This window comes from Macaca thibetana, chromosome 4 (assembly GCF_024542745.1).
Source record: "Macaca thibetana thibetana isolate TM-01 chromosome 4, ASM2454274v1, whole genome shotgun sequence".
NCBI classification, from domain to species: Eukaryota; Metazoa; Chordata; class Mammalia; order Primates; family Cercopithecidae; genus Macaca; species Macaca thibetana.
In genome coordinates, this window is record NC_065581.1 from 142,263,003 (window position 1) to 142,407,181 (window position 144,179).

General features: G+C 36.3%; 1 protein-coding gene across 1 annotated transcript; it reads right to left on the minus strand.

Annotated features, from left to right (window-relative positions):
• Window positions 1-9,387: 9,387 nt before the first annotated feature.
• On the minus strand, window positions 9,388-85,577 carry CLVS2 (clavesin 2). The gene is made up of 6 exons (XM_050788713.1): window positions 85,050-85,577; window positions 83,617-84,574; window positions 70,570-70,744; window positions 33,382-33,492; window positions 26,569-26,789; window positions 9,388-18,862 (listed from the first exon to the last, which is right to left on the minus strand). Exons 2-6 carry the CDS (start codon window positions 84,003-84,005, stop codon window positions 18,775-18,777), a joined length of 984 nt encoding a protein of 327 aa, XP_050644670.1. The 5' UTR covers window positions 84,006-84,574; window positions 85,050-85,577; the 3' UTR covers window positions 9,388-18,774.
• Window positions 85,578-144,179: the final 58,602 nt, after the last annotated feature.

The following is a 144,179-nucleotide window of genomic DNA, read 5'->3' on the forward strand; positions in this document are numbered from 1 at the left end:
AATCCGTACCAGTAGAGTGGGGCGCTGCTGGAAAGATATCCGAAAATGTGGTAGCAACTTTGGAACTGGGTAACAGGCAGAGGTTGGAACAGTTTGGAGGGCTCATAAGAAGACAGGAAAATATGGGAAAGTTTGGAACCTCCTAGAGACTTGTTGAACGGCTTTGACAAAAATGCTGTTAGTGATACAAACAATAAGGTACAGACTGAGGTGATCCCAGACAGAGATGAGGAACTTGTTTGGAACTGGAGCAAAGGTGATTCTTGTTATGTTTTAGCAAAGAGACCGGCAGCATTTTGCCCCTGCCCTAGAGATTTGTGGAATTTTCAACTTGAGAGAGATGATTTAGGGGATCTGGAGGAAGAAATTTCTAAGCAGTGAGGCATTCAAAAGTTCACCTAGGTGCTGTTAAAAGCATTTGGTTTTAAAAGGGAAGCAGCATCAAAGTTCAGAAAATTCTGCCTTACGATGAAGTAGAAAAGAAAAACCTATTTTTTGAGGAGAAATTCAAGCTGGCTGCAGAAATTTGCATAAGTAGCAAGGAGACTAATGTTAATCTCCAGGACCATGGGAAAATGTCTCCAGACCATGTTAGAGACCTTCACGGCAGCCCCTCCCATCACAGGCCTAGAGGCCAGGAGAAAAACGTGGTTTCCTGGGATGAGCCTAGGGTCCCAGTGCTGTCTGCAACCTAGGGACTTGGTGCCCCATGTCCCAGATGCTCCAGTCATGGCTGAAAGGGGTCAAGGGGTATAGCTCGAACTGTAGCTTCAGATGGTGGAAACTCTAGGCTTTGGCAGTTTCCACGTGGTGTTGAACCTGTGGGTGCACAGAAGTCAGTAACTGAGATTTGGGAACCTCCATCTAGATTTCAGAAGATGCATGGAAATGTCTGGATGCCCAGGCAAAAGTTTGCTGCAGGGGTGGGGCCTTCATGGAGAACCTCTGCTAGGCAGTGCAGAAGGGAAATATGAGGTCAGAGCCCCCATATTTCTCTGGGGGAATTCTCCCCAGAGAATTCGTACTGGGGCACTGCCTACTGGAGCTGTGAGAAGAGGGCCATAGTCCTCCAGATTCCATAATGGTAGATCCACTGGCAGTTTGCACTGTGTGCCTGGAAAAGCCAGCCCATGAAAGCAGCCAGGATTGAGGCTGTACCCTGCAAATCCACAGGGACAGAGCTTCCCAAAACCATGGGAACCCACCTTTTGCATCAGCGTGACCTGGAAGTGAGACCTGGAGTCAAAGGAGATCATTTTGGAGTTTTAAAATTTGACTTCCCTGCTGGATTTTGGACTTGCATGGGCCCTGTAAACCCTTTGCTTTGGCCATTTTCTCCCATTTGGAACTTCCTTATTTACCCAATACCTGTACCCCATTGTATCTAGGAAGCAACTAGTTTTCTTTTGATTTTACAGGCTCATAGGCAGAAGGAACTTGCCTTGTCTCAAATGAGACTTTGGGTTGTGGACTTTTGGGTTAATGCTGAAATGAGTTCAGACTTTAGGGGACTGTTGTAAAGGCATGATTGGTTTTGAAATGTGAAGACATGAGATTTGGAGGAGCCAAGGGCAGAATAATATGGTTTGGCTGTGTCCCCATCCAAATCTTACCTTGAATTGTATCTCCCAGAAATCCCACATGTTGTGGGAGGGACCCGGGGGAGGTAATTGAATCATGGGGGCTGGCCTTTCCCATGCTATTCTCGTGATAGTGAATAAGTCTCATGAGACCTGATGTGTTTATCAGGAGTTTCCACTTTCACTTCTGCCTCGTTTTCCTCTTGCTGCCGCCATGTAGGAAGTGCCTTTCATTTCCCACCATGATTCTGAGGCCTTCCCAGCCATGTGGAACTGTAAGTCCAATTAAATATTTTTTTCTTTACAGTTTCGAGTATGTCTTCATCAGCAGCATGAAAATGAACTAAGACATGGAGATAGAGCCTTTAAGTGGTACTTAAGCTAAAATGAAGCAATTAGGATGGGCCCTAATCCAAACTGGCCAGTATCCTCATAGAGGAAATTTGAACATACAGAAAACACTCGGGAGAACCATGTGAAGGAATCGAGAAGGCGTCATCTGCAACCAAGGAGACAACCCTCAGAATAAACCACCTCGATCTTGGGCTCCAGACTCCAGAACTGCAAGGACATACATTTCTGTTGTCTAAGTCACCTGGTCCCTGGCATTTTGTTATGGCTGCCCTTGTAAGCTAACGCAAAGGACTTAAACTCAAGAGTCTGATCTGAGTGACCACCTAACCACTATTCTAGGGTATCAGGGCTTCCTCTCATGGTTATCTTAGTTTGTCCCTGATTTTTTCATAACTATCAGTTGTTCTAGTCTATTCATATTATTAATACCCACTGTGAACCTTTTTATCCAGACAATTGTAGAAAACTACTTAGGAATCTAAAAGTCACCCTAGGTTCTGAGCAATGTTTGACAGGTTTCATGTTGGTCCACAAATAACAAATCCTGTAAGAGACCATCATAAATCTTATAAGGAAAAAATTTGTAAGAGAATTATATAATTCTGGACCACTCATTCCAGAAAGTATAAAATACTTTTGTAAATAAACTGCTTCAGAGACAACCTGAAGGTTCTGAAGAATTAGAAGTAGAAAGAAGCCTACCCGATTATTTTGGTTATCTTAACATTGCCTCCTATAATCCCAAAATGAATTCGTTTCTCATATGTGATTGTTTAAAAAGAAGAAATCCAGAAGAAATGACAGACTCTTTGTTGAATACTTTTTGTGTATCCATGCTCTCAGAAAGTGCTGCCTAATATTATGGAAGAGTACACAGGCACCAGGTGACAAAGCTTTTTGCCTATGCCAATACATAAATTGTCTCTAAGAGAAAAATAAATGATGAAGCAATTGTCATTCCAAGAAAACTTACTGTCAATTACAACCAATATGGAATACCTTACTTAATGTGCACCTACAATATCTAGAATATATATTTTTAAATCAGTGGCTATTTCGCGTCCTACTCCCATAATTTTCTTTTCTTGAATGAACAATATTGGAACACATTGTATTGAGGCATATGTCAAAAGTGTTGATGATTAAAAAAACACATAAAGGGATTAGCAACATTAATGTAAATTTCTTTAAAACTAAGTTAGGTTCATCATCCCAAAGGCTTTATTCTGTGGGAGTTCCAAGTTCTTATAATGACAATAAATTTAATAGATTTCTTGTACCACTGATATGTAATACACCATCAACTTTCTTCAACAACACAGGTAGAAATGCTGTCATACAAACAACAATAACAAAAAACCCATACTATTTAAATAAATCTAAACTGGCAAGAAAATAAGGGAAATCTTCACTTTATAAATACAAGAGAGGTTTAAGAATCCAAGGAAGGATATCAGAGACTAATGACAGCCACAAGGCTGGATCTTCTGCTGACTTTGTTTCATCTAAAGTTTTGGTTTGAATAGTTACTGAAGGTACAGAACAAAGCAAGGGGATCATTTGAAACACAGAACAATAAATAATTACTTCAGGCTATGCTATCTCCTGGTCAATAGAGGGAAAAGCAGTATTTCATCTGTACCATTCACTACATACAAATCTCAATTCCACGTAGGTCTAGAATTAAACATGAGAGGCAAAAATGAAGATAGTTAGAAAAAAAAAATCATTTCCCAAGGGAAAATTCATCGTTTTCAAAAAAATTTTATTAGAAAATAGGAAAGACTTAAATTTAATAGATTAGAACCAAATTAGGAAATTATTTAAAAAAACAAGATTCACAAAATTTTACACAAGAAAGAAGCAAACAGTAAAGATTATAGTGGAATTAGTGAATAGGAAGCAAAGGTACAAGAATTCCAGCTAAGTTATATAGAGAAGGCTTCAATTAAGTAAAACATTAATTAAAAAAATAATAATATGAAGAATAGAAAGGAGCAATAAAGACAAACGTAGTGTATGTATTTTCAAGGGTAGAAAATATTATAAAATGCAAGCAATAATATTTTAAAACTCATTGAATATAGTCAAATTCCTAGAAAATTAAATACAATAACAAAATGGACTCAACAAGAAACTTAAAATAATACTAGTCCTAAAATCATTGAGGATATGAGATTAATAATTTAAATATTTCCATAGAGAAAATACCAATCCCAGCTAATTTAACTGAGTTCTGTCAAACATTCAAAGAAGGGATCATTCCAACCTTGCATGAACTCTTTTGGATAATCAAATTTACAAGAGTGAAAATGTACAATCTTCAGTGCAACATCATGAATGAAACTCAAAAACATACTATTGAGTGAATATAGGAAGTTGTGGAAAAATGCATATAGTAAGAAATTTATGTAAAGTTCAAGCATGCAAAGATATATTTTTAGAGATATATATGTAAGTGGTAAGCTATACAAAAAATAAAAATAATAATCAATGTAATTTGGGATAGTTAGCTTTAAGCAGAAATCAGAAGGCCTCAAGGGGAAATCAGAGACATGCAAGAGGATTTAAAACTATGGATAGTGGTCTGTATCTTAGGCTGAGCAGTTTTTATATATATATATATATATATATATATATATATATATATATATACGTAGACAGAATACCGTATATATATATATAACAGAATATATACATCCATATTACAGTCATCTATAAAACACACATCTATATTACAATCTTTAACTATTTGCAATGTCAAAATAATGTAAGATAATAAAAGATTAAGTCATTTAAAAAAAGTCAATAGATAATACATTCACAAAGTTCAACAATGAAAACAAATTGTAGAAAAGTGAAAATCTTCTTCTCACCTTGTCCCTATCCACCCAGTGTCTAACTCTTCCTGACAAACAACCGATATCATTAGCTTGTTATAGCCTTCTACATTTCCTTAAGAATATACATGCAAATATGACCACTTATTTTTATCCTCATTGCCACATATTTACATGAAACATCACACATACCATACCTAGTACAATAGCCGTACCTTACTTTTTTTCTGAGTAGTATATCTTAGGGATCTATATCAGTGCATAAAGTGTTTCCTCACTGTTTTTAGATTTGCATAGTATTCTTTTGATTGGCTATATCAATTTAAGTCGATTATGTTAGATTTGTATAGTATCCTCTCTTTGGCTACACTATACATTTTTTAACTTTTTTTAGGTTCCTCAACTTTTTTTTTGTTCTTGTAATTTACCTATGAGTATCCTTGTACATATATTTCTCAAATGTGCAAGTATGTTTGAAGGATACATTTCCGGAAGAGAAATGGCGGGTCAAAGGCTACTTCCATTTGTAGTTTTAATAGATATTGCCAAATTGTCATCCACAGAAATTGTATCAATGTAGTCTGCTGATAGTAAGGTAGGGGAAAGATATTTCCCACAGCCTCTTTGAGGGTATGTTTTGAAACTACTGCATAGTTTGTGTATGGTGTAGCATCTTTTCTTATTTTTAGAGCCACTATATTTTCTTTTTTTCTGAACCATGTGTTCATATTTGCTATTTTTCTTTTCTTTCTTTCTTTCTTTCTTTTTTTTTTTTTCTTCTTCTTCTTTTCAAGAGATGGAGTCTCGCTCTGTCGCCCAGGCTGGAGCGCAGTGGCGTGATCTCGGTGCACTGTAACCTCTGCCTCCCGGGTTCAAGCAATTCTCCTGCTTCAGTTTCTCAAGTAGTTGGGACTACAGTCTTGTGTCACCACACCCTGTTATTTTTGTACTTTTTAGTAAAGACAGGGTTTCACTATATATATTGGCCAGGCTGGTCTCAAACTCCTGACCTCAGGTGATCCACCTGCCTCCGTCTCCCAAAGTGCTGGGATTACAGGCGTGATCCACGACGCCCAGCAGTTTTAGCTATTTTTCTATTAAGTTTTTTCTTTTCTTATTAATTTGTAGAAGCTTTTAAATTTAGAGATGTTAGCTCTATGTCAGTTATATGAGTTGAAAAATTTTCTCAGGCTGTCAGTTGTCTTGGTTTTGCTTATACTTTTTTTCACACAGAAATTTTAAATTTTCCTTGATGAAATTTATTCTTTTTTTAACTTTTGGAATTTGAATAATTGGCATAAAGGTCACTACCCCCAAGGTTATAAAGACATTCTTTCATGCTTTCTACTGATACTTTTATGGTTTTCTTTTTTAATATTTGAAATTTTTAATACATTTGGAGTTTATAATCTATGGTATAATGCATGGAGTTGTGCTGTTTTTAAACATAATTTCTTTTCTCAGAAAGAAATTCTATTTAAAATAGATTACTGTCAGCTTAGAAGAGAATAGTATGATAAATACTGTTTTTTAAAATGCATTATTTTAAGAGAGTATGACTCTGTAATGTTTATATCCTCAGTGTGAGTCTAATGCAATGTTTTCACACATTATTTTTAAAACCATATAAAAGCAGTTCAAAGTTAGATAAAATGAGAGACCAAGTAACTCCAAGGCTGCCTTTTTCCAAACTCAACAATAGCCATGCTAAAATAATCTCAAGCAATATCGGATGCAGAACCTTTTAGTTACCTTGTAGTGAATCAAATTAAATATTTTTGCATGTTTAGATTAAACCAATCTATTAAGATCTACAACCTCTCTCCATTTTTTTAAGACTTAAGATAATCCAATGTATTAACATTCTAATCCATAAAATTACTATGGTAAGTCTTACTAGAAAAGCATTTCATAAATTGATCTAATGGGGGAAATTCCTGAATCAACCTTTGGGAAGGACTCTCTCCCGTGCAGTATCAGAGCTTTCTGATACACCACATAGTTGCTTGGCAGCTGTAATGAAAGAAAAAGTCAACGTCCTGAGCTTCTACTTGCCCTAAATCATTGACAAATGTAGAGAAGAAAGTCAAGAGCAAAGTTGACTACCTGTGTTGAGCTGCTCCTCTTTTGGTCAGCCAGATGAAGGCTATTTGAAAGGGAAAGTGAAAAGGGCGCAGAGAACACAGTTTTCTTCTTGAAGTTAGGGAGCACATGCTTCTAAAATCAGGAAAGTTTGGCTTCCTTGAGTGACTATCATTTCATTTAGACATAGGCCTGTTGAAATCTCATCTTCCTACTGGACTGAGCTCATCCTAAATCCATTGATTGCTAAAATCTTGAAAGGTTGGAAATAGTGGATATGTACAATCTGTTTCCAATGTAAAGATTCCAGAGTGTTGTCCCCCTTTGCATTGGTAGATGTTTACCTAATATAATACCGATGAATAATTCTGAGCATAATTAATGATATAGGGAAAAGGAAATGAGGTCATGTCCAAGTAGAATACAATTTAATAGAAAAAGTTTTAGGAGAGCCACGGGAAACTTATTAAAAGGAACAGCAGCATGACCAGACCAGTTGAAATCTTGGTTTTAGTACTAGTATTTCTCTTAACTAGTGATACTACTTTTATCAAGACAGACCTTGTATGTCTCTATTTATATACTAATAAAATTAAAGATTTGATTTTGATTATTTTTTAGATATAGGGTCTTGCTCTGTCACCAAGGCTGGAGTGCAGTGGCATGATCATAGCTTATTGCAGTCTCAAACTCCTGGGCTCAAGTGATCCTCCAGCATCAGCCTCCCAAAGTGCTAGGATTATAGCTGTCAGTTACTGCACCCAGCCAGGTTTTCATTATCCCCAAAGCTCTACAGGATCTTCTAGCAGTGGCATCTATTATTTGAAAGAAAAAGAAAAGAAAAGAAAAGAAAAGAAAGAGAAAGAAAGAAAGAAAGAAAGAAAGAAAGAAAGAAAGAAAGAAAGAAAGAGAAAGAAAGAAAGGAAAGAAAGAAAGAAAAAAGAAAGAAAGAAAGAAAGAAAAAGAAAGAGAGAGAGAAAGAAAAGAAAGAAAGAAAAGAAAAAAGAAAGAAAGAAAGAAAGAAAGAAAGAAAGAAAGAAAGAAAGAAAGAAAGAAAGAAAGAAAGAAAGAGAGAGAAAGAGGGAAAGAGAGGGAGGGAGGGAGGCAGGGAAGAAAGAAGGAAGAAAGGAAGGAGAGAAGGAAGGAAGGAAGGAGAAAGAAAGAGAAAGAAAGAAAGAAAGAAAGAAAGAAAGAAAGAAAGAAAGAAAGAAAGAAAGAAAGAAAGAAAGAAAAGAGGTAGCTTTTATTGGGATGAGAATAGGAAAGTTTATACTTCGTGTATTTTCTTAGATGTTGATAATTATCTACTTGGCAGTATCTGTTATTTGAATATTTTATATAATTGTTAAATATCCTCATCATTATTCTAAATTTAAAAATATTTTTGCTTAGATATTTCTAGTTATTTTTAAAGTATTTAATTGTTTCTACAGTTTATTTTACTTTTTTTTTTTTTTTTTTTTTGAGACAGAATCTTACTCTGTTGCTCAGGCTGGAGTGCAGTGGTGTGATCTTGGCTCACTGCAACTTCAACCTTGTGGGTTCAAGCTATTCTCCTGCTTCAGTCTCCCAAGTAGCTGGAATTACAGGCATGTGCCACCACACCCAGCTAACCTTTTGTATTTTTAGTAGAGATGTAGTTTCATTATGTTGACCAGGCTGGTCTTGAACTCTTGACCTCAGGTGATTCACCCATCTCGGCTTCTCAAAGTGCAGGGATTACAGGCATGAGCCACCATGCCTGGCCTATTTTACTATTTTTGAGAAACTTGTTAAAACATATTTATAATATTCACTAAATGATAAAAGAGCAACTGTGGCTACACATGACCTAACGCCATCCTCAAAAGAGCATGGATAAGGGGAGATTATATTCGGGTTTTCCATGAAAAGGAAGAAGCCAAGTTTTCAAGAGGATACACAGGAAACTTAGCTCATATTGTTGGTACAATTATTTCCCTATTTTATTGATGAGAAAACAGTGTGCTGGCGGTCAATTAAACTAGTAGGTCTTCATTGCACTTGCAACTCTTACTGGCTTTTTATATGTTGTCTCCACTAGAGTGACTTTCAGAAGGGCAAAGACTTTGTTTTGTTCATTCCCATACCTCCAGTATACAGAACATAGGTTATGTTAGTGTAAAAAATGAAATAAACGGAAATCATTATTCAACCCAGTCCACGGCTTTAAAGGGAAGACTTTATATATAACTGACACTTTCTTGTATCTCCATTCTATCATTCTAGAAGTCAGGAAGTTCTTTCTAATGACTTGGAGATAATACCAATGTATCAAATATGTTTGACCAAATCAACAATAATTTCAAAATATTACAATATGGCCATATATGTTTTAAGTCAGTTTTTAAAGCATTTTATACGTCCAAATGCCAGCATCAAATTCATATGTGTCTATATGACAAATTTCTTCGTAGCTATTTGATACGATGTTTTCTAAATTTACAGAAATTTAGTTAATGAAGAAAAAGCTGAAAGGGCATATACACACACCTGCATTTCTGAATCTGAAATTTCATTTAGTGACATTTTATTTAACAGTACTTCATTCATCCTCAGAAATAAAAAAGACAATAGTTTCTCTTTAAAAAAGGAAATAAAATATTAATATCATGGTTTTCAGAATATAATAAACAATTATCTGTTTTGTAAAATTGTTGAATGCATTATAAAGTGGACATAATTAACACGATTTACCAAGGAACATACCCTCAGGATTCAATCATAAGAAATTATGAAAAGAAAATTCCACCTAAGAGAACATGAACTATAATATCTTTCATGTGTTGTGTATACTTGAGCTTGAACTCTAAATCTGAAGTGATGCTAAACACATTCATAAAGGTTGGCAAAAAAGGATGTCACAGAGGGAAATGGTTTCCACTGTACAGACTATCAAGGAACAAATATTAAGAAACATAAGAAAATTCTGCCTTGTTTGTGAGCAAGAATCATTAGTCTCTTCTCTAGAGAATGTTTTCCAAACTGTTTAACCCTTATTACCGTATCCTTGTGTAACTGACAAGAAACATAATCTATATTGATTAACAATGTCCTACGTAGTGCACAAAGAAGAATAAAACTCCTACCCATCACAAAGCCACTAAAAGACTACTTCTGAAACATTTTCAAATATCTATCCTTATTCTTCAGGTTATACTTCTTCTTCAACATAACCTGCTGTTCCTTTAAATTCAATGTCTTCTTAATATAGGTTCTGATAGGAGATTATAAAACAGGAGGCTTAAATTTTTACAGTGTTGGGCAAGGCACAACAATGTAGCTGAGAAAAAGGAATAACAGGTTTGGTAAGGATTAAAAGTTAAATTGCAAAGGGTACAAATCATAAACCTATCACACCAAGAACCAATATCTAGGTCATTTAGTTACTAAAATTATGGAGAAGTCAGTTCAAGTAGGAAATAAAAATTTGGGATAGTTAAGAACAATTGTGATTGTAAGACTCTAAAAACGATAGCTGAAATTAAAATAAAGAGAAGGGAACAAGTTGAAAAGCCAGTTCAAATGTATGTGAGCATGAGCAATTTCTATCATCTTGTGTCAGAGCTATACATTTTCAACATAAAACTTTAAAGATATGTAACATGAAACCCAACTGCTAAAATAGTTCACAGACTAAATGACTGTAATATATAGATTTCAAGATCATGGAAAGACCTTAGAAACACCAAAATACTTCCTCATTCATTTTATAATTGTTACAGAGAAGGTACGAACACAATGTCTTTCTTTTTTTTCTCTCTTCTTCTCCTTTCCATTAAAAGTATACCTAATATAAATGACGAGTTAATGGGTGCAGCACACCAACATGGCACATGTATACATATGTAAGAAACCTGCACATTGTGCACATGTACCCTAAAACTTAAAGTATAATAATAATTAAAAAAAAGTAACTACATAGTCATATTCTCTTAAACTGGCTTCCAATACTGGAATTATGGTCTTTTAACTCTCTGCAGATTTTTTAAAAATTGAAATTAACTATGATAATCCATGAAGGACAATTCCGTATAGTTTTAATCTCAAAATGACTTTTCCCGTGCACTATCTTGTCGTCTCTCCAAGAGTAAGCCATGTGGATAGATACAGGGTCCAGTGACCATGAAGTAACTTCTAAAGACAAAACTGAAACACTGACGTAAAACTTAGGCTCAGGGATAGAGACTACATTTGGGGAGAAGAGGATATCATTTTTGATTCATGATTCCATCATCATGAGACAATAAAATTTCCCCTTTGCAGATAAATAACAAAACTTTTAAATTAAGAGAACAAGAAACTGTCTTTCAATTCATACTATTGGCTGTTATATAACTTGCTGAAACAAATTAGGGTCTTCATGAAATCCTTTTGGATTTGCTAAGTTCCGGGAACTGTTCAAGGCACCAGTAATGCAGTAATAAACAGACAGAAAAAAAAAAATTCCTGTCCTTATGGAGTTCACATTGCTGCTGGGGGAAAATGTAAAGTAAATAAATAATCTGAATGGGGTATCAAGTGATAAATGCTATGGAGAGGAAATACAGCAGGAAAGGAAAACAGGGCTGTTTCATCTAAAATTGGGAGAGTCCTCACAAAGAAGATGACATATAAGCAAAGACCTGAAGAAGATGAGGGAATAAACCATGTGGATATCTGAAATTAGAGGCAAAGGGAACAGAAATGCAAAAGTCCTGAGGTAGAGGCATGCTTAGCAAGTTCCCAGAACAGCAAAGATGACAGTTTGGCAGCAGTAGATAAAGGAGAGATTCTTAAGAGATGATCTAAGAAAAGACAAGAACGGGGTAGAGAACCTCAAAAGCAAGTAATTAAAGTATTTAACAACTATTTTTGCATATTACTGGCAAAAATGTCAGCCCAATCAGAAACCCTGGTATGTTGCTATACTGGTGCTTACTGCCTTCATATCAACACTTCTCATACACCGATATAAAGACATTGACTTTTATTCTTTCAGAGGGTTTTGAGAACAAAATTATCTGAGTTACATTTTAAGAGACTCACTCTTGCTAATGTGTTGAAAATTGACTCTGGCAGCAAGGAGACTAGTTTTTAGATTATTAAAATATTCCAGATGAAAAATGTTGAAGACTTGGGCCAATGCAGTGATGATGAAGATTGGAGAAGTGGTTAGAGTGTGGATATATTTTGAAGACCCAACAGCATGAGCTAGCTGATTGGATGTAGTTTTGAGACAAAAAGAGGAAGAAAAGAGAGGATGACTCCAAAATTTTTATTCCTAGAAAATGGAAATTGGGGTCGACACATAGTGAGGTGAGAAGGCTAAAGGGGAAGCAGGGTCAGAGTGTAAGTAGTTTGGTTTTGTAAATGTTAAATTTTCCATGTCCATTAGCCATCCAATTAAAATTGTTAGCTATATGAATGAGGAGTAAGGGATATTACCAGTCTTCCCTATGAATACAAGACACAAAAAACACAACAATTTTCTAGCACTAAAACTTTATGATTATATTTCATAAAACTTTTAGGTAATATTTTATAAACCATCATGCAAATATTTCAATCATATGCAACTAAGTGAATTATGTTCATATATGTATAATATAGGATTTTTTTCTTAATGGCAACTAAGCATTTGTGGCTTCTGTCTTATACTTTTATGATACCAATTAGAAACAAAGGGAGGAAAACAGCATATTTATTTTTATTTTTAGAGAAAGAAGTGATGCTCAGAGGTACGTGTTCTTGATGATGTTTCTATGTGGAAACTTGCTTCACACCAGAGATTTGATCATCACTTCCCCAAGGTCTCTTTTCACTTGTCAAGTATTTAACTGTTGATATTAGAAACCCTTGACTTTTTGAAATAGCTTTCTGCTTATAATTAAAAATATTTTCTACTCGATCCTCCTGAAGAAGGTACACACTTTTTGGTAACGAGCGTTGAGACAATATCTCTGGCTTTCTCTGTGTTTTCTGGTTGCCCCGGTTCATTCCCACTGAGGGTATTACTGCTGGAAATGTGGCTTCTCCTGGCCTGCCTTTGGGAGGGAGCAGCAATAATGATTCTTGGTAATCTCAAGAATTCTGTGTAAAGGAAATCCTCTGAGTTTGAGCCAAAGAAATTCACGAAGTCTACTTGTAGATGGTTCTAGGTAAATGTAATTGAGTCTCTTATACTTTATTAGATGACATTTCATCCACAAATAGGGTAAATGAGAGAAACTCACAGAAGACACAAATGTATATTTATTGAGTAAGCATTATTTCTCAAATCAGGCTGATTTTTTTTTTAATTTCACGTCATATTTTGACCTGGGATTACTTTTTTGAGGATTTATTTAAACCAATGCTTTTCTGTAATTCAAATTTCTAAATTTAATATCTTGCCTAATCCAGCCATTTTCTGTGCAAATGTGAAAACCCTAGTAGTTTTATTTACTGATCATTCCTTTGCTATATGTAATTAAAACATTAGTTTACTCCTTTCAAACTTTCATTTGAAAGTTTGACTAGAAGTTATAGCATATTGAATATGTCATTTTGATGAAACAAATTACTATATATTTTCCTTTTTGATCTCCACACATGCAAATATCACAAATTTGAGGAATCCTAACTTAAATAGCTAAGCACAATTTCTCTCAAAATAAAAATATTGTTAATTTTTAGATGATTTTTTAAAGAAATAATCACTTTATAGATGTAGCAGATCCAGAACTCACAAATTTAACATTAACCATGTGCAAAATAAATGTACACATGTAAAATATAAAATATACAAAATAAAAGTATACATTTCTTTCAAACAGAAATGTATACTTATCCAAAAATTATATTATACTGTACTGGAATTTATAACTCCTTCAAAAGTCCAAGTAGTAAATAGTGTGTAGTACTAAATAAATAGTATATAGTAGTAAAAATTAATAACATTGGAGTAAAATAGCAAATAATATACTCAGTATTCTTCAAGGATTTGTATGGTTTCCTGTTAGACATCTTTTATTTTTCCTGGATAGCTTTGAAAACAAAACTATTTGGTTTTCTGAGTTTTATTTATTGTTTAAGCAAATATAAAATCTTAAAAAATTGAAAAATTGGATTAGAAACAAGATAATGCTTTGTATCTCTGTTCAATGTAAATGAATTAAAATTCACTGCAATTTTTTTAAGTAGTTGAGGATTGGTTGACTCTGAAAACTGCGGTTAAAATTTATTTTGATTTTTACCTAAGTCCCTCTTGTTCACGAGGTGAAATAAGTCTTACAGAATAAATGCACCGATATCAAGGACAGAAATATTTGCATTGAGACTTAAAACAAAGTCAAATACAGACAAAACATCTTCTAAATTTTAACAATTTCCACTATTTAACATGAGTGCCTTGATTATATTTAAGTCCTATAATTCAGTGATTTCTAATTTTTTTTATTTCAATAGCATCATTTGTACACCTCCTTCCTTGAAAAAGGCTAATTTGAGTGTTTCAATCCACAACGTTGTTATTTTGTATTTTTTTTCCTATAGTACCTGGGTATTCATTCCCATATTTAGTACATAATAGAATCCACAGCACTATTTTCATGTCTGATGTTAACCTCCAAATATTTATAAAATAAAAACTTTAATTCTTAAAAAAGAATATATTCTCTAAGTCATTGAGATCATAATATAATAATGTTACAAAGCCAAGCTTCTTTTGTATTTTTACTTATTTGCCCCTTTTCATGTAGTAAATAATGTCAAATAGTTCCCGTAGCATATGGGAAGCTATTTTTTCAATTAAAACCAAAGACCAAAAGCAAGAAAACAAATCCTTTTCATTACTGAAGATAATTACACACCTTGCATATTCAACCAATCTTCTTTTGTTCCAATACATTGGTTTATAATCTGCCTCTTCTTGTATGATCAGTGACCTCACAAAGTTCAAAAGCATTACTATGTTTCAAGCTATGTATTTATATAGCAGATCTAAAATGGAATATATGCGTATGAGCTTATTGTTGGAAAAATGTACATATACCATATCTGAAAGTTCAAATATCATGCTAGAGCTCTGCTCATTTTATTTTGTGTGTTAAAAATTGTTTGAAGTGTCCTCATGGCTGATGGCAACTTTTCACGTAATCATTAATAAATATACACAAAAAAAGAAGCTGAGATATTATTCACCAACCACACCAGGCAGATCTTTAAATAAAACAACAGAAGAGTGTAAAGCCTCTTAGCGAACTTTCTTAATGTAACTTCTTTAAGGACCACAGACATGTCCATAAACCTTTACATTGTAGAAGTAAATGAACCCTGTCCCTAAAGACATACTCCATGGCTCTGAAGGTGTCTTTTTGTGAAGAGTCATAAACATCTTCCCCAATGTCTAAAACAACTCTCCAATTTCTTGATGCAATACAGGGACTGCTGTTCCCTCAGAAATATTACAGAAGCTTCACATGTTTAACAATATAGCCTGGTTGACAGTGTTAAAGGAAGCTAAGTATGAATGTATGAATTTTTGGCTTTCCTGCTTATGAATGTATGAATTTTTGGTACTATAAAGTAAGTAAGTATTCTGTATGAAAAAACTTAGGAAATATCCCTGTCTACACTTATGCAAACCATTACTGAAATAAAAGAATTCATGCATGCCCACTTCGAAAACTTCCTTGCAAAATTCTGTTTAATACTTGTATATCATTCCAGCATAGTGTCACGTTTATCATTAACATGTATTAAAGTTACTGTATTTAACTTACATGACAGAGACTTAATACTGTATGAGTATGCTCAAATAAAGGCGTTAAATGTCCTTCTTCAAATGATATCTATATTTCACCTATATAATATAGATTTATGTATTTACTTTTTGGAAGAGAGTACAAATAAAATCCATATGCCTGTATCACTGTTTTATTCCATTTTCAAAGAGGCACTTTTTCATATTTGTTAGAGTATATTTTCATGATAATCTCTTCCTCCTTAAATAGTAGTCAAAAATGCGGGCAAATATCACTGACAACATGATAAGAGAAGTTATTTTTAAATCAGTTTTGGAATCACCTGCCCCTGAAATAACTGGAAGAAAGAAAAGATACCAAAAATAGAAGATGGAACAGGTAGGGTGAAAGAAGTAAATGGACTACTGCACCATTCCAAGTCAAATGTGGTAATTCTTTGAAGCCCACAAATTTCAAGTGACAAGACAACTAAAATAGCTCTCAAAGTACGGAGAAAAATTCATTAGGACAAACAGTCTAGTGTGTTAGTGTGTGTGTAAGAGTGTGTGTGTGTGTGTTTGTGAGAGAGAGAGAGAGAGGAGGTATGAGGAGGTATACTATTGCAATTAAAATACAAGAATATAGGAGTGCTTATAGGCATACAAGTATAGTGTATAGGTTATACATAGACATAGGTATGTGACACAGAATATCATGAAGGGAAAAATTCCTAAACAGTGCTAACTAGCTGGTGCTGAGGGGTAAATTTATAAAGCTGAATGAATATCCCTTGACTAAGGTTCACAAACATTACTAGAAAATTAGTTTATTCACAGAATGAACTAGATATGGTGATTTCAAAAGGCATCATCATTGTAATTTGTTCATTCGCTTTAAAATATTTTACACAATCTAGCCAACTCTCAATTGCTCATCTAAAGATGAGCAGTAATGCAATGCAAACTTTCCAAATGCGGGTCTGGGAGACAGTGTGAATGATACTTATAATTAGATAGGCATACACATAAAATACGCCTTTCTAGTTATTTTTATATATGACACTAACTTTATGATAGGGGAAAGAAGCTGCCAATGCTGGCTGACATCTGAAACTGGGAGAATATTGAAAACTGGAAATAAATGGTACCCATCAAGAGAAACTCATGAGAATGAAAAGTTGACTGCCCTCTGCACTTACAATGTTTCTATTTTATTCCAATGGATTATCCTGCCTAAGGTTTATATAGTCTATAAAGCCCATGGCTACAAAATGTATGTCAGGTAGGCAAGAATGTAAGAATATCAATGCTTAGAATTCTTATAAAGGTAGAAACTGCTGAGACATGTTGTTCCCAGTGCATTCCAATCTCTGTAAAAGTCACAAGTAGGGCAGAGTGCCTGACAGTCATTATTCTTCTGCACTTGACTGGAGGTTGGCATTATTAAGGTATCTTTCATTTGTGTTAATTAATGTATTTTTACACACATGAGGCAGTCCATTAATGCACTGTACATTGGTGTACTCAGCTTGCTTTTATAATTTTTGGCTGCAGAATTGTAATAAATTTTTGAAGCTTTTGGCTAAAAAATGTGAAGACTGCCACATGCCTTCATTTTTGATGATTTCCAAGAGTTTCTGAGATATTTTTCTTCCAAAAGAATATTTTAATGGTAAACTCTAAATCTCAAAATTTATTACGGGTGATAAAAATCTTTTTTTCACATTGAAATTTAAAATAAAAAAAATTAAAATTTGCTGCAATTGTACACATTTTATGAAATAAAATGTTAAATATGCAAATTTCTAAATCAATGTATAAATGATTACATGCTGTCTTAGATGCCTTCCAATGATTTCATTATATCTCCTGAATATAATGTGTTTCTTCAGCCTTTTCTGAAAGAAATTGTGGATAAATAGGATCACAAAGATAATTAACTTAAATTTGAAAAATAAAAATTGGCTCTCTGTCACGTGATGCTACCTACACTATGTTGAGACCTGTTGCTTCTTTGAAGGAAAAATATAGTTCAAATAAGATGGCACATATTTAAAATTGCATTATAAATTAAATTGGAACTCCCTTAAATAGGTACACCGAAAGTCAGTTTCACTATTTCTCATATTCATTAACTTCAGTGGAAGTAGTTTTCCAGAGTTATCTCATGTAATTATCTATAAGATCATTGAATATCTATGATTTATTTTATAAGCCTGTCACATCAAGTATTTGTTAGATCTCAGTAAAAATATATATGTGTGAATATATATATTATATATATACTTTTTAACCAGTGAACAACAATTAGAAATTAGCCCCTCATCTGTAAGTGGAAAATTTTATGTTCAAAATTAGCTGTCAAAACACTATTCACATATGAATTCTCATTCTCTTGGTCAAACAGTTTTGGGGAGGAAATGTACTTTGAGTACATTAGAGAGAAATATAATGGGGTCTTGAATAAAGGACACATTGTGAAGACAGTAATTTAAAAAGAAGCCACTCTCTTTTACAATTCGACATCTTAATTGAGGAAACACATCTTTTCATGAGATTCCAAGAATTAAACAACATAGAAGAGTTCAAGTGTTTAGTTTACCAGCTCATCTGCCATTCCTTGTCTCCAAAATGCAAGGCCAATGATAGTTACTAAGACACATTTCTCTGAAATGAAAATCACTAGACAGGAAATACATTAATCATAAAATTTCCTGGAATCATTTAGTTGTGTGTGCCCTTTAAGAGTATGTTTGAATACTGACAGAGTTTCAGAGAAAAACAATTAAAGAACCACTATGACAGCTGAAATATGGCTTCATAGGAAAGAGGGCTACATTTAACTAGCTTTGATTGTGTCTTTTCTACTTTTTGTTATAGTTCATATCACTGGCATGGACTTTTGAGCCAACATTTTTCCAAACTGAGTTACTACTGAAATTTACAAACTTGACATGAAGATTACATTATATTTACAAATAACTTGGCACTTACAGAATAAATTATTGACATTTAAAAAATCCAGCCTAGGGCCCCCAAGGTTCAGGCCAAGGAAAGCCTGATGCCTTATTATATATTATGCTACATTAACATGAATAAGTCAGTTTCCAGCTGGTAATTCCTCCACAGTGCTGTCCCTGTTGCTGAAAACCAATACTTCCCATTTCTAATCCATGAAGGGGATGTAGAGAAGTTATTAGTCCAGAGAAAGCAATGGTTGCATGTTTTCTTCCTCATTTTTATCCATGCGTTTTAGTACTGTAGGATCCACTACTGATTGAGATCTGGAAAGGATAAAGCCAGCGTCAGTGAGTTATTATCAGCTAATTGCACAGATGACATTCTCTCCTCTGTCTTTTCGTCATTACTTCTCCCAAGAATGTGAATTCCCTTCCTCTATATCAAGAAATTTACGAACTGTGGATGTTGCACATTTAGAGAAAAACTACTGCTGGTGATGTTTTTCACTGGAGTGAGGAAACAATCCCTTCTGGCCTCTAAATAGAATAGTGAGCCGCCAATGATTCTAAATAGACTATACGTGACTTAAGAGCTCTTCACAGTTGAGCAAGATTCTTTTCTTTGAGATACCAAAAATTTCTAGTGTAGGATAGATGTTTTCCAATAAAACATCTCCAAATGGAAAAAAAAAATACAGTGAAATGATTATTATGATAAACTAAATAGAAATAACAGGAGGCTTAATTCCAGTCTTTAAAAAAAATTATGAAAAAAATGCAACAAGAACGCACCTTTTTTTGACTGTCATTTTTCAACTAATGATTGTATCAAGAAAAAGATCAAAATTTTTACGTTTTTTGTAAATTTCCTAGTAGAATATCCAAATAAAATCAACCTTATCTTGAAAATGTCATGGAATTTTTAAATTTCATGGATTTTTAAAAAGTAAAACCCCCTCTTGTTTAGGCAGCAACACTTTATGATTAGTAAAGCACATAATTTGAAAACTCACTTATACATGCCTTCGATAGCAGTTGGGGCTTATATCTCAATTTATCATTAGGAAACAACATGAGAGTGGGAAAGAGGAAAATCAATGAAACCTGCTCCTGTCGTGGCAGGAAGCTGCCATCTTAATAGCTATAGCATTTAGCTATTAAGCAGCTGCCCTTTTAGAATTCTCCTTGGTAATGAATTCTTCCCCTGCTGCTGCATTCCAGCCAATTGGCTTTTGCTATGGCAATATGCCTCTTAGCAGACCTCATTAACTTCTGAAAAGACTATAACCTAAAACACAACTGCACATGCAAATGAAAAAGAACAGCAACGGAACTAATTATCAGAGAAAAAATAATTACAGGATTAACTGATAAACTGATTAAATTTAAATAAACTTAAATTATTTCCTAAAGAGGGAATGAAAATGAAGGTGAAAGCATTAAAAAATTGAGAGATTTTGTTTCCTAAGTGTCATTTACACTATTTTATCTCAATATTAAATAGGCATTAGATGCCTATCACGGAAAAAAAGACTAACTAAAGTTGTGTGTGTATGAGTATAAGAGAGAATAGATGAGGATATAAGAATAGGATAAGATACGAATATAAGAATAGGATGAGGAAAAGAACAATAGGGAGAAAGAATAGAGAAAATAGAGAGTTTGCGTCACTCTTAAATGCAATAATACATAATCATCTTTATTTCAGCTGCATGAATAAAACATTTTTTAACAAAGGAGACAATTCCATAAAAGACAAAGTAATTAGACTTTTAACTTTGTTTTTAGGTGAGACCCAACCAAGCAAATTGGATTTCAGAAGAATTCATGTCAAAAGGGAAAGAGACTCATTTAATGTCCTGTGCTAAAGTATTAACTTGACAACTGATATGCACTAAACTGCAAGTTCCACAAGCAGGGACTTTATCAGTTTCTTTCCTTATTGTGAACACAACATCCATCATAGGGCTTGGAAAAGAGTAAGGTCTTCATATCTTGACTTCTAGCCAGTAAATAATTTCCATATTAAAAGAACTTCAGTATTAAGCACTCAAAATGAAGAGTAATAAGGATAATAGAGAAAGCAATTCTATTTTCTTTACAGGACATAAATTTTAAAATTTTCATAAAATTACGTCTATTATATAAATATTGAGGTATATCCTAATAATATTCCATAAGTACATACCAAAGCTCTTCAGACAGCACAAGGCACAATAGTTAATTTGCCATAATATTCTATTGCATATTATACAGATATGCACACATATACGCATTCTAAGTATGTGTGTTTCATGACTGTTTTTGAAAAAATATGAGAGAATGTGACATTTTTAACAAAATATTTTAAATTACAGTGTATTATTCAACCTGGGATTAAGTTTCTAGTTTGCTTTTATCATGCACTACAGATATGAGGATTGTTGGACGATGAATTCTGGTTCTATATGTGAAACAATGCCTCAATCACAGAACAAAAGTGAGTCAGAAACAATTTGAGATTAATTGTTTTTTCTTTTTGGTATTTAGTTGTCCCAAGTGTATGGCTATTTTAGTCCAAATTTTTTTACTCTCTCTTATGACAGAATAGGATTATTTGTGCAGGATCAAAAGTGTTAACGAATTGATTTATTCCAGCCACAGTAGAGGGAGCTGTCTCTCATTAACTCATACATCTCAGAGGTTTCTGTTTTTTTTTTTTTTTTTTTTTTTCTTTGTTTGTTTTGGTTTTGTTTGAGGCAAAGTCTCACTGTGTCACCCAGGCTGGAGAACAGTGGCGCCATCTCAGGTCACTGCAACCTCTGCCTCCCGGGTTCAACTAATCCTCTCACTTCCCCCACGTAGCCGGGATTACAAGCGTGCATCACCACGCCTGGCTAATTTTTGTATTTTTAGTAGAGATGAGGTTTCACTATGTTGACCAGGCTGGTCTCATGTCTCCTGACCTCAAGTGATCCACCCACCTTGGCCTCCCAAAGTGCTGGGATTACAGGCATCGGCCACTGTGCCCAGCCTATCTCAGGGGTTTCTATGCAGCTTCTATTGTTTTCACAATGAATATATTTTCTTTCTTTCTTGAAAACCAGTAATTTAGATTTAGGTATCCAATACTCATTTCTCATGCATCTACAATACATAGTGTTTAAGAAACTAGATTTTGAACAGAAGCGGATCATAACTCCAGTTGCTAATAACAGCAGTTTACTAGCTGTGTGATCATGGGAAGACTAAGCTTCCTAAGATTTTGTTCTCTATTTTTGTAAAATGGGGAAAATAATACCCACATCATACAGTTATGATGAGGATCAGATGCAACAATGCATCCATAAACCCCGCACAAATTCTGGCATATGGTTAAGGAAATGGCTCATGGAATACTATTGCCTATGTACAGATATTAGCATTGCTACTTTGTAGTTATGCAACATGTGGAAGTCACTTACCTTTCCTGTTTCTCAGTCTCTCTATCAATAAAATGGGGATACTACTACTTGACTAGTTGCTTCAAGAAGCAAATGAGTCAACATACACAGAGCATTGGAACGGGGTTTTGCATAGAGCAACAATAAATGTTTAACCTTATTCAATAATAGTATATTCAATATTCAATAATCAGAAGTGCGTATCATGAAAATAAGTACTGTTGCTCACTACTGTTATGTGCCAGGCACTATCATAGGCATTGGCAACATAAGGTAAAAGGCACTCTCCAGTTCTAAAATACTTACTCTAGTGAACATTGTATCTTTACACATGATGACTATGCTGTTCCTCCATAAATTTATACCAAAAGACAAAGTAATCTTTTTACATGTCTAGCTACATTTACCCAAAAGAAGAATTATCCACAACTCTTTAGTGATGGAATTATTTTCTCTCTCTTAATGTAAAGATATCATAAAACTACCAAAAGAAAAGGGACAAGGGGAATCAATGTGGAACATGGGAGCAATCTTCTCTTATCCTTGATGGTGAACTGCCATTTCCTGACAGAGAACATGAGAATCAAGTGCAAAACCTTTCTTAATTTCATTCTTCAGGAATTGTCCAATAGAATCATAAATGTTTCATATGATACCAAACATATGCCAAACAATGCCTAAAACTCTAGTCAGCCCATGACACCAGCAAGAAACTCAAGATTGGGGCCATTAATGGGCTATAAGCAAAGTGTGCAGAGGAGAAACTAGCCTAATTAGAGAAAGGAATCATGACACAAAAGGTGGATAGACTGGGCTAAATCTAACAAGATGGGCCTTAATTAATTAAAATCATGTGATTGGAGGGCAAAGCTAAACAATAGGAGGATATGGATTGGTAAGTAAAGAGACTTTCCAGTTTTCGGAACTCCCATATGAGTCAGCTCTGGCTGCTTGAACAATAGAAACAGTGACAACAACAGCAACTCAAAGAAGCCACTGAAATCTATCCTGCAAAGTCAGAACTCTGCAACTTAAATGCAAGTACCAATACCAGGTCAGATGTTCCCTATTCAGTTATGAATACTGCACTTAAAGGGGGCCACTGATGGGCAGCAGAGCACTCCTCCATGCATTCAACTTGTATTTCCTGAGCACCCTCTGTTGCTCCAGGACCTTCTCCAGGCACTGGGGATTCAGAGAATAGGGTAAACACAGGCAATATCATCTCCTTGAAGCTTACTTTGGGGTGTGGAGTGGATATAAAATTGAACAAAATCAGCAATTTCACAGGCTAAAAGTGTTATGAAGAGAATAAAATAAAGAAGGGTGATGGACACAGAGTGACCGGAATGAGGAGGAAGCAGAACTGACTAAGACCAGGTAGGTGATGAAGATCAAAAGACTCTTTTGAGGAGCTGACCTTTGATTGGGACCAGCCATTTGAAGATGAAGGAAAAGAGCATTCCAGGTGGTGGTGACAAGGTTAAAAAGAGAAGACTATTGTGTCTGAAAAGCAGGGGGAGAGGAAGAATATGGGATACACCTGGAGCAGAGAGGAAGGCAGTGTTAGATCAGGTAGCATCTTGTAAGCCATGATAAGGAGGTGATTATATTCATTGTATAAATAATAGTCATTAAAATCATAAAGCCAAGGCCTGCACGGTGGCTCACACCTGTAATCCCAGCACTTTGAGAGGCCAAGGCAGGTGGATCATTTGAGGCCAGGAGTTTAAGACCAGTCTGGGCAACACAGTGAGACCCGGTCTCTACAAAAAAAAAAAAAAAAAAAAAAATAAAAATTAACTGGGCATGTTGACAGGCACTTGTAGTCCCAGCTATTTGGGGAGTTGAGGTGGTAGCATTGCTTGAGCCCAGGGAGGTCGAGGCTGCAGTGAGTCATGATCACGCCACTGCACTCCAGCCTGGGCAACACAAAGAGAACCTGCCTCAAAAAAATAAAAATAAAAATAAAGCCAAGATGTGATATGGTCTGATTTATATTTTAAAAAGATTTTTGGATTGCCATGTGAATAATAAATTGGGAGTAGGGGAGCAGGTAAGGCTGGAATCACCAAGAACAGTTAAAATATTTTTAGGGGAAGGGTGCAGCTGAGCAGAGTGCAGGTGATATGTAGAAGATAGAGAGAAAAATGTGCTCACGTGATGGGCCACACGAGGAATCATGCCTCAGGCAGAATGACTGAAGAAAAAGGGCCTCATTAGCTGACAAAGAAGAACACTAGTGGACACCAATGACAGCTGCCTCCAAATCCTTATGTAGTTCAGTTCCTGAGAAAGGGCCTCTGTGCCACGAAAGGTAGGCAGGCTTTATGTCAGTGATGCGAAGGACGCCACATCTCATGCAATGGAGCCCTGCTCCGCTACATATAGACTACCTAACGTTGAGGAGGCAGTATCTGTTTAACAATGCTGTGAGGATTTAATAAATTAATGTAAAAAAAAAAAAAAGACACCTAATTCATGATAAGTACCTAGTAAATGATAGATTATAACAACTGTTATCATTAGGATTATTTTATTAGAAGAGCACTATTTTAGGGGAAGTTTCTTTTAACCACTTTTGTTTTAGAAAACTTTTAAATAATTTGATGAAATATATGACTTTTCCATAGAAAATAAATGCATGACATATACATAGAGTACATTCATACTTATGCACACAAAATTTTGCATACAACTTTTAGCACTTAACAGAATCCTTCGAGAGCCCATCCATGAACCCCTTAGGAAAGCATAGATCTCAAGAAGTTCTGTTCTAAAAGAAGGGAGTTAAGAAGCCTAAAGTTGGTTTAAATATAAGCTTGCTAGCTAGTGGAAAATTAGAGCAGGGAAAGTTTCTGGCCTTTCCATTCTCCAAGGAGTTGTACAGCAGCCTGGAGAGAGGAAATCAATGCACACATATACTAAGAACAACCACAACAGAGGCAGCAGCATAAAAAAGACCATCCTGGCCGGGCGCAGTGGCTCATGCCTGTAATCCCAGCATTTTGGGAGGCCGAGGCAGGTGGATCACAAGGTCAGGAGTTTGAGACCAGCCTGGACAAGATGGTGAAACCCCATCTCTACTAAAAGTACAAAAATTAGCCGGGTGCAGTGGTGGGAGCCTGTAATCCCAGCTACTCAGGAGGCTGAGGCAGGAGAATCCCTTGAACCAGGGAGATGGAGGTTGCAGTGAGTCATGATTGTGCCATTGCACTCTAGCCTGGGCGACAGAGCTAGACTCATCTCAAAAAAAAAAAAAAAAGACCATCCTTAAAGAACAGGCACATTACTCCATGAGTCAGAGCTATGGGCAAAGGGCCTTAATGCTTTCATCAGAGAAGGATGCCAGACATTGGCATGACCCATTCAATGTCCTTGTATCCTCCCTGAGCTAGGTGAGGGGACACTTGCAGGGGTTATGGTGTCCATATTTCTGTGAATGTGAAATGAACCGGAGAAGTCATATTTGTTACTGTTATCCAAATGGACCCAGAGCTGTTGTTTCCTGGGAAGTCTGAGAATTACACATCTACTTGTTTGTGACAGAATGCAAACTCAGAGCCAGTATGCATTTGTGCATGTCTGACAACTCCCCAGACTACTGACTGAAAGAAGAAAGGCATAAAAGTGCTGTGAGGTCAAAGCAGGTATTTGGACTCTGACTCAACAATGAACTCTATAGAGATTAAAACTGAAGTGAAATACAATGTTTTGTATTAGTAATGTTTAGACCTTTAGACAAAGACTTGGCAGAGATATTGAAAAAGGACCACAAACTTTGAACACAGTGTTTGAACTGATGTGTGTAGTTGCTTTCTTCAAAAGAAATCTTACACAGAAATCAAATAAATTGCTTATAGGCGAGTTGCTCCCACTGCAGTGGAAATGGGCACTCTCTCTACTCCACCTACTTGGCCTGAGGCACCCCATCAAAACTCTTGGTTTCTCAGGATACAATTTGAAAACCACCAGATTTGGTGACTTCTAAAGGCCCTGCTAGACTGTTTATGAATTTAGAACAACACTAAGTTGAGGTTACCTCAAATTACTTTATCTTTTTCTTAATTGACAAATAATTGCATATATTTATGGAATACAATATAATGAAAAAATACTGCATGATTTCATTTTTATGTGGAACCTGAAAAAGTCGAACTCATAAAAATGCAGAGTAGAATGGTGGTTACCAAGCACTGGGATGATGCAGGGCGGTTTGAGGGGTGGATGGGGACATATTCGTCAAAAAGTACAAAGTTTCAATTAGGAAGAATAAGTTTGGGAGATCTACCTTACAGAAGGGTTACGATAGTTTTCAAATATATGATAATAACGTATTGTATATTTGAAAAATATATAAGAGAATCAATTTTTATTGATTTTATTGATATCAATTTTATTGCTAAGAGAATCAATTTTAAATGTTCTCACTATAAGAAAATGACTTTATCTTTGACTCAAAACTCTTAGATATCCAATCATAGGGCATAAAGAGTTTTAAAATCCCACCAGAAAAATATATACAGAAAAATAGAAAGCTTTGGGTTTGACTCAGGATGCCTCTCCCTGCCCTGGCCCAGCCCGCTCCCCAGTCTACCTCCAGCATACCTCTTCATGGACTTGGGGGAGAGTTCCTTCTCTACTTCCTTCACAGGCATGCTGTAGGAGTCTACATTGTACTCGCTGTCATCGTCATATTCATGGTCTAGCAGTGTTCTTGCCCATGTCCCCATGTCATAAGGAGGCAGCATTCCTCCAAACTCGGAGGGCAGGATCTCGGGATGAATTAGTTGGTGTAGACTGTTCAGGTTGTTACCATGCAAAAATATCTATAAATGCAAGAAGACGGGAGGAAGGGAAAGACACAGAGGAAACTAAATACCATCTAAATTCTACAGGGAGGAAGTGAGGATAGCAATAGCAAATATGAGTTTTCCATGTCTGTTAAAATACGTTAGCCAGTCATCTACTCTGTAAAACAGGTAGAACTGGTACTGTTATCCTAATATTTTATACCAAAATCCTGAGGCTCAGACACTTCGAGTAATTTCTGGAAGGTCAGAGAGTTATTGGGTAAAACAGCTGCAACCACAAATTTGGTTTCCTGCTTCATAGGCAGGGACATGAGCAGAATGATATGTACATGCTGATCTGTACATCATCCTGGTGTTAGTTGTGCAAACTTGATGATGTGTATAATGAATGCAGTGAAAACAGATCCTTCTCATAAGGGGCTCATCAATTACAGAGCCTATGCGAGTTATTACACCCAAAAGCTGTCACTTGCATGGCTTTCTCTTTATCATCAATAAAAATAAGAATATTGTAACCACTAAATTACTGTTTTATAATGCAAAGTGGATGATGTAAATAACCAAAGTAGATGAGTATCATCATAATGAAAGGCTGAGTGAAGTTCATGTCCCAAAGGACATTATGTTCTGTAATGTTGCCAGTATCTTCTCTACTAAAGATTTTCATACTGACTTTACAAATAGAAAAAGAAACAATGAATTAAAAATGTAAAGCTGTATGCATACCTTAATTATTTTGTCTAGATAATGCTTTTAAAAAAACTGGAGCAATATTCAAGCCACATACTCAAGATTTGTTTTTCCATAAACTGCTACCTTTCCTCTTCTTTCATTTCAGTTTCAAAACTGCAGATTGGCCTTCTCTGCTACAACACTGCTGTCTCATCTAAATTTATATAATATTTATTTTAAAAATATACTTTATAAGTAACAAAAATAATTTCATTCTTCAGTTCAAGAAGAATAAGCTAATACATTCATATTTGCTTTCCGTACCTTTAGAATCCACTGAAGTAAATATATTGGAAAACAGAGAAAGACTACTCTACAATATCAAATAAAATTACAAGATAGTAGTTGTCACTTAATAAGTATTTTCAACAAATTACAGAAGAGTAAAAGCAGATAACAGCAGGTCACTGGCCAAAATAGGCAGAGCAAACAGCTGCCTGGAGAACATGACATGAGGCCCAGAGGAGGTGGAAGATGCTGTCTGTCCCAAAGCACACCAGGTTAACTGCAAACTTTATACCTTCCCTCTCCTGTCTGAGGGCACAACAGCAAGTATTTAAGTCCAGGAAAAAACATGTGCACCCCTGTGTTATTCTTATAAGAAGAAATAAAAATAATTTTCCTGTGAAAGTTATGGCACATGCAACCCTTATTTTATTAGATATATAACTTTTACTTTATCAGATGGGATCATTCACATAAGAAATCTTCTTCAACTCATGTAAGAGTCATGGTAATAAATCCCTGGAGCAGTCAATGTAATCCTAGCACACTACTTCCCCTCTCTTCTCTAACACTCTGTTGCCTCCTTCCGCAGCATCATTTTCCGCTTTGGCCTTGCTTCCACTTTCACTGAGAAAATAGGACAACCAGATGACATCAACCCACCCACCAGCATCTGTGTCTATGTATTTTGCCTTCACTGCTAGTACAATGAACAGATAAACCCTACAAAGGGCAACCTCTCCACCTGCGCACTAGAATTCATCCTCTCTCCCCTACTCGGTTGTATTTCTAACAGTTCTCTCTTATCTCTCACACATCCTCAGATTTCCTCTCTCTGCTGGATCTTTCCCATCAGAGAAAGAACATCCTGACTCCACTCCCCCAAGACAGACACATAAAACCTCTCTCGGCCCTACTTCCATCTCCAGTTGCTTTCCTATTTCTCTCCTTCTCTTTATAGCAAAATTCACCCAAGGATTTGTCTATATTCATAGTCCAAATACTCTCTCCTCATTTTCCCTAAATGGAATCCTGTCTGGCTTTGTCTCTTACCAATGAATGAAGACAAGTTTTGTCAAGGTCCTTCTCATTGCTAAATTCAGTATCCAATTCCCAGTCCTTATGTATCTTGAACCCTCAGTAGCAATGGATACAGTAGATGACTCTGTTTATTGAAACATTTTCTTCATGCAGCTCTGATTTTCTCCTACCTACCCCCCTAGATACTTCTTTGCAGTCTCTTTTGCAGAGTGTCCTAATATCTTCTTCTTCTTTTTTTTTTTGATGGAGTCGCACTCTGTCACCCAGGCTGGAGTGCGGTGGTGCAATATCAGCTCACCGCAACCTCTGCCTCCCGAGTTCAAGAGATTATCCTGCCTCAGCCTCCTGAGTAGCTGGCAGCCATCACGCCCAGCTAATTTTTTGCATTTTTAGTAGAGATGGGGTTTCACCATGTTAGCCAGGATGGTCTTGATCTCCTGAGCTCATGATCCACTCACCTTGGCTTCCCAAAGTGCTGGGATTATAGGTGTGAGTCACTGTGCCCAGTCTGATCTTCCTAATATCTTAACTGGAGAATGACTGGTCTCAGTCTTTGGATTTATTATCTTCTTTATACTTTCTCATTGGTGATTTCATAAGTTCGCTGTATTCAGTCAGTGACTTTCAAATAATATCCCTGCACTAGAAATGTATGTCTTCAATCCAGGCCTCTTTTTCAACCTCTATAACTGTATTTCCACTCTTCACTTAAAATATCCACTTAAATATTCAATGACCACTGCAAATTCAACATGTTCAAAATTGGACTCACAATCTTCCCCCACCCCAAATATGTTCCTCCCTATCTCCAATATCAGTTAATGGTGTGACTATTCTTCCACTTTCTCAGACCAAAACTTTCAACTCAGCCTTTTACTCCTCTCGTCATCTCAGTTGACAGTAAATCTTTTTGGTACTATCCTCAAAATGTATCCTGAATCCAATCATTCTGATTAGCTCTACACCTACACCCATAACACAGCTAGTATCCTTTCAGGTGTGCTCTTGCACGAGCCTCCTAACTGTCCTCTCTATATCCACTCTTTCACCTACACTCTATTCTCAACAGGGCAGCCAGAATGATCATGTCAAAATATAAGTCAGGTCATATCTTTCTGCTCACAATTCCCCATTGACTTCTTTCTCTTAGCATAAACCTATAAGGTCCTATAAGAACTACTTCTTTGAACACATCTCCTACTATGCACTTGCCTCAGAACATTTATAATGGATATTTCTTCTGTCTGGAGATTTCTACTCCCAAATGTCCTCATGACTTGCTGACCTACATCCTGCACTTCTCTTCTTAAAATTCCTCTTGTCAGGAAAGCCTCCCTTGGTAAACCTATTTAATACTGTAACCCTGCCCAACCTGGAAAGCCTATCCACTTTCTATGTATCATGTTTCTTGACAGCACCTCCCATCTTCTAATATATCATATAATTTTCTTGCTTAAATTATGCATATATTGTCTTGGCAATTCATTAAGTGCAATGCTGTTATTTCTCCAAAGCCAAGATTTGTTGAAAAAATATATATTATATGATGATGCTCTTTTAGAACTCTTACATGTGAATTGCATCTCCAGACTCGGCAGTAAAGATGCATTGCAATTGCCCAACTGTTAAGTTTCTACTTTTGGATTTTTCTTTGTTTTCACTAGTTCTGTGTAATAACATCATTTATTAACATTTTACTATTTTTCTTTCCTTATATATTTTTTCTCTTCCTCCATTTCATGCAAGAAGTCTGGTCCTTGTTGGTTCCTGTATCTCTGAATACCTTAAAATTCTGAGAATTAGCCTGAATAATACTTTCATTTTTATTTTACTTTTCTACACTGTGCCATTAAAGAGATTATGCTAGGTGATCTGGAGTGGAAAAGAACAGATGAAAGACTTTTGAGAATCACCAAGGACTAGAAAACAACATTGGCCATATTGACAAAGAGGAAGAAATTTGTGCCAACTAGTAGGAAAACCTGTTTCCCATCAACTTTTAAGTAGCAGGAGCACAATCACTGACTTGCTAAAGAATGCACTAGGGTAGTGGGTTTCGTTGGATTTTAGCTTCAGCAAAGATACCCCTTTTTCACAGATAACTTGGGAGCAGAAGGAGACCTTAGTTCAAGGAACTAATATTGGTTTGAACAATGAGGACATCAGAAGGGGCCATGATGGGTGGGAAGTTTGGCTCTGCGTGAGACTCCAGATACTGGTGAGCTTTTGAGGAAAAAGGACACCTGTACTAAGGGTGATATTCCCAGCAGCCCAGTAAGTTGGAGACTCAAAGTCAAATTTAATTTAATTTAAGAAAATGAAGAAGCGGGTGATTCTTGCACACCTGAATTTGTAGAAAAAGATTCACAGCTGCTTCTTCAGTTCTCTTTTACTAGTTTTTCAGAACATAGACTTATAGCATCTGAAGTATAAGGTGTGTGAGTAATATTGTGATGCTGACTCACTTGGAATATCAGTGAAGAAATTTAATAGCTTTGCACCGTGTATTGATTATATAAGTAGAAATTTTAAGTATTTAAACATATAGTTATTTTCTCATATGAAAATTTCCAAATCATATAATTTTAACTAAAATGGTAAAGTTTAGATGCCTTCCTTCCATCTGGAATAACGCTACCAATGCATACTTCTAGGTTGTCAAAGCTGTCCAATTCAATTACAAAACCCCAAATGCAGTGCACTCCTTGTTTTCTAGACTTGATCCTCTTCAGTCTTTTTCAACAGAGCAGAATCATGTTAAAAATCATTTCAGAACAAGTAACCCCTGTATTCAATGACCTTCAAAGGCTTCAAATTTCACTCTGACTGAAAGCCCAGATCCCAGCAATGGTATGTGAGTCCCTATGTGATCTGGTGCAACACAGTCCCTCCTATCCCATGCTCTACCACCTACTCCATCCCCTATCATCTTCCCCCATAGCTCATTTTGCTCCAGCTTTTCTACCTTCTTGCTGTTTGTCAAATACATTAGGCATATTTCTACTTAAGTACATTTGTCTTTGCTATTCATTCTGCCTGAAACTCTCTTTCCCATAAATTCATGTATCTGGCTCTACTATCTGCTAGCTGTGATTCAGAGCAAATTGGTTGACCTTTCAAGCTTCATTTTTCCATCCACAAAATGAGAAAAATAACAATATATACTCCAAAGTGGTGTTGTAAGTACTAAATGAGTTAACATATGCAAAGCACTGAGAACAGCATGTGACATTGAGTGAATACTGTATAAGCATTCACCAGTATAATTTGTACTAAAAGCCCCTGCAGGTTTTTTGGATCACTTGATCATCCTTTCATTAAAGCAAATCTCGAAAAAGCACTTGTGAGGCACTTCAATACACTTTCTGAATTCCAAAATATGAATTAATTTGATACTTGGTGGTAGAAACAATTTTTATTATAAATTATAATTCCTTATAGAATTCTTCCTCCTAAACTACTAAAACATTTTCAACAAATTCATTTACAGTAAACCCTGTGTTCACTAATGCTTGATATGGACATGTAATTATTGCACTTTCATGAGTGCAAATTCATTTACAGTAAACCCTTTGTTCATTAATGCTTAATATGAACATGTAATTATTGCACTTTCACACTCACAATAAAGCTTCTACCTGAAGTGCCTTCTAGGTCATTGAGAAACATGGAAAATTATCTTCCATATAGATTTAGAGGAAAGTGTATTTTGCTGTGGAACTAATCATTTGAAAACTGAGAACAGCACCAGGAGGTAAAAATAGCTGTATACGTGGGGCTGAAATATTTGGGTTTGTATACTAGCTCTGCAACTTTTCTTCTGTGTATGTGAGTAAGCAGGTTATCTATCCATTCCAGGACTTAGTTTCTTCAGCTCTAAAACAGGAAATAATGCTTACTACATTTACGTTTCAGAGCTGTTGCAAGAATTAGTGAACTGTACATCAAGATGTATTTTAATAAAAATAATGTGTTCAGTATTTACCTAATGCCCTGCATTGTATTAAATGTTTTACATAAATTATCGCAATCTCAGAAAAATTATTTTGTTTTATGCAATTTGACTATCCTCATTGTTAGATGAAAGTGAATTTAAAGAGACTTCAAGTAACATGTAATTTAAAGAAATATTAAAATTACCACAAATTAGCAGTCTTTTCAAAATGTGTGATTGATCATAACCATTGTAAAAAATTGTATTAGATACCACAGATTTCACTACATTCATTGCAGTATATACTGTGAAAGAACATCCACTTATCGGCATATAAAATTATAACTTTTGTTTAGACTTTACTTCAAATTAAGTGCATCAATAGCACTATAGTAACACAGCATAAGAGATTTGCTTTTGCCTTTAAATTGAGTCTTTAACATATAATGAATGTACTAAAACGTCCTTTTTGTGAGCAAGCTAGCTTTTAAATGCTTCTTTCACAGATATACTGTTCACATCCACAAGATCTGGAAGAATCTTAAAATGTTTTCTATGTTGATTTACATACAATGTAGAAGTACATTTTACTGTAGCTAACATTATATACACATTATGCATTATAATTCACTGGATGGGGGAGGAGAAAGGATTAAAAAACAAAGAAACGAATACCCTTTTCCGAGTTTTCTCCTTCAGGAAAGGCCGGATCACGGTGTACAGGGCATGTATATACCATGGTTGATTCACAAAATGAATTCCTCCAAATCGCGCTGGGAAACTATCCTAGAGTAACATGGAGAAAGAAAAATCCAAATATGCTTTAATATACTGAGAAGGTTTAGGAATGGTTATATGGCATACAAATTTATTCTTTCACATACTTAGATGAGATTATCTGTAGAGTTAAGGAGAGAAAAGAAGAAAGAACCTTACCACATTAAACATTGTACTTTTCATACAGTAACCGAAGCAATGTATAATAAATCAAATCTTTCCCAAGCATAGGTTATTGATAAGAATGTCAGCATTTTTAAGAAGGTCGTATTTTAAACCTGTAAATGCTAATAGTCAGTACAAGCCAAGAAACAAAAAGAAAAGTCATTAGAGATTTGTCAAATAATGAATCTACATTGTATAAAAGTTTCATTTATTTATATTTATATTAAAATCTATTTTTTAATAAAATATTTTATTAAATCCCTATCTAGTCATCCATAGTGTGAGCAATGTCAGACACAAAACTCATGTTATTCTCTGTATCTTATTATTTTATCAACTTTGTTATAAACATTATCTTTTCCTTATTTTAACTACAAAAAAGTAACGTGCTTTAGCAAAATAAAAATGCAGAGTTATACTGTAAGAAACTTAAGGATGCATTTTGCTAGGTTAAATGAAAATCAAAGCTCTCTGATCTCACTCCACAGGAGAAAAATGTAAAGCCAGCCTCCTCCTCTTCCTACCCATGATTAAACAGGTACAGCCCTAGCCCATTCCAAAATATGAAGGGAACCCTTAAGCCAAATGAATGGCAACATTTGACACTGCGCTTGAGTATGTTAACGATTCTACATAAATGGATCTGATTCTTGCTACTATTTCAAAGTTACACATGGAATCGACTACAAAGGTCTTCTTTAAAAAAAAAAGTTAGCCTACTACAAGCACCTCTGAAGTGGCATCGTAATACTTGGCATTCTGAATTCTATTTAGAGCATGAGCAGGAAGAAAAGTAAAGTAAAGGAACTGAAATAATTGCATTTTTTCAATTTAAATGTTCTCTTGAATAAGAGTCTCTGGTCAAAAACTTGCATGGCATAACCCCATTAATTCTTTTTTTAAATTTTGGACACTTATGAGCAATAGTGAATTAATTTAGTATTTGCATATTGATTTGCAGAGCTATCAAATTGTATTTTGCAAGGCAACTTCTATCTCTGAGAATAATACACTATAAGGCAATAGTAGTTCAATAAATAATTAAAATAGCTTAAGATAAAACTTTTACTTTTTATGCCAGTGTTTCACTTCTTTTGTAAATATGTGGTTTTCATTGATCGGGAAGTTATTATAATAATAAAATGAATCTGAAATACAGGCATAGTATATTTTAAAGTTATGAAATATGTATAAGTAAAAAGAAGATATTATATACCTAAATAATAAAGAGAATACTAAGACAAATACTCATGTATCTTATTATAGTTAATAATAATTATTATTTCATCTGGATATGGGAGTGATAGAGAGGTTTCCTGGCCAGCAGGGATTTTCCTAGTTTAATGTTTCCCTAAGAATGTAGCACCTATAGGAATGAGGTCTCACATCCAGTCCCCCACTTGGCCTCAATATGTGCAAGCCTAGTCTTTCCCCCTGAGCACCCTATAATTCAGGCAACTACTATTCTCCAAAGTTCTGGGTTCCTGTAATTAACAATTTCCTCCCAGCCTTCACCTACTCTCCTGTTTTTCTCCTGTAGATTTCCGTGTGTGCTTGGCTTAGAAGGATTTGTCTCACATTCCTGAGAGTTCAGCAATGCACCTGGAAATAATTTTATTGTGAGGAAACCAACATCTTGGTACTTTATGGCAAAAGGATCTTTAAAAATTGTTAACCTGCTACACTACCTGAAGCAATCTCTAGAATAAAACTAAATGAACACTAACAATATTAAGCCAAAAGTCTTGGCTCAAGTGATTTTTTTTTTTTTTTTCAGACTGAGTTTCACTCATATTACCCAGGATAGTGTGCAATGGCGCGATCTCAGCTCACTGCAATTTCCTCCTCCCGGGTTCAAGCGATTCTGTTGCCTCAGTTTCCTGAGTAGCTGGGATTACAGGCATGCACCACCACACCCGGCTAATTTTGTATTTTTAGGAGAGACAGAGTTTCACCATGTTGGTCAGACTGGTCTCAAACTCCTGACCTCAGGTGACCCGCCCACCTCAGCCTCCCAAAGTGCTGGGATTACAGGCATGAGCTACTGCATCTGGCTGGCTCAAATGATTATTAAACTTTGAGAATCACAAGAAGGTCATGCTTCTCTCCTGAAAAATATGAATATGCAAACATATACACATAACTTGCACACATGTCATGGGCTTTCTTGGACACCTCTTTAGATATACTTGATCAATACCCAATCACAGTTGAGGCAGAGTGAAAGAGCAGAGAAATTTCTGACTTTGCAATCAAGTAGATTTAGCTTAAAATTCTGGCTTAATGTCACCTGTCAGGCATCAAAGTCCAAAACAAGAACATGGTCCTTTTCCCTCACTGTGAGCTTCCTCACTTCCAATCATGCCCAACTGCATGTCATTTTCCTGCCTCCCCTTCACTTCTGTGGTCAACATGCTGTTTTACGGCTTGTTAACTGTTTTCTCCCACACGCCTACTGTGGCCTTTCCTCCCTTTGAGTATAATCTGGTTTTACTAATTCCTTAAGACTTAGCTCCAAAAACATCATTTCCAGGAAGCTCTTTTTTATCCCTTCTCTCACTTCTCACTCATAAAAGCCCACTCTCTGTCATCACTAGCAAAAGCCTAGGTCTATCACTGCACTTGCCATATGACCCTGAAATTGTCTCTTTGTCTGCCTCCACTGTTAAACCGTGAGCGCCTTCAATGCACAGTCTATTGGTGCCTGGCCTGTAATCCATTTCCACTCACATCATCCCCCACCCTGTAAGGTAGGAAATGGAAGGTTAAACATATAATTCTAAGTGGGAGAGTTCTACCCATGAGATGTACCTGAGCAAGATTTAAGGGACCAAAGGGAGGCAGCAGTCACCTTTTTGTGCAGTGGCAGCTACTAAGCACCTTATTAGCTGAGAGATTGTTTGCAGCAATGTCTGAACCACACCTTCCTCTTTCTAGGTGTCACTTAGGAGGTGAGAGGCCTCTGGGACAGCAGCAGCCAAGATGGACACTAGTTTCTTGACTCTGACTCACTTCCACAGGGATGTGGTCTCAAAACCAAGGATTCATCAGCAGTCCTCCTTTAACTTCCATGGCCCTAGGTCTTCCAATGAGGCCTCAAACACTAACTTCCTGTATTAAATCCATTTGTTCTTGAACTATCCAAAGAGATTTTTGTTTTTTTGTTGTACTGAACTCTGAGCCAGACTGTGCCTCATTCATCTTTATATTCCCAGAATTTCAAAAATGTGCTCTGTGTGTGTGTGTGTGTGTGTGTGTGTGTCCCAGAAGAGGTAGATAAATGTTCACTGAATAGACCTAGATACATACTATTTAAATAAACTATTTATCTTCTCTGACCCATAATGTCCTTATCTGTAAAATGGGAACAACATTTAATAGGATTGCTGATCACTCACAATATCTGTTAATTATTCAGCACACCCTCTAGATACAGGGCCACCATATTAACCACCAGCCCCATCTGACAAATGTGGAAATGACCATGGAGGAGTGAAAGGAAAATAAAATGTCAGGACATCAAACTCACTAAGACAAAGGGAAAAGTTAAGCTTGGAAACTGAGTTACACAAAAAACTACCTTTGTTCCTAAATAAATAGCTGCAAGATAGAAGGCCACATATCTTCCCAAGTGGTCTCCCTCATCCTGACAATACAAATTAACAGCTTATCTTCACAGGTCCAGGACAAAGACGAGACTAGAAATCATCCCTCTACCAGCCGAGACAAATGCAGATTTACCAAGTAGCAGGAGATGAATGCATAATTCACTGTACTTCTAGACCCTCCCTTCACACCTAATATGTAGATTCAGTGAGCAGCTAATCAAAGCTTCACAAGAATGTGACCTTTTATCTCACTACTTATTCTTCCTTGTTTTTTCTTGTTTTTTTTTTTTTTTTCTTTCCCCTTTCCCTCCTGCCCACTCATCCCTCCTTAAGTACTGAAGTCCTCAGAATGCACTCTGGAAAAAACACAGGCCATAGATCCTACTGTGGCTTGTGTCTCCTTTTCTCAGGCACATCCTCAACTTTGGCAAAATAAGCCTCTAAATTGATTGAGATCTATCTAAAGCACTTTTGGTTTTACAGAGGTAGTTTTACAGTGTGGTTTAAGCGGCAGTTGTTTGACCCTAGATAGCACTACAAAGTACAAAGTAATAATAAAAATCACAATATTCAATATGCCCATCATTGACTCTGCTGGCTATACGGTTCTTCACTGGAGACAATGAAAAAGAATGGCTTGGCAATCAGGAAGAGTACAGCCAAGATGGGTTGCAAAAAGGTAATAATATTTCTAACTTCCAAATGGTTTTGCTAATTCACCTGCTTCTACTCCCTTTTTTCCTTTGAGCAAAGCACTTTGTGCCTAATGCAAAGATTAACTTGCTTCAATGCTTCATTAATGGAAAGTTAGATGTCATTTATGGGGTAAATGTATTTATATGTATCATTACATGTGTGTGTATCAGTGAATTATTCATATATTTCTAGAAAAACATGTTTGCCTCACATATCTAACTATTCAAAAAGAAAAAGTAAAGAATCTGAACCATAGCATATTATTCTAACTTTTAAATAAGTTTTGATGGAACACAAAACTTATGTGTTAGGATAAGTACTATTACAAGTAATATTGTCTGATTTATGAAGAAAATAAATCAGTATAATTTCTGGTACAATCAATCAGGATACAGTTTATGGCTCCAAATGAGAGCAAAATGAACTTTTCTATGAGAATTAAATCCACAACTTTCATCTCATTTCACAAGTAACACTGTCTAGGGTACTAAACCAATCAGTTGTGTTAATATGTGTTTTCAGTGTGAACACAAGCAGAAATTGTATGTATAATTTACTTATTTAAAATTAAATCTATCAGCCTTTAAAATACTTTTGTTTAATCACTTTCTTGTACTTTTTTGAAACATTTAGCTCCAACTACTATAGGCCCCATAGCAAAGGGCATATAGTGATAAGGTATAGCACCCAGCACCTAGATATTACATGTTTAATTCCATAGCTCTACCCAAAAAATTATACTAGGACCTAAAATATTGCATTATTCCTACCTGACACTAGGAATACACTATGTGGAGAAATATAAAAGATACTTACTCCAGAAATTTTTGATACAAAAAAGTATAATTTAGAAAATCACTCATAATTTTACCAACCAGAGGAAAACACAATACTCTAAGAATCTTGATGTATGCTCTCAAGCTTTTTTCCAAGATTTATATAGATAATATGAAACTTGATGTACCTGTCTGGAATTATGAAAATAGTTATTGGTAATGGCTCAGAAGTGTACAACATATGTAATATTACTCTTTCTGAAAGTGATTTGGTTTAAAGAGAAGTGATTTTGTAGCAGTTGGTATTACTGATTCCCTCAGGAGCACCACTATTAGCTTCCTTCAGATGTGTTTGAATTTAAGTTTGGTCTGCCTTGACGTACTAACCACACCGTGGTTCCCTAACTAGGACTTTTGGGTGTATCTTTTCTAGATAGTATAACAGCATTTGTGTCCATTGTTTTTAGAATGTTTTATTAGCTGTTTGTATACAGGTCTTATTCATCTTCTAGAAGGTTCTGATTCCTGAAGAAAGTCATGCTTTTCCCAGTTCCAAATCGCTGCTTATTATCACTAGTGGACAGACAGATCCAGGCAAGCCATTCACTTGCTTTCCTGACGAAAGCAAAGATTTTTACCAAAACATTCCAACCAGTGTCTTCTGCCAAATTGAGAAGAGACAGCCAGGAAACTATTTAATTACCAGCTAATTGGAATGTATTTTTCTGTGCCTCACTTATAACTGGTAATGAGCCATATTTGAATGAATGGATTGAAAACAAAAGATTTCATCCTTCATACAGAGATAAGAGTTTAAATTGGGATTGTACAAATGACAGAGGCAGCCCCACCTCTGTCCACTTAACTTTCGTTCCTCATTAAAATCTCATGCTGTCCTGGCACACATACAATAAAGGAACTTGATTAGATGTAAGGAATTGTGTAGAAGCCAAATTCCACCCAAAAAAAAGTAATTAATCTGATATGTAGGAAAGCAATAATAAAGAATATTTTTTTCTTACTAGGTTATTTAACACTTAAGAGTTTGCCATCAGAGAAAACAGAAAAAAAAGATAATTGAATGGCTTAAAAAATGAAGAGTCAATTCCTGTTACAGGAGACATCATAGAGATACACAACACTGTATTTTAAAATAAATGGTTAGAAAGGGCTTTTACTTGTTGAGCATTCTCTAAAACGAAATACACATGAATCACATATTTACATTTTCATAATTCCTTAAAAATAGTGTCTGAATTTTAATAAATGTTTTAGGAAATAATATGGATTTACCATGATAAATCACTTAAAATAGTGATTAAAATGATACAATCATTTCCCGTTAATATGTGGCTTTGTAGGTAAAAAATTTTAGAATATTCAATTTTTGAAATACAAATATATTTTGAAATAATTGTGCCCTCTCAAATGCTAAAATCTTAATTCCAAATATGCACTAGAATGTAGACAATTTTTAGCATTGATTTTTAAATTGAAAATTGATGTTCTAGCTTCACATCTAGATACTTTATAGTATCCCTTTAAGACCCTCAGCCAAACGCCAGCTATTGTTTAAATTTTCCATCACAAATATAATTGTGTCAACATGTATTTCTCTTAAGTGCAGTCAACAGAATGCGCTCTATCCAGAGGCATGCATGTCCTTTCTGCCATTATTATAAAGAATATAATAATTTCCCCATTCTATATGTGTTAATATTGGCTAAAGAAGACTTCACAACATTGTGACTCCTAGAAAATCTCTGTTTTGCCCTGTCACTCTCCTTTTAGGGAATTCAGTTCCCATTATAGAGACCTGCAGCTTTACTCTGTTTCATTTCTGTCTAAGGGTGTTTGTTTGTTGTTGTTGCTGTTTTATAGTTAATTAGAGATAATGCCCAAGTGACATATCTTCTCAGTGCACACTACTAGAAAATCTGCCATGGATTCTTAAGGTTTTACAAAATCGTGTTCTTTAAACTGTGGGCGGGCATTTACTGTAGGGAGAACAGGTCTCACACTAACATTTTGAAGGCAGAAGAATTTGGCTGCATTGCTTTGGTGATTCTACAATCACTATTTATAGTTTGGATAGGGAGAGTTTTCAACTTCTACTCAAGATGACTGGAAGGAATTTTCCCTGCAACTCAGAACTGTCCGTCTATTCCATCCTCTAAGTCTTTGTTTATACAACCTGTAGAGGAGACTATCAGACAACGTCATTGCACTTGGGCATTATTTCTAATTAACTTTAAAAAACACCGTGGTGCCCAGGACTGCTCCAGTTTATGAAAATGCAGGCCCATACAATGGCATGAGTTCCACTTGCTTCATACAAGATAGCACATGACTGTCACCCGCCTATAGAAAAATGAGAGTTTTGTAATGGTCTTATCATTAGTGTAATCTTAATGTAGACTATCATTTCCAAATTTTTAATTTTTTAAAATCTGAAAAAAACTGTATGAATAGTCCAAATATACAATGAATAACTTCATTTCCTCTTTTACCACTTAATTATCACTTGTAATTAACAATTCTTTTCTTTTCTTTTCTTTTCTTTTTTTTTAGATGGAGTCTCACTCTGCTACCCAGGCTGGAGTGCAATGGCGAGATCTTGGCTCACTGCAGCCTCAGCCTCCTGACTCCTGAATAGCTGGGATTACAGGTACCCGCCACCACGCCCAGCTAATTTTTGTATTTTTAGTAGAGACGGGGTTTCACCATCTTGGCCAGGCTGGTGTTGAACTCCTGACCTCATGATCCACCTGCCTTGGCCTCACAAAGTGCTGGGATTACAGGCATGAACCACCATGCCAGGTGCGTAATTAACAATTATATATTGATTCCATGGCAGGGAGGACACAATGTTACTGTTTTTTTTTTTCTTTTTCTCCTCTGTTTTGAACACATGTACTGAAATAATCTACAACATTCTTGACTCCCAGATTCCAGTAATAATCCACTTATCTATTAGATAATGTGTCTCTATCAGCAAAGGTATCCCTGCCTCTCAGTCTCAGCCACATACCCAGAATTACCAAATAAAGCAGAGGAATTGTTATGGGGAAAAAGCCTACAGGAATATATTATGACTATATGCACAGGGTCTCTGATGTGTGGGGGCCAGACATGATTAAGCTGTCTCAAAATCTGAGGCATATTCTAATTATTGACAAATCATTCTTTTGTTACAGTTTTTCTGTGCCTAGAGTTGATCACTTGGTGCTGCCTAACAGCACTTCAAATACAACCCAACCCCTGTCCAAGTCTGGACCCTTGATACGATGTTAATGTATTTGTATGGATAGATCTCTATACCAGGAAAAAACTCAGCTTTGGCGACTGCTGTTTTATTAGTGATTCAATGACATCAACTTTGCACATGGAGTGGAATGTCTGAGTCCTGAGTACATTAAAATATACACAACTTAAAGTAGAATACTATATAAAATATTCTCCCTTGAAAGAGGGAATTTTACATAGCTAAAGAGCTAATTTTACCTAGCTAACTATTTCTCAAAGTAAAATCAACACTAAAAACTCATCTGTAACATGTTTAGTCATCATAACTGAATGGGCAAGAAGATCTCTCTTTTGCGAGCAAAACATATGTGGCCTTCTCACCAGTTAACCTTTTCTGCCAGAGATGGCTGATAACAAATGTAAGCAAGTCACAGTCACACACCTCAACAGGAAGATGCAGGGCTTAAGTCAGCTGCTGCTGGTGTGTGCCAGGTACAATCAGGAGTAAAATAGCCTATAGAATGTGACACAAAGTCATTCTCACACCACCTCACAGTCTAGGAAGCACCAGTCTCCATCAAGTACAACAGCAGGAGAGAACACAGAGTTAAAAACTACCACCTTATAAAAATGTGTTCCTAAGTCGGGCTCCTTTATTAAAACTAAATGCACAGTAAGGATCACAAATAATTGTGTCATTTTTAATCAAAGAAGTGAGTGTATTAATTTTCTATGAACTGTATTGAGACTTGTGGCTCCAATTTGTCAACTGACAGCAGGAAGGCCTTACTATTACTCCAGCTAGTATATCAATAATGGATTGTGTCTCCTACTTGACTTTCAAACTACTTTAGATAACACACATTTAGAAGTGCTGATGTTCTCACACCTAAAATTGCCAAAGGGGAGGTAAGTGGCAGAATGTAGGCTAGAGAAACTAAGAGGAACAAATTACAGTAAGAATCAGGCTAAAGTCTTTAGTGGATATTCCAGGACACTTCTGCCTACATCAGGCATGTGAAACTAGCCAAGATTGAATTTAATGATGAAACAATGCTGAGAGGGTTTGGCAAGACAGGAACTGTCTTATTCTGAGGAGAGACCATACGTGGGTAAAATATTATTGAAATAAACTTCAAAACATACTCGTTATATCCCTAATGTTGCTTCCAGACATCAGTTATAAGAAAATTATCATTAATTTGGGCAAAACGTTACGTGCAAGAATGTTTGTTTCATTTTTACATTTTGTAATTCGGAAAAATATTGGAATCAATTTAAATTTACTTCAACAAGAGAATATGTGGATAATGTATTTATAATATGTAATATCAAAGAGCCAGTAAGCGGCATTTTCAAAGAATTCCTAATGATAAAAAAAAATCAAAATACAATATTAGGTTAATAATTAGAAAAAATAATTTATTTTAAAAATAATATAAGGCCGGGCGCGGTGGCTCAAGCCTGTAATCCCAGCACTTTGGGAGGCCGAGACGGGCGGATCACAAGGTCAGGAGATCGAGACCATCCTGGCTAATCCGGTGAAACCCCGTCTCTACTAAAAAATACAAAAAACTAGCCGGGCGAGGTGGCGGGCGCCTGTAGTCCCAGCTGCTCGGGAGGCTGAGGCAGGAGAATGACGTAAACCCGGGAGGCGGAGCTTGCAGTGAGCTGAGATCCGGCCACTGCACTCCAGCCTGGGCGACAGAGTGAGACTCCGTCTCAAAAAAAAAAAAAAAAAATAATAATAATAATAATAATATAAAAGACTTGGAAAAAATACATCAAAATATTAACCTGATTAAATTTGTGTAATAATAGATGACTTACTTTATTCTTTGTACATTTTATATTTTGCAAATGTTCGAAGAGGCCAATGTACTGCACACATGCATGCACGTATACACATTTACAAATATGTATAATAGAAAAATATCACATTCTTTAAAAGAAATCGGCACAAAGACAAACTATATAGCACTCTAAGCATTAATTGAACTTAACAAATATTTAGTAAGACTTACTCAAGATAGGAAACGTAAGAGGAATGTGAATGAAGTATGTGAATGAAGAAGTTTATATTCTGGTAGAGAATAAGTAACATAAAGCATGGAAAGATAACTTCCATAAGGTGTTAAGAAGCTTAAAGAAGAGAAAGAATGGGAGATTAAAAAGTTGGAGGGATGAGGAAAGAACTCACAAAAGAGATAGCACTGGGAATGGATCTTGGGAGTGTCAATAAGAATCTGGTAGAAGAGTGTCCCAGGAAGGGGCAGTAGGAACAGAGATAAGAAAGAGCAGGCCACCTCTAGGATCCGGTTGCCAGAACTGTTTGTTTGGAGTTGAAGGTAAGTGTGAGGAAGTCTTGGCAGCACAGCTGAGAAGACAATGTGGAGCCTACCTGGATAGTGCCAACTGCCTCACAGAAAGGTTTGTGCGTATCTTAAAGGCACTGGGTATTCTTGAGAAGGGAGTGACACCATGTTGAAGCTGTACTGTGGGAACATTAATTTAGTAGGGGTATGTGGCTTGATATAGAAACTTCACATTTTAATATTTATATTTTAGTGTGACCACTTTAATGTGGAGACATTGAGTCACAAGTAAAGAAAAAAACAGCAGTAGCAACTAGTGTCTTAGTTTAGTTTATTTTAGTTTAGTTTAGCTTTTCTTAATGATTAAGTAATCTGTGAGACAGACATCCATATACCAGGTTCCCCCAATTCACATCATGGCCATCTACCTCTGGGTTAAGGCAGTGAGGGTCAGGGCTGGGTAAGCACTGGAGTCAGACTTGGGAACTGATGGAGATCTGAGTAGAATTAGGGTCGTGGGTGCCTTTGGTGCACGTTTCTTTCAGCAGAAAACAGTGATTTTATGTTTTGGCCTGCCAAGGTTGTTTGATAAATACTTGCAAAATTCTCTACTTTACTTGATTTCAAGTAGAGAGAAGTGAACTTGGAGACATCAAGTCAAAGCTGTCAGTACTGGCAAGTAACCAGAGCCCAAATCAGAGTTATACCAAGGGGTTAACTATAAAAGAAAAACTAGGTACCCATGTTGAACATATGAGTGACATGAGGTTCTACAGCTTCATGAACAATTGAATACGGTGGGGACATGGGGAGAGAATAGCTGAAAGCAGTCTGACACAGTTTAATCTGGGTTAGTTGAGAGACCACTATTTGTACTACAAACTGAAAAGAATCATATTTGAGAGAGTGATGTGAATTTCAAGTGTCTGTAGGCCACACACATGGAGATGTTCCTGAGGTGGGATAGCTCAGGTCAGGGTAGAGATGTAGAAAAGCAGAAAGACAGGAGAAAAAAAAAAAAAGAAAAGAAAAAAAATATATATGTATATATATAAAAGTTTCGTGAATAAATGTAAAGGCATTTTTAAGTGCCACAGTAATCTGTATGTTTGAAAATCATAAGAATACACAATTTTGTCTCTAAGTTATTGACCAATATCATGGAGCTGGCTTGACTAAGGAGTTGGAGAGAAGAGGGAGGTTACTGAGCCAGAGGGATGATTTCCACTCATCTGCCAGAACGCTTTTAGCTCTACCACCTCCTTTCAGAACTGTGTGGTGTCCATATGGATTGTGAGGCAGTCGATTATAAAGATAGCTTGAGAGGATCTAAAGATGTTTCAGGCACATGTTCTTCAAAAAAGCACACATGAACAACAGCAAGACTGGGGCTCAGCGTGTAGGCAGCCCCTCAGTCTGAAACTGCTGATGAGGAACTCTAATTCTGTCTCCAAATGTTTCCTGAAAAGGTGAGGGGAAAGGGGGATGGTACCTCAGTTTAGCTAATCTGAGAAGATCTACTTCCTCTTACCTGTTAGTTTTATTTAACACAACAAGAAGGAAGCAAGCATTTAGCTTGGAATCATTACCCTCTTTTCAAAATCCAGAAACACTTAATGAATGTACCTCTAAACACAAAAAAGGACATCTAATTCAATGCTTCAAAGATTTTACTGAGCCTTTCTTGCATTTACTGCAAAAAATCTTACAGAAACTTATTAATTTTGGTTAATTGGAGAAGATTCTAATTAAAACACCAGGAAATTCAGATGGCCTGAGTAAAATTCTTCCTCCTTTTGCTTTACCCCCTGTGACTTTATTGGAAAGTAATTATCACCCAAAGCTATTCTCTAGATGTTTTGTTTCACATTGCTACAAAGTCCTCCAACAAATAAAGCTTCTCAGGAGATAATAATTGACAAGTTGTTGAACCATGATGCAATTCATGGGAGTGGAGATGTCAGTGATTAGCACTTACTGTCTCCCCCTAGCATTATTGTGCATTCAATGCTTCCACTCCTCAAATTTTACAATGGAATTGGAGTGTTTATGCTAGTATTTGGTCTACTAATATGCATGTGGAAGATATGCAAGCATCTCTGTTTGTCCCAGCGTACACATCAGGACAACCACACACATCTGCAGTCTTTCCTTCCACAATCTCAGTCATACAAAGAAAAAATTTCCATCCCAGCCACATCACTATTGCATAAAATCCTCTAGAAAGAACAGATCTTCTGAATAAAGAAATGTTGTTTCCAACAGTTGCTGTGTATATGGGTGTGTGTTTGTGTGGTTAAGAGACCTCTCTAGCTCTTTGACTTTTTCCTTGATTTTATGAGTAGAAGTGAAAAAGATTACATGCCTTGCCTTTCCACCCACCCTTGATACCTAACTGAACAAAGCAATTCTGAAAGTAGAAAAAAAGATGGTTCAATAACCTGTTTTACAGAACATGAGAATCTGACACTGGGGCAATGCATGTCATTTTAAACATGGAAGTATGTGACATATTTATTATATTTCAATCTTCATTTTGTTTTGAAACCTAATCTCTACTCTTTAGAATAGATAGTGTAGCTCAACTAGGTAGATTCCAGAGATTTTTGAAGACAAAATATGAGACCTTTTACCCAACATCTTCATCTTCAACACTCTAACCGACCTCATCCATGTAGATTGTCATTAGATCAGATTTTGATAATATTTCTTTTTTTTCTACCATCTGTTTCGCATTCCTTGAACATGAGACTTATATGTGTTCACGTTTGTATGGGTATATATGTGTGTACCCAATGGTAAGTTCCATTTTAAGATTTATGTATTAATCCTAAAAAAAATCCTCACATATAAAAAAAAATCAAAAAATCCTTCCCTTGTAAAAGTTAGCAAATTGGTAGATTTTACTTTGAAGAGTTCTGCTTTTGTCCCTTTTATTCTCTCTGCCATACAGATTTGACCAAAAACAAAACAGTAACAAAATACCCTACTTCTTTTAATGATGCAAAACAAAAATACTTTCTGAAGGTAATGCCATGGTGTTCTTCAAAAATGTTCATCATGGTGTTCTAACAAAAATGTTTTTTTTTTTTCCTTCTCATTCAACAAGTATTTATTGTGCCTGCTGTACTCTGTATTGGTACAATGCTGGTGGTGGGATGCTGACTGTATATTTTTACCTTTCACCACTCAGAAAGTACCTGAATCTATCTACTGATTTATTTACTTTTTCACTTTGAAATTATAATAGATTCACAGGAAGTTGCAAAAACTGAGCTGGGTGTGGTCCCATGCACCCCTTGCCCAGCTTCTCCCAATGAAATTACTACAATAATGACTAAAACCAGGAAATTGACAGTGGTACGATCTGCAGAGCCTATTCACATGCCACCAGTTTTGTAAGCACCCATTTGTGAATGTTTTCAGTTATGTACTTCTAGGCAATTTATTACCTATGTAGCTTTGTGTAACCACTACCACATTCAAGATACAGAAATGTTCTATCACCACACGGCTCCTTCATGCTACCCCTTCAGAGTAACACTTAACCTATCTGACCTCAATTCCTAACCCCTAGTAATCATTAATGTCTTCTCTAGCTCTGTAATTTTGATGGATTTTGTTGAGAATTTTATGTACATGATACAGTATGCTGCCTTTTGAGATAGGCTTTTCTCACTTACCATAATGCCCTTGATATCCACAAAAATTGTTGTATGTATCAATAGCTTTTTTGTTTTTTCTTTCTACTGCAAAGTAGTATTTTATGGTATAAATGTATTACAGCTTTAACCATTCACCTATTTTAGGACATTTGAGTTACTTCCAGTTTTGGGCTATTATGAATAAAGCCACTATAAATGTCTGTGTACAAGTTTTTGTGTGAAAATAAGGTTTCATTTCTCTGCATTAGATGATCCAGAATGCAATTTCTGAATCATATGGTCTCATGTTCAACTTTTAGGAAAACAGCCAATTGTTTTCCGGAGTGCCTGTACCATTTTATATTCCCACCAACAAGGAATGAGAGAGCCAGTTCCTCCTCATCTTTGCTAGCCTTTACTATTTTCACTTTTAAAAAAATTAAATGATTTTGAAAGGTATGTAGTAATATATCATTGTGGTTTTAATTGCATTCCCTAGTGGCAAAGATGTTGAACATCTTTTCATGTGCTTATGTGCCATCTGTATCTCTTCCTTTGTGAAATGTTTCTTCGTGTGTTTTAAACATATTCTTATTGTTTTTTCACTGTTGAGTTTTTAATGATTTTTTATATTACCATAGATAAAAGTCTTTTGTCATATATGTGGTTTGCAAACATTTTCTCCCTATCGGTGGCTTGTCTTTTCATCCTTTTAACAGGATGTTTCACAGAGTAAATTTTTTCTTAAATTTTGGTGAGGTTCAATTTACCAATTTTTTATTTTATTGATTATGCTTTGGGCATCAAGTCTAAGAACTCTTTGCCCAGCCATAGATCCTAAAGATTGTCTCCTATTTTTTTCAAAACTTTTATAGTTTGCTGTTTTACATTTAAATACATAATCCATTTGAATTAATTTTCGCCTAAGGTTTGAGCTGTTAGTTGAGGTTCTTTTGTTTCATTTGCCTATGATTTTCCAATTACTTCCAGCAACATTTGTTGAAAAGCTATACTTCACCTGTTTAATTGCTTTTGTACTTTTCTCAATTATCAGTTGGACATATTTGTATATGTCTATTTCTGCATCCTCTATTCTGTTCCATTGATCTATGTTTATCTCTCTGTTAGTTCCAAATTCTAATATTTATCTCTCTACTACTATTACTGCTATATCAATTTGACAAAAAAGAACAAAATCTACTTCTTTTCACTATGTACATTAAAAATATCCTTCAAATATAATCTTATGTTGTTCTCTAAAAGATAAATTAAAGATGATTTTTAATAAAATAATTCCTTACCCCCAAAGTTGACAAATTACTTTATCATTTTAAATCTTTCACCTTCATAAACCAAATAATATTAGTGTGAAATTTTTCCTTTAAACCAAAAATGGCTAATATGCCACCATGAAAATGGTACACCTAAGTCAAAGATTCATTATCTAAAGACTGAGAAAAATTAGTAGAAAAAAAAATACAACTAAAAAATTACTAATTCAAAAAACTCTTAACCATATAAAGAAACAATAGATAACAAAAAATCCTTGCTTGTCTGGATTTATAGAATACCCATAATGCCTTGGACAAACCTGTCATTGTATGATCTTAATTTTATACCTGAAGAAACTGAGGCACAGAAAGTTTAAAGGCTGATGTAATCGAGCTGTTGTTGATCAAGGTAAGCATGGACCCTACCAGTTTCAAATCTACTGCTTATTCCACTTACCTATAATTTTTGTATTCACTGATAAGTGGGAAAGATCAAATTTGAATATTAAACCAGAGCTCAGTATCATACTAAGAATATACTACTTCACATACTCATAGCCATGCGGTATTCACCAACTCTACAACCAACACTCACTTTTGTAATTTTTTTATTTAGGTTAAGACATCATATTTTATTGATGATAAAGTAATTTAAGGAATATTTGTTAAATGCCATTTTTGCCACTCCCCTAATGAGTGTAAGACACCATGCCTGCCTCCATGGATTTTCCTTTCTAATTGAAATAAGATGTTTTACTCTATATTTTGCCAGAATGCCTTTGATAAAGTAAGTATCATTACAAGTAGGTATTTCTGATTTAAAGTGACAGACTGAAAACATGTATTTGTCTCCGCTACCCCTGAGATTTTATTTAAAATAACAGGACAATATTTTTTAAAAGAAAAGCACAAATAGTGAAAGAACTGGAGGAAAAATTATCATGCAATTATTTTAAAGTATTCTCAAATAGGAAAAGGAGATAAAAGCCTACCAGGAAAGATCAGGAGCACTATAGATGCAAAAACCAAGGGGAAAAGGTAGGTGAATTAAACAAGAAACTGTAGGTTTAAGTCAAGAGTTAAGTGAACCCAATCTGGGATATTAACCCTGCAGCAAGACCAGGAATCAATTAGACAAATTAGAAAAGAAAGTGACTGCGCTGAAAGAATAATTTTTAAAAGAATAGAAATAATTTCCCAAATAAATATTATGAAAAGTTAACTATAAGATAATGGCAGTAAATAGTGAAAAGGGGGTTCTGGCATGTAACTGTAATCTCTTCTACTTAATCTTTACGAAGAGTTAAGTATCTTACTTGATATAATATTAAATCAAGTTAAGTGTCAAAGAAAGAAAAATAATACCAAGTTCCTCATAATGAGGCTAAGGCAATTAAAAAAAAAAAAAAAAAAAAAAAAAAAAGCACTACTGGTAGACCTCCGATACATCCCTGGGTGTCTTAGCAGCAGAGTTTGGAGTTTCACTCCCTGACAATCTTCTGGAAACAACCACTTAAAAGATCATTGGATTCTTTTTCCCCCTGGTCTATTGAGGTGTAATTGACAAATACAAATTGTATCTATTTAAGGTGTACAACTTAGGGTTTTGGTAGACACAGACTTTGTGAAATAATCACCATAATCAAGATAATTAACATATCCATCACCTCATATGGTTACTATTTGTATGTGTGTGTGGTGAAAACACAGTCCGCCTTCTTAGCAAATTTCAAGTATGATACAGTTACTATTAAGTATAGTCACCATGCTGTACACGAGACCTCCAGAACTATTCATCTTGCATAACTGAAAGTTTGTCTCTTTTGACCAACATCTCCCCATTTCCCACTCCTTTAACAGATGTAGGAGCTGGAGTTAGAACTGCCACTTGCTTGTGCAAACAGAGGTAATGATAACATTTTAGATAGGATTGAGATTCTAGGCAAGGCATGGTGTGGCTCACGCCTGTAATCCTAGAACGTTGGGAGGCTGAGAAGGGAGGATCACTTGAACCCAGGAGTTTGAGAACAGCCTGGGCAATATGGCGAAACGTTGTCTTTACAAAAATACAAAAAATTAGTCAGGCATGGTGGTGCACAAAAAATACAAAAAGTTAGCCAGGAGTGGTGGTGCATGCCCATATTCCCAGTTACTTGGGAGGCTGAGGTGGGAGAATCACTTGAGCCCAGGAGGTTGAGGCTGCAATGAGCCATGATTGTGCCACTGCACTCCAGCCTGGGCAACAGAGTGAAACTCTGCCTCAAATATGAATATATATATATATATATACACACACACACACACATATATATATCTGAGAATATATATGATATATATATTTGAGAATATATATGATATATATACTTGAGAGTGTGTGTGTGTGTATATATACACGCACATATATATTCTCCTTACTAAAGTACTTTGACCCTGCTCTAATGCTAGCAAATGAAGTAATCTTTAAAGCCCTAGGATTAACTCCATTTAGTTTGGCTGAACTACTCCTATATTAACATAAAGAAGAAAGTATGTGCTGGTCTCAGATATTAACATTAAGAAGAAAGTATATGCTATCATTTGGATATGCACAGTCTGCAGTCTAGTTCCACTTCAATATTAGCTGTACTGCAAAGTCCATTTTGGAGCTATGGAAAGAGACAAAGGGAAGCAGAACTGGAGAAAATATTACTGAAGATAGGGCTGACCTTCATGCTCAGCCAGCAGGGAATGAGCAATTCTCCAAACAAGCAATCATACATGAATCTGAACAACAGATAGTTTTAGGTGGCATAAAGCTTGACTTCAAAATGACTCATTCCTTCTTCTCCCTGCTAGAGCACTGAAAACATTAAAACAGAACATTAGACAAGGTTCTTGGATAACTGGGACTCCACTGAAGATTAAACACTACACAATGAATTCAAGAATCCAGTCTCTTATCTGTCTCTTATAATAGCTCTACAGGAACAGAGATGAGATGAAAGATCCTAACGAATAGAAATGAACAAAAAAAAAAGAACTAAATTTACACACTTTTATTAGCAGCCCATTTAAAATTCTATTTCAAAGAAATAAGAAAAAGTGATATGAAAGGAGACAATGGAATATTACAAGACAACACTGATGGTGATAAACTGTATTTCTTTTTCTGACAGCCAGCACTTGCACAGTTTTTACTCTGCTCTCTCTGTATGACTTGGTAAATGTCCAGTGTGCAGAGGTTATGAGCATTTCACTAAGTGAAGGCGATGCATCTTCAGGTCTAACAGCCATTCTCCATGTAGGACGATGCGTGAGAACTGGTCACACCATGCTCTTGACAAAAACTGCTTCATCGATCTGTTTTAATGCTCAGGCTCCTTGCTACCTATGAATTCCATCATCAGGCAGTGTTTGTAAGAAATATGGCTGCTGACATACTTAAAGTGAAACAACTGCATGTTGCAACTGTTGTAATATCTTCCCCTGTTTAATCCATTCTTTATCATAGGGATGCTAGATTTATCTATTAAAATACACTTGTCCTGTCAAGTCAAAAACTCTCCTACAAAAACAAACAAACAAAACTTACTTTTTTTTTTTTACAGTAGCATTTATGTCCTTCTACTATTTAGCTTCAACTAAATTTTCCAACCTTATTTCCTATTTATTCATGAATACTAAGATACAACTAAACTAACCTACTTCCTAATACTCAAATGCCTCAAGTATATGATCATCTCTTCATCAACTGTTTCTTCATCTATAATGCTTCCAACAATGCATTTCTTTCTTTCAAAAGGCCTTCTATGGATATCTTTCTTCTCAGTCCTTTCCCTAAGTAAGATCTTATGGCTCTTTACTTCCTTTTCCTTTCATATGTTGTTTTCACTTTTACAGAGCATTTGAAAGTTTAAATTAACACAGTCTTTAGCTTTTTAATAAGATACTTTTCTAATAGTGGGAAATGTACACCACACTGATCAAAACATATGTGGAGTGATTACTTTCCTACTTTGGTATCTTAGTATGAAAAGCTATAACAAGAATATCATAGTCTGGGTGGTTTAAACAACATTTGTTTATCACAGATATGGGGGCTGGAAGGTCAAAGATCAGGGTGCAGGCATGGCCAGGTTCTGGCGAGGGTTTTCTTGATTTCCTCATGTGGAAGAGAGAAAGAAAGATAAAGCAAACTCTCTTGTGTGTCTCTCCTCATAAAAGCACTAATCTTACCAGGAGGGCTCCACCTTTATGACCCAATTACTTTCCAACGACCCCACTGGGGATTAGAGTTTCTGCCTGTGAATTTAGGGGTGGGGCAAACACAAACATTCAGTCCCTAGCATTGACGATAAACTGACAAAACGTTGTGAGTTTAGAAGGTGAATAATACTCTATTTTAAAACTATGTCATGAAGAGAAAGGGATAGAGAACAGGTCGTAAACATTTGGAGAAAAAAATTATAAAAATGAAAAATACCAGACAGCTTCCAGTGTTCAAAGAAGCAGGCTGCCTATGTGTTTGAAAAATTGTTTCATACAAGACAGTGCATTCAGTAGAGTGGCATTAATCCTGTGTTCAAGATTTTAGCTAAATTTAGGAAAGAATTTTGTTGCCAAACTCAGAGATGAAAAGAGCTGCTATGTGAAGTAGTACACTAGCATGCTCTGAATGTGCACAAACAAAAGCTGCATTACCTTGTTTTTTTTTTTTTTTTTTTTTTCATTTGTTTTTGTTTGTTTGTTTTTTAGAGACGAGGTCTCGCTTTGTTGCCCAGGCTGGTCTCGAACGTTTGGGCTCCAGCAATCCACCTGCCTCAGCCTCCCAAAGTGCTGGGATTACAGGCGTAAGCCACAGTGCCTGGAAGTTATGTGTACACAAGATGTTCTGCAATTTCTAAGTTTCCTTCAAGTGCTAAAATTCTAATATTCTAGACATGTCTGCACTAAACTTTTCATTGCAGGATCTAACACAGCATGTGCTTCCTTATCTGCTAAAACTGATTTAGATCTGTATAGCATAGCCAACAGTTCAACACAAAATGCCAAGAAATAGAATCCCTATTAAATGAGAACAATCACATTTAGGTGCTCTCTGATATTTTAACACTCAGTTTTTCACTCATGTGCACTAAATTATTGGTCTAGAAAGTCTAAATGAAAAATAAGTCGTCCAACTGTGAATTTGTAACCCTTAAACCTTTAAAGTACACAAGTAATTGCTTATGATTTACCAACATTTGATCCGATTTTAGAAGTAAATAAATGTTATTATTAAAAATTCATGTAAGATATTATGCTATTAATGAACTTCTCTGTAAATGCACAGTACATTAATATAATAAACACAACTTATCATCAGATACAGAGCAAATGCAAACATAAACCTTCTCAAGCAAATCCTTTCCACAAGAGATTTTAGCATGCATAACAAGTTATTTAATTCTTTTTTCAAAGAATCTCTTTAAGCAGCATTCTAAATTAGGTCGCAAACTGTTGTTTTGCCAAGACTCCTGGTTTATTTCACTTAAGTTAAGCCTGATGAGCTCCAGGTACACACAGTATGGCAGAGCCCTTACTTCTAGTCTATGCAGAAGAAACAAGATGAGAAAACCAGTGGACTGGAGAGAGTGACTGTGAGAGAGAGCATGCTTTCAGAAGACAATTGTGATCACCATGCACAGGAGAGACTAAACAGGGGCAGGCTAAAGGCAAGGCAATGTCCTTATGTTCTGAGGTAACCAAGGTGAGATGAAACAGAGATTTAAATGAGGACAGAAGAAAAATGTGAATAGGAGAGGACAAAGACAAAACTACCTTTCCCTTCCTTTTCATTATCACTTGGCCTGCACTAATATGGATTTTTAGCATCTCTGGGCTGGATTGCTATGAAAGTCTCTAAACTTCTTACTTCTTGAATTTTCTTCTTTAAAATTATCCCATTTTATGAGTATTTATAGGGTGAAAGCATAAACAAATGAATGGTGTCACATTAATTTTTCTCTTGTCCATTTTTCACGATTTGTTCCTCTACTCAAGACCTCACTGATTCTCCATTCTTCATAAAATAGAGTTTAAATTCAAAGTTCATCACATTTTGACCCCTATCTAACAGATGACTTCTTCACTTTATCTTGCTTGCCTTCCTTTGATCAACTCTTCACATCAGACAGCCTAGACTCATTATGATACCCATAATGCAATATATGCATTTTTGCCTCTATACTTTAGCTCATGCTGTTTCCCTCCCTACATCTCTCCACATACCCAAAGAGAATCCTGTAAAATTTATTTTGCCATTTGTTGAATTGATTTTAATAACATAAGAATATAACTAACAGACAAGAACAATGCATATTGTTTAAAAGCATGAGTGTCTTCATAAGATGTAATTTTTCCTTTTTTTTGTTTTAACTTCATTCATGGCTATCTTATTCTAGATTTTCATAAAACTATTTTTAAATGGTGCTTATTGATGGCTACTGGACTGAATTCAACTTCTTTCCTTTCCTCTACCAAAAACGGATCAGTACATGCCAGGTACAATATTAGCATAATATTTGGGATTTTATATATATCTGATAACTTCATAAAATATGCTTTTCAAAAGATGTCTGATATTTTTCTCTAAGGCATATTTACATTTTCACTAACTCTGCTTCCTCAGGTCTTGCTATAAATTTCCTTTGTGGTCCCAAATGTGACCCACCACAGTTATATGTATTTGCAATGCATAATTTTCTTAAGATGAGTAGCTGCAACTGCCTGATGCTATTAATTTGCTCATCAAACTATGCTAATATTATTTTTGAAATAAAGACTAAACTTTTCAACACAATGCATTGTATATTTATTTGCAAAATAATTTGCTTTACTTTTTACCATATATCATGTCTCTTTGAAATAAAGTTTTTAGGGTGAAAATATTATGTTCCAAATAGCAAAATGTGTAAAATACAGAAAATAAAAAAGAAAATTTCACCATAGTCCTATTAGTCTCATATAAGCATTGTGCCCATTCCAATGCCTTTTCTTCTGTCTTTGAATGTATTATTTACATCAATGTGACAATATTTTACATTTGATTATATTGTACATATTCTACTTAATATTATGCATAATGATTGTTCATATTATTACACTTTGCAAATATTACTCTTAACACGGAAAGATCATCCTTCATAGAAATCTGTTTCACTCTATTTCCTTACTATATGCCTATTATGTGGGTCACAATTTTTCAGCCTTAAAATTATCAATATATTCATAAATTTAAAATAAATATCATAAATAGTGCTATGTGTTTTAAGTGGCATTTCCTAGGTAACAGATACCAAGACCAGTATTTGCTTACAGAAATTTTATCAGGGAGTGATTTCAGGAACAAAACTCATAAAGAAGAGAAAGAAACTAGGCAGAGGGAGACATTCAACTATGATGCAGTTACAACAGAGGAAACTCCACAGAAAGCTCTGGAGTTGAGGTGGCCTCTCAGAATTGTCCATAATGGAGGAAATGGGTACAATATTTGTACTTGTGCATTGAAGCTATCACATTATATTTACTTATGTTCCCTGGGGACATAAACTCTGGCAAAGTAGCTCCCTTTAAGCAAAGGCAATTATTGGAGAGGGACTCAGCTTGAGCTATCAGCAGCAAGCATTTCTGACACCTGGGAGTATAACTGCCTTGGTCCTAAGGAAGGAATCTAAAGAGCACAGCACATTATCCATTACAGTTCACCCTTTATACCACTCAGATTCATTTGCTTCATATATGTTCATATTATTTTGTGGAGAGGAACTTAAAACAGGATAGTGAGACAAATCACAGCTCTCACAGATGCTACTGGTCTCAATGCACTTCCTTCTTACAATGAATTTTTTTCCCAGACAATGACAATGAGCCCAAGAACTGGGCTATGGATTCAGTCCACCACCTGTGAATCAGATTACAGCTAATACTCCATTTGTTCATTTTTTTGCACCTATTCATTCTCACTGTAATGTAAGGGGAAGGAGGGCTTAATAACGGTTTTCCAGGTCTCTGGATATTGATATCGGCTTATTTCCTGTGTCCAACAGACCTTTAAATGGCTGGGCAACCCCCTTATTCCCATGAATGTCTCAAGTGAATGACTGTAAATCTCTTTGAAAACAACTGATGAAGTAATTATATACCCTTGGTATTGCAGGGTCTTTTCTCATGGGGATCTATATTCTTCTTCAGTTCATGATTTGGAGTCTGAGAACTGGCTCAAGTGAAGAAAGCAGACATGGTTTCCTAAGCTTATATTGGGATAGCTGCCCTCATCCTTTTGATTTCTTTTGGTTGACTATTTTAATACCTTTATTGTCTTCCCATTTATATTTCTCATAGGAACATATGGCTTAATAATTATATCCAAAACTTCCTGAGTACTAGGCGTCCCCTATGCTGCCATTCCAAGTGTGACACTCGTTACAATAATTGCGCCCAGCATCCTTCTAACATTAAAATGCCACAACGTGGCCAGTATTATTTCCAAATCTTATTATCGCCATTTTTCAAGAAAGTATTTCTGTAATACATTAGATATCTTTCTCATAGTCTTTTTGATGACTACTTATCCAGAATCCTTCAAATGCTTGAGGTATTGAACCCTCCATGGTATGATCTCTGAAGAGAATCCTACCCTATTTCATGTCAGGTGGAAGTTTTAATAATCAAAGTTCTACCATATGCCTGTAGTCCACCCGGAGCCAATGGTATGACCCTCCTTGTTGCCATCTGGTGAGTTCACTGAATTGAGTGTTTTTCTTACCATTGAGGGTCTCTTCATCTAGTAGAGAACAGTGAGGAGATATGTGTTTATTAATCATGTCTATCAAATCTCTTAATGTGGTTTCAGTAGAAAATATTTGTGACGTTCCCAAAAGTGAAAATCTCAAGTTTTATATCCTAGGAATAAACCAGTGATTTCCATTTGTTGTAAAGAGCTAATACCTATTATAATCATTTCTAAACATTATCTTACAACCTGGAAGGCCAGAGGCAGTGGCTATAAACTTCTAAGAGAAAAACTGCCTATGACTGCCTAACAGTTTTTTAAAAGGAACATTATTTTCAGAAAATGAGGGTGGTGTATGTTCTTCATATCAAACTTCAGTTGGTGAGTTTTGTATGACATGCCAGGTTTGGCTGATTAATCACATTATATAAAAAACACATTTCAGCCTGAAGGGTTAATATTCTTGTTACGTAAGTTTACTTACATTCTCTTTTTGAGCATAGGACAAAAAAGAAAGGAATGACCAAGGCTGATTTTAACCTTATAGGACTGGGTACCATGCCAATTTCTTTCATGTATGTCAATTCATATAATTATAACAATACCAGGTAGAAGCTTTAGCCCTATTTTTAGATGTGATAACAAAGACTTCGATCAGTCAAGTATTCTATCCAAAATTAAAATCTGGACATGATAGGGGCAAGATTTAAGTCCAGGAATGCTTGATTCTAAAGTCTAACCTATCCTAGCAGTTGTCAAGAGAAGAGAAAACTCTGATTGGACTTTATCTTATGTAATTGTTCTCCAAAATCTCTTTATGAAGAAGGCAGATAATCAAAATATGATTCTCCCAGAAGCTTGCTTGGATGAGAAAAAGTAGATCTCTTCCTTATACGGCTTCATGATAAAACTCAAATCACAGTACATCAATTATCTCTTATTGTATATAACTTAAGAATGTTTTGTGCTTGTAAATTAGGTTATAAATAACCTTATGGGAAGTCTCCAAGGGAAAAGAAAAGGGAGGGGATAATTCTATTCTTAATACCAACACATGAGCTTCCAGTAAATAATTCCACCAACTCTAAAAACAAGAGCTGAGTAATGAAAAACAGGGACTCTTGTAGGGAGAAGCTTGGCAACTCAAACACATAAACTGTGAGATTCAGGGACAATGCAGGAAAGCCCTACTTCTGCAGCAACCTCAAGTTATTCTAAGAGACGGGCCTTCTTTAAAGGACTTGATAGCTAGAGAGAAACAGAACTGCAAAGGGAGAAAAGGACCCACTACAGCAACTGAGTTCCAGAGAGCTCTCCATGGTGCTGCTCAAGTCAATCTAGGCTTCCTCTGATGGTTCCTAAGCAACATTTAAGTTACTTTTACTCTTTTTGAGTTAAGGTTCTTCCTACTTCTAAATATCCGTAAAACTGGAACACAATTTTCTGTTATTTACATAAGATTGCTTTTACTTCCCTTTCACTAACTAAATTATGTCTCCACATTTAGCGTTTAATAGGACCTGCTTTGATGTTTATCATCTACCTTAAGTTAAGACACCATACCTCACTTATCATCAAATACAGTTGGTTGTCCAGTCCTGCAGAAACCCATAATTATTCTGTGTGAGACAGAATATGTTTTCCCTTAGTCATCTTAAGAGAAATAATGGGTTGACCAGATGTATCTCCCTGAGATCTTTTGAAACCAAATGATAAAGTTGCTCATCTGCTTGCATCACTACCCAGCTATAAGTAAGCGTGGTTTTCTAAGTTTAAGAGTCTTAGTTCAAGTCTGGTTGTATTTATTTGCCAAGAATTATAAGTACATCCATTAGAATTTTGATTTTGGAAATGAATTTGTTCCATAATTTACCCCGGGGGAGGAGGGGAAGACCTCTCTGGGGATCCAGATCAAAGAGTATCATCTTTATCATCATCATTACCATCATCATCACCATACAACAATTACCATAGAGAAAAAGAATAATTTATCTCCTAGCACCGTTATGCTAAGGTAAAAATGGTGGCTAATGACCTTCATTTTTATCATCTTGTAATCATAAACTAATCACTGGCTTTAAGGCATTAAGGAGCTTCCAAGTCAACATGGCAGACTGAATAAGCACAGTTTCCTTACCTCCCTCCACAAGTTTAAATGACAGTAGACAGTACAAACTATGATGAATTTTCAACAGTACTAGAAACCAAATGAGGCAGATTACATTAGTAAATCAGACAGTTTGATAAAATTTTAGAAGATAAAATGTACATGTGGCTCTAACTTCTGCTTCCATAAAGATGGGATGGTCATAATTTTCCCCATTCCTCCCATTAAGTATAACTAAAATGCCTAAACATTATATACAAAATAAACATAAGAATACTCTGAAAGGTAAGGAGAATAAGGCATATCACCTAGGGACCTTGATACCCAAAGAAAGACACGGTGGTAAGTTTCCTTAGTTTGATTTTGCCTCATAGATTCCAAATTTAAAGCTAAAGAAACTGGAAAATCCTATGGGCACACAAAGACTAAAAGAGGTAAGAAAAGCTTGTTCTCACTAACCAAAGAACCAGGAAAGATATATACTAGCAACAATTTTAGGTAATAACTGTACTATTCTAGCCAGATATCAGGAGAAAAAATATGGCCTCATCCTCACCCATACCAGCAAAGGTTGAGAGGGGAGCCTACAGTTAGGACACCCTCACAAAGCTATAATGAGGCATCTCATCCTCATCTGAGTGATGCCAGAGAAGGCTGCATAGGCAGCCAGGTCCTTCTTTCCTGCTGTATCAATGCCAATTTCCTGGTTGTGATATTATACAATCGTTTTAGATGTTACCATTGGGAAAGACATATTTGGGATCTCTTTGCATTATTACTTACAACTGCATACAAATCTATAATACAATGATCTCAAAAATAAAACATTTATCAAATATATGTAATTACAAACGAAAAATGTTATTATATACAGAGGATTAAGAACACAAATACAAAAGTCATGCTATAGAAACACCAAAAGAAGAATCAGAGGAAAAAATAATAAATTTTTTTTAACTGAAGAATTTATTAAGTGTCTGGTGGTCACATAAAAAGATCCCCTCATGGTTGCGTGCTTGAATGCCAAACATAACAAAAAAGATATTAAAATCTTTTACAGAGAGATTTCAGCTACCTACAAAGTAATAAGAACTTGTTTGAAGTTAAGGTTCTCATCAGAAATAACGGATGCCTAACAACTATAAGATAATAATTTCAAAGTACTAAGAAAAAAATTATTTTGAAGTCATATTTGTATATCTAGAAAAACTATCAAACAAATGTGAAAATAAAATAAACACATTTTAGAGAATGCAAATATCCTGCAATTTTACCTCCCCTGTACTCTTTCAGATAAGTGAACAACAATGACAAAACCCTTAAGATTGAGTCTAACAAAACAAAAGAGAGAGAGGAAAGAATTCTAAGACTTGCAGCAATGAAATTCGAGAAAGAGCTAAGATGACACAAAGGTGAAATTTTTTAAATTTCTAGGATGACAGCTCTAATATAGGACTAATAAAAAGAGGAAAAACAAATATATATATATATAACATAAAGAGCTTCTAGAATATTCCCAAGAGGAAAGTTGCTTCTTTGAAGTTATAACATAATGAATAAACTAAGTAATGATAATGTAATTTTAAATTTTATTTATTAATTTCTATACTGATTAAAATTGTATTGACTTCTGCATGTTTTCAGTATTTGGCCAAACAGTAAGTAAACCTCCAACCAGTTTTTAAAGTACTTGATAAATATTGATGATATGGTGAATCCTATTGACATGCTGAAGCTTAACAGTGATTCTATTCTCTAAGTCTACACATACAACAAGACTTTATTATGAAACTCTTTCAGTATTGTGGCAGCTAGTATTCATTTCTGAAAGTTTCTTGTTAGGCCACCTCATTTTTTAAAAATATCTTATCCTCATTTTATGACAACTAAATCCCAAGTTGGGATGATTTCTAACTTCAAGGCAAAGCCACAGCTATATTGCTACAACTTGACCATCACAAATCCGAAAATTCAAAATCTGAAGTACTGCAATATTCAAAACATTTTGAGCACTGATACGGCACTCAAAGGAAATGCTTGTTGGAACATTACAGATCTTGGGTTTTAAGATTTGGGATATTCTACTGGTAAGTATAATGCAAATATTTCAAACTCTGAGAAATAAAGAAATCCAAAATAATTCTGATCTCAAGCATTTTGGATAAAGGAATATTCAACCTGTGTAGCTATTGTGATCATTTATTGTATCAATTTGACTAGACCAAGGGGTGCCTAGGTATTTGATTAAACATTATTATGGGTGTCTGTGAGGGTGTTTGGGATAGGGTTAACATTTGAATGGATAGACTGAGTAAAGCAGATTGCCCTCCCCAGAGGGGAGAGTCCTCATCCAATATGTCAAAAGTCTGAATAGAAAAAAAAAGGCAGAGTAAAAGTCTCACTCTAGTTATCTGTCTTTGAGCTGGAACACTGATCATCTCCTGCCTTTGAACTTGAACTTGGACTATAACTTATACCATGGGCTCTTTTGGTTCTCAGGCCTTTGGACTTGAACTGGACCTATACCGTCAGCTCTGCCAGGTCTCAAGCTTGGTGAGTGCATATCCTGGGACTTCTTAGCCTCCGTAACTGCATAAGCCAACGTCTTATATAATAAATTGCCTGATGTATTTGTTCTATTTCTTTGGAGAACCTAGACTAACACAGCTGTCCTGGAGATAATCTTAAGAATTTACAGGAATAATTTACCTTTTTTTTTCTTTTTAATTTAGGATGTTTGTAAATACTCATCATAGGAGCCAGGGAAATTTGTGGAGAGTAGAATTGATTGAATCACAGGTGTATTGCATTTGGTATAGAGACATAGCTATACTGATACAAATAAATAGAAATTGCTTGCCCCTTAACCTATGCAAAGCTAGTCAGATACAGATAACAGTCAGTACATAGAATGAATTGTAGGGATGATGTATTTATTCCTTCATACTTGAATGTGGGAATTAAAGTTCTTCAAAACACTGTCTGATTATCAACACTTCCTTTTACAGAACATAAGCAAAACACTCCTAACAGTGCCAGTTGAAGAATCATCAAAATTATTTTAGAGGATCAGCATTGTGAAAGAGAGTACAAGGTGCCCACCCATTCCTCCTCTTCCTAAGACCAAGTTATATTCAATTTCTCAGCCTCTCTTGTCATAATGACTGTCCCCTTGTGTGAGTTCTAGCCAATGGAATGCAAATGGCAACGATGTGCAACATATCCAGATCTGACCCATAGGAATCTATCACATGTGATTCTCCCTGTTTTTTACCCTACAGGGAAAAGGAATAAAATTGAGCAAAGTGGCCTTGGAAACCATATAGAGAAGACGGCAGGGCAAGAAGTTGGAAGGAATACGGGCCACTGAATCAAAAGGAGCAGCAACATCACTTAGACTTCATGTGAGAGATGGTTGAGTCAATGAACACATTTTGGTTTGTTTGTTACAGAAGCTATCATTAAATTAAGTAATGACCTTACACTCATCCACATTTTAAAACTCAAATTGAAGACTTTCAAAATGCAGTTGACTTCAGGCCATAGAAACACACTGTTATTAATTGCGCATCAAATGGTATCCCAGGATGAATGCAAGCAGGCATTCCTCTTGTGAGTTTATTGTGGCTTCTCCAAATGCAGATGAGAAGAAAACCAGGCCCTTTTTTTTTTTTTTAAAAAAAAAAAAAAAAAAAAGCTATTCACAATATAAAGAATAAAGAGTATTTTAGTTTTCAGAACAATCTTAAGAGAATAGAACAAGAGTGTTATTCATGGATAAGAAAAAAGAATCACTCACTTCTAAAATTCTGGCAATATAGTACCAGAATTTTTAAATACAAGAAAACAAAAATAACCCCTTAATTTGATATTTTGAAAGATTTTAATTAAGTGTTTATGAGATAAAATTTATAAAAGTGAAATGACTAGACATTTAAAAGATAAGTATGTCAATTTCATCAGTATCTACAGAAAAAACGGATGCCATTGAGTCCTAAACTAGTGTTTTAAAAGGATAAATTGATGTTCACATTTTGGAGTTTTGATCTGAAGAGAGAAAAAAATGCTGGGAAAGAAAAACACATCAAGATGGATTTACATTGCTGCTGAAAGAATAAGAGAGGGCCTGCATTCACTCATCTTTTTTGTTCTCTAGTTCAGGACATGTCTAAACATAGCCAATAAAATGAAATCCAGAGTAGTTCATATGCTTTGTTCAGTTTTTCATTATAGATAATTACTTTTTATCCATTTGTCATTAGCTCAATGACTCAGACCAAAAAGTGTTTTTTCTTCTTTCCCTTGTGTTATTTCAATTATTCTACCATTTGAAGCAAAATGATAACAAGTCACATTGTCAGTGGTTGAAGGTTTAGAACTATTACATTTTATTAATAATTATCTTTAATTCAGTAAATGTTAAATAACCCTACAGTACTCATTTCTCTATTTTACTTTTTGTCAAGGTTGACACCTGCTTCCTACAACTAAACACTTTTAACAGATTTCGCTGCTAATCAAAAGAAATGAACAGCAATTTTAACACAAGAAAAACACATCAATTATATGTACATACATACATAGGTATATGTACAGAATTAATCTAGTCCATTATCAAAGGTTACATAATCCTTAGCCTGCTTGCTGAACAGAATATTATATATAGCTTTTACCTGTTGTCAGCTTTTAAGAAAGACTTACAACGTCCTACTGTGAGAACTAAACCTCTCAGCCAAACTACATTCTCAAACCATGAAAAAAAGCAACTTTAGGGTTTCCACTCATTTTGTTTTAGGTTAAGTAACAACTAAGAGGAAGCACACTTAGCTCAGTCAGTTATGCATGTGATGAACAAAATGTCACTTTTTTTTACACACTACCCTTGTCACTGTTTCTCAATGTGGTTATGCCTGTGCATACAAAATGTGGAAATAAACGTTCCCATCTTCAGGCTGCCTGAATGAATACAGTTTATGAGTCTGTGTGTTTACTTTCAAAAAGATAGGCATTGCTTCGGCCCCCTCCCATCAATGCATCAAAATGCAGCCTTAAACTTAAAATGTAGCTTGTAAACAAGAGGTTTCTGCTATTGTCCAAAGCATTCTAAGCCTGAAAACTATTGGCAGCTTAACAACCACTGCAAAGAACACTGTTGTGAAACACAGACTCCTTTTGTTTTATTATGAATTCCTAATTTAGTCAATATCTCACTAAGTTCTTTTCTGCCTCTCCCTTAACCATCTTACACACACACACATACACACACACACACACATGCACACGTGCAATTTCAAAACTGTTAGAAATTACAAATAGGTAGGACTTGAAGAACTGAATAAGCAAATGCTATAGTGAAGCTAAGGGAGCTCCTCATGCCGCAGCCTTGGACAGTGATGTTCTAAGTCATTAGCATGTCCTCTGTTTTTGGCAAGATTCCCTAGGTAGGACTGGGCTTCCAAATACTTAGAGCCAGAATGTGTGGCAGCAGCACTTTTTGCCTTCCACATGAATGATCACAGCTCTCAGAACTAGCAGATTGGTGGCTGCTGGTAACGCCGGGCTTTTGAGTCAAGTGAAAGGGCCAGTGAATTGATTACATATTCTTTATTCTGTCACAAGTCCTACTTATTAAGGGCTCTTACAATATCTGGCACTATTTTAGGCCTTTTGTGGTGGCCCTACATCTGAGTCTTATGTAGCAATTCAAAGAGCTATTCAATCCCTTGTTACAGCCAAAACCCTTGCCAGCAAGCCATGCCTTGACTACATTATGTACTTATTGGCAGATGGAGTTTGGGGAGTTCTGTCAAATTGTGAAGGCAAAAGCACAGAGACCCAGTAGGGCAGAGCTAAGGGAGAAAAACAGATAAATATGTCTCAAAGGCAGCAGGGTAGGGTTAGGACAAGCTAAAAAACATCTACAAATTGGGAGATTCTGGATTTATACAAGAGTCTGAGTTTCTCATTACTAAAGAGTTATAGGGATACTTTATTTAAAAAAAAAAAAAGTAACCCTCCCTCTCCCCCCCGAAAAAAAGCAGGTAATTTTACTCTAAATTCAGAGTCTAAGCTTTTGTAGATATTTCTAAACAATTTGTGTTTTAGTTGGCTTTCCAGGCAGATATCTTAGTCGACCAGTCACGTTCACTTAATCTTGTATTGATTTTCGAAGAAACTTTCTGTTTCTATGAGTACCCTAATCAATTAACTTATTGTAAGTAGCAAGACAATTTTCTATTTTTCTTTTCTATCAAATAAAGCTGAATACTTTCTTAATTTTTTCTTTTTTTTTTCTGTTTGCCACCCTGAATATTTCCTTTCCACAAAAAAAAAAAAAAAAAAAAAAAAAAAAAAGTCTGACGTGCCTTACCTATCAAGGAAATACATTTTGTTGGTAAAAATAGTTGCTGTCTTTCATATTTGAAAACATTTGAAGATTTTTGCACAGAGAAAACATATAAACTTGCCTTGGACCAATATTATGAATGGCTTATCACTTTGTTGTTATATTAATAAAAGTTTTCTTTGGTGATCAGCAAAGTGGCTTGCCCTTGGCTTTCATGCTTTATCCTGGAGAACTGGGAGGCTCACAGTAACTTAAAGAGATGGCTCACTGGGAAAGAACATGGTTCTGCCACACGGTGTCAAAAAAGTCCAAAGCCACAGGCCAGCCATTTGTGATGTCTTTAGTTAAAATTGCACTGTCTATTCCAATAAATAAATTTCACCTATATTAATATGTGAGAATTTGAGTATTGGTGGGAGAAGTTACTCTGATCTGAGCCTACCTACTATTTCTTAGAGACAGACCTGGAAACAATAGAAGATTCACGAAAGACATTGGCCTTTGGAGTCAGACAACCAGGACTCAAGCCTTGAGGTCAGCTGAGAAAATTTGATTAAGCATCTTAAACTCCTTAAAGTTTCATTTCCTATCCTATAAAATGATACTATTACAATTATTTCAAAGCTGGGATGGGATTCTCCAGATCTAACTTCTCTTTCCTTTGATCTAAGTCAATTCATTTATCCAAAGGATGTTTCCAAATCAGAGAAGTGATTAGGACGCTTTCCTGTCCCAAAGCTCCCTATATTTGGAGAGCACAAGCCACACCATATAGTATGCAGTCTTTTATGCCATACAGTCAGGGCGCAGCCTGCCTTTCCAGCCTCATCTCTGGTTATTCTCCTCAATTCATTTCCCATTCTAGCCATGTCAATACAGATTCATCCTGTGTTTTCAGCCCCCTATAGCTGCATGTTTGTTCAGAGTACTTCCCCAATGTTGCTCTGATCAATATGTCCTTCCTGTTTTTGTCCACTTAGCAAACTTTCGCTCAACTTTCAAAGCCAAGGATATCTCCACAATCCCCACCTTTCCAGCTATGCCTAGAGCTTCTTCCAAGAGAAACAAAGATTAAATTTCACCAGGTGAAACAATCCCATTCTTTGCTTCTAAAATGAAAAATGTATTTTATTTGCCACCCAACATAAATATATCTAGATGCTATTTAACCACAGAAAAATTGTAGAAAAGAATGCAGTCTGTGTATCTAAAGTCTGAGCACCAAAAAATACTATGATATTATTCAGATTTCCAAAGTCAGTCAACTTTAATTCATCACAGTTTATGTAGTCACTGACTTGTGAGAAAGGCAGCGCACATCCAGAAAAATATGCCACCCGAAAAATGAGCTGATCCACATCAATTACTTTAATCATTGATATTACCTGCTAGGTACAAGATGTATCATTTCTAATATAATAACACTTGAAAATTGGTATAAATGAGTTGACTGAGATTCAAACAAGTGCCCAGGTATTTGATGCATGGCAGGGTTGCCATCCAAATCCTGTTCTGTCTGACTCTAGAACCTTTTTTATTTCTACCTTTCCACATTGTCCCTTAATTGATCTTATACTACATTCATGTATGAATATATATAACAATGGTTCATGTATCTTTATACAAGGTATAGCGTGCTATCTCTAGCCAGGTCACTTTAAATGCTCTTTTGCTTAAGAAAAAAAAAACGTAGCTTATGATGTGGATTGATAGGTTACAGCCAACTCTAGAGGAAGAGAGAAAAGGAATCTTCAAAACAGAGTTACATCTCATTCATAATGCATATAAGTTTCCTCTCTGGCTGCTAGACTGGTGGCCTTTCTTATTTATGGTTCAATTCCCTATAATTTTTTTTAAGTTTGTCTAAATAAAGGTGACATGATAGCAGAATTATGGCATACGTGCTAACTGACTTATTTAAAATCTTCTCATTTCTTCATTTTCCTGACTAACTGGAAGGGATTTATTACTGTTGTGGTGGTGGTCTTGGCATGGTGGTGGCTGTGTTTAGCAACCTAAAACTGTGTATGTATCTTTACTTCAAACATTTTGTGATCTTATGATGATATTGAAAAAAATGTTTATTCATATTCTGAATGAAATATATAGTGGTACACAACATTTCTCACATAGCAAATGCAAAGTAAAACAGTGACTTGATTTAAAAAGTCAGAAAGTGTTACTTCAATACAAGAGTAAATATGAGATCATGCGTGTCACAACGGAACATTTCTAGCAATCCTATATTCTCATTCAGAATTCCATTGTTTTTAGATACACATATAGTAGACACAGACACAGATACAGACACAGACGTAGGTATAGATATAACTATATAGCATTTAAAAGTCAATTTGAACTGAAAATAAAAATGAGTTTAAAGGTTAGTAACACATCAAATCTATTCCCAGGAAGAGCTTCCTTCTCTTAAGTGGCTTCTTAATTGTAAATCAGGAGGAATCAACCCTGCTTACTCTGTCTTGTGTTCTGGGAAGAAGGAGAAAGGGGCTGAGATATTTGTGGGGAACAGAGAGAAGGCAGCTCCAAATGTGCAGCCAGAACAGGTCCATACAGGTATGGGGATTATTTCCCTCACTAGACAATAAGCACAGAGGTTTTCCCTGAGGGTAGCTCCTGTGGTGTTCACATGTAGCACTTAGAGAACTTCTGATAGTAGTTACAGCTAACAAGGAAGCTCCCAAACACCTCCAAGTTGTTAGTTTGTTCTCCTGCGATGACTTATCACAGTATTATTTAAAAACTCCATAAAGTAGGTTGGAAAGTAGCAAGATACTGAGTCTATTCTTGAAGAGTTTTTTATTAAATTTCTTGGGAAAAAATATGAGTTCTCCAGTCCTTCATGAGCTGAAGGCCTAGCCTAGCTCCAGAGCAAAGAGAAGACACAGGTTAAATAGGGACAACAATTGTAAAAGGCTAGATTACCATTCTGTGTTAGGTAACATAGTGGGTGGTAACCATTCTTGTTCACAACTGAAGAACACCGTATACATGCTGGAAATAGGGCAGAGCTAGGACAGATTCTATATAATATACACATTTCCAAACATGCATTATCTTATGCTGTCTACCATCTTGTATTAACTGTCCCTGTGGAGGTTTCTAAAAAGCATTGTTTAAGATAAGACAGAGCAAGGCTGTCTCACCAAGAGCAAGTCAGGAAGCCTACATCAGGAAAAACCTATGTGGAGAAGAATCATCAGTGTGTCTTAATAAGTCCAGAGGCAGAAATCAAAGATTTCCAGCACCTGGAAAAGTTGCCCACTTTTAAGAGGTCAGCAATCATCAATTTAGGTGTGTATACATGCAGTCAGAAATTACTAATGAGTAAAAATCTAGATGACTTGGGCTTACTCAACATTGATGCCCCGGTCTAATGAATGACATCACTCAAGGACTAACTTGCAAATATTTTTAGAAGTTTAAAACCAATTCCATAAGTATTGTACACAAAGTAGCATAAAGCAAAGAGAGAGAATAGAAGGACACCCTGGAAGTTAAAAGCAACTTGACAATAGCAGGTTTATGACAGACCAATAAATAATAATATATTTCCCATCTGCTAATTCCCAAGCAGTTAAACATTATTCACTGGAAGAAGCACTATTACTATATAAATTCCATGTGACAGCCCCTGCCACTCACAAAAAGACCTAATGAAGTCTAAAGAAAATTTCAGAGAGATATCTTTGTATCTTAGAGACCAAAAAACATATTGATTGACTTTCCAACAGTTGAACATATTGCTGATCATATCCCAAATTCACCAGGTTAAATGAAATAATGAAGCAAGTATTTAGCTAATTAATATGTACAGAAAAGAGAAACAAAAACAAGCCTAAATAACTAATCATTACAATCTAAAAAATATTGCTTGTTCTGATTTTCAAGATTAAAAATCTCAGCTCATTACCTGCATTTATGTTTAGACAGGGAGCACTGTACTAGTGTCACAAACTCTCTTCCTTCAGCGTTTCTTCTATAATCCTTTCTTCAGATAGTATTTTAATGTTTGTGCTCAACAACTACAATTTTTTTTTGTTTTTGTTTTTCTGAAAGTAAGACATTTTGTCATTCTAACACATTAGACAAGAGAAGTCAAACAGAAGAGACGAAGGAAGTAGGTAATTTGCATATCCTACCTGCAGGCCTTCAATAGCTAATCGCAGCATACTTGGTGTGAGTTTAGAGGCTTGCTTGAAAGTGAAGTTACTCCAGTCTATGATCAAAACAAACCCATTCACTTGAAGCTCAGGATCTTCAATCATGGCTTCTAAAGAAAGTAAGATGGCGCGCAAAATATCCACCAGTGTGTACCTATCGGCAACAGAAAAGTACTAAATTAGGTCTGACCCATTTTTATAAAAAACTATAAAATATTTTCTAGCACACTAAAAATTCACTTTAAAATACCTTCAGAATCTTAAGGAAATAATTTTGTTTAAAAAACTATTTTAGGAAGAGGTTTAATTTATATGTACTCCAAGAACATAATCGAATGTAACATGTATTCTGCCCAAACAAATGGCAATGCTTTCTCACATTTTATCATCATTTAGTTTACCTCCAGGCCTTCTTATGATTTTCTAAAATCTCATTCAACTAACCCAAAATTAGGCATTGCACTTTTTAAGTGGTTCAAAAATGCCCTCAGTAATATTGACATTTAATTTTTTCATATTTGAAAAAACTGAGAATGAGATTTGAGTGAGTCTCATCAATAAATGAAAACACTGTACATGACAGCTATGAATAAAAGTTACTCAATTCAAATGACTTGTATTGAGTTTGTATCATAAAGAAAAGGAAAGGTGGGAGGGATAGAAAGAGAAGGAGATAAATATAAATAAAAGTGGAAAAATCATGGAAATTTACCTACAATAATACAAGCCATCTTAACTCAAGGGTTGGATTTTGTTTTGTTTTGTTTTCTGCTTTTTACCTTAGCACAGTTCCTGGAACGTTCCAGTAACCCAATAAATGCTCTTTATGTTACTGTAAAAGGGACTTGACTAGAGTAGAAAGACACTGGTTGGAGATTAAGACACCGCTTCAATGAAGGCAATGGAACTAAGAACAAAAATAAGAAGCCAAATTCGAGTGGCATTTTAGACAATCTTGCTATACTGTGACAATGTGAGGACTGAAATTAGGGAAGTGTAAAAAATGACACATATTTTAGCTTCAGAGCCTGAATACATAGTAAAATTTTTAATCAATATCAATAATGAAAAAATAGGATACTGTTGGAAATGGTTGGAAATACAAAGTTTTGAACAGAACTTATTGTATTTGAGAAACATGTAGTATACCCAGAGAGGTATATCAAGCAAGATTCTGAAAAAAATGGATCCTGAACTCAGGGAAGAGCTCAAAACTGAAAATTGTGAAATTAAAAGCATATGGACCCTACGTTCAAGGAAGCGAAGGAGGTAATGCAGTCAGAGTTGAGAGATACATCAGATAATTATTCTAAAAAGGGAATCTCTAGAAATTCCAGCACTTTAAGAGGAGTTAGAAAATTTATGGAAGATGTTAATAATTTCAATTTTTAAACACCTTGCATTTTAAGTTATTTTTCTCGTAAGACATTCAGGGGAGATTTCAGGAATAGCTAGAGAAAGAGATCTGGACCTCAGGGAAGAGGCAGGATGGGGAGGGGAGTGGATTAGGAGTCAAAATCATTCCCATTTATTGGAAATGATGAGTTCGTTAGGAAGGCAGTATGATACAGTGAAGATATATGAGGGAGTAGGTCTATTTTTACTTCTAAAAACACTTGGATGTGCTAGGAGACAGCATAGTAGTTCAGAAAGGAAAGAATAACATTGGAACTTCAGGCAATTTCTCACCATTTCAGGATCTCATTTCTTCACCTGTAAAATCAGCAGTTTGGAACAGAATCTTGTTTAGAATCCTAGCATTAATCAAGCACAGGGCATGGTGTCAGAAGACTTCAAGATGCAATCTCTGCCCAATGCCTCATTAGCCATATGGTCCTGGATATGTCGCTGATTTATAATTCTGAGGATCACTTAACTGTCCCTATCTCACGCTATTCTCATCTCATTGGCCATGGTTGGGGGAGGGTTGGGGGCAGCACCAGAGAGTCATCAAAGAGGTGACTCAAGTGAAAACATTTGTACAATTTGGCACAATTCTAGGTATAAACAGGTGTTCAGTAAATGTTGGTTGGAATACACACAGAGCATACTTTTTGTTAGAATGATAAGCATAGATATAGTGTACTAGGCAGAGTGTAAATCAGAAGTGATCATCTTTAGGATAGCCTATTACTATCATAAAAGGCAAAAGGCAAAAGCCTTAGGGATACAGCATCCAAAAAACTACCTGAATATATAAATAATAAAATTTTTATAGACCTCTACTATGTATTTGTTATTAAATCTCTGAAGCATGTGTGGCTGAACACCTTTGAAAGTCATTTTATGGCTGACCTACCTCCATTTTAAACATAATGACCTGACACTGTCAGGACCTGAAGCCTATAAACATAGGCACTGGAAAGTTGGAGCAGGAAGACCATATTTCTGGTTGAAATTCAGACCCCCACCAAAAAAATAAAAAATAAAAAATAAGTTTTAGTTTCTGAAATTCATAATAATATCATGGTAAAGAAAATTAGGGATTCGAAAAGTCCGACTTCAAAGGTTTCCCTCATTATGAGATCGACCATTCTTATGTTATCCATAAGAAATTAAATAGCATTAATACCAAAATGCCATTAAATAAAATGTAGATTTGAAATCAGCTTTGGAAGGATGATACATTGTATGTAATAAAAATTAATCAAAGTACCAGTACAGACTGAAAACAAGAGGCAATGTGTTTTAAATAACACACTTGAAGTATGGTTCTCCTAAACTGTTTCAAAATCAAGATAAACGTTGATACACATATCATCATTCCAAAGGAAATAATATAAGGCAAATCCCAAAATCAGCAATGAAGAAAAGTAGGTTTGCAAAATTTTCAAGACTAAGTCTAACCACGTTTTTTGAATTCAATATCTGGCTCCAGGAAGATAATCAAATGATTTTTATAAAAATCATATTAATTTAGAAGTTTAGAAAAATAAACATAAAAATATAGTAGTTAACTCCATTCAATGGGCAGGTCAAAACCACTCTTGACTTAATTCCAGTCCCTTATTGTCAAACATCTCACATTATTACCATTAGCAGCTCAGCACGCTATTCCTCAGCAGAACAGGACTACACAGGATCTTGCCAGAATCTGTAAAATACCTTCCAAAGAAATGTAGCATCTATGAATTTTATCTCTTCAGGACTCCTGCCATATTCTCCTTTTTAAAATTATTTTAACTGTTATAATTTACAAATTAGAGGTCGCCACAATGAAATACTCTACTTGTTCATGTTTGGGGTTTACATTGAAATTGTGTGAGTTCCACCATAGCTATTCTTCTCTTGTATATGCTGAAAGCAAGCTATAAATCAAAACTACCACATTATTGCAGCTCTTGACTCCTGATTGTGCTTCTCAAAATAGCATTAAGTAAAATTTGAATTTGTGAAAAGAATGCTGTGTAGCATGTAGTAAGAAGAAATCATGACACCAATAAGAAATTTTACAACTGACACCGGACTATGTAGAACACTGCTCTTGGAAAGAATCAAAGCTGCTAGAACACATAGACAACATATGGAGAAGACTTTAATATCCGTAGCAACTATGTACTACCTGTGCAATCAGAAGGAAAACATCTAATCCTTCTTGAAATTTTTCAGTTATGAAATCGGTCTTCCTTGCAGAGTAGGATATATACTCATGAATTAATTATTTGGGGCATGTTTATGTAACTTAAATGCCTTTTATAACGTAAAACTCATAGCTATTAACAAATACAAAATAAAATGTGAATTCCTGATTATTTGTCTAATCTTAGCTTGTTCTCATACACCTTGAAGTTACTGAACTTTGCTAAGCCTCCATTTTCTCTTTTAAAAATGGTGATAATAATAGTTACATCATAGGACAGAATGTAAAATACTTAGCCCAATGGGTAGTACATAGCAAACAATAAATGTTAATTTCTACGACTTCTACATTTGTATTACTTTTGCTTTTTCAACAATCACATATTCTATACTTGCTTTTTGTACTTTTTAGTCACTTAATCTTAACTTCATAGAATTGTTGTGAGGACAAAATGAAACAAAATAATATATGTAAAGTTTTTAACAGTACTTGACATAGAATAGAAACCATAAATATTTGCTGCAATCATTGCTGTTGAAACTCTTCTATTTGGTTCTGTGATGCTGCATTGAACATTCTCTCCTTCCACTTTTCTGGTCACTGTATTATCTTTCATGTTTGGTTCCCTGCTGCAATTATCCAAATGTAGAAATAAGATTTTATTCCCCTGCTGTCATCATATAGTATCTCCTGGAGTTACCGAATCATGCACTTATCCCCTTGGTCAATACATTGGTGATGGCTCGATATCCACAGAGCTAGTGTCAGTCCTGTGCAACATCCTCATCTTTCTAGTTGCCATCTGAACATTAGCACCTTAGTGACTCCTTGTTACCTGAAATATATTAGTGTAACTCAATTTAGTGTCTCCCATTTTCCTCTGGGATTGCCTACATTAATCAATTTACGAAGAATCATTCTCAGATATTCCCTTTCCTTCTCCCTCTACATTTATTCACCAAGTCCTACATTTATTCACCAAGTTTTTTTTTTTTTTTTTTTGTCTTTTATATATGTATACGTCTTTGGCATCTAACTCTTTCTACTAGAGTCCTAGCTTTATTTCCTAATATAATAGCACCTGTGTTTCTTTTTCTTTCTCTCCCATCTTTCTCTTCCAGAAATCTTGCCTACCCTCTATTGTGTGATAAATTGTCCTAAAACATTAATTGGCCTGAAAAATTGTCCTGCACACAACACTGTTCCCCCATGGCTCTTTCAAAACTGCACCATTCCCTTAATAACCATACTTCTCGTTTTGTACACCCGTGCATAGGCTCACCCCCACCACCAAGGTCTTGTCATATTCAACCCCCAACAATCTGGTACACTCTGATGCTTTATCTTCACTTAAATCTAGGGGAACACTCCCCTTCCTTTTCACCTCACCTAAGTTCTACCCTTCTCTGGGCCTACAACCAGCTTGCCCTGCTCTTCAAAATTGTCTACTTGCTGGAGACCTCAGTGCCCTTTCTCTCATATTCTGAAATTCTGGTGCTTCAGTGTTTGTTCTATGGCCCCAGACATATAAACTTAGCTTAAAAACTCTTTCACTGTTTGATACCACTTTCTATCTTCAGCACCAAACACTGTGCACTGCACACTGTGGGTGCACAATAATATGTGTTGAAAATCAAACTATTTCCCAAGGGCATAGACCATGCTGCTTTATTTTACCTACAACAGTCATCAAAGTGCCATAATGGTATCATTTAAACATAACATTCACTTAAGGCTTCCCTGTCAGCCCAATACAAAACATGCTCCTGGACCAGAAAGAGGACAAGAGCCTTGTACTGCCACATTGTGGAGGGGCGGCACCCTGCCTGCAACCAAGAGCCCCCTCAACTTTTTAGATCAGAGAAGCTTCCTCTCCTGCCTCTGGCCATGCAACTTTTTTGGTGACTACCTGACCCATGCTTCTTTGCTGGGGTTCACAGCATCCCCTCCTCTACCACAGCTTTCAATCAGGGCAAAGATCAACTTAATGACAAATAGGTCATGTCCCTCTACTTTTCAACCTTTTCAGCATGACAAGGAAAAACTAGTATCTTGGCATCGCATTGAGCAGCACAACACCAGCAATTTCTCTTTGTCAATAAATCAATCAGACATTATTAAATTCTTCATTAAGGCTGCCGCCACCCCTCAGTTTTCATTAAGCCACATTTTCTAATGTCTGAAGCACTTCATAGTAGAAGGTGCTAGGGGGAGGGGAAAAAGCAGAAGAATTACCTTTATTAATGCCGCAGGGTACTGTTAATGGTAAAGCTGATGAAGCCTTCTAGGTGTTTTATATTACTGAGTGGTAATAATAATAATATGTCTATCTGGGTAATAGTTTAAGATTTCCAAAGCAATTTCAAATGCATTATCTTAATCTCAAAACAATTGCAAAATCTCTGAGCTGAATTTGTTCCTATTATTTCACAGACGAGGACAGAGGGTCTCAGAGAAATTAAACAGTTTGCTTAAAATCACCTTAGGAAAAACAGGGAACCTAGATTCAAAGCCAAGTTCTCTAATACCACATAGACCAGTGCTCTTCCCTCCTCATGGTGCCTCCTACTCAGAACAGAGTTTGATGAATAAATAATTGGTCTGCTTTTTCTTTTCTTTCTTTTTTTTTTTTTTTTCCTTTGGAGATGGAGTTTTGTTCTTGTCGCCCAAGCTGGAGTGCTATGGCATGATCTCAGCTCACTGAAACCTCCACCTCCTGGGTTCAAGCGATTCTCCTGCCTCAGCCTCCCTAGTAGCTGGGTTTACAGGCACCCGCCACAAGGCCCAGCTAATTTTTGTATTTTTAGTAGAGACGGAGTTTCACCATGTTGACCAGGCTGGTCTCCAACTCCTGACCTCAGGTGATCCACCTGCCTTGGCCTCCCAAAGTGTTTGGATTACAGGCATGAGCCACCATGCCTGGCCTGGTCTGCTTTTTCATGGTAGCATAATATGTATATCAGAAAATAGGAGATCAGGAAGTCAATATCCTGGCACTCTCTAGCCTCACCACAATAGGGAACTTTGGTGGAGGAAAAGCAATAAGACATCCTTAGGACTCAGAATAAGAAATGGCTAAATCCACAATCCCTGGAGGAAATATGATCTCTTGAAATTTCATCTGTCTGGCTTGTATTACTGAGCACAGATGATTAGATGTCTGAGCCTTGCTTTAATATTACTGCTGTGGGAATGTAGGTGAATGAGAACAAGAGAATCACTGGAAATGAAACATCCACAGGCAAAATGTCTTTCTTTGAAGAAGATGGGTAAAGAAAAACTTTTGCATCTATTGCCACCAAAAAATAAAATAAAATAAAACAGAACCGTGCTGGGAGCACACAAACACATTAGAAAGGCAACTCTTTTTATCAGGGCCAAGTACTTTAAGCAAACATCTAGTTAGTAAAGTCTTTGTCTTCAGAAAGTTTATTCTTCCACCTTAACATTCTGCTCTTAATTGCCTGTATTGTTATAGTTAATCGAGATTTTCTAAACCATAGATGGAATTGTCTTTAATTATCAGAGCTTGATTTTTTAATACATTTGCCTTTCCCTAGATTTAGGTTGGTAACTGTCTACACACACACACACAAAAAGTGACTAATTCATTTACTAATTGTATGATCATGAATGAAGTACTTAATTGCTACAATACACACAGTAGAATTATTTTTAAATGAATAATGAATAAAAATGGAACAATAAATGTTGAATTCAGTTAACCAAGCAGGCAATGTTTTTCCTACACAACACTGAGTAGCCCACAGCTGCCCACCTGTCCCCAACTTCTAGCACTGGTAAACAATATCCTCATTAGTTGCGTATGACCTCTGAGAGTTACTCAGCTTTACATGTTTTTTCTTCCCAGAGAGATACTATTACATATCGCTTAATAGTACAATGTATGTGTCTTTATTTGCCCCCAGCACCTACTAAAATGCTACGTACATAACAGATGCTCAATCAAAGTGTATTTTTTTAATTCATTTGAGCGAAATAGTAATCATTCAGTTTGTCATTTGATATCATAAGGATCCCACATACAGGAGTATCCTTTCCTTCATGATACTATAATAGTGTAATAACCACTTACTGTAATAGTGAAATAGATGTACCTGCCCTCAGTGAAGTAAGAGAATTTAATATTTCCCTCAGAAAGGAGGAAATTTATTAATTTACTAAGGATAACTTGTTAATATACTATTGGCTCATGTTTTAAAATATCTTTAAACATTTCTTTTGAGGCATCCTTTCAGGACACTGTAGTAACCTCAAATCCTTTGCTTCTCGACCTTGTTTAAAGTTGATTTTGAAACATGAAAATAGCTTGGCTCAGGCCAGACTTAGTCAACGTCCTACTGAAGGTTGGCACTTGTAGCTTTTGCTGTTATTTCGGGATTATTTTACTAATTATTGCATAATTGCCCCAGTTTTTGGAGATTGTCCTATTTTTGCAGAGATTCATCACAGTATTCCTCCAACATTTATCAGGACAACTTTTTCCCTCCCCTATTTGCCATGATATGTACCAAGAGTATACTTTGGAATAAGTTGCAGTCAGCAGAGGACTTGTTAAAAGAGTTTCCCTGAAAGGAAGCAAGATGGAAGCTCTGCTGGGACAGAGGTCCCATGGAATACACACCTGACATTTGTGGTTTGGCCCTAACCAGTATCCACCCAAAAGACAGCAAAGCTATGCCTCCAGAATTTTTAAGAGAAGAACTCCTGACTGTGCCACTAGTTATAACTAGGTATTGAAGCAAAAAGTTGGGAATTATTTAATATGTTAATAAACCGAGAAAAAAATTCTTGAAAAATTAAGCTGCAAAGTTAAATCTCTTTATTTTTTTTTTTTTTTTTTTTTTTTTTTTTTTTTTTTGCTTTTTTTGTTGCTGAGTATAAATATTTCTCCACAATTATCTGGATAATTGCCCTGGACTGTTTTAGTCTATTCCTGTTCATTTTATTTTATTTTTATTTTATTTATTTTTAGTACAATTCCAGAGATAAGTAAAGCTTTGTGACTGACATTAATGCACATCTGTGTAGTCTGTGGCTATGTTTTAAAACTGTAAGCTATCAGCACCATAATCTTCTATTCTGAACATTGGCCATATTATTTTAGTAAATGGAAACATGATCCTAATTCAAACTGAACCACAAATAGCAACCATTCATACAATGTTTGCTTTTGTATGAAAAAGCCACAAAATAGGAGAAAACTGACAAGTTTTTGGGGCAAATTCCAGGAAAGTTGAAGGATCATATCAATGTCTGAGCAATCAATTTTCTGCCCCTTCCAGAGCTTCACTACTGTAAGTGGTAATCAATGTCCACTATGATAAGCCAAAGACCATGCATGGTGGCCAGTGATTTCTGGATTGCCACCATGCTAAGAATCATTTTGGTTCTAACTGTGCTTGTTTTCGAATGGCCATTAACTAGATTCCAGATAAATAGTGGTTTGCTACACTAAAGTTCAGAGAATTACTGTTTCTAATGACTATTAACCATATTCCAGATAAATGGTTGTTTGCTGTACTAAAGAATAGTGAACTACGTACTTCTAATGAGATCTAGAGAAATGAAATATGACTTGCAGGCTGACAACTTACAGGTGAACTCTCATACTTCCTATCATCATTATGTTTCAGGTGACACAATTTCACTCATGAATATTTCCAATAATTATGTGACAGCAGATTTCAATTTCTTAGATACCTGCTTGCATGCTCTAGGACCTAGAATGCCATGTACTTTCTTTCCAAGTTTCCTTTTCTCCAGCCGTGTTAACCTCTGTTAGCTTTATGACACATTATCCTCACACTCTGTTGAAAAGATCATGCAAAGCATTTGAAGGTATTTGCTGAGTCCTAAGCAGGTCACTATCATTTAGGAAGGAAAACAGTATGCAATGCATGGAGGATAAAGGCATCCTTGTGATGCAGTGTAACAGTCAAATCGTTTTTAATTCCATGGCGTTTACATTTGTTGTCAGAAATTATATAAGGCAATCTAAAAGGAGATAAAATTATATGAATCCTTTCCAAGGCACAGCTCAACAAATGTAACAGGTCATCTGGACCTGCTCTATTCTTTTTTTGAAAGAACCACAGACCACACTGCAAGTCATTTTGACATTTGAGTATTTCCATTTTCTTTTTTTAGATTTGTTAGAAGGAGGGTACACTGTAAATATTACGATTTTACGTTAGTCTTCTTAATGATGCCATGTTTCTCAAAAAGACTTTGGAAATCATCCAATTCTTTACAATAACCTAAAACTAACCTACACTATATTGCAGCAGAAACAGACACTATTTTATTTATAATCACTGTCTCACACGCTTTTACTGTTTTCAGTGTCCTGAGGAGCACAGAAAATTGTCCCACAGATTTGATAGGGGCGAAAGCATATATCAAATAAATCTCTACTCAGAATTCTTTTTATACAAAGGCTTAATTCAATTCAACTCTAACATTTATTGAGCATCTACTCTAGTTCAAGTGCTGTAATAAATATGATAACATGATGTAGTCTTTTTCTTACATCAATTCTGTTGGGGGTCTTTACAAATTTTTAAAAAATTCATAAAATCTTGTTTTTCCTTTTGTAGTTGGAAAGTTATAAATAACCTGTTTTCCAAATACATGAAGGCATTTTCTTCTGCCTCGTTTCTAGAATTTACCTATGTAATCATCTACACTTCTCACATACTGTTTCTTTAAAACAGGCTACTTTTTAAGAAAGTTGTTGAAAGCCAGGTGATTCACTTAACAACTCAAAGAATGTTGTTAGGATTATTTTCAGACATGCAGTCTTCTGGAGAAACCCAGGTAGTTTTGGATTGGTGGGATCAAGGCCTGAAAGGTGAGAACATCTCACTCACAGAACAAAGGAGGGATGAAGGACAAGAGAAACTAGCACATGGCATCATCCACCTAACAGAGCAATAATAGTAACAAACATCTAAGGAAAGAGGCAGACTTCTGTAGGAGTCAAGGAGCCTTCAGGGTCGAGGAAAGGAATTCAGGCTGAGAAGGGTTGGTAACATCCTGGCATTGGCAGAAAGGCAGCTGTCCTTTGAGTTTCAGTGCAGGAGCCAAGGAAGTTTTTATGCACATGTTCCAGTGATAAAGGTTTATAGAGGGTGCCAAGATGACGGATCTGTTTGTCCACTAGTCCCTGTCATTGGGTTATGTAGATTTGGGATAAACGGAAGGTGGGGAAGAAGAGGGGATTACTATTTTTTTAATATAGGAAGAAACTCGACTGAAATTTCGACTAAGCTCTAAATCACTTGTATATATTTTCACCTTGATATGCTATAACTTCTTGATTATACCTGTTTATTTCCAACCATAGAAATAGAATTCATAATTACAATTCTAGACATCTTGACAGGGTATTTCTACAGAACACAGCTTTTCATTTTGTTCTAATACACAACATTTTAGTATTTAAGATTATGTGTAAGTTTAATAAAATATAATTCTATATACCAATTATTAACTTCCTTTACATTGTAGATTTCCAGAGAAAGAGAATTTGATTACTAGTTATCTTCCCTTTATATGGAAGCATGAGATGGACAACTAAAACACAGTGTCTTTAATAAATTCAGAATTATCACCTTCTCCTATATATGAAAACTATAAGTGACTTTCATCTTAATTAGGTTTACAAATCATTATGAATATTAATGTACTTATAGAAATTAATGAAAATAGGTCTGATGTATATATATATATGATATATATATATATATATATATCATATATATATATCTGATTGCAATCTGCCTCCATAATGGTATCTCTAACAGACTTCAAGATTTATATAAATATAAAATTTCCAGTTTCCATTTCACTATAGCTAAATTAACAAAGTTCCAATCTGACATACAGAATATTAGTTTTTTTCCTTGAATAAAATGTTTCAGCTTTGTTATACACAGTCATTGATTTGCATGATCCTACAATGTACTTTTATGATGAAAAAAACATTTTTTAAACAAAAATTGTGGTCAATGAATAAAATGTTGTAATTCTTTAAAATTTTAAGCTACCTGATAAAAAGTCAAATAACATCTCTATAACTGGCCAAAGTAAGTAACAAAACTCCATTCCCTCTGAATGACTAACTCTGCATGAGTTTCTCAGCATTATGAATCTTCAGGTAGTAGTTTGTCTTTCTATTTGCCTAAAAAAATCAGAGTGATTCTTAACCTAGAATTACAGGGGAAAAAATCACAATAAAATGAGAGAAAAAATAATTTAAAATATTAATTTATATTCTAAAATACCAAGACTCAGAAGTCTATCTGGAAATCTCTATGATCTACAAGCCTTCTCAGTAACTGTAAATGTCTTGTACAATGGCTCCAGAGATGATTTAAACTAACCAGATGCATCGAAAGTCACCATTCACAGAACTAAAAATACACCAATGTCTTAACAAGCAGCTTCTTATGATTCATAGCTCTGGTAGCATTTTTAAGTCCCATGAAATATATTTAACTTTGAACTTAATTGAAACTACCTTACACAAGAGCCTTTTATAATTTCTTATATCTTTCAGTCTGAGAAAACAGTTCTGATTGAGGATACAGAAGTGTCATTGTCTACATTTTTCTATAATAATGTTGATTAAAAGAATATTATTTCTCCTCTATTAAATAGCACAGGAGCTCAAAAAGTCCACCAACTGACACATCTGAATATTTTCCACTTCCTTCCAAAAGATGAAAAATCACATAAGACAGGAAACAGATTCTTTAGATTAGTGGCAGGTGTAGAACACATACACCAGTCAGTGTACATTTTCAGTTTCAGCAGGCATGCTCAGCGACAGAGGATGAAACTCTTCCTTTCATTGAAGGGACACACATCATATTATTCCTTCTTCTACACATCATCAAGCAGAGAAGTTCCCAAGCAACAAAACTACTTGCTTTTGGTCGAACACCAGGCTACGCTTAAAAGATATAAGGTCAGTACCAAAGAGAGGATGATGATGATGTGATGATGATGACCATGATGATGGGTCTAGTTTAATAATTTTTTTAGGAAGAAGGAGGAAAAGTTGTCCTCATTTTCATACTGGTTTATCCAGCCTAATAAACTTATTCGGAAGGTGAAACATATAGAGAAGCTTTATTTACAAGTTAAGTGATTTAGATCTAGTTGCAATAACATGATTAAGGTAGCACCTTAAAGCTGCAGTAGAAACTGGGTGTTAATGAAGTAAGTTTTAAAAGCAAAAATACAAGCCCTCCTCCCTTCCCAGGGTACCCACCAAAAACTCGTCTCCTGGTTTGTTTCTCTTTTCTCCAAGCCGAATAAACAAAAATATCAAATCTACAAAACCATGACACTACTAGGGGTAAATTCTGGAAAATGGGAGAGTAAAAGGAGAACACAAGTTTGGATTTAGGATTTACCTGCTCTGATCCCAATTGGCAGCAAAAAGGACTAGAATCTTCCTGCCATAGTGGTCCAGATTGGCCAGGCCCCCGGGAAAGCCATCCTTCAGTGCCTGCTTGATGCCAGGGTCGGTGGCCTTAAAGCTTTTGAACATGTCCAGGTTCTGCTGCCGGTACTCAAAGTACTGCGCCAGGAGGCGGAAGGCCTCAAAGTGATGAAACTTCCTAGCCCGCAAGAAGCGTAAGATGAAGGCATCATCCGTACGCAGAAAGCCAATGTCCGGCCTGGTGATGACCATATCCCTCACCTCCTGGATGTCCTGGTGCAGCGTGTCTGGGTTTTCATTGAGCTCCAGGCGAGCTTTCTCCAGGGTCTCAGGGGAGAGACCAGCTTGCAAATGAGTCATTGTTCTGCCTATCCCGGAGATTTCCCTCAGAAGCCCTTGTTGACTGTCCCAAAGCAAACCTGGCCCTTGCCACCACCAGACTCCAGCCCCCAGACCTCCTGCTGCCTGCTTCCTCTCCCCTACAGGAAATTAATAATCTTGGTGTCCAATCAAGTGCCCTGTTGCTCCTACTTTCCCCCAGCTTTACTGGGGTGGGGGTGGGGTACGGGGTGGTGTAAACTTCTTCCTCCGCCCCCTAAAATACAACACCCCACTTTGGCTCCCTCTTCCCTTTCCTTTAAAGAGATGTAAACCCCTGAAGGGCTCTGCACTCCTCTTCTTGTCCTTTCTCTCTCCTAACAAATCACCCCTAATCCCACCTAGCACGGGTGGTTCTGATCTTGGTACTGTCCTCTTCTCTTCTCTTCCAAGATGTAACAAAAACAACCCCCACGCACATCTCAGCCCCTGCACTGTGAATGTTCCTGCGGTCCCTGCTGAAGGATACGCCTGCCAGGGGTGGCGATGGAAATTCTGATTAATAATAAGGTAGCTCTTCAGCGCGGAGCTCCGGGGCGGAGAGAGATCATCTTTGCCAGAAAGAGAAAGAGACAGAGAGAAAGATGGGGAGAAAGGAGATTATTTCTCCCTCTACTTATTCAAAGACGATATTTTTAAGAGACATATTTGTGTGATTGATTTAAGATTATTGTGATCCAATTAGGTGAAGACTCTGCAGATAGCGTACCTTCCCACCTCCCCTTTGAGATACACCGTGATCTCATAAGGCACCAGCAGGGGTTCTGGTGGCGTCGGTACCAGCGTGGGCTCCCCCAACCCCACCCCCAACTTCTGCCTTCCTCTAGCCCTTCATTTCCAGGGACTTGCCGCGGGGTGGGAGAAAAGGGGGGAGGGGGGAGGGAAGGAGGAGACCGGGGATCTCTCTGGGAATGCACATTTCAAAAACGAAGAGAAGGGGAGAGCGTTGGGAGAATGAAATAAAAATGTCCTTATCTTTTCTATAAAACCCCAAAGCAAGAAAGAAGAAAGAGCAGCCGCTCCTACCAGCAAACCCGGAGGCGGGGTCGCTAAGCAATGCGGCACTCCCTGGCATCCATCAGCCGCGGCTTCAGCAGCGGCAGCGGCGGCGACAGCGGCATCAACTCCTCTGGGCGGGATGGAAGGAGCAGAGAAGAGAGGCGGCGGCAGGGACCCGGGCCGAAGATGCGCTCGGGGGCAGCCGCGGCCACATCGTCCGCGGGCAGCCCGCAGCCTCTCCCAGCAGGAGGGGTGGGGATCGCAGGGCTAGGGCCACCGCTGTGCCAGGTCCTCGCCTGGCCCTGCCATTTTCGCCTTCGGGAGAGAAGGTGGGGAGGAGGACCCGAATGCCTGGACGGAGAAGGCCACTCGGGCGGTCACCGCCTTTGTGCGCCCTCCGGGAGCAGCCGGGGCGGTGGGAAAAGCCGGGCGGCTGCTGTGCGGCGCTGGCCTCTCCTGGGGCTCTCCCGAGCTGTCCGAGTCGGGCGCGCCCCTCCGGGCTGCGGCGGCGGCTCCGGCTGCTGCTGCTAAAAGAGGACTCGGCTCAGCCCAACTCCTCTCTAATTATCCCAGCACAGATCTCGCTGCGACGTAAGCACTCACTCAGCTCGCGAGCGCACTCCGCTCCTCTCCCTGCCTGGTTGGGGTAGGACGGCAATTTGGGTGGCATCGAAATATCCCGAGCACTAAGTTTAGGCTGCTCTTCGTCCCCACTCCTCAGCAGGCTGCTGAGCGGACGTCGCCGGGCCAGCGGGGTGGGGGGCGGGTGCAGCGATGCTTTCCAGCCTCCCCACGCCCCTCTCTCTCCCTTTGTGTGCAAGACCCCAGATCGGCCGGGAGAGTAGCTGTTGTAGACGGTAATTCATATTGACACGCATTTTCTAGTTCCTGTAGGAGGCAATTTTGATGTAGAAGGAGTACGGAAACATTTTGTACTTTTCGCATTTGTTGTAGACAGAGATATTTAATTTAGAAAAGACCAGAGTGGTTCCAAGTCAATGTGTTGATGATTAAGCCTCCGGAGGAACTTACATGAGTAGTTTTTCAACCATACAGTCTCCCCGCTAAATTTCTGTTGGAGAGGATGAAAATGAGCACTAGGGTAAATGATAATAAAAACATAATTCTCAAAGGAAGAAAAAAATAGGTGCTTCAGTCATATGTCATGATAAAGCAAATATTTCTGGAAACACATACCATCCTTCCTTCAGTTGTATACATCTGCATATGAGAATCATTATAAATAAACAGGAGTCATTGCGCTTAAAATGACTACGGATTTAAGGAAAAGGGATATTTTCTATTTTCAAAACACAGCACGTATTACTGAGCGTGTTACTAAGAGCAACTTTTGACTTACAAACTGTAGAATGGAGTCTTGAATTGAAGTTAACTCAATGCAACTAATATTTACTGAGTTCCACGAGGTGTGGGTCATTTTTCTGGATTCTGTGTATAGGAAGTGGTCTTCAACACAAGCAAATTTTGTCATTTTCTTATCTTGACATTTCTTACCTTGTCATTTTCATTTTTAATGACTACGAGAACCCTCAAAATACAGGCACACTTGTTTTGCTGTTCTCATGGCGATGGTGCTGACAAAAAGAAAGAAGGAAAAGGGTTGTATGGTAGAGCTAGAGCATTTATTAAATTAATGCAAATTAATGTAGGAACTCGAATAAGACAATAAATTACACACACACACAAACACACACATACACAGTCATTATTGTCAAGGAATTTATGTTTTAAATGGAGAAGGCAGAAAATAAACCACTTAGGTGAGTGTATGTATGTTAATACATGTGTGTGTTGTATATATACTCTCTACATAAGGTCCTTATAGGATTTTAAGTGATTATGACTTTCTAAGCATTCCGAATCCAATGTGAACTGTTAAATTTTTGGTTCTCATTTTTAGAAATTGGAAAAAAATCATTTTTGTCTAATATTTTAGAGGTTGAAGAAAATTTATGTTTCGTATCAACTGTATGAAGAGGTTAGAGTCATCACCAACATGGTGAGACAATTCTCCCTGGATCCATTGTGTTTCTACCTGTCTTATGAGCAAGGCACTAACTACCCTTTTGCCTAGACTATTTTTTCAAGGGTATTTGTACAGTAAATGGTCTTGAAAGATCTTGGAAGATAGAGATAGTACCTCCACCTGAAACAAAGCCTTGAAATCTGTGATATCCCTCTCCTGACCAAAAGGTAGGCAGGCTTATTTGAATTCCCTAAACTCAGAGCTACTCTACTGTAATGCCACCCACTGTTTATGCCAGTATCACGTGATGCTCTTTCTTAGCTCTGTGGGAATTAGAGCTCAAGGGAACAGTGCAAGATATGCAGATACTCATACTGCCTGCTATGCCTGAGTGACAAAATCCTTTATCTCTAAGCCAGGAGTTTTGCATCTTCCATCTGCATCCATGAAACTATAGCCAGTTAACTTGTTAGCCTGTAAGTAGAGTTAAAATGCAGATCTTTCACCTTGATGAAAAACCAATCGCTTAACTTTGTTCTCTGAGATGGACATATTAGACTATATTTTTAATGAAATTTATAAAATAAAATTTATTTTTTTTGCCCAGCATATGATATGACCAATATTGAAAGATGACATATTTGTTATTTATTATTAAAATAGATTTATTTTAACATATCAACATATGACAGAAATAGTCTCTATCACCCATTAGGATTGTTGGATAGGGTCAGTTAGGTATATATGAGATTTTTAAATCATATTTACAAATCATTAGTGATTATACTGTTATTCTCTCTCTACTTATACATTTGACTCAGTTTGGAAACCAAAATGAATACACAAAGCCATCTAAAATTAAACAAGGTGTTTATTCAGATGACATCAGAGCATTTGATTTTCATTCAATATTAATTTACCTTGCCAAATTAATGCAAAGTAATGTAGGAACTGGAATATGAGAATAAATTATCTTAATAAAAGGATTAATTAAAGCATTATTGGAAAAATAATTAAATCAAGGACTGCAGGTATTTTCAAGTAACTAGAAAGAAGAGTTTGGTTTACTGCTAAATTTAAAATGAATAGAGTAGTTTACGTTTTAAAACATTTTATTCTCTTTATTGTTAAATAAAATATATGCACAAAAAGGAGCACAAAATAAAGATATACAGCTCAATTCTATCTTACAAGGGAAACACACATGTAGGTGTCCAACCAGGTTAAGAAACCAAGCATTGTCAGTAGCCGGAAAGCCCCCTCCCATTCCCCTCCTAACTACTGACCTCTTTCCAACAAAGGAAGCCATACTGTCTTTATTTTAAAAGTAATCCTTGTTTGTTTGTTTTTAATTTTACCAACTAAATAACTATAATTTTGTTTTTCTGTTTCTGAACTTAAACGTAATCATTCATATGTAATGTTATGATTGACCTCTTTCATTCAATATTAAATTCGTGTGATTTGGCAATGTTGTTGTATGTAGTAGCTCCCTCATATTCAGTAATGGTGCATATAATTGCTTTATTTATTTATTTATTTATTTATTTATTTATTTATTTATTTATTTATTTTCTGAGACGGAGTCTCCCCTGTCACCCAGGCTGGAGCGCAATGGCATGATCTTGGCTCACTGCAACCTCTGCCTCCCAGATTCAAGTGATTCTCCTGCCTCAGCCTCCTGAGTAGCTGAGATTACAGGATTACAGACATGCACCACCACTCTGGGCTAATTTTTGTATTTTTAGTAGAGACAGGGTTTAACCATGTTGGTCAGGCTGCTTATGAACTCCTGACTTTGTGATCCGCCCACCTTGGCCTACCAAAGTACTGGGATTACAGGCATGAACCACCGCACCCAGCCCTAGAATTGCATTTTTATACACCTACTATAATATGTGTGTCCCTTCTACTGTGGAGGGAAATTTGGGTTGCTTTCAATTTGGGTTAGTTTCAGATCTTATGAACCATGATGTATTAACATTCTGGTACATGTCTTTTGGTGCACATGGAGAGACCTAGGAATGAAAATGTTTGGGTCATATGTGATGTGCATCTCCAAATTTAGTAAATAATGCCAAACTCTTTTCCAAATGGTTGTTTCACCAACCCCCCAGCAATATATGAGTGTTCCTACTGTGACATGTTCTCAGAAATCTTATTATTGTCTATAATTTTAACTTTATCCATTCTGAACAAGGGTACTGCATTATGGTTTTGGTATGCTTTCCCATCATTACTAATGAGGATAAACTTCCACATTGTTTTGGGCCATTTGTACATTATTTGTGTGAAGTGTCATTTCAGAGATTTGGCTGATGTTTATAGTGGGGTGTTGATTGCTTTAATATTGAATTGTAGAGCTTCTTTATAGATTCTGAATATAAACACTTTGTCACTTGCACATGTCGTGAATATCTTCTCCATGTCCATGGCTTGTTTTTGTTTTTCACTCTCTTAGCCCTGTCTCTTAATCAACATAATTTTAAATTTTTAAGTAATTCAGTTTTTCTCCTATGAAGAGTGCTTTTTGAGTCCTGCTTAGAATATCCCATAATTACTCAGATATTTATTCCCCAGTATACCATCTAGAAATTTTGTTGTTGTTGCCCTTCACATTTAGACGTGCAATTCACCGGATTGTGTTTTGCACATAAGGTGAAAAAGAGGTCAAGTAATTTGTTTTCCATGTCAGTAACCTGTTTACTCAGTACCGTTTATGGAGACTCTTTGTTGAAAAGATCACCTTTTTTTTTCCCTACTAGACAGGGTAACTGTTGTCACACAAAAATAATTTTTCACATGTGAGTAGACTGTGATTTAACGTAAATTTTAAACTCCACATTTTTTTATACAACCAATATTCCTCAGTGGTTCCCAAAGTGTGGGTCCCAGACCAGCAGCATCAGAATTACCTGAGAATTTGTTAGAAATGTAACTCCCATGCCTGACATACTGAATCAGAAATCCTCCCTAAAATTCAGGGGCTCACAAAGTTTTCTGCTCAGTCCTTTGAGTGATTCTAATTTACACTGAAATTTGAGAATTAATGCTTTAGATTTAACCCCATATGTATCCTTTTTACTCTTCTTTATTCCTTCCTGTATCTGAGTTTCCATATAGTAGTGATTTTTTTTTCATTTGAACACATTATAATGTTTCCTTTAGTACAGATCTGAGGGTTATAAATTGTTTTATTTGTCTGAAAGTTATTTTATTTTACTTTTACTCTAAAAATATATTTGTAAGCTATAGGATTCTCAATTAGCAGCTATTTCCTTTGAATACTTTAAATATTTCGCTTCTTTTTTTCTGGCTTGTATTATCTCTGTAGTAAAGTTAACTGTCAATTTTTTCATTATCCCTTTGAAAGTAATATCTGTCTCTAACTGATTTTATTTTCTCTTCTCATCTTTAATTTTCAGCATATTTCTGATGAGCTTTTCTTTATGTTTGTTGAGCACATAAATGCCTTCTTTTGAGAAGTGTCTGTTCATACCCTGTGCCCACTTTCTGATGGGGTTGTTTTTTTCTTATAAATTTGTTTACATTCCTCATAGATTCTGGATATTAACCCTTTGTCAGATGGACAGATTGCAAAAACTTTCTCCCATTCTGTAGGTTGCCTATTCACTCTGATGATAGTTTCTTTTGCTATGCAGAAGCTCTTTAGTTTAATTAGATCTCACTTGTCAATTTTGACTTTGCTGCCATTGCCTTCGGTGTTTTTGTCATGAAGTTTTTGCCCATGCCTATGTCCTCAAGGATATTGCCTAGGTTTTCTTCTAGGGTTTGTATGGTTTTAGGTCTTACATTTAAGTCTTTAATCTATCTTGAGTTAATTTTTGTATAAGGTGTAAGAAAGGGGGTCCAGTTCCCGTTTACTGCATATGGCTACCCAGTTTTCCCAACACCATTTATTAAACAGGGAATTATTTCCCCATTGCTTGTTTTGTTAGGTTTGTCAAAGATCACATGGTTGTAGATGTGTGGTGTTATTTTGAGGCGTCTGTTCTGTTCCATTAATCTATATATCTGTTTTGGTACCAGTATCATGCTGTTTTGGTTACTGTAGCCTTGAAGTATAGTTCGAAGTCAGGTAGCATGATGCCTCCAGCTTTGTTCTTTTTGCTTAGGATTGTCTTGGCTATATGGGTTCTTTTTTGGTTCCACATGAAATTTAAAGTAGTTTTTTTAATTCTGTGAAGAAAGTCAATGATAGCTTAATGGGGATAGCATTGAATCTATAAATTACTTTCAGAAGTGTGGCCATTTTCACAATATTGATTATTCCTATCCATGAGCATAAAATGTTGTTCATTTGTTTGTGCCCTCTCTTGTTTCCTTGAAATGTAGTTTGTAGTTCTCCTTGAAGGGGTCTTTCACATCCCTCGTAAGTTGTATTTCTAGTTATTTTATTCTCTTTGTAGCAATTGTGAATGGGAATTCACTCATGATTTGACTCTCTATTTTGGTGTATAGGAATGCTTGTGATTTTTGCACATTGATTTTGTATCCTGAGACTTTGCTGAAGTTGCTTATCAGCATAAGGAGATTTTAGACTGAGACGCTGGGGTTTACTAAATATATCATTATGTCATCTGCAAACAGAGACAATTTTGACTTCCTCTAGTCCTATTTGAGTGTCCTTTACTTCTTTCTCTTGCCTGATTGCCCTGGCCAGAACTTCCAATAGTATGCTGAATAGGAGCGGTAAGAGACAGCATCCTTGTCTTGTGCCAGTTTTCAAAGGGAATGCTTCCAGCTTTTGCCCATTCAGTATGATATTGGCTGTGAGTTTGTCAAAAATAGCTCTTATTATTTTGAGATATGTTCCATCAATACCTAGTTTATTGAGAGTTTTTAGCATGAAGGGGTGTTGAACTTTATCGAAGGCCTTTCCAGCATCTATTGAGATAATCATGTGGTTTTTGTCCTTGGTTCTGTTTATGTGATGGATTACATTTATTGATTTGCGTATGTTGAACCAGCCTTGCATGCCAGAGATGAAGCCGACTTGATCGTGGTGAATAAGCTTTTTGATGTGCTGCTGGATTCGGTTTGTCAGTATTTTAATGAGGATTTTTTCATTGAAGTTCATCAGGGATATTTTCCTGAAGTTTTCTTTTTATTGTTGTGTCTGTGCCAGGCTTTGGTATCAGGATGATGCTGGCCTCATAAAATGAGATAGGGAGGAGCCCCTCTTTTTCTATTGTTTGGAATAGTTTCAGAAGGAATGGTACCAGCTCCTCTTTGTACCTCTGGTAGAATTCGGCCATGAACTCGTCTGGTCCTGTGCTTTTCTTGTTTGGTAGGATATTAATTACTCCCTCCATTTCAGAACCTGTTATTGTTCTATTCAGGGATTCAATTTCTTCCTGGTTTAGTCTTGGGAGGGTGTATGTGTCCAGGAATTTATCCATTTCTTTTAGATTTTCTAGTTTATTTGAGTAGAGGTGTTTATAGTGTTCTCTGATGGTAGTTTGTATTTCTGTGGGATTAGTGGTGATCTCGTCTTTATTATTGTTTATTATGTCTATTTGGTTCTTCTCTCTTTTCTTCTTTATTAATGTGGCTAGCCATCTATATATTTTGTTAGTCTTTTCAAAAAACCAGCTCCTGGATTCATTGATTTTTTAAAGGGTTTTTATGTCTCTATCTCCTTCAGTTCTGCTCTGATCTTAGTTATTTCTTGTCTTCTGCTAGCTTTTCAGTTTGTGTGCTTTTGCTTCTGTAGTTCCTTTTATTGTAATGTTAGGATGTTGATTTTAGATCTTTCCCGTTTCTCCTGTGGGCATTTAGTGCTATAAATTTCCCTGTATACTCTGCTTTAGCTGTGTCTCAGAGATTCTGGTACATTGGTTCTTTGTTCTCATTGGTTTCAAAGAACTTATTTATTTCTGCCTTAATTTTGTTATTTACCCAGTAGTCATTCAGGAGCAGGTTTTTCAGTTTCCATGTAGTTATGTGGTTTTGAGTGAGTTTCTTAATCCTGAGTACTAATTTGATTGCACTGTGGTCTGAGAGACTGTTTGTTATGATTTCTGTTCTTTTGCATTTGCTGAGGAGTGTTTCACTTCCAATTATGTGGTCAATTTTAGAGTAAGTGTGATGTGGTGCTTAGAAGAATGTATGTTCTGTTGATTTGGGGTGGTGAGTTCTGTAGATGTCTATTAGGTTCTCTTGGTCCAGAGCTGAGTTCAAGTCCTGAATATCCTTGTTAATTTTCTGTCTCATTGATCTGTCTCGTATTGACAGTGGGGTGTTAATGTTTCCCAATATAATTGCGTGGGAGTCTATGTCTTTGTAGGTCTCTAAGAACTTGCTTTATGAATGTGGGTGTTCCTGTATTGAGTGCATATATATTTAGGATAGTTAGCTCTTCTTGTCGCATTGATCCCATTCCCGTTATGTAATGCCCTTATTTGTCTTTTTTGATCTTTGTTGGTTTAAAGTCTGTTTTATCAGAGATTATGATTGCAACCCCCGTTTTTTCTTTTCTTTCCATCTGCTTGGTAAATATTCCTCCATCCCTTTATTTTGAGCCAATGTGTGTCTTTGCATGTGAGATGGGTCTCATGAATACAGCACACCAATCGGACTTGACTCTTTATCCAATATTCCAGTCTGTGTCTTTTAATTGGGGCATGTAGCCCATTTATATTTAAGGTTAATATTGTTATGTGTGAATTTGATCCTGTCATTATGAAGCTAGCTGGTTATTTTGCCCATTAGTTGATGTAGTTTCTTCATAGTGTCAATGATGTTTTACAATATGGTGTGTTTTTGCAGTGACTGGTACTGGTTTTTCCTTTCTATATTTAGTGCTTCCTTCAGAAGCTCTTCTAAGGCAGGCCTGGTGGTGACAAAACCTCTCAGCATTTGCTTGTCTGTAAGAGATTTTATTTCTCCTTTGCTTATTAAGCTTAGTTTGGCTGGATATGAAATTCTGGTTTGAAAATTCTTTTCTTTAAGAATGTTGAATATTAGCCCCCACTCTCTTCTGACTTGTAGGATTTCTGCAGAGAAATCTGCTGTTAGTCTGATGGGCTTCCCTTTGTGGGTAAACCAACCTTTCTCTCTGGCTGCCCTTAACATTTTTTTCTCTATTTCAACTTTGGTGAATCTGATGATTATGTGTCTTGGGGTTGCTCTTCTCAAGGAGTATCTTTGTGGTATTCTTTATATTTCCTGAATTTGAATATTGGCCTGTCTTGCTAGGTTGCGAAAGTTCTCCTGGATAATATCCTGAAGAGTGTTTTCCAACTTGGTTCCATTCTCCCTGTCACTTTCAAGTACACCAGTCAAATTTAGGTTTGGTCTCTTCACATAGTCCCATATTTCTTGGAGGCTTTGTTCATTCCTCTTCATTCGTTTTTCTGTAATCTTGTCTTCATGCTTTATTTAATTAAATTGGTCTTCAATCTCTGACAACCTTTCTCCTGCTTGATCGATTTGGCTGTTAATACTTGTGCATGCTTCACAAAGTTCTCATGCTATGTTTTTCAGTTCCATCAGGTCATTTATGTTCTTCTCTAAACTGATTATTCTAGTTAGCAATTTCTCTAACTTTTTTTTTTGAGGTTCTTGGCTTACTTATATTGGGTTAGAAAATGCTCCTTTAGCTTGCAGGAGTGTGTTATTACCCACTTTCTGAAGCCTACTTTTGTCCATTCATCAAACTCATTCTCTGTCTAGTTTTGTTCTTACTGGCAAGGAGTAGTGATCCTTTGGAGGAGAACATGCATTCTAGTATTTGGAATTTTCAGCCTTTTTGCGCTGGTTTTTCCTCATCTCTGTCGATTTATCTACCTTTCATCTTTGATGCTGGTAACCTTCGGATAGGGTTTTTGTGTGGACATCCTTTTTGTTAATGTTGATGCTATTTCTTTCTGTCTGTTAGTTTTCCTTCTAGCAGTCAGGCCCCTCTGCTGCAGGTCTGCTGGAGTTTGCTGGAGGTCCACTCCAGAACCTGTTTGCCTCAGTATCACCAGTGGAGGCTACAGAACAGCAAAGATTGGTGCCTGCTCCTTCCTCTGGAAGCTTCGTCCCAGAGGGGCATCTGCCAGATGCCAGCTGGAGTTCTCCTGTATGAGGTATCTGTCGACCTCTGCTGGAAGGTGTCTCTCAGTCAGAAGACACAGGAATTAGGGACCCACTTGAGGAGGCAGTCTGTCCCTTAGCAGAGCTTGAGTGCTGTACTGGGAGATCTGCTGCTGTCTTCAGAGCTAGGAGGCAGGAACATTTAAGTCTGCTGAAGCTGCACCCAGAGCTGCCCCTTCCCCCAGGTGCTCTGTCCAAGGGAGATGTGAGTTTTATCTATATGCCCCTGACTGGGGCTGCTGCCTTTCTTTCGGAGATGCCCTGCCCAGACAGGAGGAATCTAAAGAGGCAGTCTGGGTACAGCAGCTTTGCTGAGTTGCGGTGGGCTCCATCCAGTTTGGACTTCCCGGGGGGCTTTGTTTACACTCTGAGGGGAAAACTGCCTATTAAGCCCCAGTAACGGTGGATGCCCCTCCCTGTACCAAGCTCAGGTGTCCCAGGTCAACTTCAGACTGCTGTCCTGGCAGCAAGAATTTCAACCCAGTGGATCTTTGCTTGCTGAGCTTTGTGGGGGTGGGATTCACTGAGCTAGACCACTTGGCGACCTGGCTTCAGCCCACCTTTCCAGTGGCGTAAACAGTTCTATCTCATTGGCATTCCAGGTGCCACTGGTATATTAACAAACAAAACAAAACAAACAAACAAAAATCTCCTGCAGCTAGCTCAGTTACTGCCCAAAGGGCCTCTCAGTTTTATGCTTGCAACTCAAGGCCCTGGTGGTATAGGAATCTGAGGGAATCTTCTGGTCTGCAGGTTGTGAAGACCATGGAAAAAGTGTAGTATCTGAGCCAGAATGCACTGTTCTTCATGGCACAGTCCCTCACGGCTTCCCTTGGCTAGGGTAGGGAGTTCCCCAACCCCCTGTGCTTCCCGGGTGAGGCAACACCACACTCTGCTTTGGCTCACCCTCTGTGGGCTGCACCCACTGTCTAACCAGTCCCAGTGAGATAAAACAGGTACTTCAGTTGAAAATGCAGAAATTACCCACCTTATAGGTTGATCTTGCTAGGAGCTGCAGACCACAGCTCTTCCTATTCGGCCATCTTTCCAGCCACCTATTGCTTTACTCTTTTATCACTCTGTTTTTCTTATATTACTTTTTATACATTTTAAAAATTCTTCATGGCATTTATAAGGCTTCTTGATTCTATCTTGATGACTCTTACCTATTTTGGAGTGATCTAAGTCTTGACATCTTCAAATATCACTTCTGCTTCATTTTATTTCTCCTCCGCTTCTGGAATTCCAGTTATACACATATTGTATCTCCTCACTATTTTCTCTATATCTCTTACTGTATCATGTGCATTATTCATCATTTTTTTCTCTCCATCTTTTATTTTGGATATTTTCTGTCTAATGTGTTTTTCAGTTTATTAAGTCACTCTTCAGCTCTTTCTAATTTGCTGCTCTCTGTCTTCACTGTCTCTTCATTGAATTCTTTTTTTTTCTCTCTTTTTTTTTTTTTTTTTTTGAGATGGAGTCTTGCTCTGTCACCCAGGCTGGAGTACAGTGATGCAATCTAGGCTCACTGCAACCTCCACCTCCTGGATTCAAGCAGTTCTCCTGCCTCGGCCTCCTGAGTAGTTGGGATTACAGCCACCTGCCACCATGTCCTGCTAATTTTTTGTATTTTTTAGTAGAGACAGAGTTTCACTATCTTGGTCAGGGTTTCACTATCTTGAACTCCTGACCTCGTGATCCACCCACCTTGGCCTCCCAAAGTTCTGGGATTACAGGCATGAGCCACCACGCCCGGCCTCATTGATTCTTACTTTTAATTATTGTATTTTCTGATTTTAGGATTTCTACTTGATACATGCACAGAAATATACACACACAAAATATTTTTCTATATCCTTGTACATAATAATCAGTGATTTTAAAGTCTTTAATAACTCTAATATTTGGGTCCCTGGTAGATATGTTCTATTATTTATTTTATCTATTATGTTTATTTTTAGTTGTATTGCATTATCTTTTTCAGTGTATGACTCTATCTTTTTATTATATACTTGTCCTTACACTTGCAAAATAAATTGAGGCCTAGGATGATGTTATCTGTCTCCAAAGAGTTTTTACATTGGCTTCTCTCAGTCACCTAAAAACACTGGCACTCATGGACAGTTGGGCACTAGAACTGCAGATCAACTCAGTCCCATTTCAGGGAATAAAATTGTTTGGAAATGAGCTGCACACTCTTTGAGGATAAGTATACTTCTTGCAGTGAACTGAATGTTTATGTTCCCTCCAAAATTCATAAGGAGAATCCTAATTCATAATGTTATGGTGTTTGGAGGTGGGGCATTTGTGAGGTGATTAGATCATGAGGGCAGAATTCTCATGAATGGGGGGATTAGTGCTATTATTTCAAACCCCATAGAGTTTGTTCACCAATTCAATCATGTAAGATTACATCAAGAAGATGGCTATCAGTGAAACAGGAAGCAGCCCTCATCAGACATATCTGTTGGTGGCTTGATCTTGGACCTCTCAGTCTCCAGAGCTGTGAGAAATAAATTTCTGCTGTTTATAAGCCATTCAGTTTATAGTATTTTTTGTTATAGCAGGCAAAACAGACTATGATGCTTCTAATACACTTCCCCTTTATAAGCTATGGACTCTAACCAATCCCCCAGAACTTCAAAGATGTCAAAAGTAGTGGTCAGCCTCTCAAATGCTAAGCTGTTCTCTCTTCAATCATCAAGTGTCTCCAGTGAAAAAAGTAGCCCCAAGTACTGGATTTATATCATCTAAACTTCCTCTGATTCTACCATAGTAACTGTCTGATATCTCTAAGCAGAACTTGCTTATATTTATTGTCACTTCTAGACATCCTCAGCCAGAGAATTGATCTCCCAAAATACCTAAACTGATTCTTTTTCCTTACGAGACTGAAGAATAACTTAAGCCAGTTTCCAAATGTTCTTATTACTAGTAGACGATTTTTTAATGTCAGGGATTATAATTTTATATCTCTATCCATATTTATGTATATAATTAGAAGATATTTAGAAACTATTCCACCAGAAGAAACTATGTCTGCATTATTAAATCACTACTGGGAGCTCACATGTTCATAACAACAACAAAGAATTTTACTTAAGCACTAAAACATATTTCTAAATTTTCCCTTTAGTATTTATTTTTTCATTGCTTATTTATTTCATCATCTGCAAGTATGACCCACAGACAAGTGATAGCTGATACCAAAAGTATGGGAAGAGATTTGTAGACTTAAAATTTAATTAAATTAAACTTTAAAATTAGGAATTATTATTTAACTTTTTATTTTGAGAAAATTATACATTCACTGCAGTTTTAGGAAATAATACAGAGTGATCCCATGGACCCTTAGCCCAGTTTCTCCCAATGGTAACATCTTAAAAAATGATATGGTTCAGATCTGTGTCCCCACCACATCTCATGTTGAATTATAATTCCCACTCTTGGAGGTGGGGCCTGATGGGAGGTGATTGGATCATGGGACCACATTTCTCATGAACAGTTTAGCTCCATCCCTCTTGGTAATGTCCTCATGATAGTAAGTTCTCATGAGGTCTGGTTGTTTAAATGTGAGTAGCACCTTCCCTCAACTCTTGCTCCTGTTCCTGCCATGTAAGACACCTACTCCCTCTTTGTCTTCTACCATGATTGTAAGTTTCTTAAGGACTCTCCAGAAGCAGAACCCACTATGTTTTCTAGGCAGCCTGCAGAACCATGAGCCAATTAAACCTCTTTTCTTTATAAATTACCCAGTTCCAAGTGTTTCTTAACAGCAATGTAAGAATGGACTAATACATAAAACTATGCTACAGTGTTACAATCAGGATATTGATACAAAAAAGAGTCTGACTAAAATGGTCAACACAGGCATCTATCATGTTGTCCTTGTAAAGCCAACTTGCTTCCTATAAGTTCTATTTAGCCCTCAGACCCCAAAAGACCAGTTCCCCTGATATATCTAAAGGGACCAAACACTTTAGAATCTTCTTTCTGCTCTATCTCTATATTTAATGTATAATTTAGAAACTAATTCACCAAAAGAAACTATGTCTGCATTTTTAAATCACTACCCAAAGCTCACATGTTCATAACGACAACAAAGCATTTTACTTAAGCATTAAAACATATTTCTAAGTTTTCCCTTTAGTATTTATTTTTTCAGTGCTTATTTATTTCATCATCTGCAAGTATCACTCACAGACAAGTGACAGCTGATACCAAAATTATCTGTAGGTAGTACTACAGATAAGTTAAATTAAAAATGAGGGTATTACCTTTAAAAGCATTGCATAGAATAGATGTTGCAGATGTAGTTGGCAAATTCTCAGAACAGACTCTTTTCTGTATCAATATCAATATCCTCATTGAGTACTATATTAAGAAATACCTGAAACTGGGTAATTTATAAAGCAAAGAGGTTTACTTGGCTATGGTTCTGCAGGCTGTACATGGAGCATAGTGTCTTCTGTTTCTGGGGAGACCTGCTGTATTACAGGGTTCATAACTAGGAGTCTCCTAAACACAGGGGAACATTAAGAACAATGAAATAATAATTTGGCAATCATCATTGTCATGAGAATAATTCACAATCACCATTGTCATTGTTGTATTTAATAGGCAAAGTGCTTACCTCCAGATGTTTACGTCAGTTTCTTCTTTCTTTTTTTTCAGATCTAGGTAGAACTACATATAAGTTAATTAAAATGAGGGTATTGCCTTTAAAAGCACTGCATAGAATTGATGTTGCAAATATAGTTGGCAAATTCTCATTTCATCTTAGTGTTGTGTTATCAATAATATCACACCTTCACAGAAGCCAGTAACAGCGAATTGATCCGGCTAGTCCCTTTGTGATAGAAATGCTTTCCAGATATCCCGTTAGATGCAGTGGAGATTGTAGTGCTCTCCTTTCTTTCTGAGCAGTAATAAGGAGGTGATTATATTAAATCTTATTAGTCTGAAGAGTTTTATCTAAAATTATAACACATAATATATACAAATATTTTTAACAGTTTTCATTTCATGGATCATATTAAATCAAGTTTTTGGCTATTTTATTTTATTTTGCAACGTTACACTCTACTTTTAATAAGGGCCTTCACAAAAGGATATAATTTGCTCAAGTCACTTAATTCCATGGGTCAATTGTTCCAACATAATTATACAGGTAGAACTAGATTGAAATAATCATCAAGGGCCACCTCAAAGAAAAACACTCCCTAATAGTTTTGAGAGGGGTATGTGTGCATGACTGTGCATGCACGTGTGCAGGCAAAGACTAACGAAGATCTGGATGGATATATAAGAGTCTCAACTGTTTTTAACATAATCAGCAACCATGTGCTCAATCCTTGGGCAGCAGCTTGATATGAGCGATGCAAACCCCCATAAAGCGTCTATTTAGGGTGAAGATACCTCAATAGATAAACATATCGAAAACTGCTATTTTGCTGACTCTCTCAGAGTGATCATTTCTTAAATGAATGCAGTTATACCTAGGACTGTCAATGGCAGCAAACATGGCTGTGACTAAATGTCACCCTGTTGGTGATGTGTCATCAGTAGGTAAGAACAAAGTCAATTCTGCCTCGTTGCTCTTGTTTTGAGACATGTAATTTCGGTTGTAACATATTTTTCTACCAACTGTTCAAATTTGAACCCCTTTCATTTTCTCAGGAGTAATTTTATTCTCAAAAATATTGACAATCTTGTAATTGCATCCTATCTGTTAAAAATCATCCAATAGGACCTGGGTTTGTTTTAGTGGAACATGATTAGCTAAACTTTATAAGTGTTAGAAGTAAGTTTTTTAACACAAGCACAAGCGAGTTTGTTTCCAGGGTTCCAGAAAACTGGAAATCATATGTCTGTCTATCCTGCCTCATAGCCCTCGCCTCTAGCATGCATTAAACACTCAAAAAGGCCACCAGTAGGGAAAAAAGTAGAAGAAAAGTGAAACTCATGAAGGTTAAAAAAAAAAAAAAAAGCCCTGATATGTTCCAGATATGGGCCATGTTTTCCTTGTGGAAATACTTCATATGATATGCAAATAAAATATTTCTAATTATTTAAAGTAATTCTTTTTGACATTTGACTCAATGTGTGATCAATTGCTGTGATTTCTTTTGCACTTCAGTTGAAAAGTCCTCTGGAAACTGTTTCTCTTAGATTTCCATTCATTCACCTTTTCTCTGGCAATAGTTACGGATACTCATGTGCCTTTCCAAACTGTTTATCTTCTGGCTTACTAGGCAACGAGTGTTGCTTATACAGTACAAGAATACCTTGAGCCTGTCCAGTTGGATATTCACTGATGGATTGTTAAGAAAACATCCTAGTCATATTTTTTAAAAACCACGTTTTGTAGGAGGAGGGGAGATTTATTTATATCTTATTTTATAATTTCAACTTTTATTTTAGATTCAAGGAGTACATGTGGAGTTTTGTTACATGAGTGTATTGTGTGATGCTTAGGTCTGGGATATGAATGATCCAGTCACCCAGTTTGTGAACATAGTACCCAATAGTTTGTTTTTCAACCCTTTCTTCACTTCTTTCCTTCCCATCTAGTGGTTCCCAGTGTCTATTGTTTCCATCTTTATGTCCATGACTACTCAATATTTAGCTCCTACTTATAAGTGAGAACCCGGCAGTATTTGATTTCCTGCTCCTGAATTAATTTGCTTAGCATAATGGTTTTCAGCTGTATCCAGGCTGCTGCAAAGGACATGATTTTGTCTTTTTTCATGACTGTGTAGTCTTCCATGGTGTGTATGTACCACATTTTTGTTATCCAGTTCACTGTTGACGGGCACCTAGGTTGATTCCATGCCTTTGCTATTTTGAATAGTGCTGTGATGAACATGCATGTGTCTTTTTGATAGAACCATTTGTTTTCTTTTGGGCTTATATCCAGTAAAGGGATTGCTGGATCAAATCATAGTTCCAATTTCTTTGAAAAATCTCCAAGCTGCTTTTTATGGTGGCTCTACTAATTTACATTCCCGTCAACAGTGTATAAATGTTCCCTTTTCTCCACAGGCTGGCCAGTCCCTGTTGTTTTTTGGTTTTTTAATATAAGTCAGCCTGACTTGTGTAGGATGGTATCTCATTGTGGTTTTGATTTGCATTTCTCTGATGGTTAGTGATGTTGAACATTTCTTCATATGTTTTTTGGCTGCCATATGTTAAAGGCCACTTTAAAAAAACACTCAAATAAGTCATGAATTTAATCCTCACATGAAATTTGAAAAAGATGTTGTTTTAACATACAAATGGAGTTTCATTCCCTTATTAATGCATTTATTCTTTCACAAAATATTTGTTGAGAACCAGTTATGATGCAGGCTTTGTACTAGGCAACTCTCCCCTCTGCTTCATTGTCAGCTCACTACTGTAGGATATACTGCAGGTAAATTATCTAAACTAATAGAGGCTTATTTCTCAAAAGCTTATTTTTAGGATTTTATTGCTATAGTCATGTTTTCTAGTTTAAGATGGGGACCTATCTAGAAATTCAAACAAACCGGTCAGAATAGCAACCAGTCACTACCAGTGATACTGTAGCTTTTCAAATCAATGGTATACCAAAATGGTATCCTTTAGCATCCCTTCAGGAGAAGCTTCATTTTTCTTAACTACTCAAGCCATGTTTTCTCAACATGTTTAGGATACCAACACATGTGAGGACATCATCCATGAACCCTCAGAGAAAATAGGCCTTTAGGTTTTGTTTAATCCCTGGAAAGCTTTCCTTGTCCAGTAATTTTCCACTCAGAAAAGTATACCAGAAAAAAAGAGAATGAGTTATAAGAATATAACCAGGAGTTTTACTGTCAATTTTCTGTGTAAAGGTCAGTAATTTTCAAACTTCACTCCTTCAAGTCCTAGTGGCAGCACATTATATGCAATACACCACAATTGATCATTCACAAAGTATGTGTGTCAGCTCCTTGTAATTAAGAGCTACTGGCCTTGGCTTCATCAACTGAAGTGAAGCTTAGCTAGTTTCTGTGTCTGAATAATTAGATGCCTTTGATAACACTACTTTTGATGACAGTTTTCCCTTTAACAGTGTCAGCAGCAACTTTACTTTCTCTGCCTCTGATTGACCCAGGTTTGCATAGCTGAAATCAATGTTGGCTGCATTAGAAGATTCTGGTCCTTCTTTGCTTTCCAGATCACCCAAAACAAAAGTGTAAACCTAGGTCCCCAATGTCATTAAGGGCCCAGCAGGGCATCTGAAGATATGAAGCTGCCTGTGTGAGGCCACAAGAACTGATGGTAATTGTGGCAAACTAGAGAACATGCTCAGCCTCCACATGTCCTGATTTCTTTTCATACTGCACAGGCAACCAAAACATCTGCTGGGCTACCAGTTTGCAACTGTTGACATTGTAGAAAACCTTCTGCCCAAGCTACTCCTCTCTTATTCTTCAAACCTGAGATTTTGGGGACCATTCCAGTTTCTGGATGCTCAAGTTGTGCACCCACACTGACCTCCCCCAACAGCACCTGAAAACTTCCTTCTATCTGACCCACAGGTGGACTCAATCCACAGGACTGAGCTGTGAAGCATGCCCCACACCCTTACACACTGACTAGCCACCTGTTACTCTGTTTTGCTCCTTCTGGTTGCTCTCCCTGTGGCTGTGTTAGTGGTGGAAGAGATCTAAGTTACTCCAAGTTACCGGCAGCAAATCCATACGCTCTGCAGCAACTTCGGCCTTGGCCACCTCAGAAGAAAAAATTCAACTGAGAGGCATAAAGCAGAAAACAAGACCAGACCGAGGCAAGTTTCAGAACAGAAGTGGAAGTTAATTTAAAAGGCATTAGAACAGGAAAGAAAGGAAAGTTCACTTGGAAGAGATCCAAGAGGGCATGTGACGCTTAAAGAGACAGGTCAAGTCCCCATTTAACCACAATCCTTGGAACTTTACAGGCTTGCCTGTTTCCCATGATTCTTCCCTTAGGGTGGGCTGCCCGCATGAGCAGAGTCCTCCTCACCCTTGGGAAGTGGGCAAGCACAGCCTGTTTAGGGAGTTGTACACATGACCATCTGAGGCTTTCTTCCTTCATCTGGTGGAACCTACCTGGAAGATCATACCTCACCATTTTTGTCTCTTAATGTGCATGCCCAGGAAGTTGCTTGTCCCTGGGGTCTACCTTTAATTAACACTTTAATGTTAACAGGTGTGGGCAATCAGGAAATCGCCTCTGACTGGTGCAGGCTTACAATTTATCGCTTTGAGAAAAGAAATGCAATAATTGCTGAATCATCACCCGATATTTCTAGTGGGTGTGGGGAGAGACCTCTGCTGTTCTACTCATGCCTATCTACCTGTAACAGCTGGAACATTGCCTTGTGTCTGAAATTAGGTCCCCACTATTAATAGACAATTTTTCCGGAGGCTGACCACAGACCCACCGACGTCAGAATGTTCTTCCACCCTGATGGGGACTGGAGGCTGCAGCCTGACTACCTGAACATGCAGCCAGGTCCCAGAATCTACTGCTACTAGAATCATGGTTGAGAGCAAGTCTTTCTTCTAATTCTGTGACCTAAGAATGCAATCCCCACCATATAAGCATCTGAAGCCTAGCAGCATCTCAGAGAAATTTTAGGGCTCCATCCTTCTTTCTTTATCCAACAAACATTGTTCCTCAGTTCACCAAAATTGTAATTTAACAATATACAATGAATAGGACAGAATAGGACTTTAGTTTTCCACCCACTGAATTATGCATGTTTCTCTCCACATTTCAAGAAACTATGGATAATTTGCTGTTGACCACTAGAGGGAAAACCACTCATAATATACTGACCAGGATACTCTGCCTTGTGCAGCCAGCAGCTTGGCCAATCGGTTCATTTTCATGCTGCTTGGTTGCAAAAGTTAAGAGGCATCTTCACTATAAATACTTTCCTACAACTCCGCAACTTTGTAGCATACGCCTATCAAGTCACTCTGAAAAAGATGTGAGCAACTCTCACAATGAGACAAAACATAATAAGAATATTACATCATTAAACTGTTAGTAGCAATTTTCTCCATCTAGTGCTTTCAAATTGTCTGTTGCTAAAACAATAATCCCTGAAAATCATCTTACTTCTTCCTTCTGATCTTGTAATCCTCTAAAAGCTACAAAACAGGACACTAAAGATCGTTCCAAGTTTGCTGAAAGGCAGTATAAAGGAATAGCAAAAGAGTTTGTTATATATTTATTGTCAAATAGAAGAAATAAAATACTGGCATCATGATTTCAAAATTAGTCAAAGAATAATTGACTTAATATGACTGTAATAATTTCTTAACTATAAAACAATTTGTGGAAGAAAATTTCAACCCAAATCTTCAAAATACTCCCTACTTCACGCAAAGTGATCCACTCACTATCCCCTGTAATCAACATATCCATTCTCCCAGTGCCCTCCATTCCTCCATGCTCACAGAGCTCTAGTTGAAGATTTGGTGTGGCTTCCCAGCAGAGGGAGCTGTAAATTTGATAGACCTTGACTAACATCCAGTGATCAAAAGCTTAGTGGTCACTTGGGCTCTGGGCTATTGAATGCCATGTTGGATGATTTATGGAGGAAAAAAAAAAGAAAGATGTTCAGATAAATTTGAATTTTAGATAAACAACAAATAAAAAGTTTCAGAATAAGTATGTACTATGCAGTATTAGAGACATAATTTAAAATTTTTAAGTTAAACTTAAATCTAATTAGACATCCTATCTTTTCTCCAGCAACCCTGGTTGAAAAGTCAGTTGGCTACAGAGGGGAAGAAAGAAGAGTAATATTTAACAGTAAAAGACAGGGCCTCTTGGCCGGGCGCAGTGGCTCACGCCTGTAATCCCAGCACTTTGGGAGGCCGAGACGGGCGGATCACGAGGTCAGGAGATCGAGACCATCCTGGCTAACACGGTGAAACCCCGTCTCTACTAAAAAATACAAAAAACTAGCCGGGCGAGGTGGCGGGCGCCTATAGTCCCAGCTACTCGGGAGGCTGAGGCAGGAGAATGGCGTGAACCTGGGAGGCGGATCTTGCAGTGAGCCGAGATCCGGCCACTGCACTCCAGCCTGGGTGACAGAGCGAGACTCCGTCTCAAAAAAAAAAAAAAAAAAGACAGGGCCTCTTTTATCAATACTAGAAACAGAAGCAGGAAGGAGCTGGTTAGCAACATCAACCTCATGGTGATGGCACTGCACCTGCCAGGTCAGATGATCAAATGTCTGCAGGAGAGTAGCCTGCTAGACTATGGGATAATGGCAGTGGGTGGAATATAAGGAGTGGACTCCAGAGGAACTTTGCATAGGAGCTCAATAAGGATGCCTGCAGGCTGGGAAGCAGTCATTTGACTTATCTGACCTATCTTATGTGATTGCCCTAACTACTTTTGGAAGTAGGGCAGAGACTCTACTTCCAAAAGTCTCATGAAAGGGAACCAAGGAGGTGAAGAGTTGGAAGTTCAGAAATATTTTGTGGACGTTTGAATTAAATGTGTCTTTGAGTATAATTCCAACCTTTGAAATACCCTGTGGCTTAAATGAAGTAAAAATAGCAAGCACAACTATGTCTGTCTTGCCTCCACAGGATCCTTCAGCTTCTTCAAGAAAAGGATAGGACCTTGTTCATCATTGACACCCCAGTAACGGATACAAACTTGTTTCAAAAGACATGACTCTAAATGTCTATCGATTTGATTTGTTATAGTTATGAGACTAAAAATAGTGTTTCTCCAAAGAAAATAAATTGGTCTCTTACAGCATCAAGAGCTGTATTTGTTTTTAAAATGATCAATAAATCAAGATATAATTGAGAATGTTTTAAAAAGCAAAGGGAAACAAAAGTAATCTGGTAAAAAAAAAAGTTCCTCTTTCTTTATAGGAAACTGTACTATTTATCTTTGAACACTATAAACTACTGATATTTCTATGCACAACCGAACACTCTACCCTTACAGGAAATGGTTAGCTATACTCTGGTGGCAGAGTGATCTCAGTGTGATCGGGATTTAAATCACTGGGTGGATGAGGAGTACCTTGTGGAAGAGCAATGAGCTTAATAGCCACTGATGTGTCTGGAATACTGTCCTGTCTTAGCCTCCCTGCATCTCACATCCCTGGTCCAGTGCCCGAACTTAGACTGCTGTGAGACTCATCATGTCTTTTTCCAATAGATGAATAGCGTAGTTCAGAAGGAAGTGCTTCAGCCTAAGAGACTTACCCTGAAAAATGTCACTTTGGGCATAAAATGTTATATTAGATACCATGAGAATAAGGAAATGATATGAAATCAGGAGCATTAGACAAAGCAAATGTTTTAGCTTATATCATAAGCTTTATCTTTCACATGAATGCCCAGACTGTCTGGTTGATGTGAAAATTCATTAGCTGGTATGGTTTAAGTCACCCTCTAAAGTCCATTTTACTACTTGTATAATAAAGTAGTTTTGAACTGTTTCAAAATTGAGATTTTTATACTGTCAAATAGTAGAACAACATTATACTAATTCTTATTAACTGTCATCTTACCTCCATGAAAATGACAAAATGAGAATATATTTTTAGAAAAAAACTGACCTCTCGCAGAGGATTCGCTAAATTCATAATATTTGTAACTATTCAGGTAAAGGCAGAGGGATAAGATAAAAGAGGTATCCCATGAGGGTTTAAATGATCAGCACTATTTTATATTTAAGGTATATGGTGAGCATAAAGATTTTCTTGTAATACTCTTTGTATCTGTTTCTATCTTAAATGTTTCATAGTAAGCTTTTAAGAAAGATGAAAAATCATAGCTATTTCATTCATACACATATTACAGTGACCTTATACGCAGGTCAAATTACGTGCTACACATTTATTTAGTATAAATTTTTTATCTTTAGGAATGTGATTGCCCCTCTTCTCTGATGCTTTTATAGTTATTTAATTACAAATCAAAGGAAGATATTTTGATGAGCTATTGAGATGGCTTTCGATTTTCAATATCTATCATCTGTAAAACATCGTATTGATTGTAGGCTTCTTCAACCCCATAAACCTCTCAAATTACCACCCTCTTTCTTCGTCTCGACTTCGACATTTCGAAAAAGCTGTTTAAAGTAACCATCTCCTCTTAGCTGCCCTCCATTCATCCTCAGTTGTGTCCTGTGACTCACTCCATTAACATTGAAGTCATGCATTAGTAGTTGTCACTAACAAATTCTTGCTAAATCTTACTTAATCTCTGTAGCCTTTGCACTGTTAATCTTCTCATCTTTCTTGTCACATTAGCTTGTCATCTTTAGGTTTCCATAATATATTGACTTGGCTTTTCTCTTCTGAGTCCAGTTTTCACCACTTAGCCACTTTCTCTTTACAATTTTACTCTAAACCTAATTTTACCCATAAGTCTAACTTTCTTCACTGTGAATATTGTTCATTGCAGTGTGACCTAGATTGCTTATTGTGTCCATACAGGGGAATTCCAGGCAACTATTTTAAAGTATAAGGTAAATCAGTTATGACCATTTGGAAAAAGTAAGTGGCACAAAATAACACGTTAAAAAAAAAAAAAAAGAATTGTTGATAGCAATATAAATGCTCAGAGAAGGAAAAATTAAAGAAATATGTGCTATGCTTTACCAAAAGTTGTTTTGTAGAGTGGATTACATAGGATATTTACCTTCTAAATTCTATATTTATATCATTTTGAATTTTGTAGGAGCATATATTACTTTGAAAGCTATAAAATATGAAAGAGAAAGTGAGAAATAGGGATGTAATAGATTTCATTGTATTGTCAGGTTGATTAAATGACACAAGACTTGCCTGGATTTATTGTGGGTTTAACTGTCTGTTGGACATCATAAACCCACAATAAATGTTAACTATTTGTATTACCTCTTTACACCTTTTTAGTTTCATTCTTCTTCTCCTCCCAATCCTAATGCTTTGTTCAGTAGGGTTGCCACCTCAGCTCTTTTCTATCACTCTATATACTTCCCCTGACATTCCTGTGCCACTAACTCACACATTTCTAGCCAAATTATCCTATGAAGCTCCAGACCCACCTGCCATAGTCTTGAACACAGTTCTACTTGTATATCCTACAAGCCCCAAAATGCAATGCGCATAGAGCCAAAGTCTTCATCTTGACCCTCCATAAGTACTTGGCCTCTGAGGTCCCCATTTCAGTGCCTAATACCATCATCAATCCATTGTGCAAGCCAGAAACCTGAAGGTCAACCAATATTCTGCCATCATCCCTTACAACTGATACCTGTGTGCAGTTGATTCTTCCCCTTTATCTCCTTCGTAGCTCGAGAGCCCATCCACTTCTATTCAACTCCACTGCCATTCCCTTGGTCAGGTCCTACAACATATCTGTAACTGCTTCCTATTGAACTCACTGCCTCAGTTTTACATCATCCCAATTCATTTATTCAACAAACTTTTACTGAGCATAGTTTATAACCACTGGGGAGAGAAACAAATAAATTTGCAATCGTAACTTCTGCTTTCATCAGTGCTGATGTGGTTCTTATTTCCTATATTATACACACATACACATATCTTATTCATGTTCAATTTTTTTAAGAACACAAACATTTTAATGCAATCATACTATAGGATGACAATGTTATAATAGTGATGGTACAGAGAATCTCAAAGACACAGAGTAGATGAAAACCAGCTTAGAGTAGGTTATTTCAAGGAAGGCTTCCTGGAGGAAGCAACATCTGTGCTGAAATCTAAAGTATGTGGAGGTGTTGGTCAGACAAAGAGGAAAAGAAGTATCCCAGGTCAGAAACTGCATTTTTGATGTTCTAGAGGCCATTCTTCTTAGTATGAAACAGTCTGTTCCAGTGTTACTGTTATCTGTCATCAGAATGGAAGAAACCAAGGCAGATTCCTGTAAAATTTATAAGGATATTACATTCTGTCCTAGGGAGAATGAGAGCCATTGTATGATTTGAAGCAAGAACATCACATAGTAAAATGATCACCCTGGCCACAGGGGTGTCTGTCCCTGCCCTCCAAATCAGAGTGAATTCTGTGCATTCTACTTAATACCCTTCAACAGATCTCTATTTCCCTCAGTTTTAAGTCCAAGTATTATCTGATCCCTGCTGACTTCTCTATTCATATATCTTATTATTCACCCAGCTTTAACAAACTCAGCTTCAGCCAAATCAGTCTTCTAGCACCCCATGGAAACAAAAGTACTGCACAGTTTACTTCTGAGCCTTTGCAAACTCTGTTCCACACTTCCTTCACTAATTCTGGAACATATTTCCATCTTTCTTCACTATGGTAACAACTAATCATTTAGAATTCAACTTAAAATTAACCCTGTTATATGGCATCCACCAACCACATCCAAAGTTTGATCTGTGCCCTTTCTTTGCAATCAAAATACTATATGATGATCTTTATATTTTATCATCTATCATGCTCCACTGTAAGTGCCTGCTTTTCTCTTTTCTTTTCTTTTTCATAAGATACTTTGATACAGGCATATAATGCATTGTTTTCTTTTCTTTCCTTTTCGGTCTTACTCCCTAGTATACATAAATTCCGTAAAGGTAGGGGTTTGTCTTGTAGTGATGTGATAAACATATGTTGAATTAATGTATAACAGTATTTGGCTTTCTTGTTTAGAGAATATAGCAGGTTTCTAAAGAAATGCAAATTATGTATCAATTAATGTATCAAGCAAAATATTATAATAGCATTAATCTAAAACATATAATAAATAGTTTTATAAATTACATGCTAGAAATTAGAGAATTCAAGAGATTCAATTTAGTTACATCTTTCTTACTTGCTGTGCTTTTAAGTTATTTTTAATATTTCTTTCAAATTTAAAATCCTCTAATCAGATAATAAAATTGATTGTAGATAGAATCTATGTAAGTTACAAATGTTTCCCAGACAACAAAATTAACAATGTAGTTTACTTATTTCTATTCAGTTGTTTAAAAAGAAAGCGGGAGAAAAAAAATCTTTGTAAGCCATCAATGTTTGACTAATATTTTTCACACTATCCTGATAAATTGGTTTGTTTTTGTGATTATGCTACTGAAAGAAAAATTTAATTCTTAAATAAAATTGTAGTGGAAAGCAATTTGTCTCAACTATAAATGGTGCCTGGAAACCCACTCTTAAATCTTCTCTTAGTAATTCAGTTCTAACCAGTATAATTCAACTTTAGATAAAAACTCACTTATCAATTGAATAGTCATTTCCTCTGACTCTGTTTTATTAGTATCTTTCTATGTATTGCCTTCTTTAATTAGATAAATACAGAAACTGGCATAGAGAATTTCAAACGTTAGTATTATACTTCTTCAAATGAGTTTAATGTCAGAACATTGCCACGTGGCTATAAATCTAGAATTTCCAGTTTTAGATGAACAAGGTAATATCACCTTTGAGAATCTATCCACAAACTGCCAGAGCAAAATTAAAAGCAATTCATCAAAAGAGCATACGGACTGTCTTAGTAGAATGGACATTGATTATGTACCAATTAAAGCGAACATGACTCACACTGAATGGAAATCAATCGACTCTATCTGTATAATAAGCATGTTCCCCTCTTCGCGCTTGGAGAAGGAGCCATGCAGACAGCTGGGGAAAGAGATGGGCACGATATGTCACATGAGTGCTGTATTGGAGTTCAGGAAAGATGAGGGTGAGTCCCAAAGGATGTGTGGCCAAGGAAACACCAGACACAGGCCTGTACACACACACCCCTCCATTTACTTAGTGGCCAGCCAGCCTGTAGAGGGAACTGTAGAGGGAATCCTGTGAACTGCTGGCCTCAGCCAGACCCAGGGCTTCTCCAAAGACAAAGAAGATTGAACTAAGTTGAGTGTCTGGATGAGGGACAGAAGAAGCCCCTTCTCCCACTAGAGCCAGCCAGTGTGCATTCCTCAGAGCAAAAGTGAAAAGCATCTGCCTTTACTTTTCTTTCTTTCCTTCTCATCTCCCATTTATTCTTTTTTTTTTTGTATCAGATTTATTGAGATACAATTCACATGTCATGTAGTTCATCATTTTATAGTGTACACTTCAGTGGGTTTTAGTATATTCACAAGGTTGTGCAACTATCACCACTATCTACTTCCAGGCCTTTTTCATCACTCATGCCATTAGCAGTCATTCTTTATTTCTCCTCCTCCCACACCTCACCCCAGTCAACCACTAATCTCCTTTCTGTCTCTATTTTGTGTGCCTAATCTGGACATTTTATATCAATTGAGTTATACGTGGTCTTTTGTGACTGCCTTCTTTCACTTAGCATGTTTTCAAAGTCTATCCATGTTGTAGCATGTGTCAATACATTCCTAGATATGACTGAATAGTATCCCACCGTTAGGATACTCTGTGCATCTATCCATCCGTTGATGGCCATTTTGGTTGTTTCTACATTTTGGCTATTATGAATAGCTGCTTTAAACATTCATGTACTTGTTTTGTGTTGACATGTGTTTTCATTTTTCTTGGGGAGATATTCATTTTCTTGGGGAGAAATGCTGTCATATGGTAACTCTATGTTTAACCATTATCCTAAGTGAATTAACACAGGAACAGAAAGCCAAATATCACATGTATTCACTTATAAGTGGGAGCTAAACATTGAGTACACATGAACACAAAGAAGGAAATAATAGACACCAGGGTCTACTCGAGGTGAGAGGGTGGGAGAAGGGTGAGGACTGAAAAACTACCTATTGGGTACACTGCTCGTTACCTGGGTGAAGAAATACTTTGTACACAAAACCCCGGGACACATAATTTACCCATGCAACAAACCTGCACATGTACCCCCGAACCTAAAATAAAAATTGGAAGGATAAGGTCCCTGGCTTTAAATTGGTGGGTGTCAATGTATCCCTTACCTTCTACTTCCTAACAACTGAGTTCCATACTGCATCCTCCTGGTGCTGCTGTCATACACTCAAAGGTTCCCCAACAACATTTATTAAAAGAGAAAAAACAAATTCTTACATTTTACACACTTTGCTACATAGCACTAGGATGGTGAGAGTGAAGGCCTAAAAAATCTCATCAGCTCCATTTATTAGATGTTGTGAACCTTCTATGGCTTGTACAGACAATTGAGCATTGCAGTGCAATGAAACAAGAACAACCACAGGATGCCTGAAAAAGCTCTTTGAGTTGTGTGAATTCAGTAAACCATATACAAATCATGAGAGCAGCTGCTTTGACTAAAAAGCGTACTATAATTTGATGCTATTTTTTTCACGGAAACTATTTAAACCTATAATGTTATATGGTACATTTAGAAAAACTCCTCATTATACCCTCTTTTATCTTATTAAATTTTTTTTGGTATTGACTACAAATACCACACATATTATCAACCTTCCTTTGAGATTGTGGATTAAAAAAAAAAAAAAAAGAAAGAAAAACCTATGCTGTTTTCTTTAGAATTCAAACTTGTTTCACACGATTGTTTTGTTTTGTTTTAAGTGGTCTCTCAGGGCAAGAAAATATATTACCTTATATTTGATTTTTCTCAGGCTCTGGAGATAAATTGCAACCCTCTAGTTAAGCATTTTGTTTCTTTCTCACTTTTCTTTTCCTCTGGATTTAATTGCTCCTTTCTCTGTCTTCATTTATTTGGACCTCTATAAAAGTACTTGTTTTATTCTGTCCAGCAGTGGATCTCTGCTGCGTGTTTTTCTCTATGGAAGGATGTGCAAGCTCTTAAGAGAGTGGCGCACATGGCTTTTTCATGTTTGCGTACCTAACAGCCACACAAAAAAAACGTAGCTTCCAGAGACCTTGTGTCTGATTGAACTAAGTTTAACTAACCAGGTCAAAAAATCTTGCTTGTAAGAGATTTAGAGAGAAAAAATACATATTGACAACAGTCAACCTCTGTGATCACTATGGACAATCTATGATCCACAAGAGTCCATGCAAGAAGATCCATTTTGTGATCACATTAGGCAGCAGTGTTCCCTAAAGACACAGGATAGAAACTAGATGCAAAGATCTGACATTTAACATAAGCAGTAGTGTGCAAAACACAACATTTTTCTTGCTCTTATTGAATAATATAATAAAGCACCAAAGTAAAAACATCTGTCAATTATGTGGTCGTTTTAATGACAAAAGATTAAAATAACAAATGGTTTAAAGGCATACATTTTATAGGCTATATACACAATTGCTATTTCTAAAAAGCTGCCTATTCTGTGTCAATTGAGCAAAATATTTGTTTAAGTGATCCAACTTTATGCTTTCCACACAACTTTGTACAGATAATAACTTTAATTCATTTTTTACATGCACATTCTTCCATTTAGCACATTTATTTGGTGTTTACAATGCTCAAGTGTCTATAAAATGTGTCTTAATACTTTATATTTGAAGTTTCTAAAGTGAACCTGTATTCTTTATAGATTTCATCTTTACAACAAGCCAGTATTTGCCTCTGAGCTAAAGGAGTTTTTAATTCCTACTTTAGAGATGAGAACTGAGGACATAGAACACAGGGTACATGACCAAAATCCCACTGGTAGCATATATCTGAGTCAGGACTTCTAACTCAAGGAAACTAGAAACTTCCCAGGGCTCCTCAATACTGTACCACATGAGCATATCCAGGGGAGATACTTGGGATTGTCACATTCATTCGATTCTTTTTTTTATACAATCCTTAACCTTTAACAAGGGCTCCATGCAAATAAAATTACATACAGGTGAAATGATGTTATGTCTGGGATTCTCTTTAAAACACTGTAGGGGGAAAAAGTGAGGGTAGTGGAAAGTTTCAAAATAATTGAGAAAATGTTGCTAAGTGTTGAAGCACAGTTACGGATATAGAGGACTTGCCATGCTATTCGCTCTAATTTTGCGTGTGTATGAAAATGCCCATAATAAAAAGTTAAAGAAAATAGAGGCAATTTTAAACACTCACTTGGGAGCATAGAGGGTAAATTATTCAAGTAAATGGTTCCTTCTGATCTTGACAACAGAATGATTCTGGAGGAAGTCCAAGATTATAACTCTTAGAGCTTTAGACCTGTAGATTCTACTTCAACTCATCTCCTTTCAATAAACAAAATGTTTACTCTGCAAAAAACATTTACCAAGTATTCAAATTCTTCCATGAGCTAGCCAAAGAAAACAAAGTTAATGGAAAAATTATGCATAAAAGCAAAAATTAAAATTCCTTTCAGAATAATGGATGAGAAGAGCTATTGGGAAAAGGAAATGATAAGAAAACACCAGTTGAATACATTATTCTCAAATTCTTTATAATATGCATATAGCTTGACACATTTTAAATTTCAGAATTTTTATGGAACGTAGAGAATACTCTCTAAAATAATGCAAGAATAAAACCAAGGATGGGAACAAATTTAGTATAGCATGAAAAAGAAAAATGAAAAGTGTGACCGCTTTACCCTCGACCCCTTTTATGGCCTTACAGGGGAAAAGTGATGCAGGAACATGACCTCAGATTTATTATAAATGCACCACATAGTAGGTGTGATGGCCCTTAGTATGTCACCTGTGAAGGGAAATACATATTTTTCCTAACCCAGTAAAAATGAAGACGTGAAATATCAGGTTTTCCCCTACCCAGAGTGACAAAAATTAGCACTCAGAATAAGAAAGCAAGTGTCCAGTAAGACAATCTGCTTACTGGTCCATGAGAGCAATTTGTCCAACTTTTCTAAAGAAACACAGAACTGAACTTTCTGCAGAGAGTAGCTAACTACCTCAAAGTATTATGGCAACCTCTCTGAGCATTTGATTATATTTGGGGTTTCTATAATTAGGCAGAAGTTAAAAGAGAAGAGTGGAAACATTAGGAGTCTCTGTTTCTGCATTAACTTAGGACAACAAAATTCATATTTTTGTGTTAGAAAGTCAAGGTCATCCCATACTAGAACAGTGAAGGGGAAAATACAAGTTGGAGCCATATTAGGAGAGATAAAATATGATCATTATATTATTCCTGCTCTTTCTTTTACCTTCAAGTGAGTACACAAAATGTTGTGAATCAATGTTAATATTTTTCTGCTTTTATGATTCTATAGTGATTTTGTCAATCACTTAAGGCAGATAAACTCGAAGGCAAGTTTTCTTATAATTGAGCCCTCTGACTTTTCTCTGGAATGTTCTAAGGGAGTGGGCTTTGCTATTTTACTGCTTGGGTTTGAATCTCTCTTCCATAAGTTACTTATCTGGAGCAAGCTGCTGAAACTCTGAGGCTTAATTTTTCTATCTATGAAATGGATATCAATGTACCTACTGTAAGAGAATTATTGCAAGGGTTAAATTAGGTACCACATGTAAAGGGCTTAGCTTAGTATTTTGACATGTAGTAGGAACTCTACAACTGGTAGATAATATTATGCCCATTACAACATATAAGTCTTTCTAATTTTTCTTTCTATGTTTCTATTTTTAATTAAAATGGATAGACCATAGGCCAACAAATCTCAGTCTTGGATACTGAAGTACAGTCCTGATTCGTGATGAATCAAAGATTCTGTTTTAATAGAATATCGTTAACAATGTTTTCACTTACCAAGAATCTATGCAAACTCCCTTCTTCCTTCCTAAGAAACACTCGTTAACAATTTTTTTTTGTAGAAAGGAATATAACATACAATCTACCCACTTAAAAGTTTAAGTGTAGGGCCAGAGAGGTGGTTCCTGCATATAATCCCTGCACTTAGGGAGGCCAAGGCAGGTGGATCACTTGAGGCCAGGAGTTCCAGACCAGCCTGGCCAACATGTTGAAACCTTGTCTCTACTAAAAATACAAAAATGTCCCAGCTACTTGGGAAGCTGAGGCAGGGGAATCACTTGAGCCTGGGAGGTAGAGGTTGCAGTGAGCTGAGATCATGCCATTGCACTCCAGCCTAGGCAACCGAGAGAGACTCGGTCTTAAAAAACAAAAAGTGTGTAGTATAGTATTATTAACTGTATGCATATTATTATAGAGCAAACTTCCAAAACTTTTTCATTTTGCATGACTGAAACTCTATATCCATTGAACAGCAACTCTCCATTCAATTCTTCCTTCCACTCCAGAATTATACAATTTTCTTTATTATTCAACTTTCTTTTCATTTTGGTTTTTCTAGATTACTATTTTTTCAGCTTTATTGAGGTATAATTGACAAATAAAAATTGTATACATTCAACATATACAACATGATGTTTGATAGACATATAGTGAAACAGTGTCCACAATCAAGCTAATTAACATATCTATAACTTCACCTTCCTTGTGTGTGTGAGAGAGAGAGGTGAGAATACTTAAGATCTACTCTCTTAGCAAATTTCAAAGATACATTATTATTAACCGTAGTCACCATGCTGTACATGAGGTCTCTAGAACTTATTCATAACATAACTGAAAGATTGTTCCCTTTAACAAACATTATCCCATTGTCCCCACTCCCTAATTTCTGGCCACCATTCTTCTAGGCTATGGTTCTTTTATGTTTTCTTTTTCTTTTTTTTTTAACTTTTATTTTAGGTTCAGGGGTATATGTCATGTTTTACATATAGGTAAATTGTGTGTCACAGGGGTTTGGTGTACAGATTATTTCATCACTCAAGTAATAAACATAGTACCTGATGGGTAGTTTTTCTACTGCCTGCCTCCTCCCAACCTTCACCCTCAAGTAGGCCCCAATGTCCATTGTTCCCTTCTTTGTGTACATGTGTTCTCAATGTTTAGCTTCCACTTATAAGTGAGAACATCTAGTATTATATTTGATTTTCTGTTCCTGCATTAGTTCACTTAGGATAATAGCCTCTAGCTCCACCCATCTTTCTGCAAAGGACAATATCTTATCTTTTTTTATGGCTACATAGTATTCCATGGTGTATATGTACCACATTTTCTTTATCCAATCTACCATTGATGGGCATTTAGGCTGATTCCATGTCTCTGCTATTGTGGATAGTGCTGCAGTGAACATACGCACACATGTGTCTTTATGGTAGAATAATTTATATTTCTTTGGCTACATACTCTATAATGGGATTTCTGGGTTGAATGGTAATTCTGTTTTAAATGCTTTCAGAAATCACCAAACTGCTTTCCACAATAGTGGAACTAATTTACACACCCACCAGTAATGTATAAGCATTCCCTTTTCTCTGCAGCCTGTTCAGCATCTGTCGTTTTTCAAATTTTAGTAATAGCCAATCAGATTGCTATGAGATGGTATCTCATTGTGGTATTGATTTGCATTGCTCTAATGATTAGTGATGTTGAATATTTTTTCATATGCTTACTGGCCATGTGTATGCCTTTTGTTTTGAACAGTGTTCATGTCCTTTTTCCACTTTTTAATGGGGTTGTTTCTGTTTTGCTTAGTAATTTGTTTCAGTTCCTTATAGATGTAGGATACTAGACCTCTGTTAGATGCATAGGAGGCAAATATTTTCTCCCATTCTGTAGGTTGTCTGTCTACTCTGTTGATATTTTCTTTTGCTATGCAGAAGCTCTTTAGTTTTATTAGGTCCCATTTGTCAATTTTTTTTTGGTTGCAATTGCTTTGGTGTCTTTGTCATAAAATCTTTGTCAGGAAATGGCATTTCCTAGGTCATCTTCCAGAATTTCTATAGTTTTAGGTTTTACATTTAAGTGCTTCATATAGTTTTAGGTTTTACATTTAAGTGTTTCATCCATCTTGAATTGATTTTTGTATATTGTGTAAGAAAGGAGTCCAGTTTTAATCTTCTGCTTATGGCTAACCAGTTATCTCAGCACCATTTAGTGAATAGGAATTTCTTTCCCCATTGTTTGCTTTGTCCACTTTGTCAAAGATCAGATTATTTTAGGTGAGCAACATTATTTTGGGGCTCTCAATTCTATTCCATTGGTCTATGGTCATTTTGTGCCAGTGCCATGCTGTTTTGGTTACAGAAGCCTTGTAATATAGTTTAAAGTCAGGTCGTGTGATTCCTCTAGCTCTGTTCATTTTGCTTAGGATTGACTTGGGCTGTTCAGGCTCCTTTGGTACTATATGAATTTTAGAATAGTTTTTTTTCTAATTCTGTGAAGAATGTCACTGGGACTTTTATAAGAACAGCAATAAATCTACAAATTGCTTTGGGTAGTATGGCCATTTCAACAATATTGATCCTTCCTATCCACGAGCATGGAATGTTTTTCCATTTGGTTGGATCATCTCTGATTTCTTTGAGCAGTGCTTTGTAATTCTCGTTGTAAAGATCTTTTATTTCCCTGACTGGCTGTATTCCTAGATATTTTATTCTTTGTATGTCTATCATGAATGAAACTGCACTCTTGATTTGGCTCTCAGCTTAGACATGGTCAATGTATAGGAATGCTAATGATTTTTGTGTGTTGATTTTGTATTCTAAAACTTTGCTGAAGTTGCTTCTCAGATCTAGAAGCTTTTGGAGAGAGATTATGGAATTTTCTAGATATAGAATCATATCATCTGCGAAAGAGAGCATTTGGCTTCCTCTCTTTCTATTTGAATGCGTTTTATTTCTTTCTCTTGCCTGATTGCTCCAGTTAGAACTTCGGGTATTACAATGAATAGGAGTGGTGAGAGTGCACATCTTTATCTTGTTCCAGTTATCAAGAAGAATAGTTCCAACTTTTGTCCATTCAGCATAATGTTGGCTGTAGGCTTATCATTCATGGCTCTTATTATTTGGAGGTACGATCCTTCAATGCCTAGTTTGTTGAGGATTTTTAACATACAGGGAAATCGAATTGTATCCAAAGCCTTTTCTGCATCTATTCAGATGATCATGTGGTTTTTGTTTTTAGTTCTGCTTATGTGGTGAATCACACTTACAGATTTGCATATGTTGAACCAATCTTGCGTCCCAGGGATAAATCCTACTTGCTTGTGGTGAATTCGCATTTGGATGTACTGCTGGATTTGCTAGTATTTTGTTGAGAATTTTTGTGTATATGTTCATTAAAGACATTACCCTCAAGTTTTCTTTTTGTGTGTGTGTCTCTGCTGGGTTTTTGGTATCAGGATGATGGTGGCCTCATAGGATGAGTTAGAGAGGAGTTCCTTCTCAATTTATTTGGAACAATATCAGTAGGGATGGTAGCAGCTCTTCTTTACACAGCTAGTAGAATTTGGCTATGAATTGGTCTGGTGGCTTTTTCTGGTTGGTAGGCTCTTTATTACTGATTCAATTATGGCCCACATTATTGATCTGTTCAGGGGTTCAATTACTTTCTAGCTCAACCTTGGAAGGTGGTATGTTTCCAGGAAATTATGGAGTTCTAAGTTTTCTAGTCTGAGTGCTGAGTTTCATAGAGGTGTTTACAGTAGTCTCTGAGGGTTTTTAGTATTTCTGTGGGGTCAGTGGTAATGTCCCTTCTGGCATTTCTGATTGTGATTACTTGGATCTTCTCTCTTTTTCTTTATTAGTCTAGTTAGCGGTCTATCATTTTCTTTATTCTTTGAAATAACCAGTTCCTGGATGTGTTGATCTTTTGTAACTTTTTAAAATTTCAGTATTTTTGGTTCAGCTCTGATTTGGGTTCTTATCTTCCTCTAGCTTTGGGATTGGTTTTCTTTTGTTTTTCTAGTTCCTCTAGGTGTGCTATTAGGTTGTTAAATTGAGATATTTCTAACTTTTTGATGTGGGTGTTTAGTGCTATAAACTTCCCTCAACACTAGCAGGTTGTTTAATTTCCATGCAACTGTATAGTTTTGAGTAATTTTTTTATTTCATTTTTTAAAATTTAATAGGTTTGGGGGGAACAGGTGATGTTTGGTAACATGAATAAGTACTTCAGTGGGAATTTCTGAGATTTTGGTGCACCCCTCACCTGAGCAGTGTACACTGTACTCAATATGTACTATTTTGTCCCTCATCCCCCTTCCACCCTTTCCACCAAGTCAAGTGCATTGTACCATTCTTATGCCTTCGCATTCTCATAGCTTAGCTCCTGCTTATGAGTGAGAACATACAATGTTTGCTTTTTTCATTCCTGAGTTACTTCACTTAGAATAATGATCTCAAATTCCAACCAGGTTGCTGCAAATGCCATTATTTCATTCCTTTTTATGGCTAAGTAGTATTTCACGGTATGTGTGTACCATATCTTCTTTATCCACTCATTGATTGATGGGCATTTGAGCTGGTTCCACACTTTTGCAATTGCAAATTGTGCTGCTATAAACATGCATGTGCAAGTATCATTTTTGTATAATGACTTCCTTTTCTCTGGGTAGATACCCAGCAGTGGGACTGCTAGATCAAATGGTAGATCTAGTTTCAGTTCTTTAAAAAATTCTCCACACTGTTTTCAATAGCAGTTTATATGGTCTGGTTCTGTGTCCCCACCCAAACCTCATCGTGAATTATAATCTAAATTGTAATCCCCAAGTGTTGGAGGAGAGACCTCATGGGTTGTGATTAGATCATGGGTGCCATTCCCCACCCCATTCCATTATTATAATAGTGAGTGAGTTCTCATGAGATCTGATGGCTTTATAAGGTGATTTCCTCCCCTTCTTTGCTCAGCGCTTCTTCCTGCTGCCTTGTGAAGAACGTGCCTTGCTTACTCTTCACCTTCTACCATAATTTTAACTTTCCTAAGGCCTCCCTAGTGATGCTGAACTGTGAGTCAATTAAACCTCTTTCCTTTATAAATTACCCAAGTGTCGGGTATGTCTTCATAGCAATGTGAAAACAAACTAATACAGTAGTTTAGCACTGCAGATGATGGGGTGCTGCTGTAAAGATACCAAAAAATGTGAAAGCAACTTTGGAACTGGGTAACAGGCAGAGGTTGGAACAGTTTGGAAGGCTCAGAAGAAGACAGGAAAATGTGGGAAAGTTTAGAACTTCCTAGTGACTTGTGGAATGGCTTTGACAAAAATGCTGATGGTGATATAGACAATAAAGTCCAGGCTGAGGTGGTCTCAGATGGAGATGAGGAACTTCCTGGGGATTGGAGTAAAGATCACTTTTGCCATGCTTTAACAGAGACTGGTGGAATTTTGCCCCTGTCTAGAGATCTGTGGAAGCTTGAACTTGAGAGAGAAAATTTAGAGTATCTGGCAGAAGAAATTTCTAAGTGACAAAGCATTCAAAAGGAAGCAGAGGATAACATTTGGGACAATTTGCCACCTGATGATGTGAGAGAAAAGAAAAACCCACTTTTGATGGGGAAATTCAAGCCAGCTGCAGAAATTTTGCACAAGTAATGGGGAGCTGAATGTTAATCACCAAGACAATGGGGGAAATTGGCATGGACATGTCATCTGTCTTCACAGCAGCCCCTCCCATCACTGGCCTGGAGGCCTAGAAGGAAAAAAATGATTTCAAAGACTGGGCCCAGGCCCCCTGTGCTCTGTGCAGCCTCAGGATGTGGTTCTCTGTATTCCAGCTGCTTCAACTCTAGCTGTGGCTAAAAGGGGCTAATGTACAGCTCAGGTGGTTGCTTCAGAGGGGGTAAGCCCCAAAAATTGACAGTTTCTACATCTTGTTGGTCCTGTGGGTACACACAAGACAAAAATTAATGTTTGGGAACCTCTGCATTTCAGAGAATGTATGGAAACATGGAAATACCCAGATGTCCAGGCAGAAATCTGCTACAGGGGTGGAGCCCTTATGGAGAACCTCTGCTAGGGCAGTGTTGAAGGGAAATGTGGGGTTGGAGCCCCTACACAGAGTCCCCACTGGGGCCCTGCCTAGTGGAGCTGTGAGAAGAAGGCCACCATCCTCCGGTCTCCAAAATGGTAGTTCCACCAACAGCTGGCACCATGAACCTGGAAAAGCCACAGACACTTAATGACAGCCCATGAAAGCAGCTGGGATGGGGGCTGTACCCTTCAAAACCAGAGGGACAAAGCTACAAGGTTGTGGGAGTCCCATGTCTTGCATCAGTGTAACCTGGATGTGAGACATGAAGTCAAAGGAGATCACGTTGGAGCTTTAAGATGTAAAGACTGCCTCACTGAATTTTAGAATTGCGTGAAGCCTGTAGCCACTTCATTTTGGCCATTTCTCCCATTTGGAATGGATGCATTTGTCCAATACCTGTACCCCCGTTATATCTTGGAAGTAACTAACTTGCTTTCAATCTTACAGGCTCACAGATGGAAGGGTCTTGCCTTGTCTCAGATGAGACTATGGACTTGCACTTTTGGGTTAATGCTGAAATGAGTTACGAGTTTGGGGAATTGTTGGGAAGGCATAATTGTGTTTTGACATGTGAGAAAAATGAGATTTGAGAGAGGCCAGAGGATGAATGATATGATATGACTGTGTCCCCACCCAAATCTCATCTTGAGTGGTAATCTCCCTGTGTTGAGGGAGAAACTTTGTGGGATGTGATTAGATTATAGGGGTGGTTTCCCCCATGCTGTTCTTGTGATAGTGAGTGAGTTCTCATGAGATCTAATTGTTTTATAAGGGGCTTTCCCCCCTTCACTCTGCACCTCTTCCTGTCACCTTGTGAAAAAGGTGCCTTGCTTCCCTTCAGCTTCTACTATGACTGTAAGTCTCCTAAGGTGTCCCCAGTCATGCTGAACTGTGAGTCAAGTAAACCTCTTTCTTTATAAATTACACAGTCTTGGGCAGTTCTTTATAGCAGTATGAAAATTGACTAATACAGTGGTTGTACTAGTTTACATTCCCACCAACAGTGTAAAATTATTCCTTTTCACCACATCCATGCCAACATCTATCTGTATTTGATTTTTTAAAATTATGGCCATTCTTGCCAAAGTAAGGTGGTATCACATTGTGGTTTTGATTTGCATTTCCCTGAGCATTGGTGATGTTAAGCATTTTTTTCATACGTTTGTTGGCCATTTGTATAACTTCTTTGGAGAATTGCCTATTCATGTCCTTAGTCCACTTTAGTATGGGATTATTTGCTTTTATTTCTTGATTATTTGTTTGAGTTCTTTGTAGATTCTGGATGTTAGGCTTTTGTTGGGAGTATTAACTGCAAAGATTTTCTCCCATTCTATAGGTTGTCTGTTTACTCTGGTGATTCTTTTGTTGTGCAGAAGCTTTTTAGTTTAATCAAGACCCATTTATTTATCTGTATTTTTATTGCATTTGCTTTTGGGCTCTTGGTCATGGAGCCTGCCTAGGACCATGTCTAGAAGAGTTTTTCCAATGTTATCCTTTAGAAGTTTTATGGTTTCAGATCTTAGATTTAAGTCTTTGATTCATCTTGCCCTCATATTTATATAAAGTTGGAGATGAGAATTCAGTTTCATTCTTTTACATGTGGCTTGTGAATTATCCCAGCACTATTTGTAGAACAGGGTGTCCTTTCCCCCACTTTATGTTTTTGTTTGCTTTATTGAAAATCAGTTGGCTACAAGTGTTTGACTTTATTTCTTGATTCTCTATGTTCCATTGGTCTATATGCCTATTTTTATACGAGTACCATGCTGTTTTGGTGACTGTACACTTATAATCTGCAGTCAGGTGTGTTAGTCTACTTTCACTCTGCTAATAAAGACATGCTAAAGACTGGGCAATTTACAAAAGAAAGAGGTTTACTTGGACTCACAGTTCCACGTGGCTGGGAAGATCTCATAATCATGGCAGAAGGAAAGGAGGAACAAGTCACATCTTACATGGATGACAGGAGGCAAAGAGAGAGCTTGTGCAGAGAAACTCCCATTTTTTAAACCATCAGATCTCATGAGACCCACGTACTATCAGGAGAACAGCATAGGAATGACCACCCCATAATGTAATCATCTCCTTGAGGTTGCTCCAATAACACACGGCAATTATGTGAGCTACAAGATGAGATTTTGGTGGGGACATAGGGCCAAACCATACCACCAGGTAATTTGATTCCTCCAGATTTAGTCTTTTTGTACAGTCCTGCTTCGCTTATGTAGGCTTTTTTGGTTCTCTATGAGTTTTAGAATTTTTTTTTCTAGTTCTATGAAGAATGATGGTGGTATTTTTATGGGAATTGCCTTGAATTTCTATGTTGCTTTTGGCAGTGCATTTTCACAATCATCCATGAGCATGAGGTGTGTTTCCATCTTGTGTGTGTGCATCATCTATGATTTCTTTCAGCATTTTTTTGTAGCTTTCCTTGTCGAAGTCTTTCACCTCCTTGGTTAGATATATTCCTAAATTTTGGTGTTTTGTTTTTTGATTTTGTTTTTCTTTTTTCTTTTTTTTTTTTTTTTTGCAGCTATTGTAAATGAGGTTGAGTTATTTATTTGTTTCTCAGCTTGCTTGTTGTTTGCCTATAGCAGAGCCACTTATTTGTGTACATTAATTTTGTATCCTGAAACTTTGCTATTCATTTACCAGTTATAAGGGCTTTTGGGGTGAGTCCTTAGTGTTTTCTAGGTATACAAGAATGCCATCAGCAAACAACAACAGTGTGACTTCCTCTTAACCAATTTGGATGTCCTTGATTCTTTCTCATCTGATTCCTCTGCCTAGGACTTTCAGTATTATGTGGAACAGTAGTGGTGAGTGGGCATCAATGTCTTGCTCCAGTTTGTCCTTTTCAGTATAATGTTGGCTGTGGGTTTATCATAGAAGGCTTTTATTAGCTTAAGGTCTGTCTATGCCAATTTTGCTGAGGATTTTAATCATAAAGGGATACTGGGTTTTGTTAAATGCTTTTTCTGCATCTATAGAGATGATCATGTGATTTTTGTTTTTAACTCTGTTTATGTGGTGTATCACAATTATTGACTGGCATATATTAAACTATTCCTGCATTCCTGGTATGAAACCTATTTGATCGTAGTGAATTATCCTTTTGATATGCTGTTGGATTTGGTTAACTAGTATTTTGTTGAGGATTTTTGCATCTATGCTCATCAGGGACATTGGTGTGTTGTTTTCTTTTTTTTTGTTATGTTATTTCCTTGTTTGGGTATTAGGGTGATATGGGCTTCATAGAATGATTTAGGAAGGATTCCCTCTCTCTCTATCTTTTGGAATAGTATCAATAGAATTGGTACAATTCTTCTTTGAACATCTGATAGAATTCAGGTGTTAATTCATCTGGTCTTGGACCTTTGTGTTGTTGGTAATGTTTTAATTACCATTTCAATCCTCCCTCTTGTTATTGGTCTGTTAAGAGTTTCTATTTCTTCCTTGTTTGATCTGGAGGGTTGTTTATTTCCAGGAATTTATCCATCTCCTCTAGGTTTTCTAGTTTATTTGCCTAAAGATGTTCATAGTAGCATTGAATGATTTTTTGTAGTTCCATGGTATCAGTTGTAACTTCTCCTATTTCATTTCTAATTGACCTTATTTGGATCTTTTCTCTTCTTTTCTTGGCTAATGTCACTAATGGTCTATCAATTTTATTTATATTTTCAAAAAACAGTTTTTTATTCTATTTATCTTTTGTATTTTTTGTTTCAATTTCATTTAATTGTGCTCTGATCTTTGTTATTTCTTTTCTTCTGCTGGGCTTGGGTTTGGATTGTTCTTGCTTCTCCAGTTCTGTGAGATGTGACCTTAGACTGTCTATTTGTGCTGTTTCAGACTTTTTGATACAGGCATTTAATGCCATGAACTTTCCTCTTAGCACTACCTTTGCTGTATCCCAGAGGTTTTGATAATTTTTGTCACTATTATTCAGTTCAAAGAATTTTTAAATTTCCATCTTCATTTCATTATTGACCCAATGATCATTCAGAAGCAGGTTATTCAATTTCCATGTATTTGCATGGTTTTGAAAGTTCCTTTTAGAGTTGGTTTTCATTGTTATTCCACTGTGGTCTGAGAGAGTACTTTCTACAATTTTGATTTTCTTAAATTTGTTAAGACTTGTTTTGTGGCCTATCATATGGTTTATTTTGGAGAATATTTCATGTGCTGATAAATAGAATGTATATTCTGCAGTTGTTGGATAAAATGCTCTGTAAATAGCTGTTAAGTCCATTTGTTCTTGGGTGTAGTTTAAGTCCATTGTTTCTTTATTGACTTTCTGCCTTGATGACCTGTCTAGTACTGTCAGTGGAGTATTAAAGTCCCCCACTATTATTGTATTGCTGTCTATCTCTCATTTCCTTGGTCTAATTGTAAATTTGGGAGCTCCAGTGTTAGATGCATATATATTTAGGATTGTGATATTTTCCTGTTGGACTAGTGCTTTTATCATTATATAATGGCCCTCTTTGTCTTTTTTAACTGCTGTGCTTTAAAGGTTGTTTCATCTGTTATAGGAATAGCTACTCCTGCTGACTTTTTTTTTTGTTCAATTGCATGGAATATCTTTTCCTATCCCTTTATCTTAATTTTATGTGAGTTCTTATGTGTCACGTGAGTCTTTTAAAGACAGCAGACACTTGGTTGGTAAATTCTTATCCATGCTGCCATTCTGTATCTTTTAAGTGGAGCCTTTGGTCCATTTACATTCAATGTTAGTATTGAGATGTGAGGTACTATTCTATTCATTGTGCTTTTTGTTGTCTGAGTGCCTTTTTTTTTTTTTTCATTGTGGTGTTGTTTTGTAGGTCCTGTGGGATTTATGCTTTAAGGAGATTCTACTCTGAAGATTTTGTATTTTGAGGATTTGTTTCAAGATTTAGAACTCCTTTTAGCAGTTATTGTGCTGGCTTGGTAGTGGCAAATTCTCTGAGCATTTGTTTGTCTGAAAAAGGGCTCTATCTTTACTTTATTTTTGAAGTTTACTTTCACTGGATACAAAATTATTGGCTGATAATTGTTTTGTTTAAGGAGGCAAAAGATGGGACCCCAATTCCTTGTAGCTTGTAGAGTTTCTGCTGAGAAATCTACTGTTAATCTGGTAGGCTTTCCTTTATAAGTTACCTGATGCTTTTGCCTCACATCTCTTACGATGATTTTTGTCTTGATTTTAGATAACCTGATGACTATGTGCCTAGGCAATTATCTTTTTGTGTTGAATTTTACAGGCATTCTTTGACATTCTTGTATTTGGATGTCTAGATTTCTAACAAGACCGGGAAAGTTTTCCTCAATTATTCCCTCAAATATACTTTCCAAACTTTTAGATTTCTCTTCTTCCTTGGGAATATCAATTATTCTTACGTTTGGTCATTTAACATAATCCCAAACTTCTTGGAGCCTTTGTTTATTTTTCTTTCATTCTTTTGTCTTTGTCTTTGTACGATTGGGTATATTCAAAAGCTTTGTCTTCAAGCGCTGAATTTCTTTTTTCTGTTTGTTCAATTCTATTGCCGAGATGTTCCAATGCATTTTGCATTTCTCTAAGTGTGTCGTTGACTTCCAGAAGGTGTGATTGTTTTTCGCTTATTCTATCTATTTTACTGAAGATTTTTCCATTCATATCCTGTATCTTTTTTTTTTTTTTTCTTTAAGTTGGACTTCATCTTTCTCTGGTGCCTCCTTGCTTGGCTTAATAATCAACCTTCTCAATTGTTTTTCTGGCAATTCAGAGATTTTGTCTTGGTTTGGATCCATTGTTGTTGAGCTAGTGTGATTTTTTGTCATATTACCAGAATTGTTTTCCTGGTTCCTTCCCATTTGGATAGACCATGTCAGAGCAAAGATCTGCAACTCTCAAGGGCTGCTATTCAGATTCATTTGTCCCACAGGGTGCTCCCTTAAGATGGTGCTCTCCTTTTTCCTCTAGGAATGGGGCTTCCTGAGAGCTGAACTGCACTTATTGTTATTTCTCTTCTGGATCTAGCCACCCAGCAGAGCTACCAGGCTCTGGGCTGGTACAGAGGGTTGTCTGCAAACAGTTCTATGATGTGTCATGTGATTCATCTTCAGGTCTCTCAGCTGTGGATACCAACCCTTGATTCAGTGGAGGTAGCAGGGGAGTGAAGTGGATTCTGTGAGGGTCTTTTGTTTTATTTTTGTTAAATACACTGGTTTTGTGTTGGCTGGACTCCAGCCAGGAGGTGGCACTTCCAAGGGTGCATCAGCTGTGGTAGTGTAGGGAGGATTAGGTGGTGAATGGCACCATAGAACTCACAAGAAATTATGTCCTTTGTCTTTGGCCACCAGGGTCGGTAGAGAAAGACCATCAGGTGGGGGCCGGGTTGGTGTGTCTGAACTCAAATTCTCCTTGGGCAGGGCTTGCTGCAGCTGCTGTGGGGGATGGACATATGGTTCCCAGGGCAAAGGAGTTATGTTCGTAGTGAATTTATGGCTGCCTCTGCTGTGTCACACAGATCACCAACAAAGTGGGGGAAAGCTGGCAGGCGCAGGCCTCACTCACGTCCCAGGCAGCCCACAGCCCAAAAGTCTCATCTCACTTGCATTGTTCGCCGCCAACAGCACCAAGTTTATTTCCAGGCAATCAGTGAGCAGAGCTGAGAACTTGCCCCAGGTTACAACCTTCCAGTTGAGAAAGCAAGCCAATTAACAGTTCTTTGACTATCCTATGGTGCCTGCAGCAGCATTTCACCTACTTCAAAGGGTCTGTGGATTCTCTCTACTTTCCTGGTATATTCCTGCAGTCGTTCCTGGAGCAAAAGTTCATGATGTGAGCCTCCACACACTACTCTATCCTTCCAACAGGGAGTTGCAAGTTAGTCCTTCCTCTTAGCCACCATTTCTTTTCCTCTCTTAGTAATTTTCTTAGTATTAATTTTTATTTTTACTATATTGTGGCCTGAGATTGTGTCTTGTATCTTTTCATTTTTTTTAATTTGCTGAGGTTTGTTTTATGGCCAATGTTGTGGTTGATTTTAGAGTATGTTCCATGTGCAAATGAGAAAAATGTAGGATTTTGTTGTTTTGCAGTGGAGAGTTATGTAGATATATGTTAGGCCCATCTAGTCACGTATTCAGTTCAGGTCCTGAATATCTTTGTTAATTTTCTGCATTGATGATCTTTCTAATACTGTCAGTGGGCTATTGAGGTCTCTTACTATTATTGTGTAGTTATCTAAGTCTTTCCATAGGTCTCTAAGAACTTGCTTTATGAATTTAGATGCCTCTGTGTTGGGTGCATAAATATTAAAAATGGTCAGGTCTTCATGCTGAATTTGACCCTTTACCATTATGTAATGCCCTTCCTTGTCTTTTTTGATGGTTGTTGATTTAAAGTCTGTTTTGTCTGGAATTAGAATAGCAACTCCTCCTTTTTTCTCTTTCCATTTGCTTGGTATATTTTTCTTCATCCCTTTACTTTGAATCCTTGGGTGTCATTGCATGTGAGACGGGTCTCTAGAAGACAGCATACAGTTGGGTCTTTCTTCATTATCTAACTTGCCGCTCCATGCCTTTTATTTGAGGCCATTTAGCCCATTTATATTTAAGGTTAATATTGATATATGCAAATTTGATCTTGTCATCATGTTGTTAGCTTATTATGTGGATCTGATAGTGTGGTTGCTTTATAATGTCAATGGTCTATATACTTAAATATGCTTTTGTGGTAGCTAGTAATGGTCTTTCATTTCCATATTTAGCATCCCCTTAAGTTCTTGTAAGGCAGGTCTGATGGTAACAAATGTATTTAGTATCTGCTTGTCTGAAAAGGATCTTATTTCTCCTTTATTATGAAGCTAGTTTGACTGGATATGAAATTCTTGGTTGGAGTTTCTTTTCTTTAAAAATGCCTAATATAGACCCCCAATCTTTTCCAGCATTTCAGATTTCTGCTGAAAGTTCTGCTGTTAGCCTGATGGATTTCCCTTTGTAGATGACCCTCCCCATTTCTTTAGCTGCCTTTAAAATTTTTCTTTCATATTGACCTTGGAGAATCTAATGATTATGTCTTAGGGATAGTCATCTTACATAGTATTTCACAGGGGTTCTCTGCATCTTCTGAATTTAATGTTGGGAAATTTTCATGGACCATAACCTCAAATATGTTTTCTAAGATGCTTCTTTACTCTCTCTCTCTTTTGGGGATGCCAGTAAATCACACATTTGGTCTTACATAATCCCACATTTCTTGGAGCGTTTTTTATTCTTTTTAATTTTTTTCTTTATTTTTGTCTGACTGAGTTATTTCAAAGAACCAATCTTCAAAATCTGAGATTCTTTCCTCAGCTTAGTCTATTCTGCTGCTAAAACTTGTGATTGTATTATGAAATTCTCATTGTGTGTTTTTCAGCTCTACCAGATCAGTTTGATTCTTTTTTATAATGGACATTTTGTCTTTCAGCTCTTGTATTATTTTATTGTAATCCTCAGTTTCTTTGTATTGGATTTCAACTTTCTTCTGAAAGTCAATGATCTTCCTATACATATTCGGAATTTTATGTCTATCATTTCAGCCATTTCATCCTGGTTAAGAGCCCTTGTTATGGAAATGGTATGGTCATTTGGGAGAAAGAAAACACTCTGGCTTACTGAATTGTCAGTGTTCTTGTGCTGGTTCTTTCTCATCTGTGTGGGCTGATGTTTCTTTAACAGTGGTGTAATTTGATTACAGTGAGTTGACTTCTTTTCTGGACGAGCTGAACCCCTAGTGGAGGTAGGATGACTCCTGAGCCCAGTATTTCGAAGGTCCATGAAAGAAGTGTGAATCCCCAGGGACTCTCACTCATTGTTTCCTCACAGTTGGAGGCCTCTCCTAGCTCCACACTACTCCTAGCTGGTTAGTTGTCCAGTCTTGCTCTTCTCCCATTCTCCTTGGTTTGCTTTGCTTCCTTGATGAATCCCAATGTGTTCCCCTGGATGATGTATTTGAAGAGCAAGTGTTTACTCACCACTCTCTTCTCTCCATGAGAGCAGCACACACCAGCTGCTTCTCGTTGGCTGTCTTGGCCAGAACCTCTACTCTCTGTTTCTATGAGTTAAATTTTTAGATTCTGCATATTAGATCACACAGTATTTGTCTTTCTGTGTCTGGTTTATTTCACTTAGTGTAACGTCTTCTGTGTTCATCCATGTTGTCACAAGTGACAGGACATCCTTCTTTTTTAAGGCTGAATATTCCATTGTGTATACATACCACAATTTCTTCATTCAGTCATCCATCAATGGACACTTAGGTTGTTTCCATATTTTGCCTATTGTGAATAATGCTGCATTGAACATGAGAGTGCAGATATCTTTTTAAGATGCTAACTCACCTCTACTTTCTGCTTCTATGAGTGTGATGACTTTAGATACCTCATATAAGTGGAAACATACAGTGTTTGTCCATTTATGACTTTCTCATTTCACTTATCATAATGTCCTCAAGGTTCATTTATGTTGTAGCATATGATATAATATTCTTTTTCAAGGCTGAATAACATTCTGTTATATGTATATACCACATTTTCTTTAACTATACATCCATCGGTTGGCATTTAGGTTGTTTTTACCATTTGGCCTTTCAAATAATGTGGAATAAACATAGGAGGACAAATGTCCCTTTGAGATCCTGTTTTCAACTTTTTGTATAAGTATCCAGAAGTACAGTTGCTGGATCATGTGGTAGTTTTATTTTTCACTTTTTGAGGAACTTTTATACTGTCTTCCATAGATGCAGCCCCATTTTGTATTCCCACCAACAGTGCACAAGTATTCCAATTTCTCCACATCCTTGCCAACACTTGCTATTTTCTGTTTGTTGTTTTTGTTGTTCTTGTTTTGAATAATTGCTATCCTAACAGATGTAAAGCCATATCCCATTGTGGTTTTGATTTGCATTTCACCTATGATGAGTGTTGAGCATCTTTTTTATATACCTGTTGATCATTTGTAAGTCTTTCTTGAAAAAAAAAAAAGCACTTTGTACATTTAAAAATTTTTTATATTGAGTTGTGGAAGTTTCTCAGATATTTTGGATATTAAGCCATCTATCCTTTGCTGTGTAGAAGCTTTCAGTTTAATGTAGTCTCACTTGTCTATTTTTGCTTTTGTTGCCTGTGCTTTTGCTGCCTGTGCTTTTGCTGTCATAACCAATAAATCATTCCCAACACCAATGTAATGAAGCTTAAGTTTTTAATCCAATTTGAGTTGATTTTGTGTATGGTGTAAGATAAGGGTTCAATTTTATTCTTTTTCATATGGATATCCAATTTTCCCAGAACCATTTATTAAAGTATTGGGTGCTACACATTTTTTCATTGTGTAGTTTTGGCATGCTTCTCCAAGATCATTTGACTATATATATGTGGGTTTCTTTCTGATCCCTCTATTTTGTTTCATTTGCCTATATATCTGTATTTATGCTAGGGTCATACTGTTTATATTACCATGGATTTATAATGTGTTTTGAGGTCAGAAGTCGTGAGGTCTCCAGTTTTGTTCTTTCTCAAGATTGGTTTAGCTATTCAATATCCTTTGTTGTTTCATATGAATATGATTTTTTTTCTCTTTTGGAAAAAGAATTCATTGGGATTTCAACAGAGATTGCATTGAATAGATTTATAATATATTTTAAAGTCAGGAAGTTTGAGGCCTCCAGTTTTGTTTTTCCTTCTCAAGAATGTTTTAATTATTTGGTTGTTTGTGGTTTCATATGAATATGAGATAGAGATAGCATTAAATCTGTAGATCACTTTGCATAGTGTGGATATTCTAACAATATTAATTCCTTCAACCCATGAACATGAGATGTATTTCCATTTATTTGAGACTTCTTTAGTTTTTTTTCAGCAATGTTTTATAGTTCAGTATACATATCTTTTGCCAATTGGTTAACTTTATTCCTAAGTATAAGTTGAAACATTCCTTCTGATGCTATTGTAAATGGGAATAGTTCTTAATTTCCTTTTTGGCTTGTTTTTAGTGTATAGAAACACAACAGATTTTTGAGTGTTGATTTTGTATCCTGAAAATTTGCTGAATGTATTTATTAGTTTTAAAAGTTTTTGGAGGATCTTTGACTTTTCTACACATATTATCACGTCTTTTGACAACAGAGATAATTGTACGTCTTTCTTTCTAATTTAGATGCCATTTATTTCTTTTTCTGGCCTAATTGCCCTGAGAAGGACTTCCAGTACTATGTTGAATAGCAATGATGAGAGTAGGTATCCTTGTCTTGTTCCAGATCTTGGAGAAAAAGCTTTCAGTTTTTCACCATTTAGTGTACTGTTAGCTGTGGGCTTTTCGTATAAATAAAGTCTTTATTATGCTGATCTGATTTTCTTCTATTCCTTGTTTGTTAAGTGTTTTCTTATCATGAAAGAATATTGAATTTTATCAAATGCTTTATCTGCATCTATTGAGATGATCAAATAATTTTTATCTTTCTTTCTGTTAATGTGGTATATTACACTGATTGATTTTCATGTGGTGAATTATTCTTACATCCCAGGGATAAATTTCACAAGGTCATGGTTCATAATCCTTCTAATGTACTGTTGATTCAAGTTGTTATTATTTTATTGAGAATTTCTGCATCTACATTCATCAGGAATTGATAGTTTGATTGATTGATTTGACTGAATTACTGATTTCCTACAGTTTTCTTTTCTTGCAGTGTTTTTGTCTAGCTTTGGTATCTGGCTAAAGTCAACCACATAAAATAAATTATGAAGTTTTCCCTCTCCTTAAACTTTTTAATAGTTTGAGGATTGGTAATAGTTCTTTTTAAAATGTTTGGTAGAATGCATCTGTAAATACATCTGGCCCTGGGCTTTTCTTTGTTGTGATATTTTTGATTCCTGATCAATCTCCTTACTAGTTATAGGTCTGTCAAGATCTTCTATCTTTTCAGTGTTCAGTTCTGGTAAGCTGTACGTTTGAGGAATTATTCAGTTCTAAATTATCTAATTCAATCACAAATAATTATTCACCATAATTTATTGTAGTCCTTTTTATTTCTGTTGTACTGTCTACTCTTTCATTTCTGTTTTAAAATTTTTTTCCTACTTTCAAGCTAATAAGTTATCCTCTTTGATTTCTTATTTCATTTGTGTTTTCTTTTTCTCTTAATCAAATTAAATCATTTTAAATTTTGTTGATATTTTCAAAAAAAATCTTTGAGTTTTGCTGATTTTTTTTTGTTTTTCTTTTTTTTTATTTATACTGCTCTAATCTTTATTATTTATTTCTTTGCTTTTGTTAACTTTGGGCTTAGTTTGTTTTTCTTGTTACTCAAAATGTAAAGTTAGGTTATTTATTCTAGATCTTTAAACTTTGTAAATGTAGGCACTTACTATAAGCTCTTCTCTTAGAAATGCTTTTGCTGCATCCCACAAGATTTTATGTTTTGTTTTCTTTTTTTGTCTCAATATATTTTCTACTTTGCCTTTTGATTTTATGTTTGACTAATTGATTGTTCAAGAGTGTGTTGTTCAGTTTTCATGTAATTATACATTTTCTAGTTTTCCTTCTGTTACTGATTTCCAGTTTTATTTCACTGTGGTCAGAAAAGATACCTGATATGATGTCAATGTTCTTAATTTAAGACATGTTTTATAACCTAATGTGAGCTATACTGAAGAACGTTTCACGTGTGCTTGAGAATAATGTGTATTCTACTACCATTGGGTGAAACATTCTGTATATGTCTGTTAGTTCCATTTAGTCTGTAACATTGTTAAAGTTCTATTTTTTTTTATTGATCTTCTGTATAGATGTTCTATCCACTATTGAAACTGAAGTATACATTTACTACTATTATTTTTCCCTGCAATTCTGTCAATGTCTACTTCACATATTTGGGGACTTTGATGTTGGATGGATACATAATCACAGTTACACCTTCCTGGTGAATTAACCCTTTTATTACTATATACAGGCCTTCTTTGTCTCTTGTGACAGTTTTTGATTTAAAGTCTATTTTGTTGGATATTAGTGTGGCCACTACTGCCCTCAGTTGGTTACCATTTGAGTTAAATAACTTTTCCATTCTTTAACTTTCAGCCTATATCTGCTTAAATCTAAAGTGAGTTTCTTATAGACAGCATATATTTGGATCTTGTTGTATTAATCTACTCGGCCACCCTACGTCTTTTCACTGGTCACTTTAATCCATTTACTTTTAAAGTTATTACTGATAAAGAACTCACTATTGCCATTTTGCTAATTTTCTTTTGTTTATCTTGTAGCTCTTTAGTGCCTCTTTTCCTCTTTTACTCTCTTTATTGTGCGTTTCATGGATGTTTTATAGTAATATGCTTTGACTCTTCTCTCATTTTATTTTGTGTATCTTCTTTAGGCATTTTCTTTGGGGATACTATATATTGTAACAATTTATTTTAAGCTGATAAAAACTTAACTTTAATCTTATACAAAACTCTACTTTTATTTAACCTCTTTTATTATTATTATTGTTATTATACTTTAAGTTCTAGGGTACATGTGCATAACGTGCAGGTTTGTTACATGGGAGTTATACCTGATGTAAATGACGAGCTGATGGGTGCTGACGAGTTGATGGGTGCAGCACACCAACATGGCACAAGTATACATATTTAACCTCTTTACATTTTGTTACTGATGTTCACAAATTACATTTTAATATTGTGTGTCCATTAACATATTTATACAGTTGTACTTATTTTTTATATTTTTGCCTTTTAACTCTTATTCTAGAATTAAAAGTGACTTACGTACCATCATTACAGTATTATAGTATTCTGTATTTGTCTGTATATTTGCCAGAAAGCTTTATGCTTTTATGTTTCATGTTGTTGTCTAGCATCCTTCATTTCAACTTGAAAGACTTTGTTTAGAATTTCTTGCAAGGCAAGTCTAGTGATGATGAACTTCCTCAGCTTTTATTTATCTAGGAAAGTATTTTTTCTGTATTTTTGAAGGAAACTTTTGTCAGATATAGTATTCTTGGTTGGCAATTTATTTTTAAATTTCGGCACCTTGAATATGTCATCCCACTCCCTTCTGTCCTGTGTGGTTGCTGCTAACACACTGGCTTATGGGAGTTTCCTCATATGTGACAAATTGTTTTTCTCTTGCTGCTTTTAAAATTCTCTCATTCTTTGCTCTCTTGTTGCTTTTAAAATTCTCTTGTTCTTTGTCTTTGACTTTTGACAATTTGTTATAATGTGTCTTGGTGTGGAATTCTTTGCATTCATCTTAGTTGGAGGACGTTGGGCTTCTTAAACCTGGAAGTCTATTTCTTTCACATATTTGGGATTTTTTTAGCTATTATTTATTTAAGTAAGCTTTCTGACTCTTTTTCCCCTCTTCCTTTTTTTTTTTTTTTTTTTTTTTTTTTTTTAAGAACTTCCATGACATATGTATTGGTTAATTTGATGGTGTCGCATAGTTTTCAAACTAGATAACTTCAAATTATCTCTCTTTGAGTTTGCTGACTTTTTCAATTTTTTTAAATTCAGTTATTGTATTCCTCAGCTTCAAAATTTCTTTGATTCTTTTTTATATTTATCTCTTTTTAATATTCTTATTTTGTTCATAAATGATTTCTCTGAGCTTGTTGAAGATCTTTATAACAGTTATCTAGAATTCTTTGTCAGGTAATTTATATCCCCTTGACATATGGTTAGCACCACCCAAATCTTATCTTGAATTGTAATCTCCATGTGTCCAGGGAGGTACCTGGTGGGAGGTGATTGGATCATGGGGGTGATTTCCCCCCTGCTGTTCTCATCATAGTGACTGAGTTCTCACAAGATCTGATGGTTTAAAAGTGTGTAGTGGTTCCATCCGCTGCCCTGACTGCTGAAACCTTGTGAAGAAAGTGCTGGCTTCTCCTGTGCCATCTGCCATGATTGTAAGTTCCCTGAGGCCTCCCCAGACATGAGGAACTATGAGTCAATTAAAACTCTTTTCTTTGTAAATTACCCAGTCTAAGGTAGTTCTTTATAGCTTTGTGAAAACAGAATAATACACCTTGCATCTTCACAGTCCATTGCCAGGGATTTATTTCGTTTCCTGTTTGGGCCAGGTTTTCCTGTTTTTTGTTTTGTTTTGTTTTGTTTTCTTTAATGTGCTTTTTAACTTTGTGCTAAGACCCACACATTTGGAAATGTAGCCACCTCTCTCAGTCTTAATGACCTGACTTTGTACAGGGAAAGACCTTTACCAATCAACCAGGTTGAAGATTTTGGGGGCCTCTCAGACCTTTTCTGTGGATACTTACCCTCTGAACTTGTGCATGTAAATTGTCAACAAGAGGAATTTACTGTATTATTTTTTCAGGAGCTCATAATCTCTTGCATCCCCTGGTATCTGCAGTACTATAGAGTCTCGGGGGTTTCCACAAGCCACTCAGTTTTCCTTTGTTCTCAGGAGCCTTTATTCTTCTAGACTATGCCATGTCTAATCAGTGCTTTTAGTAGAGCAAGACAGAAGTCAGTCCTTTGGGAAGTTTCCCTTAAAGCCAGAATTTTGTTTTTCTTTTGTTTTTCTTTTTTTTTTTTAATATATATATATTTTTATTATTATTATACTTTAAGTTTTAGGGTACATGTGCATAACATGCAGGTTTGTTACATATGTATACTTGTGCCATATTGCTGTGCTGCACCCATCAACTCGTCAGCACCCATCAACTCGTCATTTACATCAAGTATAACTCCCAATGCAATCCCTCCCCCCTCCCCCCTCCCTATGATAGGCCCCAGTGTGTGATGTTCCCCTTCCCGAGTCCAAGTGATCTCATTGTTCAGTTCCCACCTATAAGTGAGAACATGCGGTGTTTGGTTTTCTGTTCTTGTGATAGTTTGCTAAGAATGATGGTTTCCAGCTGCATCCATGTCCCTACAAAGGACACAAACTCATCCTTTTTTATGGCTGCATAGTATTCCATGGTGTATATGTGCCACATTTTCTTAATCCAATCTGTCACTGATGGACATTTGGGTTGATTCCAAGTCTTTGCTATTGTGAATAGTGCCACAATAAACATACATGTGCATGTGTCTTTACAGCAGCATGATTTATAATCCTTTGGGTATATAACCAGTAATGGGATGGCTGGGTCATATGGTACATCTAGTTCTAGATCCTTGAGGAATCGCCATACTGTTTTCCATAATGGTTGAACTAGTTTACAATCCCACCAACAGTGTAAAAGTGTTCCTATTTCTCCACATCCTCTCCAGCACCTGTTGTTTCCTGACTTTTTAATGATCGCCATTCTAACTGGTGTGAGATGGTATCTCATTGTGGTTTTGATTTGCATTTCTCTGATGGCCAGTGATGATGAGCATTTTTTCATGTGTCTGTTGGCTGTATGAATGTCTTCTTTTGAGAAATGTCTGTTCATATCCTTTGCCCACTTTTTGATGGGGTTGTTTGTTTTTTTCTTGTAAATTTGTTTGAGTTCTTTGTAGGTTCTGGATATTAGCCCTTTGTCAGATGAGTAGATTGCAAAAATTTTCTCCCACTCTGTAGGTTGCCTGTTCACTCTGATGGTAGTTTCTTTTGCTGTGCAGAAGCTCTTTAGTTTAATTAGATCCCATTTGTCAATTTTGGCTTTTGCTGCCATTGCTTTTGGTGTTTTAGACATGAAGTCTTTGCCCATGCCTATGTCCTGAATGGTACTACCTAGGTTTTCCTCTAGGATAAAGCCAGAATTTTGGATGCACACTCCACTCTTCTCTTCCCCTTTACCCCCTTGAGGGAGAGGATATCAAGCTGTATCTCTTTCTCTCTGTCTGCTGTAACACAGGTCATCTGGAGGAGGAGCAAGTCACCCAAACTCCCTGTTTTCTGTGGCCCCAAGGCATTTAAAATATGCCAGGTGGTCTCCTCAGTGATTCAAGACAAGTGACACAGAAACCAGTACCTGAGGCAGTCCATCAAAAAATTGGAATATTGGATACATACTCCAACTCTTTCACTCCCAAGGGAGAAACCAGGAGTTGGCAGCTTTCTTTTACTCATTTCACGATGAGTCTGGGAGAGAGACTATTGCAAGTTAATGCAAGCTAATCCAAACCATTGCTTTTATTCTCAGTAGCCCCTAACCCAATGCCCTTTCCTATCCATGCTTAGATTCAGGCAAGACAGAAATCATCCCTCTGGAAGACCACCAAAATGTCTAAACTTTAGACTATGTTCTAGTTTTCTCTTTCTTTCCCCAGAAAAAAAAATCTGGAAGGTGGAACTTTCCTCCCAATTGCACTGTGCTGTCCTGGGGGTGGGGATAGGAGACTATAGTGAAAGGGTGATGCACTTTTCCTACCAGTTTCAATGTAGCTGGTGTCATGATCACCTGGTGTGCAGGAGTCTCTTAATTGATTTCTGAATTTCTCACAAAGGGAATTAGTCCATGTATTATCATTGAGTCAGTCTCAGTGGGGTGAATGAGGTTTTAGGACATCCTATACTGCCATCTTACTCTAGCAGAACTGAGCTTTATTCATATAATCCATCCCACCCCTTTCATCCTCTGATTCTCAAGAGAATTGACTCCACCACCAGCTCCAGGGATACATCTGACTGTTCTAAGGATCATTTCATCTTTTTTGCCAGCAATGTGATTGTGCTTAGGCCAACTTAATTCAAGGAAAGTGTTGCTATCCCTAGAGCATTCTGGAAAAGTCTGCCTTGCTCTTCTGAGAAAGCCTCCAGAAGCAATGTTCTCCCCCATGTGAAAAAAGAAGCATGAAGCAATTGGATGGTATTGTAGGGTCATGAAGAAACTGGTCTTATGATGAAGACAAAACTATAAATGGCATCACAGAGAGACCAAAAGAAACTGAGTTCTTGATAACATGTTTTGTTTCTTGAAATAATCAAAGCTAAATCCCACTATTAGCTTTGGATTTCTTGTAATGTGAATCCTTATTGTATAAATTTGAATCACATGTTCTGATACTTATGGAAAAAGGATATGGGATGAACTATAGAATGTCATTAACATCTCTGAAGCTTAGTTATCTGACCTATAGGGATCCTTCGATGATTTAATGTGATAATGTTTATAAAGTCTCATCCACAGTGTTACAGTCATTCAGTTCTCAATAGGTATTAGTTTCTTTTTCTTCTTTGAATACAGAGACTCAGCATTTCTTTATCCACCCACCCTTAGACTTATCAAGGGGCATACTTCCTCTTTTTTGTTTTCTAAGGTAAAAACAAACAAATTTTACATGGCTCCCAAAAGGAAAGAGTACAATTTCTTTAGGAGAAAAATGTTTTTTTCTCTTTTGTTCCCAGTAATAAGATTAGTCCAAATTTCTTTTCAATTTTCACCCCCTTACTCCAGACCCAATTTTCTATGAAAATTTAAATGGACATGCTTGAAATAACTGTTATTTATTATGTATAAAAGTTGGAGTATGGGAACATATGATTGAGAACGGACAGCTTTTGTTCCAAGTCTGAGACCAGAAACAATGTTTCCCCAAACTCCACAAGCTATATTTAATGATTAGTTTTTACATAAAAGCAAAGGGGAAAATGTGCTACCATGGTAGGTACTGCACCAGACCACTGGGTCTAAGTCAGCCAAAACACATGTATGTATATGCAAAAGTAGTGGCAGACTTGAAGTCTGCAGATCATCATTTGTAGTTCAAAAAAGCAATTGGTTTAGCAACTTTCACCCTGCAAATTGTGATTTAATCTTTCATCTTTTTTCTTAAGAGACCTTGGAGTATCAATCAGATGAACACTGTGCCATGCAACAAGCTAGAGTAGATTTAAGCTGACACAATAAAAATTGAGTTTTCATGTCCACTTGTAAAAGATTTGTGCACTTATAAACTATATCATTTATGTGATTTGTGAAGTCATTGGATAAATGACACCAATACAAATAGGGTTCATTGTGTAACATACAGCAGATTTCTAATTTTGTGTGTTGTCAAGCAGTGTTTATGGTACTTTAACATTTCCACATAGCTGGTGACAAATTATAATTGAAGAGACAGCTAACTCTAATATAACTCTACTATAGATTTTTGCTCTTCAGAACACATTATCAAGGCCATTTTTACGAACTTAACACACATCACTGCCCTTCATGTGTGGATTTAGCTTCCTTCAATTTATTTTTACTTCCCCTGCCTATATTTTCTTTCTCCTTGCTCCAGTATCTGTGTTTTTCCTGACCACTGAGCTAAATCAGCACCATGGAGCAAATTATAAAGTATTGAACATAAGAGTTACACTACTTTAAGTGGCATCAATGAAAGCAGTTTGGGACTACATAGTTTCAAGCAATATTGGTTATATTGCTTTTTAATCCATCAATGTCCACAGTTTTTACGGTGTACCAAAAACCCTGTGGGAAAAAAAAGCATACAAATCTAAAGCAAAAGGTCCTGATTAAATAGTACATTGAGCTGACTGCTCCCTATATGTAACTGTTTGCTACTAATAAGACATGGTAAGAAGTTCATGAACTCTTTGAGACTGTCTAATTGCAACCCGCAAAAGACTGTATGCTTATCTTGTATGCGAATAGCTGTTCCTGAAATAAGTTATTAATTTATATTTATTTTACTTATTTTACTCCCTATCAAACTTATCTTCTAGATATTTTATACAAGCGTCCAGTTCAGGAGCAAAAGGTTATAATAGATGGGTTAACAATTACTGTAACTTAAATAATTTCTATCAACTAGAATATTTATTGAATACTTTAGCACAAGGCTAACTTGGAAAAAGAATAAAAATTACAAGGCACAGTTTCTTTCTAGGGTTTAATTGAGAAAAAAAATTGAGAGTCAGGCACAGTGACTTGCACCTGTAGTCCCAGCTACTGGGGAGGCTAAGGTTGGAGCATCATGTCAGCGTAGGAGTTAAGGCTGCAATGAGGAATGACCATGTCACTGCACTCCAGCCTGGGTGACAGAGAGAGACCTTATTTCTAAAATAATAATAATAATAATAAAAGTTGTGGAGATATACACACACACACATATTATGTAGTGCTATAATATATAGTTATATATTGCATATAGTTATATATCATACATAGTTATACAACTATATATTTTATATTATTTATAACATACTTTTAATATACATGTAATACATCTTATGTTTACATATATATTGCTATGTATACATATGTATTACCATATATGTTTAATGCACATAAAACAAATTTACAATAAATATTATATAATATAGATTATGTTGCATGTAATAATATCACTATGTATATGACAAAGTATCAAAATTGAGTTATTTTATTAATTCAGTCAACAAACATTCTGGGTATAGAACAAAGCTTGGCACACTTTCTATAAAGAGTCAAACAGTACATAGTTTAGGCTTTGCTGGTCATATAGCCTCTATTGGAGCCATTCTACTGTCCAGAAGTACAATATAAATGAAGGGTGTGGCTGTGATCCAATAAAACAGAAATTCTTTCTGCAACTATAAGGGTCTATGTGACCCGGCTTTTTGTTTGCTTTTATCATTGAATCTTTGCTGTCCGTAGGCACAGGGACTTCTTGTTGGCAACCACCACAACAGAGCTTAGCAATTGTTTCTGCCTGCAATCCTCCTACCCCCAGATATCTGCGAGACTTGTTTATCTTTTTACTCATCTATCACCTTCTGAGTGAGTTCTTTATGACCATGTTATCTAATACCGTAATACATCACACTGAAACCTCCCAACAGCCTTGTCCAATACTTTATAATAGATGGCACTGGTTTAGCCACGAGTGAGAAAAAACACAGACACTGGATCAAGAATGTCTGAGTCGAATTCTAGTTCTCTTCATTTGCTGGCTATATCATTTTAGGCCAATTTTTTTTATCTCTCTGTGGCTTATTTTTTCTTTGTAATGCGGACATACCAATAATATATACCTCATAGGGCTGTTCTGAGCTAATTAGTTAATATATATAAAATGCTTTGTGCAGTGTCTGGCATTTAGTCTCATAGGATGGTTAGCTACTATTACTACTAATTTGTTTATCATCTGTCTCCCTTTGCTAGAATATAAACTCCATGAGGAAGAGATGTGCATCTTCTCTTGTCACCATTGTACTCTTAGTATCTAGAGCAGCAACTGTTACAGAGTAAGTGCCAAATTATTATTGAACTGAATGAAATTTCTAAAATGATAGAGAAATCTAAAAATAAATAATCCAACACAAGGCAGAGAAGCAAGGCAGAGAAGTAGACAAGTAACAAAAGAAAAAAATATATGAGAAACAGAACACAGAAAATAAGTTGCAGAAATAATTCCATATCATTAAACATTAATTATAGTCATTAGCTCCAACATACGAAAAGGAATTAAATCTATTTTAAAAACACAGATTTCATGGTTCGATTTTT

Excerpts from the sequence above, each read along its gene's own strand:
- CLVS2 (XM_050788713.1), bottom strand. The coding sequence starts at position 84,005 with ATGACTCATTTGCAAGCTGGTCTCTCCCCTGAGACCCTGGAGAAAGCT. Across the intron at positions 33,493-70,569 it reads TAGCTATTGAAGGCCTGCAG|GATAGTTTCCCAGCGCGATT; the intron begins GTAGGATATGCA and ends ATGTTACTCTAG. Across the intron at positions 18,863-26,568 it reads TCCCCCAAGTCCATGAAGAG|ATCTCAATCAGTAGTGGATC; the intron begins GTATGCTGGAGG and ends TATCCTTTCCAG.